The sequence below is a fragment of the Salvia splendens genome, chromosome 12 (assembly GCF_004379255.2).
Source record: "Salvia splendens isolate huo1 chromosome 12, SspV2, whole genome shotgun sequence".
NCBI lineage: Eukaryota > Viridiplantae > Streptophyta > Magnoliopsida > Lamiales > Lamiaceae > Salvia > Salvia splendens.
The window spans coordinates 7,019,867-7,164,045 of NC_056043.1; the positions used below are offsets into that span (position 1 = coordinate 7,019,867).

Sequence of the window (144,179 nt, forward strand, 5' to 3'; positions counted from 1 at the left end):
AACTTCTCTCAGACTCCCGATGTGGGATGAGTTTGTACATAACAATAAGATTTTGTATAATGCGATATTTTATCTAAAACTCTTAAAGTTTAAGATATTTGATGAAAAAAATAAACGTTGAAGCCATATTTTTGCAATACATTGAAAGTTTGAGAGATGAAACACTTTTTTTAGGATAGAAATGAAACACTATTTATCATAAATAAATAAATAGGAATGTAATTAAATGTAAACTATAAATATTGTATTAACTTCAAACTATGATCTGAATCGTTAGAAAATGTCAATAGATGACAAAATAGTGGCAACAGAAAATGTCAACAGTAATTTATTTTTAAAAAATTAGCAATTTTAGGAGAGTCACAAGATTTTTATCTATAGGGCCATTAGCAATGGGGCGCCCTAAGGCGCGCCCTATGCACCGCCACGTCATCATTTTTATCCTCCCACCCTCCCACCTGCAGTGGGGCGCCCTAAGGCGCACCCTATGCATTTTCTTTTATTTGAATATTTAAATAACTACAAAAATTGGGAAAAAACTTCATTTCATTTATAAAAATTAATATATTACAATACGAATTAAAAAAATACGCAAACTCAGCGACGGCGGTTACGGGCCCACACTTCTTTAATCATGTCGTTCATGAGCTGAGCATGGTCTTGTTGGTTGTGCATTCAGGCCAGTCTAGATAGAACCTCATTGAAGCCCGTCGGTAATCCTCTAGCGGGGGGCTCGGTCGCCGTGCTGGACGAGCTAGATGCACCTTCATCATCGTTCCAGTCGGTGATGCTCCCACCTTCATACTCGACTATCATGTTGTGCATGATTATGCACGCATACATGACATCGGCGATGACTTCCTTGAACCAGAGACGAGCCGGCCATTTCACAATTGCCCACAGTGTTTGGAGCACACCAAATGCCCGCTCGACATCCTTCCGCGCGTCCTCCTGCTTTTGCGCAAATAAAACCCTCTTCTCACCCATTGGGCAACTGATCATCTTCACAAAAACAGGCCACCGTGGGTATATGTCATCGGCCAAGTAGTACCCCATGTGGTATTGGCGTCTGTTGGTAGTGAACTCGATGGCCGGGCCATTGCCATTGCATTGCTCGGTGAAGAGGGTGGATCAGTTGAGGACGTTAATGTCGTTGTTCGACCCAGCTACGCCGAAGTAAGCATGCCAGATCCAGAGCCGATGGTCAGCGACGGCTTCGAGGATCATCGTCGGGTGGCTGCACTTGTATCCACTAGTGAATTGGCATCTCCAAGCCGTCGGACAATTCTTCCACTCCCGGTGCATACATTAGATGCTCCATAGCATCCCAGGAATGCCGTGCGCAGTCTCGTGCATCTTCATCAGGCCCTGGCAATCAATAGCAGTCGGCCTGTGCAAATATGTGTCGCCGTATGCCTCCACAACTCCCCTACAAAATCTCTTCAGGCACTCCCGACCTGTTGTCTCCCCGACGTGGAGGTACTCGTCGAAAATGTCCGTCGTGGTGCCGTAGGCCAACTGACGGAGTGCAGCCGTGCACTTTTGCAACGGTGTAAGGTCGGGTCTGCCGACGCCATCTTCCCGATACGTCATGTATTCATCATGTGACTCCAACGTTCGGACAATGCTGAGAAAAAGGTAACGCGGCATTATAAACCGTCGGCGGAAAACAGTCGGTCCCCACCGTGGTTGATCGGCAAAATAGTCTGCAACTAGACGTTGGTAAGCTGTCGCGTGGTCGCGTCGGACAACCGTCCGACGTCGAATAGGCCTGTGGATCTGCTCTGCCGCCGCCTCCTCGCGCTGCATTTCGACTAAGCATTCCGCCATGGCCTCTTCAACGGCTGCATCTAAGGCTTTCGAGGTCGGACTACCTGACTCCGAGGAACTAGAACTAGTGTCGTCGTCGTGGTTCATTTTGGTATGTGAGAGAGGTAGAAATGTGAGAGATGCGAGAAATGAGAGAGGCAGGAAGTTCGTATGAACAAGTGAATGAGAAACAAGGTTTAAATAGCAAAATTCAGAAAATAAATTCAAAAACGCGTGCCATCGTCCGCCGAGCCCACAATGGTGCCGATGGCGCGGACGATAGACCATCGTCCGCGCTTCTTCCGCGCCCGAAGCTTAGGGAGTGGGCGTAGGGCGTGCCATCGGGCGGGCACCCACATTGGAGGCATCGGGCGTGCCATCGGGCGCCCCATTGTGGGTGCCCTTAACATTTTATCAAAAATCACACACACTCGAATTGTCAAATCTTCAATTTACAATATTTCTCATATCACACAAACTAGGCGTGCATAATTCGTAAATATAGATGTGTTAATTAAGAGTTACTACTAGTATTAGTTTTGACTTGTTACAATATCTAGTTTGCTATTCATAGTGCACCATATATTGTCGCGCTCAATAATATTAACGTGGCGTCCGCTTAATTATCAGATCATTAATAATCAAAACTGTCTATTAAACACTCAAAACATTACGTTTTTTTTTATATATTTACTGATTTAAGTAAATCTCCCGTAATTAATGTGTATTTCTTCCTTTTTTTTATCGACAAATATACATAAATTTTAAAAGTGAAACCATGGTGAACTTAAACTCGTAATCTTTAGTTCAGACATCAACCATTCTACCGGCACACTTTAGTCCTGTGATTTTTATATTAGTGATTTTTATATTAGCGGAAACGACAAATTAGAGTGGGCTAGCATATTTGCGACGGCCCACGGCTCACTCACTATCTATGGGGTCCCAAAAAAGTCAAACAAATAATGATGTATGCTTTGATTTGGTATTTGTGTTGTGTGCTCGCATTACAAACTGATTTATACAAAGATCTATTAAGATTGTCGTTCCTATATTTACATAAAATATGGTCACCACTGGCAATCCTATATTTACATAAAATATGGTCACCACTGGCAAATAAAAATAATGTGATTACAAAGTTTATAGGAGATAGATATGGTTATCTTATTTCTTATACATTAAAATTTAATTTCATTAAAATGAGATGGATAAACATATCTGGCTTATAACAACTAACTTCACTATCATTTTTTAGTAATAATTATATCTTATGTAATGATGTAGTGTGGCGTAATGTAATAACAGATGATAAATGGGATGACAACCTGTTTTTCAATATTTTAATGTAGGTAAAAAATATCATCTGTAATTTTTTAAAAATTTGTATTTTTCCACGAATTTTGAACTTAACATATAATATCACGAACTTAAATAGTTGTTGAATTTTTCCACTAATGATAAATCCAACTGTATATTAAAATTAGACAGATAATCATATCTGGTTTTTAACTTCTTAGAGACTTTGTAATCACATTACTATCATTTTTCAGTGGTAACCATATTTTATGTGATGTAATAACAAAGGAAATGTAACAGGATTTGCAGGTGGAAAAAATTCAATAATTATTTTAAATTCGTAATATTATATACTACCAAGTTTAAAATTTATGAAAAATTTCATGATATTAAAATTTTATGATATTAAAATTTGTTTAAAATTCGTAATAACTTGTAAAAAACTTCGTGATATTAGCCCGCCATTATTTTCTACCGTTCTTATACGCTTTTAATTTCGTTCTTCACCCTTGCCACCCAAAACCAAAATTTTATTCCCAAATGTTTTTAACATTTTACATGGGCATTTAATGTGATATATAGATTGATGGCTCAAATGTTGGAGGTCCATTATTATTTCATTTGTATTCAGTCTCACATTCAACCACTTATTTTGTTTTCTTTTTATTCTAAATTCGCACGAATTTGAAAGTAATATTGATTCTAATCGATTGTCATTTTGTGTGTTTTTTAATTTTCTTTATTCATTCAAATGTTACCCTTTCTTATCTAATGCGAGTATGTAATCCTAAATCCTAATAGAGAATGTAAAAACTGATGTTAGTATGTAATCCTAAATCCTAAATCCTAATAAAGAATGTAAAATTTTTACAGATATCTTTCAAGTTTATCTTTTAATTAGCTATAAATATTTTAAGATTAGTCAACAAAAATGAGTATTTGTTTTGAAACCGCCCATCATGCTTTGTTGCTTGTCTTTTTGTCATTTAAAAACAATTCATAATAGTGATGTTTTTTAAATGTAAAACTTTGAAAATTAGATTGCAAAATATAGTTATGTTAAAATCAGTCTCATGCATTTTATCTTTATGATATTCATGCACTGAAAAGGTTAAAACTGAACATATATCTCTTACTACTACTACTACTACTACTACTCCTATTTTACATAAAACCAATCTCAACAAATTCAAAATAATTATAATTTTTAACTAAAAAATGCAAAATTATAGTAGTAGTAGTCATCGACGGTCCATGTATATTCTCCGCCCAACTCTTGACTCTGACAGATTAATAACTGAATTCAAAATCCCAAAATTTCCCTCGCTTTTCAAATTCTCAACAGAATTTGTAACTTCCTCCTTTCTCTAAATTCAACCGCACTTATCTCTCTCGCACCACCTTCCTTCTCCACAAATCCATTTCGAAATTCTGCAAAAAATATCTCCCAATTCCCGACTTCTTGGATTCCGAAATGACGGATGAAAAGAAACCCGCTGAACCACCAGCTCCGATCGATCCAAAACCGCCTGCTCCGGTCGATCAAACGCCTCCTGCTCCGATTGATCCAACCCCTACTGCTCCAGTCGATCAAACCCCTTCTGCCCCGGTCGATTCAACACCGCCTGCTCCGGTCGATCAAACGCCTCCTGCTCCAGTCGATCCAACCCCTCCTGCTCCAGTCGATCAAACCCCTCCTGCCCCGATCGATTCTACACCGCCTGCTCCTGTTGATCCAACCCCGACTTCTCCAGTCGATCCAACCCCTCCTGCTCCGGTCGATCAAACCCCTCCTGCTCCGGTTGATCTAACCCCTCCTTCTCCGGTTGATCTAACCCCTCCTGCTCCGGTCGATCAAACACCGCCTGCTCCGGTTGATCTAACCCCTCCTGCTCCGGTCGATCAAACACCGCCTGCTCCGGTCGATTCAACACCGCCTGCTCCGGTCGATTCAACCCCTCCTGCTCCGGTCGATCAAACCCCTCCTGCTCCGGTCGATCAAACCCCTTCTGCTCCGATTGATCAAACTCCTCCTCCTCCGGTCGATCAAACGCCTCCTGCTCCGGTCGATCAAACGCCTCCTGCTCCGGTCGATCAAACGCCTCCTGCTCCGGTCGATCAAACACCGCCAGCTCCGGTCGATTCAACCCCGCCTTCTCCGGTCGATCCAACCCCTCCTGCTCCTTCTCCGGTCGATCCAACTCCTTCTGCTCCGGTCGATCAAACCCCTTCTGCTCCGGTCGATCAAACCCCTCCTGCTCCGGTCGATAAAACCCCTCCTGCTCCGGTCGATCAAATCCCTCCTGCTCCGGTCGATTCAACACCGCCAGCTCCGGTCGATTCAACCCCGCCTTCTCCAGTCTATCCAACCCCTTCTGCTCCGGTCGATCAAACCCCTCTTGCTCCGGTCGATCAAACCCCTTCTGCTCCGGTCGATCAAACCCCTCCTGATCCGGTCGATCAAACCCCTCCTGCTCCGGTCGATAAAACCCCGCCTGCTCCGGTCGATCCAACCCTGCCTCCTGAGGAGAAGGTGACTGGACAGGAAATGCGCGACGCTCTCTACAACTTACCGTGGAGTTCGATTTTCGCTCCCTATCCTCATATTGAATATCAAGGAGGAACGAATTTCATATATTGTGAGAGTTCTTCCACTGATAGCAGTAGTAGTGAAGACGATGACATAGCTCCAGTTGTTGACTTGGCGAACCATCCTGAACTCCCAGTAAGCCGCTTAATCTTGTTTTCTTAACTTCTGATTTTACACATATCTGTTTAATTGTGTATTTCCTTTTATTTGGAAGCAGTTATGTGAGACCGGGCCTTCATCTCCGGTTCTATCACCTACAGAAAGGGCAGATGCAGAAAATCTTGTTTACGCAGTAAGCCGCTTAATATTGTTTTCTTGATTTCTTATTTTGTACATATCTGTTTAATCGTGTCTTTCCTTTTTGGAAGCGGTTATGTGAGACATGGCTTTTATCTCCGGCTCATTCACCTCCGGAAGGGGCTGCTCCACTCGATCAAACCCCTCTTGCTCCGGTCGATCAAACCCCTTCTGCTCCGGTCGATCAAACCCGTCCTGCTCCGGTCGATCAAACCCCTCAAGCTCCGGTCGATAAAACCCCGCCTGCTCTGGTCGATCCAACCCCGCCTCCCGAGGAGAAGGTGACTGCACAGGAAATGCGCGACGCGCTCTACAACTTACCGTGGAGTTCGATTTTCGCTCCCTATCCTCATATTGAATATCAAGGAGGAACGAATTTCATATATTGTGAGAGTTCTTCCACTGATAGCAGTAGTAGTGAAGACGATGACATAGCTCAAGTTGTTGACTTGGCGAACAATCCTGAACTCCCAGTAAGCCGCTTAATCTTGTTTTCTTGACTTCTGATTTTACATATATCTGTTTAATTGTGTATTTCCTTCTATTTGGAAGCAGTTATGTGAGACCGGGCCTTTATCTCCGGTTCTATCACCTACGGAAAGGGCCGATGCAGAAAATCTTGTTTACGCAGTAAGCCGCTTAATCTTGTTTTCTTATTTTGTACATATCTGTTTAATCGTGTCTTTCCTTTTTGGAAGCGGTTATGCGAGACAGGGCTTTTATCTCCGGTTCATTCACCTCTGGAAGGGGCCGTAGCCGAAAATCTATCCGATCATGTAATAGCCACTTTTCTTGACTACTCATACTTGATTTGGTGTTTCATTTTGGTGTTTCTTGTTTTCTTGACTTCTGATTTTATAGTATATCTGTTTAATTGTGTCTTTCCTTTTTTTTGGGAAGCAGTTATGTGAGATCGGGTCTTCATCTCCGGTTCTTTCACCTACAGAAGAGGCCATTGCAGAAAATCTACCCGATCATGTAATAGTCCCTTTTCTTGACTACTTATACTTGATTTGGTGTTTCTTGTTTTCATGACTTCTGATTTTACATATGTCCGTTTAATTGTGTCTTTCCTTTTATTTGGAAGCAGAAATGTGAGGCCACGCCTTCATCTCCTGTTCTTTCACCTCTGGAAGGGGCCGTAGCAAAAAATCTATTCGATCATGTAATAGTCCTTTTACTTGACTACTCTTACTTGAGTTGGTGTTTCTTGTTTTCTTGACTTCTTATTTTACATATGTCTGTTTAATTGTGTCTTTCCTTTTATTTGGAAGCAGATATCTGAGACCGCGCCTTCATCTCCGGTTCTTTCACCCCCGGAAGGGGCCGTAGCAGAAAATGTATCCGATCATGTAACAGTCCCTTTTCTTGGCTACTCTTACTTATTTGGTGTTTTTTTCTTGACTTCTGATTTTACATATATCTGTTGTGTCTTTCCTTTTATTTGGAAGCAGATATCTGTGACCAGGTCTTCATCTCCGATTCTTTCACCTCCGGAAGGGGCCGTGGCAGAAATTCTATCCGATCATGTAACAGTCCCTTTTCTTGACTACTCATACTTGATTTGGTGTTTCTCGTTGTCTTGACTTCTGATTTTACATATATCTGTTGTTTGTTTCTTTTATTTGGAAGCAGATATCTGAGACCAGGTCTTCCTCGTCTATTGTTTCACCTCCAGAAGGGGCCATAGCAGAAAATCTACCCGATCATGTAATAGTCCCTTTTCTTGACTACTCTTACTTGATTTGGTGTTTCTTGTTTTCTTGATTTCTGATTGTACATGTCTGTTTAATTGTGTCTTTCCTTTTATTTGGAAGCAGAAATGTGAGATCGCGCCTTCATCTCCGGTTCTTTCACCTCCAGAAGGGGCCGTAGCAGAAAATCTAGATCATGTAACAGTCCCTTTTCTCGACTACTCTTACATATTTGGTGTTTCTTGTTTTCTTGACTTCTGATTTTACATATATCGGTTGTGTCTTTGCTTTTATTTGGAAGCAGATATCTGAGACCGGATCTTCTTCTCCTGTTCTTTTACCTCCGGAAGGGGCCGTAGCAGAAAATCTATCCGATCATGTACCCGCCCCTTTTCTTGACTACTCATACTTGATTTGATGTTTCTTTTTGTCTTGACTTCTGATTTTACATGTATATGCTGTGTCTTTCCTTGTATTTGGAAGCAGATATCTGAGACCGGGTCTTCATCTCCGATTGTTTCACCTCCGGAAGGGGCCATAGCAGAAAATCTACCAGATCATGTAATAGTCCCTTTTCTTGACTACTCTTACTTGATTTGGTGTTTCTTGTTTTCTTGATTTCTGATTTTACATATGTCTGTTTAATTGTGTCTTTCCTTTTATTTGGAAGCAGAAATGTGAGACCGCACCTTCGTCTCCGGTTCTTTCACCTCCAGAAGGGGCCGTAGCAAAAACTCTATTCGATCATGTAATAGTCCTTTCACTTGATTACTCTTACTTGATTTGGTGTTTCTTATTTTCTTGACTTCTGATTTTACATATATCTGTTGTGTCTTTCCTTTTATTTAGAAGCAGTTACCTGCTACTGGGGAAGAGAAGGATTATAGAAGCCGTTTCCTTTTATCTCCGCTTTTATCACCTTGGGTATTGGCCATAGCAGAAGCAGTTCCTTTTCTTGACTGCTGATTTTACATATATCTGTTTATTTGCGGCTTTCCTTTTATTTGGAAGCAGATATGGGAGTTTCCAGTTCCTTCATCTCTGGAAGGGGACAGAGAAGATGTTGATACATATGATCCAACTGTGTTCTATCGTATAGTAAGCCATTTTCTGATGTAATATTAACCCAATATAGTGTTTATCGGTAGAGAATCAACCTTATTATAGAGTAATAATCTCTTTTCTTGAATACTCATAATTGATTTGGTGTTTCTTTTGATTATATAAGATTGGTGTTTATTTGATTATATAAGTTTGATTATATAAGATTAATAAACTGATTTTCCTGCCAGGATGATAAGGAAGATGTTGATATATATGATCCAAATGTGTTCTATCGTCTAGTAAGCCATTTTCTGATGTAATATTAACCCAATATAGTGTTTATCGGTTACTAGTTGTACATAATTATGTGTGTAATTATTGACAGGGAGCCGGGCTGGTGAATGTAGACAATATATGCTTCATGAATTCGGTTTTGCAATGCTTGGTGCATACTGTGCCATTTTTTGAGGCCATTATTTACCAAAATAACCCATTGCTGTGCGTTTGTAAGTATATTCGATGCCTATTTCCTTGGTGGATGAGTTATTGGCGATCAACATTTAATGTTTTTGAACTCAACTGCAGGTCCCAATGGAAAGTTCTGTATAAAGTGCAGTCTTGAAGAGATATTTCGATCACTTACTTCAGGAAGGAAATATTTTGTGCCTAAGACACTAGTTCGGAATTTAAGCCGTATCACTTTTTTAACGTGTACTTAGATATGCAGAGTTTGAATAAATGAAACTCGAGCTCAATCTTGAACTCGAGTTTCAAGATTTGGTTTTTTGAACTGTGTATAAAATTGTCATAATGAGCACTGAGGGATATCATTTGTTCAAGTTTGTGGCTTTTGAATTGTGTGCACGTTTATTCAAGCAATTCTGTTGATTGTTTTCTCTATGATTCTTTGACTCAACTGCTAGACATTTCACCTACCTTGAAAGTGGGTAGACAGGAGGATGCTCATGAATTCCTTTTGAAGTTATGGAATAAACTAATGGAGTGTGACAAGTATCGCGACGATAAGGATAATGAACATAAAATCTTTGTCAAACGACTGTTTGGTGGCCGTCTTGTCAACAAGGTGATATCAGTATTCTTCACCCTCTTTTGTTTGTGACATGCAGAGTTCCTCAATTCCGTGAAGCACGGTTATAATTTGTAAGCTGAAATTTACCTTGCTCTGTTACCTGCAGTTCATGTGTTTATGTGGCAAGATTTCTAGTAAGACAGAGGATGTATGGGACCTGCAATTACCTATCGAGAATTCGGACACTCTCATCGGTGCTCTGCAAGCTTATATAGTAACAATAGTACCTGACTTTCGCTGTGAAAATTGTGGGAATGAAGGTATCGTACAGAAAATTGACCTGGATCGGCTTCAACCTATTGTCACATTTCACCTGAAGAGGTTTGACAGACTGAACAAGAAAATAAAAAAGCATGTGTCATTTCCACCTCAGTTGGACTTGATCCCTTTCACTCCTAGAAAAGTGACTTTTCCCTTCACTAGTGTAGACAAAGTGAGTTTTATTTTTTAGTTTATTTATCCCAAAAAACAAAAGGATGGTCTTTTTATTGATCTGGTGTCTATTCTTAAGTTTCAATGTCTTTTTTGCTGGTTTTGCAGATGCATTTATACTACGAGCTCTATGCTATTATAGTGCATGAAGGGGAAACACCAGTCGCAGGTCATTACTACAGCTTTATTCGCTTGAACGCCAATGAGTGGTACAAATACGATGATTCACGAGTAATGCACTGAAACCTCTTTATCATACTTGTTGTGTTACTTTGATTCGTAAATTTATCTATTTAATAGCTGACTATTCTACTTGTGTAGATTACAGCTGCAGATGAAGAAGAAGTTTTCAAGCAGATGGCCTATATTCTTTTCTATCGTCCGGCCGACTCGACCAGCTTTACAGATGCCGTTCTAGCTCTGCAATCATCGGATGGATTTATTTCTTTTAAGCGTGCAGAGGGTGATAAAAATAAAAGTTCGACAGGGATCATAAAAAATATGCTTGCTTAGGAAGTGGAGGGTAGAGAGAGTGATCCTCTGTCAAGTAGAGATTTTGGAAATGCAACATAGGCTATTGTTTGAATATTAACTCTTGATTCAATACCCAATATACTTAGGCAATTCATTGCACAATTTGTGAGGAAAATAATTGTTTTGTTTTGTTTTGCAAGTACATGTGCTAAAAATTGGATGTTTAAGTCAATGTAGTTGGTTCTGAATTTGCAGTTAGATAAGTGAAGTTTGATTGGAAATGAAAGTAGAAACACATAATATGGCCTTTGATTTATTGTTGAACTGGAACAGGCAGCACAGTTAGATGTGCTTGTCATTTTGGGGTGGAAGATGGTGACAACGACGACTCTACTTGACTATCATTGCATATAACTTTCTTGATTAGTTGAGCTACCCACCCCATTTCAGTTCTAATCTCTGGAACCACCTGCAAACACACTCTTAATAATACTAGCCATCAAAATATATTACTAATGTAATAGTAGTAGTGAACAGTTAATGCACCCACCCCATATTTGTGACTGTCTAAGATAGAGTAGATGATGATGATGATGATTAAAGAGTTACAAGGAATATTGAGATATGGTGTGATGCCAAGGATGCTTATCTTGGAAGAAGTATCAAAGGGGAAGTCAAGTATCTCCATTACTTGAAAGCAGACTCATCAAACACCACATTTTCTGCATAATGTGTTGTGCTCATAGGAAAGCAGATAGGCATGATGTTTAGAGAGAGGTTTGATGCATGATTATACAGATGCTATATAATGAAAGGAATGTTCTTTGGGAAATGGGTAAATTAAATGCATGGTGCATATCGATATCATTTGCATAAACTATGTCATTCCAGTACAATGCCAATGGACTAACTTGGTTTTCTAAGAAGAGAGAGAAGTGTTACTTCTTGTATTTGTCTATTAGGAAAAAATGCTTCCAAATTACCCTAGTGGTAGATCACTCACTACATTAGAAGTAGAATAATTCACTGCGTTAAATTCAAATGTGCATGCGTCATGCACCAACGTGAATATCAATATTAAAAGAGCTTCTTTAATTCATTATCCATAGTTTTGGCTCGTACCAAAGAGTTGCTTTATTTCTTACTCGTATTAGTGAGCTTTTTCAATTTTCATTGAAAATTTTGGCTTGTTTCAACGAGTAACTTCAATCATCCATTTACAATTTTGACTCCTTTCTAGGAGCCCATTTTTTAGTTTTTGCTCGTGTCTTGGGATTAATTTAAAATCTTCTTTGATAGTTTTTTCTGTCTAGGAGCCTATTCTTTGCTTATAAAATAACGTCTTTTTTATTGCTACGAAGTGCGCATTTAGATGATAGTGCGTTTTTATACCGATTGATAATTTGAATTTCGAGTGATTTCATGCGTGCGTGAGTGTGGCAATTATAACTAAAAAACAGCTAAATAGAGAAACAACATAATTTCCACCCTATCCTACCCTGTATTCAATAATGCAGTGGGAACATGTGATATAATATTAATTAAAAAGTAGTATTATATTTAGGGGTGCTTAAACGGTTCTCCGGTTCCCAGTTAACCGGAAACGGAATCGGAACCGGAACCGGAAAATCCGGTTCCGGTACCGGTTCCAACTTTTTAAATAAAACCGATTCCGGTTTGGAACCGGATCTGACCGGTTCCTAATCGGAACCGGATTATAATTCATTTTTTAAATAATTTAATATACTAATAAATCTAATTTAATTGAATTAATTTTGAATTAAAGTAAAATAATTTGAAATATTGAGTGATTTTTAGATTTAAACTGTGTTAGATTTGCGAGCTCTATTTTTGAAGTATTCCGAATGTTTAAATCGTGATACTTTGAATCTACAATTATTTCCCTAATCCATTTTTGATGAACTAACTATAATGAGTAGGACATCATAAGTTTATTTTTAATTTCCAAAAGAACTTATACAAATACAATATCATTTCGTATGATAGAAATTTATAACAAATTTATGTAACAATTCATTTAACATAAGGTTTTAACATGTTTGTGAATAATTTATTAACTGTTCCGTTATAAACCAAAAAGTCACAACAAGATCAATTAGTATTCGAAATTCCATTGAATAGCCAAAAAAGGAAAATGAAATTCAATTTTAAAACTTATTTTTTTAAAAAAATTGCTAAAGTTTAGAACTCCTATTTTTTAATTAAAAAATTGCTAACATAAACTAGACCGACCTACTACACTTGACATCACTCTAATCCATATATGAATATTATTGTAGTATTACTGGTTTGTATTTTTTGTGTATTTATTTTAATTTTTAGGTATTATTTGTTATATTTCTAGATGTTGGATTATTATTTTTTTTAGTATTGAACTATTTAAAATTATAAATAAATTCGGATTAAAATTACACATCGGTTCCGGTTACGGTTCCTGTTCTAGAAATTATGAAAATTTAAAACCGGTTAACCGATCACCGGTCCGGTTAGAACCGGAACCGGCCAAATAAGCAAGCCTAATTATATTTATGTAAGTGGACCCATTTCACTTGTATGTCGCAACATACATTAAGCAGGATAGAATCCAAAGCAGTTCTTTAATGAATCATGATCTCACAAAATCAACATTTCGCAGTTACCTAATGACAGATTAATAATGTACTAATATAATTTTAAACTCATACAATATCTACATATAGAATTAAATATCACTCCACATTCAACCCATCTTTCATAGGACGCCGTTAAACTAGCAGAGTTGAACCTGTCAGCTAATCTGCGAGCTCATTAAATGTCACAAAATGCTAATAATAAGCCAACTGTACAAAATATTAGGCTAAAATTCACATTCATGCTTGACAATTCGTCTAATATATTTTCTAATCCATCCAATGGCATAACAATATTAAATTGGAATTGGATCACCATATTACCAAATACTCTCTTCTCGTTCCGTTCCACCTTAAATGATTCATATTCTTTTTAGATTTTTACTGAGTCTTTTTATTTTGTAAAAAATCAAACACTTATTCTCATGCATCTCGCTCCTTTATTTTCTATGTTATTTCTTTTCACTTAATCTAATACTCCATCTGTCCCACTAAAGATGACATACTTTCTTTTTTGGTTTGTCTCATTTAAAATCATTACTATAAATGAAAATACCTTTATCTCTACTTTATTCTCTCTCTCTTTTTTTATACTCTCTCCACCTAACACACAAAATAAAACTGCATAAAACTCCGTGCCGCTCAAAGAAGGGGTCATCTTCCTTGGAACGGAGGGAGCACCATTATTCTTAAATTACATGTCCAAATTGAGCACTTCATTTTAAAATGGGACGAAGAGAGTACAATATTTTCATATTCCATGACGAAGGTGGCCCATGAGACTTATACAATGGTTTCAGTTTTTTTAAGACTGATGAGATATTGTTATAGTTATTTTTGTTTTATTTGCCTAACAGGTGGTGGCTGGGAATTCGAGTGGTGGCTCTGTATACGCGCTGGTGCAGTGCACTCCGGATCTGTCTTCGAGGGACTGCTCCAACTGCTTGTCGGGGCTGGTCCGCAGTGTTGCGATGGTTCGACTTTCGTGATCATGTTTGTGCCGAGTTGCAATCTACATTTCCAGCTTGAACAGTTTTATAATCTAACTAGGCTTGAGCAAGTGCGAGCAATGGTAGATGTGTCTTCGCCTCCGCCTTCTCCACGTGTCGTGCCATCTACACCTTCTCCGCCACCAGGTTCATCTTTATGAATAATTTGGCGAACTCAATTTGAAACTAATGAAAGCAAATTTTTGCAGGAAAAGGAGATGCTAATAAAAGCAAATACTTTTATAAGACCATGAATCCAGTTTTTACGAGGACTACGCTCACCACACCATTACTTTCAAACTCTCTTCATTTATTTCAACGATCATTTTCTCGACTTATTGTGAGTTTAAATTAGAACTTGTCGGAATGTCAAGACTAGATAATAAATACGTTAAACATATTCATACACTTGAGATCACACAGAGTCAATAAAGAGTTAATGCGTATAGAAAAATATTAGGAGTGCAGTGATAAAGACGCAATTCCAACTTGTATTAAATTGCTCATTTTTTCTCAGTTACAACCAAACTAAGATGACTTCCCGAACATGTGTCCTTCTCTTCATTCTTGCCATCCTCTCCGGCGCCGTGACGGCGCAGAACTACGGCTGTTTCACCACCAACGGCACATACAGCACCAATCTCAACTCCCTCATCTCATCTTTTCCACCAAACATACAAGACAACGGATTCTACAACGGCACAGCCGGCCAAGCCCCGGACCGAGCCTACGCCACCGCGCTATGCAGAACCGACTTTCAGCTCGAGGAGTGCTGCACCTGCCTCCGAGAAGCTGTCCCGGAGCTTCTCCGGTTGTGCCCCAACCGGAGACAGGGGATCCTGTTCAGAGACAAATGCACGCTGCGCTATTCCAACGAGTCACTTGCTGACGGCGCCGCAACTGACGGTTACACTATCTATTCCAGGAGTCCCCAGACTGCACGGAATCCTGAGCAGTTTAACCAGGTAACGCAATATAGAATGCGGAAAATGAAAAACTAATGCAAACTAAATCATGTCTTATATTAGGAAGACACCATCATTCTAAAATAAAGCAGAGTTAATTACCACTTTATTTGTAGTTTATTATAGGGAATTCAGAGATTTAAAAATAATAATTTAAAAATCCGGAGTTCAATATAAGTTTGTTATTATTTTATTATAATGAACTCCGGGTTATCTTATAACGATGTTGTTGGGCCTTTAAGGTTAATCTAGATATATCTATTTCTATCTTGTTGTGATGATTTGAGTATATCAGAAACTGTGGGGGCTGTTGAAGGATCTCCGCACTCAGGCGGCCGCAGGAGGGCCGTTGATGAAAACCGCGGCAGGGAATGAGACAGGGCCGAGTTTTCAGGACATATTCGCCCTGGTGCAGTGCAGGGCTGATCTCTCAGAAGCGGCCTGCAAGCGTTGTTTGATCAGCGCCGAGCAATTTGTGTGTTGTGAAAACAACACGGCAGTATTAGTACTTATGCCCCGCTGTACTCTGCAATATGATGCTGTACCCTTTTACAATATCACTCGGATTCAAGAGGTGCAAGCGATAGTATCGCCCCTCCCTCCTCCACCGCCGCCGCCAGTGCCCCCACCATCGTCGGGTAATACCAATCGAACTGTGATCATCATTCTTGTTCCAATTTTGGCTTCTCTGCTTCTTGCTGCTTTTGTTGGAATTATCGTCAGAAAGAGATTCGAGAAGAAGGACATAACAACATTACAAGGTACTATTCTCTCCATCCGCCGTTACTTATTACGAGTTGACTCACTCGGGTTGTGAAAAATGTGAAAAAAATAGGTGGAAAAAGTAAATGCATTAGTTTTATCATAAAATGGACGAGAAATGAGTAATTGGAATATGAGATCATTTAGTATAATTCATAAAAAGTAAATGTGACAAGTATCGACGGACGGATCGAAATAGAAAATTGTGACAAGGTTTAGTGGACAGAGGGAGGGAGTATTAATTTCAGCATGTATTACCTTTCCATGTTTGAAATATTTATAATTGGATTAGGCGAGGATGAAGTTGTAAGTGCTGAAGAATCGCTTTTATACGATTTCAAGCAACTTGTAGCTGCAACAAACAATTTCTCCACTAGTAACAAACTTGGAGAAGGAGGATTTGGTGCAGTTTATAAGGTAAATGTGGTAACATATTATTTACTAAGTTGTTTAGTAGAATAGCTTGATATGTGTATGCATTTATTTTAGGGAAAACTTCGAAGTGGCCAACAAATTGCAGTCAAAAGGCTATCAAGGAATTCAGGGCAAGGAGAATTGGAGTTTAAGAATGAAGTATTGTTAATGGCCAAGCTTCAACATAGAAATTTAACAAGGTTGTTGGGATTCTCACTAAGAGGATCGGAAAGGCTTCTCGTCTATGAATTTGTTCAAAATGGAAGCCTAGACTGCTCTATTTTTGGTAATGTATCTTTATTTTGACCAATTTATTAGTATTATTTAGTTAACCAGAAGCTGACACATAACAATGTAATGTATGTGTGACTGAGAAACAGATCCGATGAAGCGTTCGCTTATTAATTGGGAGAGTAGATACAAGATCATAAAAGGCATTGCCTGGGGACTTGTTTATCTGCACGAAGAGTCGTGTATACGCATAATTCATCGTGATCTCAAAGCGAGCAACATACTCCTAGATGGGGACAAGAATCCCAAAATCTCCGATTTTGGCATGGCAAGATTGTTTCAACAGGATGAAACACGAGGCAATACGCGTAGAATTGTTGGTACCTTGTAAGTTTATTAGTCATATCAAATAAACAAATGTTCTTTTAATATTTGTTTTATTTGGTAAATATATCATAAAAAGGAGAATGATAAATCTGGGTATACTTGACAGCGGATACATGGCACCTGAATATGCACGACACGGGGATTTCTCGATTAAATCTGATGTGTTTAGCTTTGGAGTGCTGGTGTTGGAGATTATATGCGGACAAAGTAACAGCTCATTCAAGAATGTGGAAAATGGAGAGAACGTAGAATATATGCTTAGTTATGTAAGTTAAAAATGTTGATTGCTTATGGTTAATCCCACATAACAATATTCATGAGTTCCTTGTTACAGGCTTGGAGAAATTGGTGTGCGGGAAGAGAGAGGAAGTTAATTGATCCCGCATTGATGTCTGCTTCAACCCCTATACATGATGTTACGAAATGTATTCATATTGGTTTATTGTGCGTTCAGAAAAATGCAAGGGATAGGCCGCCGATGGCTTCTGTTTTGGTAATGCTTCATAGCTTCTCTGCCACATTTTCGGTGCCTTTGGAGCCTGCCTTTTTCGTCCCTGGTGGCAATGAGGACCTGGCCAGATCATTGGAGATCAAACAAACCGAGTTTTCAAAAAATGAAGCATTGATCACTGAGTTACATCCGCGTTGAGTTGTAGCTTCATTCATTCCTTTTACTTTCTGAAGTCACTGGCCTGATCATTGGAGATCAAACCGTGGGTAAATTTGTTGGTTTTTGTAGTGATGGGAGTTTGGGCGCCGCTTGGTTTGATCCGCCTCATCACCTGTCTCTAGCCATACTTGAATTGAGAATGGAAATGAAAATTATTACAGAGAAACTGAATGAGAGATTGTTTTTTGGGTATGAAAAAATTATGTGATGGATGAGGCATTTATAGAAGATTTTGCGCTGAATTGGAGGATAAAAAATGAAAAAATAAGAGAGGAGAAAGACGGTAATATGGAGAAGTGGAAAACTTTTATTATTTTTATTTTTTTCCAATTTTTTTTAGTAAAAAACAAATTCTAAAACGACTAAAACGCTGCCCACTCACTGCGTGCGACCAGGGAGCGCCATGTGGCGGAGGCGCATGTCCAGCCAATATGGGCTCCTCCCTCCATCGGGAGGCCCGTCGGGATGGGTCACTGCAACCACGACCTTTAACCCTCCTATCTCAACGGAACAGGTTTGGGCTGGTTAAGGGCAATTGTTGTTGATGCTCTTATATGTGAATTTACATGTTAAATGTGTTAAAAGTTATGAAATTTAATGAGTTGAATTGTCATAATAATAAATTGATAAATAATACTCCATCCATCCTCCAATTAAAGACGCATTTTGACTCGGCGGGGGTTATAAGAAATTGTTTGATTTTGTAAAGAAAAAGAGTGAATAAGTTAGTGAAACGTGGATCTCAATTTTATATAATTTTATAGTAAATGTGAATGGAATGAGTTAGTCAAGTATGCGACCCACTTACTGAAAATGGAAAAAAAGGTAAATGTGGCTTTAAATGGCGGACACCCCAAAATGGAAAAACGTGTCAAGTTTTGGCGGACCGAGGAAGTATTCTATCCGTTCATAAAAAATAGTCTTATTTATGGACAATATTAATTTTAGTTTGCAATTGGTAAAATATTAGAGAAAAAGAAAAAAATAAGTGATGAAAAAGTTTCCCCAAGAAGGATGGTTCAAGGTAGCATGTCCACCTGCCGTTGTCATACATATAGTATTGACTATGAAAGGTTCAAATCCCCAAGCCATTGTTCCAAATATAATACTCCATTCTTCTTGTGATAAGCAGGACTTTTTTTTTGTCACGAGATTTAAGAAAATTATGTTTGAAGAGTTAAGTAGAGAGAGAATAAATCAGAGAAGTGAAAAGAGAATAAAATAGAAGAGAAAGTATTTTGCCAATGAAAAATGACTCACTTTAGATGAGACTCCTAAAAATGAATACAAGTCTTTATAAAGAGATGGAGGGAATGATATTTTTCAAAAATTAAGCAAAGTGTCAGCATGAATATATATGTTGGTTTGGGCTTGTAGGACTAATTAATGCAGGGGATTACTGGAAATTTGTTGTAGGCATTGAAGCTAAGGTTTTTTTTTCATTTATTCTACTTGAGGTCTTTGATACTTTCATCAAAAGTAATCTCCAAAACTTTATGAGGTACCTTGAATGTCAAGTCTTTCAATCAAGTTTTCATTTCTAGCCTATAAATAGGAGGTTCAGTTCAGGAAAGAGAACAAACAGCAGATAAAATAAGTCTTCTCTCAAGTTCTCTCTTTTCTACATGCATACATCTTTTGCATTTTGTTTGCTCAAGTTCTAGGAAAAAAGAGTATTAGATGTATGAGATTTTTTTAAAAATTACCTCCACTAGTTTCACAACTTACCATTACACCACATTATTAAAGACCATTTTATCCATAAAATTAACTAAAATAATCATAAATGACATCCGTGTATACAAAATTTAAGGTTTTTAATACACAATCCCATTCAACTTTTTTTATTTAGTGGTTGAGATTTAGTCTTTAATTAGATATGTTGGCTCTGGAGTACAACCTTGATAAAATAATTATTTTATCCTTAATCTCAAATTAAACAGAAATTTTATTTGTAGCCCAACAAATCTGAACAATTAAAAAACACGATCTTAATTACTTCCCCACCCCTAAATTTAGAGACGAAAAATTTAAAGAGAGACAAACATTGAACCCATAACATTAGAAAGAGATTTAAGAAGAAAACAGAGCACATAACATTACAAGCTATATTTTCATTCTTTTTGAATTATCGTATCATAAATAGTCTCTCTATCCGCCGTTACTTATTGCTAGTTGATGTGCTCTAGTTTTAAGTAAGTAGAAAAAGTTAGTTGAGCGAGAATATTAATTTCATAATAAAATGCGAGTAAAATGAGTAAATGTGATATGCACTCCATTACAAAAACAGTAAAGAGTAAATATGTTAAAGTATTGACTGACGGAAAAAAAAAACTTCGTGACGACTATCGGTGGAGAGAGGAGTATTAATTTTAGCATGTACCCTTTCTATGTTTTAAATATTTATAATCGGATTAGGCGAGGAGGAAGCTGTAAGTGCTGAAGAATCCCTTTTATACGATTTCAAGCAACTTGTAGCGGCCACAGACAATTTCTCCACTAGTAACAAACTTGGAGAAGGAGGATTTGGTGAAGTTTATAAGGTAAAAATGGTACTAACGTATACTCCTTTTATCCTAAAAAAATAGACTATTTTTATCATATTGGGTCGTTCCTCAAAATTAGACCAAGTCTAGATAAGGAAAATTTAACAACATATTAACCAAGCACATCATTTTATTATGGACTCCACAATTCACTTACACTACTTCAACTACTCTGGCTTCCATATCATTCACCGCGATCTCAAGGCGGCTAACGTGTTATTAGACTCAGCGATGAATCCTAAGATAGCTGATTTTGGTATGGCCAGGCTGTTTTTTCAAGACCAAAGTGGAAGTAATACGAGGAGAATTGTTGGAACCTGGTTAGTCCTTCACCATGCTCATACTAATAATATTCCTTCACATAAGAAAAAAAAAAGAGTTTTTTCTTATAACTTGTGTTGAATGGGTGTTGCAATGGATACATGGCCCCAGAATATGCAAGGCTTGGGAAAATCTCAGTGAAGCTAGACGTCTTCAGCTTCAGTGTGCTATTGCTAGAGATCGTCAGTGGGCAGAGAAACGGCTCTTTCCGAAATCCAGACAGCCGGGAGAATGTGGAATACATGCTGAGTTTTGTAAGTAGAAAAACACAAATAATCATGACTCATATATGCTCTGCTAGCAAATGAAACAAAAATAACTATAATAATATCCTGTAAAGAGAGAACTGGAACCACTATATAACTCCTTTTATAACCAAACAGTTTTAGGATGGAACTTATAGATTTCTATCTTTCACCTTTCAAGATTGATAATGTACAAGGTGATTTGCAGGCGTGGAGAAAATGGCAGGAGGGGGGGAGTGAAGAAGATGATCGATCCGGTGTTGATGATGGAGTTAGTGTGGGTGATATGTTGAGATGCATTCACACAGGTTTGTTGTGCGTGCAAGAAAAGGGGGAGCAGAGGCCAACCATGGCGTCGGTTCAAGTCATGCTCAATAGCGTCTCAGTGACACTGCCGCTGCCTTCCAAACCTGCGTATTTCAGTTCGGTCGCGAAAGAGATCCAGACGGAGCTTACGACACTCAAAATGATGCTTCAATAACAGATCTATATCCACGATGATATCCAACAATTGTCTTTAGCTTGTTCTCACTACTTACTTTTTCTCTATTATATTCGATTTATTTTATGAGAAAAAATATACTCCTATTGTCTTTGTACTGGGTTCATGTAACTTTGCTTTGCCATGCTTGATAATTTCTCTACTATGTTGTCTTGTAAAATAAGAATATCTAAAAAAATGCAATACCAATAAATAAGTAGCTTAAAAAAGGAATGACACATAATTAGAAATAAGAAAAGAAATGGGCTAATTCAGAAGATATTGGGTCACTCATACCAGACCCTTGATACAAAGTTTTGATTTGTCCAACTTTCATAAGACCATGAATCCAGTTTTTACGAGGACTAATCTCATACGCGGACCACACCATTACTTTCAGACTCTCTTCATTTATTTCAACGATCATTTTCTTGACTTATTGTGAGTTTAAATTCGCAACTACTATTAGAACTTGTCGGAATGTCAAGGCTAGATAATAAATACGTTAAACATATTCATACACTTGAGATCACACAGAGTCAATAAAGAGTTAACGCGTATAAAAATACTAGGAGTGCAGAGTGATTAAGACGCAATTCCAACTTGTATTAACTTGCTCTTTTTTTCTCAGTTGGAACCAAACTAAGATGACTTCCCGAACATGTGTCCTTCTCTTCATTCTTGCCATCCTCTCCGGCTCCGTGACGGCCCAGAACTACGGCTGTTTCAGCGGCAACTACACCACCAACGGCACATACAGCACCAATCTTAACTCCCTCATCTCATCTTTTCCACCAAACATACAAGACAACGGATTCTACAACGGCACAGCCGGCCAAGCCCCGGACCGAGCCTACGCCACCGCGCTATGCAGAACCGACTTTCAGCTCGAGGAGTGCCGCACCTGCCTCCGAGAAGCTATCCCGGAGCTTCTTCGGTTGTGCCCCAACCGGAGACAGGGGATCCTGTTCAGAGACAAATGCACGCTGCGCTATTCCGACGAGTCACTTGCTGACGGCACCGCAACTGACAGTTACACTATCTATTCCAGGAGTTCCCAGACTGCACGGAATCCTGAGCACTTTAACCAGGTAACACAATTTAGAATGCGGAAAATGAAAGACTAATGCAAACTAAATCATGTTTCTTATTTTAGGAAGACACCATCATTATAAAATAAAGCAGAGTTAATTACAACTTTATTTGTAGTTTATTATAGGGAATTCAGAGATTTAAAAATAATAATTTAAAAATCCGGAGTTCAATATAAGTTTGTTATTAGTTCATTATAATGAACTCCAGGTTATCTTATAACGATGTTGTTTGGCGTTTAAGGTTAGTCTAGATATATCTATTTCTATCTTGTTGTGATGATTTGAGTATATCAGAAACTGTGGGGGCTACTGAAGGATCTCCGCACTCAGGCGGCCGCAGGAGGGCCGTTGATGAAGACCGCGGCAGGGAATGAGACGGGGCCGAGTTTTCAGGACATATTCGCCCTGGTGCAGTGCGAGCCTGATCTCTCAGAAGCGGACTGCGAGCGTTGTTTGAACAACTCCGAGCAATTTGTGTGTTGTGAAAACAACACGGCAGTAGTAGTACTTATGTCCCGCTGTACTATGCAATATGATGTTGTACCCTTTTACAATATCACTCGGATTCAAGAGGTGCAAGCTGTCAAGAAGAAGATACAAACGGCTAGTACCAAGTACCCATAACTTGGTAATTGCTATTTCAATAAATGAGTGAACTTTCCTAGATACATTAAATTAGTGATAGTTCCTAGAGTGATCGAGGTATTTTCTAGAGTTGTAATTCCCCTATAAAAGGGAGCATATGTAACCTATTCAAAATAACAGAAAATACAATCTAAGCTATTCCTCTATCTTTGCCACCATGTTCTATCTTCAATACAATGCCTCTCTCAGAAGCTGCAAACACCAACCAACCACTGATGAATTTCTCAGGGGAGTTCGCTGCCCAATTGGCCTAATTCCTTAGGCAAATCAATATACCACCAAAACCTCAAGAACAACCCCCTCCACCCTCAAATCAACCAGAATCTTTAGGGGAGGTACATCTCCAAAGCAAATTGAATGGCGACAATTATTCCCTCTGGACAACCCTGATGGAACACGCAATCGGAGGGAAGGGTCTGTCGTCTCACATCGATGGAGTTACAGATCCTCCTCCAACTAGTGATCCTGATTATCCGAAATGGAAGCACAGAGATCATTGTTGCTTCAACTGGATTATAAACAACATCGAAGCCAATATTGTCAATGAAGTATCACAATACGCAATTGCCCGAGACCTATGGGAGGGTCTGGCCATTACATACGGAAGTGGAACCGATCCGTTTAGAGTTTCAGACCTGCACAGGCAAGCATAAAACATGAAGCATGGGAATATTAGCCTTGAGAATTTATGGAATAAGTTACAGAAGGTCTGGATTTCCATCGACGAAATGGATCAAAATCCGATCGATACTCCATCAACTATTCAGAAATACAACAGCAACACTCAGAGGCATAGATTATATCAGTTTCTATGGGCTTTGAATGAAAGATACAATACATTAAAGAGAGAGATCTTAAACAAAGATCCACGGCCCACTGTACAAAGTGCTTACGGACTGGTGAGACGTGAATCGTCTAATGAGCGGGTCTACAAACCCTCAGGCGATCCACAGGAAGCCGGAATAGGTGCCGGATTAGCAGCAATCAACCGAAGCCGACCACCACCGCCACCCAAATTCTCTACAACTCCGACCGACAAGAGCAAAATGATGTGCAACCACTGTGGTGGGAAGAAGCACACGACAGATACCTGCTTCCACCTCCACGGGTTTCCCGATTGGTGGGAAGACATGAAGAAAAACAAACAGAACCGTTGGGGACCGAGCTACCAACACCGAGAACTCGGCGGGCAACGTCGGTCAGTCCATCATGAATGGGAACGACGGCGGGCAGCTCAACTGTCACGACCGCCCTTTAGGTTAATAAATACGGGCGATCGTGATTAAAATGATTTAATAAACGGACGAAGAGAACTAGGGTTTCAATAAAGAGATTGACCAATAATTAATATTTAATAACAAAGGGCCAAGAGGTTGACGTTATCCAAATAATTAGGTTCAAAGCTAAATGAATGATGAGTAAAAACAATGTCTCAGCGGAAGCGTTCAAGAGAAAGAGTGACGTCATGTGTGGAGACACAACGACACTCGTAGTTCACAAGTAACCAAACCATGCTTCAAAGTTTAAATTGCTCAACACCACCAATTGCTCGTCGCCGCTCAACCTACACATAGGGAAAACACATGCAGGGCTGAGTACTTAATATACTCAGTAGGCTCATGCCGAAAACATTTTCAATAAAAATATTATTTATCATGCCATACATAAGTAACCATCGGGGTTTAGCTTTAGAAAGGCCCAAAATCATTTCCCATTGTAAAAGTCGACTGATCAGTCATTTTCCCATAGACGTTTACCATATCTGCCAATACATGACTTGGAATGTGGCCACAAACCAAGTCACTAGACCGGCCAGCCCGTATGCTAGCACACGATCTACCATAGGTGTACACTAGTCCAAGTAGGATTTGCGGCCCTACGAGGACCCGAATTCGATTTATATAACAATGGCGCATAGCCATATCAGATAGGCACGTTAAAACACAAATCACGGCATGATAAATACAGTTTCATTTCCATCGATAAAATATTTAGGACGTTGTCCTTATTTAAAAGAAAGCCCACCTCGAGTGCTTAATCCGAAATTATTTTCTTTCCTTTGCGATCACGATTCCCTTGCGAGATATCACCTTTAGAATTAAAATAACACATAAATCAACACACTTTCCAAATAAATAAATAAAAATGCATGCATCCTAAGCGAAGTTATTTATCTCGGTTTTCGATTATTCGGCGGCCGCTTACGCCCCTAATTCCTCCTTTGGCTCCTCGTATTTTTCCTCAACGATATCAAAATAAAATCCACAAAAATTATAAAAGTGTTTAATTAAATTATCGCAAGCATTTTCCCCTCGAACTATATTTATTTCGGACTTAGGATAAAATTCCTCGTACTTGGAAAAGTTTCGAAATTGATTAAACAATTCCTAAAAATTGTTTAATCCCATGATTAACTTATCATAATAATTTTCCCACAATTAATTTAATTATCATCCAAAGATTTATTTACAAAACTCAAATTCTCTACCTTATCTTTCAAATTAAAATTCTAAAGCCCAAAACAATTTAAATGGAGCCCAACTTAAATAAATTCTCTAATTTAATTTATGAGGCCCAAATCCTTTAAAAAAAACAAAAGCCCAAATATTCATTTTCTCCTTCTCCACTCCTCACTCCTCTCTTTCTTCCCTCACACTCTCTCTCATTCTTCTCTCTCTCGTCGACAACATTTAGGGCTCTCAATCCCCTTGCCTTCCACCGATTCACCGTCGCCTTCTACCGTCGCCGGCACTGCTCACCGGGAAGACAAATTGCGGCCGCCACGGTGCTGTCGGCGCCGTCGCGCATCCAAAACTGTCCGTCTGCAGCCTCCAGTCGGTCAGCCTCTGCTGCAACCGTCGCCACGACGTCGCTGCCGTCGTCGCCGTGCCTGTTCACCCCTCCGTCGCACACCGCTATACCATCGGCGGTAGCGCCGGTTCGCTGTCGTGGAGTCACCGCAGCCGAGCGGCAGCGCTGAATCCGGCGCCTGTTGTCGCTGCTCCGTATTGTCGTTGTCCGGTTGCTGTTAATGCTCGAACGGTCCCCGAACAGCTCCGAAACAGGATGAAGTTCGTCTTTTGATTTGCTTCTCGGATCGATTATTTCACTGGTTCAGAACAGCCCCTAACTAGTCCCGATTAACCCGAAAGATAAGTCTGTTAAAAATTTATAATCCTTTCGTATTTTCCGATTAATCCCCGCTGTATTCGATTATTAACGTTCGCTTGATGTTGGTTTCAGGTTGGTTTCTTTCCATTTGGTTCGATTCCTAATTGATGTGTTCTAGCAGAATTTGAGTTCTAACAGTATGGTATGCTCCAGTATAAAGTACACAATAGGAATTGGAATTGGATTTGGGTGGGGAATATATACCTTCAATTTGCAGACGGATTGTGAAAGAATATATGATGAATCTTTCCCTGATTTTAGTTATGGTTTTCTGTAGAGGAGTGAATGAGCTGATTTCAAAGCATGTAGAATAGAGAGGAATTTCTGCAGAATTTACCTTGAATTTGATTGAGTAGAAGAAATCTCGTGTTCTTGTTGCAGTGAATGAATAGGAGAAAGAATGATTGTGACGTGAATATTATAGAGGGGGGTTACAGATATGGGAGATATTTGGGGAGAGATGGCGGTTTTTCTAACGTGGGCTGAGGGGGAGAATTCGATTTTCTTTTCTTTTATTTGAATTTATTTGTTATTTGTTTGCAGATCACGGAGGAGGATTATCTTTACAAAATCTTTATTTAATATCTGAATTAATGTCGATTGATGATCCAATCAACATGGAGAATATTTAATTAAATTAGTTTAATTCACAGTCCATTGTATTTTAATTAAATTATGCAGCCCACAATTTATTATCACGGACTGGATTTTTGTATTATTTATTTAATTTATCGGATCCAACACAGAATCGAGTCCAATAAATATTCCTCACGGACAATAATTATTTAAATTCGCATTGTGATTTACTTCACAATTTCTAGCTCTAATAATAAATTATCAATTATTCACAAACATTTAATTTTACCCGACGTCAATTATTCAAAGCAGCCACATCACGTATTCCACAAAGTTGACCAAGTCAAAATTCCAATTCAAAATTAGGTCACGTAAAGTATCCAACAACAATTCCACTCGATCATTAGTCCACGGACTTCGCAACATTAAAAGCATTAAATGCAAGTACTTTAGGGTTCGAAAATTAGGGTTCAAAAAGTGGGGCGTTACATCAACGGTCCCGGTCCCGGTCGCCAAGGTTTTGTCGCGGCGGGAAACGGCAGCGAGGAGAAGAAAGCTGTCGCATTGGTCTCGGTAGCCAGGGTCTGGTCGGAAGGTAACCCGACACCGATAGTTACCGGCACCGACGGAACGTTGACAGAGAGGGAGGCAGAATTGAGGGTTGGAGAGGAGAAAGGGGTGGAGGCGGCGCATCAAATTAGGGTTAATGGGGGTATTTATACCCCCAATTTTCCTAAATTCGAAATCCCCCAGAACTCTTCTAAATCCCCCTCCTGGCCACGCGTTTTTAACCCTACCCGAAATCACCCCAATACTTCCACAACATCCCAATTTAACACCAATACCACCACAACATCCCAAATTCACCCCAACACTTCCGAAAATCCTAATAATGCCCCAGAGAATTCCAAAAATTTCCCCGTCAAATCAGACGATCCGTTCTTTCAACCTAATATCCCGTGTCACAACTCTTTTAAAGCTTAGCCTTACCTTATCCACCATAGTCGAACAAAAGGAGAACCAATGGATTTTTAACTGTGGTGCTACTGACACGATCTCCTTCGATCCAAATGACTTCTTCATAATGTCTAAACCGATTAAAACCTATGTCCAAACTGCCGGAGGAGATTTAGCTAGAGTCGAGGGGGCAGGCACTATCAATATTTCTCCAACTCTCCGACTCTCTAACTGCCTCTTTGTCCCAACTTTCTCACACAAATTATTATCTGTCAGTCATGTTACAAAGGAGTTAAACTGTAAATTACTGATGCAACCTTGTTTTTGCGAGTTACAGGATACCAAGACGGGGACGATAGTTGGGCGTGGCACTGAACGAAGCGGACTGTACTATGTGGATGAGATAGCTCAACAAAGTGCGGCGTTACTAACCCGTGAAGCAAATACAACAAAGGCTTGGCTTTTACATCGTCGGTTAGGACACCCTTCTATTGGATATCTGAAATTAATGTTCCCTACGATGATCTCTAATGTGCACTATCTTGATCTTGTCATTTGGCCAAGAGCCATCGTTATTCTTTTAAATTGAATAATACTGGAGTGTCTACCCCGTTTTCTTTGATTCACTCTGACATTTGGGTCCTGCCCCAATCAATGGGAGTCAGGGTCTCCGTTATTTTCTCCTGTTTATCGATGACTTTTCACGTATGACTTGGGTATATTTCTTAAAAAATAACTCTGAGGTTTTTGAAAAATTCACCCTATTCTACAGTATGGTCCAAACCCAGTATAAACAAAATATCCAAGTCTTACGGTCCGACAATGGGGGGAATATATAAATGCCAACATGAAAATCTTCTTTCTTGACAAAGGGCTTATCCACCAAACTTCTTGTGTATATACACCTGAACAGAATGGGGTAGCAGAACGGAAAAATAGGTATATCCTAGAGATCACCAGGGCTCTCCTGATCGAGTAAAAAATCCCCACATCTTTTTGGCCAGAAGCTATAGCCACCTCTGTGTACCTTATGAACCGTCTTCCAACAGGTATCCTCAACTTCAAAACTCCCATCGATACATTTATCAGCCATGAAGCCATACAGAAACCAACCTATCTCACCCTTGATCCGAAAGTCTTTGGTTGTACAATCTTTGTCCACATCCCAAAACATGACCGTACCAAATTCTCTCCTTGTGCCGTTAAATGTGTTTTTCTCGGGTATGTGGTCAATCAAAAAGGTTACCGGTTCTATGACCCTATAACTAAGCACATGTATACTACCATGAACTGTGATTTTGTTGAGGGTGAATACTACTACAACCAATCTAGCGGTCAGGGGGAGAGTCAACCACATAGTCCAATTAGCGACCCACTAAATTGGCTATATATCCCAAAGGACACAATCCATTAGCCGGAACCTATACCAGGGGAAACCGAGCAAGGGGGAGATGAGTCAAGGGAAGATGAACCCATTCTTGGCACAGAAATTGATCCAATTGAGGAAACAAACCATGCCAACGAGCTATCAAAATCCACTAGTCAGGCCGCAGAGTTTGGAGACATAACCCAACCATCAACTCCGTCTTCGAATCCTGAGGTAAACGATTCTGCTGAACTCAACACAGTTCCATTAGAAATCACTAACACTGACAGGATAAGCCAAGAAAGGGGACAGTGAAAAGCGGTATGAACTACCACACAGAAGTACAAGGGGAATCCCTCCCAAAAGATACTCTCCAGATTGGAAAGGAAGGAAAACAAAATATTCAATAGCAAACATAGCTCAAAGACACCTCACAGAGATGGCCCGAGCATTTGAGGTTGCCCTGTATGAAGAAGAAATTCCTCAATCTTTCCAAGAAGCTGTTAAGCACAAACATTGGAGGGAAGCCATGAAGAAGGAAATTGATACCCTGATCAAGAATGAAACGTGGGCAAAATGTAATCTACTAGAAGGGAAGATATCAGTCGGATGTAGGTGGGTTTTCACCATCAAAAGGCATGCAGATGGATCAATCAAGAGATATAAGGCGCTGTTGGTGGCCAAAGGATATACTCAAGTGTATGGAATTGATTACGATGAGACTTTCTCCCCAGTTGCTAAACTTGACACGATCCGGGCATTATTGTCAGTTGCAGCATGTAAGGATTGGTCGCTACATCAATTTGATGTGACTAATGCATTCCTCCATGGAGAATTAGGTGAAGACAAGGAGGTCTATATGGCAGTTCCACCTGGATTTGAGACCGAATTTGGTTCCGGGCAAGTGTGCAGATTGAAGAAAACTCTATACGGCTTGAAGCAGTCCCCACGAATCTGGTTTGGAAGATTTTGCCAAGCAATGGTCAAGCATGGGTTCAAATAGAGTCTTTCTGATCATACACTTTTCACAAAAAGGAGAGAGGATAAGATAACTTGTCTTATCATCTATGTCGATGATATGATCATCAAAGGGGATGACACAGAAGAAATCAACAACCTCAAGACCAATCTGTTTAAAAATTTGGACATGAAAGATCTCGGCCCTCTAAAATACTTCTTAGGAATAGAAGTGCTCAGATCGAATCATGGATTATTCTTAAGACAGAGAAAATATGTCATCAACCTGTTGGCAGAAACTGGCCTCTTAGACTGCAAGCTTGCTGACACACCAATGATACCGAATCATGGGCCAAAAATTGTTGAGGGAGCTGAACCTGCAGATCGAGAGAAATATCAAAGGTTAGTTGGGAAATTACTCTATCTGTCACACACCAGGCCAGACATTGCATATGCAGTAGGAATTGTCAGCTAGTTAATGCACCAACCGCAAGAAGAGCACATGAACACGACCTTACGAATAGTAAGGTACCTCAAAGGCACAACAAATTATAAGGTGTTCTTTAGAAAAGGAAAGGACCTTGAAGTAGATGGCTATACATATGCTGATTGGGCGAGTAATCCAGTCGATAGAAAATCAACCGGTGCATACTTTACCTTCATAGGAGGCAACCTAGTTACTTGGAGAAGTAAGAAGCAAAAGGTTGTAGCCTTATCAAGTGCTGAAACAGAGTTCCGAGGTATCAAGAGTGGACTCATGGAGATCATATGGCTAAGGAGATTACTTACTGAGATCGGTTTTCCCTCAAATCGAAATAGTAAGTTATTCTACGACAATAAAGCAGCAATCAGCATATCAGAAAACCCAATCCAACACGACAGAACCAAACACGTTGAAGTTGATCGTCACTTCATCAAAGAAAAATTGGAAGATGGAGTCATAGAATTCCCGTTTGTTCGATCCGAGGAACAATTGGCTGATATCTTAACCAAAGCAGTGAATCCCAGAATATTTAGAGAAGTTTTGGCCAAGTTGAACATCGGAGATACCATTGCTCAACTTGAGGGGAAGTGTCAAAAAGAAGATACAAACGGCTAGTACCAAGTACCCATAACTTGGTAATTGCTATTACAATAAATGAGTGAACTTTCCTAGAAACATTAAATTAGTGATAGTTCCTAGAGTGATGGAGGTATTTCCTAGAGTTGTAATTCCCCTATAAAAGAGAGCATGTGTAACCTATTCAAAATAACAGAAAATACAATCTAAGCTATTCATCTATCTTTGCCACCATGTTCTATCTTCAATACAATGTCTCTCTCGATTACCATCTTTACTACTACTGCCGTGTTGTTTCACAACACACAAATTGCTCGGCGATGTATCTTCAATACAACGCCGAGCAATTTGTATGTTGTGAAACAACACGGCAGTAGTAGTACTTATGCCCCGCTGTATATGCAATATGATGTTGTACCCTTTTACAATATCACTCGGATTCAAGAGGTGCAAGCGATAGTATCGCCCCTCCCTCCTCCTCCGCCGCCGCCAGTGCCCCCACCATCGTCGGGTAATACCAATCGAACTGTGATCATCATTCTTGTTCCAATTTTGGCTTCTCTGCTTCTCGATGCTTTTGTTGGAATAATCGTCAAAAAGAGATTCGAGAAGAAAACGGAGAACATAACAACATTACAAAGTACTATTCTCTCCATCCGCCGTTACTTATTACGAGTTGACTGAAGGGAGGTTTCTCTTCTTCGTAGAAGCTGTGCGAGTGTGAAAATGCGAAGTGCTGGGTCGAGACACCAAGTCCTATGAATCCACTAGATCACTTGGTCTAGGAACTCAATATAACTCAGAATGCTCTATCGTTGTACACACGAAACTCTCCCTCAAAGATCCATCAACCCGAATACTATGAATTAGTATAGAGAAGCAGGGGTCGATCCCACGAAGATGGACACGTAAGAAAGCATTTAGAGACTTTTGACTAAGGCGGCTGCTGCCACGCAAAAAGGTTGAGGTATAACTACTACGAGACCTAGGCAGGAAATGTAAATGCTAGACCTAGGACACTGTAACCATGCTGAAATTAAACATCATCAAGACTTCGGTATATTAAACTCACTTCCTAGACCGTGTAAATGACTACCTAATTTAGCTAGACAGAAAACAACTAACAGTGTGGACCATGACTGGAAATAACACGTACGGAAGAAAAGCTGCAAATAACTACTGAACGTTTAACTAACGACGGCATGCATTTCTTCAACGGAATTAAACACGAAGACACAGAAAACAGAGCACATACCTAGATTTGAACAGAATGTAAAGGTTCGGTCGTCGGAAACTCACGACCAACCGGAAATAACACAGATCTATGTAAACTAGACGAGACGAAATGAAAACACGAAAACTAGGCATCAAAATAACAACCGACTCTGCTAAGATCTCACGTCGAACGTTTAATCCACTCCGTATCTAAGCAATCCGAAAACAGCAACGACTAAAAAAAACTCTATAACTTCCGATTCAACGGATCTACTCCGATCAACACCAGATTCAAACGTTTCCACAATCAAAACCACAAAACCGAACTCAGACCTTCGATTCATTCACCAACAACGCCGAGTACTCCGATCTAGCCATCACTCTGCACAGATTCAGTAAACAATTGCGAAACGCATCCAAAGTAAATAACTAGCTCAACTCCAGAAATTCACAGCGGCAAAATCAGAAATCAACATCATCAACATAATAGAAAATTAAACTTGCATAGAACACGGAATAGACGATTAAAAACAGAGCGCCGAGCTTCGAACAGCGAAGCTCGGTGAAATCCACGAAATGCGAGAAATTAAACGAGAACTTGTTTCTTCGCCCTCACTAGGACGGTGTTACAACCCAACGCGAAAATGTAAGAAAGCTGAAAGTGAACCCAAGTGCGTAACCCCCCTGAATTTCCCTATGATAACCCAAGTGTGTAGAAAAGTGAACTAGCTGCCGACTGTTAGTGAGGCCTCCACCGAGAAGGCCCCTCCAGTATGCATGCATCCTTCCTTTTATAGATACGGACATAACCTTCCAGAACCTTCGTAGAAATCTCTATTCTACCCTTCAGTTCTGAGGTTTGCTCCGTCTTGCAATTTCCTTCACAATGTTCACTTATCCGCCAGATTCCTCGGGCGTGTGATTTCCGCCTTCTCTTCCTGGACCTGGCGAATTCCTTCTACACACCTGGCTTAAAACATGTGTTAGACCCAGTAAATTCACGAATTTTTCCCCTAGACCTATGCATGAAATTAGCCTTATCAAACTGCTCACACTTAAACTATGCTTGTCCTCAAGCATGAAAGACGAGAAAATGAAATAAGGCGAATTTCAATGCACGGTCCTAAGAACAACTTTACAAACAAGACACTAACACAAAAACAGACTCCTAGACCTAGACCACTACAGACTCAGAAAAGAAAAAAACACACAAAGAGAACAAAAAACATGCACTAGTTTCAACTTTTAGGCGATTGTCCCCACAAGCTTAAGTTCTCTCTGATCGTCTACAGTCTTCAAATCCTCCCTCTTCCTTCGTCGACCTAAACGGTCCGTCAGTTTGTCAAGAAGCCTATGGATTTCCCAGCGGTTAGGTTCGCTCGATCACTCATTCCTCACCAGGGATGTTAGGATCAAAACGCTCCAACGTTAAAGTTACACCACTGATGCGTTGGGTTATGAGAGTTTTTCCTTTCTATCATTTCCCCCTTCTTTTTTCTTTCTCTTTTTTTTTACTTCCTGCCCTTAGGTAATTAATCTTCTTTTTTCCTTTTTCTTTCAATTTTCCCCCTGGACTTCGTCCAGCTTATACCTCTTTTTTTTTCAATTCTCCTCCTCCCCTGGACTTCGTCCAGCTTATACCTCCTTTCCCTGGACTTCGCCAGCCTATACCACCAGTTCTGGACTTCATCCAGCTTATTCCTCCATAACCCATTTTTTCTCCTTTATACTCTACTCCCTAAGCATCAAGTGGCGGCCCATTTTTTACATGTTAGCTCAAAGTGCCCATTTTTTACATGTTAGCTCAAAGTGTTTAGGCTTATAACTCACTTTTATAGTAGGGCTGCACGACTAGGTTATCTAAGGCATTTTCTATCGTCCTTACTTCACTCAGACCGCTTTTAGTCTATTTAAGGAAGAAGGCATCAAAGTTGACGTGTATCCTTTCTTCAATTGCTCTTACTAAGTGAATTTGCCTTATTATATCCACTAGCTCATGCAACAAGCAACACACAAACAAAAACCTGAAGACTCTAAGACTCTCATTCACAGAAAACAAATACTGCACCTATTCCCTCCCCCTCCCACTTCACTTAAGCTTGTCCCCAAGCTATCCTAGTGAAGGGGGGAAATAGGGAAGTATAATCAACACAAAACGGACCATAAAACACATAACAAACAATCAACATGCTAAAAACAAAACAAACTTCTCACACTTAAACCGTACACCTGGCTAAGTGGGAGAAAGCACAACAACCAAAACCAAACATGCGAGCACAACCCCCTTCTCACACTTAGACCAAAGATTGGGCTAAGTGTGGGAAGTTGCAACACATATGTACAGAACAAAGCATGCTGGCACAGATAATCATAAACAGAAAGCAATAATAAATACTAAAAGATGAAAAGTAAAAGTTACTTGGTTTGGGGGAAATCAATTCGGGGTCTGGCCCCCTCGGGAGCCAGCCTTGGGTGGGGCAGACGGTTGGGTCACTTTAGCCTTCTTCTTTGCCGGCGAATCCGGCGTCTCTGTCATCCTCTCGCTCCGTCCTGTCACTGTCTTCCTTAAGGTCACGGGTTTGGTCGCGGAAGGAGTAGTCAAAGGCTTCGCCGCTTGGGGAGGCTTCTGGAGGGACAGACTTCCCTGCCCTGGCGATGCAGAAATGCTGCCGGGGCCAGGAAGAGATACCGGTGTATCGGGAAACCTCGCTCTGAGCCATTTCGACATTACCATCATCAGCGAGACACCTTCTGCAATCCTCTCAGTATGCCTGGATGACGTCGCCACTAGATCAGAAATACGCCCTTTGAGGTCTATGATTTCCTCCCGGGCCTTCCCGACTTCCATTTTCATCTTATCAACCTCCGTTCTCACTCCGGCGACCTCTTTCCGTACTCTCTCAATCTCAACACTTTCCCTTCCTTTACCCCGTAGGGCCACGATCTCATCTCTCACCATTTTAATTTCTAACCTCATCCATCCGACCTCTGACAAACACGGATTTTGCATGTTTTTAAGGGCTAGATTTGACTAGTTTTAAATATCAATCATGCAAATTATGTTCTTAAATTGCATATATTATACATTTGGTATTTTGAATGTGTTTGTTGATAAATGATAGAAAAAGATATAAAAAAGATGCAAAAATGATAAGGTGCAGCAGCCTGTGTTCGAGCCCATTCTGCCAGAGATTTTGATGTCCAATCAGTGCTTACTACATTCCATTCTCTTCTTCTTCGAAAGAGCTTCGCGTGGATATCTTGCATGTCTCAATCAAAATTCTGTGGAGAAAGTTATGACCATTTTACGAACATTGCGCTGTGCAGTCAAAGCTGGCGGAAATTAGGCGAAAATTCAAGGAATGAAGAAATTATTGCCCAAATCCCTCCTTTTAATTGCAGATTCGAAAATATTATATTTTTAATTAATTGGAGGATATTTTTTACCATTTTAAATCTTTTTCTAGCTTAAAAATACCCATAACCTAAATTATAACCTTCATCTCAGAGCCTCCAATCCTACTCCCTCTCTACACTTTCTTCCATTCCATCTTCCACACATAATCCATCCATCTTCCATTGGAGCGGAGCTTTGCAGATCCAGGCAAGAGAAGACTGAAGATTGAAGATTCAACCTTGGGTTTTATCAATTTCTTTCATGTCTAGTACTTTTATTTTTGTTTTTACTACTTGTCTATTAGTAGTTAAACATACTTTTTAGATTTTTTTGGTGAAAACTATTATACATGTGTTTTGATTTATTGAATTGAACATTTTCCTAGCTCTTGTGATTATTTTGCTTGTTCTTGTGCTTTTATTGTTCTTTTGTCTGGCCAACTTGAAAACTATGTCCGTTTAACTAGATTAATCGAGAGATAGCTAGTTTTACGTGGTTAAAGGAACGAGTACAACACATAGGTTTATCTGCACTCGAGAGAGGCGACCCTTTGTGAGGGCTTGAGTCTTAGGAACTTAAGGAGTTAGAATCTAATATATTGGAAGGAGACTTTGATAGTTAGAGTCTAATCTACTGGATAGGTGCACTCGAGAGAGGGCTTGTCCTAGAATCGCGACTTTCTTAATAATCCTAGAGACACATAAAGGTAAAGGTTCTGTGAGATTAATCATTACTAGGTCGTAGTAGTGGGATCCTAAAACTCTACAATCTTTAGCCTGCTTTGTATCTTTTTGTTTTTATACTTTTTTTAATATTTTTTTCTCTAGTTTAATCTTACTAAAACCAAAAATTCTGTGTCTCTAAATAGTATATGAAGCTTAGTATATGATAGTCAGTTGCAATCTTATTCCCTGTGTTCGATATCCGGTACTGACCTTTAGCTATACTAGATCTACCCTGTATGCTTGCAGGTATTTTTAGTGCTAATAAATAGTGCATCAACCTCCTTTCTCATTTCTTCCACTTCAAAACTGGCTCCGGCTCCCACATTTGCTGTCTCCTGTTTCACCTGCACATCCGACCCGCCGACTTCGTAGAAGCACGTCTCCTTCCCAGACATGTATAACAGCCCTTTATTGAAGAAGTAGTCAACACTGAGACCTCCGGGGGCATGCACATTTCCACGTCCCGGCATGACTTTGTTATCTTCAATATCACATTGCGTTGCAGATATGCCCCCAAGAGGTGGCATGTGTACATATGTCTGGAAGGATTTGCGGCCATTTGGTGGCAAGCCTGGGCTAGCCAGTAACCTAAGTGCACACGAAATCCCTTGGCCATGCACCAAGTGAAATACAGGTTGGGCGTGGTTAAAGCAGCGCTCGCCGTTCCCATCAAATTGTAACTGATGAATGTTTGAGCAAACCGCAAGATCTGATTGCCAATATGAGAGGCCTTCGAACAACTTGTCTTAAACTGATCCACGTTTGGGTGGGTTATGAACTCCCAGGCGCTCTGTGGGCGGAAACCTGGAGTAAACTTTGGTGGTCCCACCACCCTATCATTCCACAGTCCTTCATCATCCTGCGTCCGTGACAACAACCCCATTCGGAGAGTCTACTCGCGGATACTCATTTCATGCTCTTCATTGAAGAGGCGGAAAGTGAGCGTCGGCATCCAAATCATTTGTAGACTTCAGCCGGAAGGTTGAAAAGAACTCACGCGCTGCTGTTGTTGGAATCTCGAAAAAGCTATGTTTCAGTAACCAATCAAACCCGATTGCGTCGATATACTCCCGGAATTCGGCATCGGAAGCAATCTCTTTGAGTTCCGCAGGGTCATATCTTTTTCCGGACTTCGCAAGCTTACCTTGGGCACTCTTTTCTTTAAATGTCGCTGCACGCCTAGGGTCAGAGAATTTCCTCATGGCGTCCAGCAGGTCCTTGGTCAACCAAACTTCTTTAGGGTCGAATTAAGCTCCGCATCAGGTTCTTCTTCAGAGTCACTAGACCTAGAGGGCCTATCGGACTCAACAGCATAAGGCACCTTCGCAGCTGGAGGAAGAGAAGTTTAACAGCTTTTCCTTTTACTCGCTTGGTCGAGGAAGTGACGGCCTGCTTCCCCTTTCTCTTTCTGTCCACCGCCTGGCGGCACCCTTCTTCGTCACTCCCCCCTCTACTGGGTCGAGGGGAGTTGTCCTGTTCTTCGGCTGCGGTCCTTGGACCCAGCGCTTCTCTTGTTGTCTGTTGGACAGAATCGTCAATACCTTCTAACACGCTCCGACGGGTTTGCCTCCGAGCTTCCCTTGCATCTATCGGTAAAAGCGTCCCCTCTGGGACATCTGTCAAATCCACAACGAACTCTGCCCTTTCATCAACAGAGTCCTGTATAACACCAGTAACGAGGGCTTCTCCCTCTTCAGACATCAAAGGGGTCGCCCCCGTAATATAAACAGGGGACTCTACCCCAACCAACTCTTGTTCCTCATGGGCTTCAGTACCCACCAATTTTTCAGGGGTTCCCCCCTCACCAACGATTTTCTCAGAAACTTGGGCCTCATCGCCCCCAAATTCGTTTAGGGTTTCTCCACCCACAACATTTGTACTAACACCAGGGGTTTCCCCCTCTCCTAATTCCTCAGCAACAAGGGTTTCCCCCGCAGGAATACTAGCAGCAATCCCCGAAATAACATTCACCGGGGTTTCCCCCGCAGACACACCAACCGCTATATTAGCCAAAACAGAGTGTTCCCCCTCAACAACAGAGTCTAACCTTGGTACGCTTCCGACCAAGAGTTCCAAGCCCCCAACCAGATCTGCCTCCTCCTGTTGGGGTTTCTCGTCTCCTGAAACTGGTGGTGGTGCAGTGGTGGTTGCGGCTGGCGTGGTCGTTCCCATCAAGGTTGTAATAGCCGAAAAAAAAAAAGAATTTTGATTTCTTGTTAGTTAAGGTTGGATTTTGTGAATATCTTGGTTAAGATATGTGTGGAAAGTCTTAATTGATTTATATTATTTATGTGTGTGGATATTTAGTTTTTATGATTATTTGAAAAAACAAAATAAAATCCTATTTAACAATTAAATCTCTCTATCTCTCTCCCTCTCTCTCTCGGTTTCTTTCCCTCTCCCCACACCCACTCAACCGATACACTCTCTCCTTTCCAATCTCTCCCCCACATCGGTTTCTCTCTTTTCTCTCTCGCAATCGTTCTCTCATCACGGTAAGGTTTCTCTCTTTCTCCCTCTCGGTTCTCACCTTTCCCCCATTCACTCCCTCTCATCGGTTTCTTGGTTTCATCAAGGTGTTACTTCCTCTCGTATTGAATCGGAGTCGGAGAAGGGAAAGCTTTCGACCCTTATTTGAACTCTCCGGGAAAGGTAACCCAAGACCCTAACCCATGCTAATTTCGAAAACACATGCATATAGGACGTTTTTGAGTTGTTTAGATGCCGTATAGGACTTGTGGCTATGTGTTGGTGTGAGTTTGATTTTGGTTGTGACCGACAGTGGGCTCCGAACCCTTTTTGACTGAGCAAACGATCTCCTTTTGGTACGAAATTTTAACTGTATAAACCTTGGTGTGTCTTCGGTGTGGTGTTAAAATTTTAGCTTCTTTGGAGGTCTGGTGATTTTATAATGATTTTTGTAAGTGAACTGCGCTTTTCTGATGGATGTATGTTTTTGGGTGATGTATTTATGTGCAATGGGTGTGAATCTGAGTGTGTGGTCTTTGTGATGTATGTGGGTATGTTTGGCCAAGAGATGGCTCGGGGAAAACAGCGTTTGGTTCGGGTGGTTTGTGTGTGTTGGCCGAGAGTTTTGGGGTTCGGCCTAGGGCAGTGTTGTGGGGAGTTTTGAAGGTTTGATCTCATGTTTTCGGGTGTGTTTTGGGTTGTGGGATGTGTGTTGTGATTGTCGTATAAGGTTTGAGAATCGTTGGTTGGGGGAAAGTTTGTGTGCACGTGATCGAGCCAGCGGCCGAGACGCCGAGCCAGATGTCGGGCCAGGTGCCGAGCCAGTGCCGAGACAGGTGCCGCGCCAGGTGCCGAGCCAGATGCCGAGACAGGTGCCGAGCCAATGCCGAGACAGGTGCCGCGCCAGGTGCCGAGCCAGTGCCGAGACAGGTGCCGCGCCAGGTGCCGAGCCAGATGCCGAGACAGGTGCCGAGCCAATGCCGAGACAGGTGCCGCGCCAGGTGCCGAGCCAGATGCCGAGACAGACGCCGAGCCAGTGCCGAGCCAGGCGGCCGAGACGGTTGGCCGAGGTGCCGAGCCAGGCGGCCGAGACGGTCGGCCGAGGTGCCGAGCCAGGCGGCCGAGACGGACGGCAGAGGTGCCGAGCCAGGCGGCCGAGACGGTCGGCCGAGGTGCCGAGCCAGGCGGCCGAGACGGTCGGCCGAGGTGCCGAGCCAGGCGGCCGAGACAGTCGGCCGAGGTGCCGAGCCAGGCAGCCGAGACGGTCGGCCGAGACACCGAGCCAGGCGGCGAGACAGCCGGCCGAGGTGCCGAGCCAGGCGGCCGAGACACCGAGCTAGGCCGAGACGCCGATCCTTTTTCCGAACCTTTCAAGTGAGCCGTTTGCACAGTGAGGGTATGCCGGGGGTATGAGTGTTGCGTGTGTGTCGTGTGCGCGTCTTGAGTACGTTGTATGCGTGTCGGGTGCGTGCGTGGTGTGTTTCGGACGTGTGTTTTTGTGTGATTGACTTATAAGATGTTGTTAAGTGTGCGTACGTGTAACGTGCTAGATGTCGAAGTCATCCACGTAGGATTCATGCATTTTCGTTTAAACCCCGTCTTTCCTGATTCTAATTATGATACTTATTTATCTTTCAAAAGGGTGATCTTTTACGAGGAAATTGTGGTTGAAGAAGGAAACTGTTTAAAAGCTAAGCAATCGAGGTGGGCTTTTCTACCCTACTATTTTGTGGGTTATCTTTAATACGGACGTTGTTCCGGAAATGTTTATGGAGATGAACTGTTTGTCTTGCCAACTGTTTTGTTTTGAAACCTATCTGAAGTGGTTTACCACATATGTTTAATCGAATTCGGGTCTGTTGGGCTGCGAACCCTCAGGCTAGTGTACACGAGATCGGGAGCCATCTGAGAGCAAGTTGGCCGGTCTAGTTGACCTGGGGTGTGGCCACGCCCCTTGTCACCCGTTGGATCAAATAGTGTACGATGGTGGGAATAAGGGTGGCAATATCTGAAAATGACTGCGCAGTCGAATTTATGAAATATGTTTTAGTGTACTTGGGTTATTTTCTTTACACTTAAAACCCCAAGGTTACACTGTTATGGCATGACAAACTATGATTTTGGCGTGTGTCCACTGAGTGCAATAAGTACTCAGCCCTGCATGTTGTTTTCTTAATGTGCAGGTTGAGCGACGATGGGGATGACGGATGTTGAGCAATTAAAGTCAAAATTGTGTTTTTACTTTGCCTTTTGGATGGTGTCGTGTCGTCATACCCGGCATTATCTATCTCTTGGTCTTTTCCGCTGCTTTGTAATCTGATACAATGTTTTCATTTAAACTCTGTTTACTTTAACTTTAGAAATGTCGCTACAGTACATTGTTTTGAAGTGAACTTCCTCTAATTAAACGTTTTCGGGTCAAGTATTCTTGTTCTCCCCTTTCTTCCCCGCTTCTTTATTCCTCCCCTAGTCGCGGTCCACCGTACTTCCTATCCTTAGGAAATGCGGGCGTGACAGAGTGGTATCAAAGCCAGGTTTTCTTTCTGCTCTGGATCCAAGAGTCTTTTTCTGTTTTGAGTAAGTTTTCAAAAGTGTCATTGGCTCAACATCCGACTCATCGCACTCAACCTGAAATGAGGTAATGAAAATTTTGAATTTTTGGAAAGTATATGGAAGTGGAGGAAATTGTGATTTTGGGTTTTGAAAATGATTTTTGGAAAGTTTAAGTAAATATTGATGCATGTGGAAGGGTACAAAGTGATGTGAAAAGTTGGAAATTATGAGAGTTATGAACTGTTTTTGTGTGTTGAATTTATATGAAAGCATGTGGCTGATGTGTGATGCTATGATGACGTGAATGTTGATGTGAGCTGTTACGTGTGAATGTGTTGGCCTTTTGAATGTTTGAACTTAGACGTGAGAGGTTTCACTAGTGCTTCTTGGACCTATAGTAGATAAGGACTTATGGCCTTTGAACACCAGCAGGCTTGGAATTAGAACAGTGATACGTCTGCATACACATATCTCCCTCTTCTTCGGTTATGTACTCTGTTTTTTTTATATGCGAGGCGATTGTTTCTGTTTTTCTATAGATGGCGCGTATGTTCCGAACCCCGCGACGGAGTGATCGTGATAGACTTAGGGCACAGAGGGTGCTCAGGGAGTATAGAGTGTACCGGAAGAAGGATCACATACCGTTGATTGAGTTCGTAGCGCACTTCGACACCCTCTGGAGGGCAGCTCAGGAGTTCGGAGTGACAGAGCATGACGGCATTGAGAAGCTAATAGAATTGCTCCCTGACAGCTGGAAGGAGTGGGCTGAGAGAACGGCGAGGAGGTACACGTGGCATGAGCCCGTTACCGATGACATGGTGGGCGACATGGCTGGCTTTCGGAAAGCCGTGTATTGTGCACTGGTAGACTCTCGAGAGGAGCAGCCCCCACAGGAGGTGCAAGAGAGGATCGTGTATCAGGACAAGTACGTGAGTATGTACGAGGATGAGCAAGGGTTTGAAGATGACTATGAGGAGGAACCCGAGGAGGCTCCGCAAGGGAACTCCGAGGAGGACGATGACGAAGACCCGGAGGAAGGGCCTATGGATGAGGATGATCGAGTCGTAGTCTAGAAATAGAATAGTTGATGTCTTGTTAGTTTTGTTTTTAGTACGATCTGCTCTTGGGAAACAACGTTTGACCTCCTTTCTTTTAATGAGAATTTGATTTTGATATATATCCTATGTGTTGCATCTTACCACTTGAAGATTATGAGAAAATTTTGAGAAAGTGGTAATTTTGGATGAGAATTGTAGTAACACTTTTTGGATTTTGAATCAGAATGCCGCCAAGACGTGAACGCCGTCCACAACAAGGACCCAACGCTGAGGCACCACCTCCACCACCACCCCCACCCCCGCCTCAGCAAGAAAGATTCATAGTTACGTTCTCCAGGCAGAATCCCCCTAAATTCGATGGACAAGGAGATCCATCAAAAGCTGAAGAGTGGATACGCGGCCTCGAGCGTATTTTCAGGGTCATGGAGTGCACAGATAGGGAGCGCATTGCTTGCGCCACCTTTCAACTATCAGGTGCTGCCGATTACTGGTAGGAGACTCGGCAAAGAACTATGAATCCTGCACGCTTGGAAGCGTTAACATGGGAGGAGTTTAAAATGGAGATCGATAACAAGTATGTCCCAAAGACGTACAGACGGGCCAAGGTGGTAGAATTCCACACACTGAGCCAAGGCCGAATGACTGTAACTGAGTACGACCGAGCCCTCGCGTAGATGGCACGATATGCGCCCGAGTTGATGGACACCGACGAGAAATGGGCGGTGAAGTTCCGGGCCGGGCTCAAGGATGAGATAAAGGCCGCATTGGCTTGTCGAGGAGAACTCTCCTACTCGGAGATCTTGACTTGTGCACTGGACGTGGAAGATGCACTCCCTAAACCAAGAGTAGTGGCGACCACAAACGCGACACCCCTATAAGCTCAGTCAGGTCATCAAGAGAAGAGGAGGTGGGATGGTGATCAAACTCAGTATGGTGGCAAGAGGCCACAACACATGAAGAACCCACCCTACAATGGCGGGAGACAGAATACCTATCACCCGAGGGCAAACTTTCCGCCGAGGAACCCTCAATATGGAAGATGCTTCAAGTACCACACCGGAGAGTGTCGAGACCCTAGATGCTTCAGCTGTGGTGGAAGTGGCCATTACTTCCGAAGTTGCCCAAATAAGAACATGGGAACGGGGACGAGACAGAACCAGTTAGGCTTCCGTCCACCGTCCCAGGCACTACCTGCACCTCAACCGCCACAACGCCGCCAAGGACTACCGTCGCAAGCAAGAGCCTACGCCTTGAAGGGGAAGCAGCCGGCAAACGGGAAAGAAACCTTTGGGCAAGGAAACTTGGCATGTATGGGCACCCTTCTCAACATGCCTATAGTTGTCTTGTTTGATACGGGTGCATCGCATTCCTTTATATCAACTTCTTGTGTGGATACATTAGGATTACCTACTGTTAAGACCGAACCCACTATGAGTGTGACCTCACCGGTAGGCGGGACTATAGATATATCCCGATCTTGTGCGTGTGTGGCCTTTGGAATAGGTGAACTCAGTTTGTTGGCTCATAATTTGCAAGTAATGACGATAGGTAGCGTAGACATAATCTTGGGTATGGATTGGTTAGCGGAGAACCACGTTACCCTTCATTGTAGAGAAAGGGAAATTTCGTTTGAAACCCCAGGAAAAGAGCCGACGAAGTTTTACGGTTTCTCAATGAGCCGACGCAAGTCCATTGTCTCCGCGCTGCAAGCCACTACAATGATGAGGAAGGGATGTCCAGCGTACCTTGTTTATTTGAATGGGGAGGAGAAGAAAGACAGGAAGATAGAAGATGTGGCGATAGTGAGTGAATATCCCGATGTCTTCCCCGATGCATTGCCGGGACCCCCACCCGACAGGCAGGTAGAATTCACGATCGATCTGGAGCCCGGATCGGCACCAATATCCAAAGCACCTTATAGGATGGCGCCAAAAGAGTTGGAGGAGCTTAAGGTGCAACTACAAGAGCTACTGGAATTGGGATTCATTAGACCTAGCGTGTCGCCATGGGGAGCACCAGTGTTGTTTGTAAAGAAAAAGGATGGAACGATGAGGATGTGCATCGACTATCGAGAGCTAAACAAACTGACGCTGAAGAACAAGTATCCACTACCAAGGATAGACGACTTGTTTGACCAACTTCGAGGGGCAGGAGTCTTCTCTAAGATGGATTTGAGGTCTGGGTACCATCAGCTGAGGGTTCGGCGAGAAGATGTACCCAAGACGGCTTTTCGAACAAGGTATGGTCATTATGAGTTCGTTGTGATGCCTTTTGGACTGACGAACGCCCCGGCAGTGTTCATGGACCTTATGAACCGCGTGTTCCATCCGTATTTGGATCGGTTTGTTCTAGTTTTCATCGATGATGTGCTCGTTTACTCGAAGAACGTGGAGGAGCACAAAGAGCACTTGAGAACCGTCCTAGCAACTCTAAGGGACGAGAAATTATATGCCAAGTTCAGTAAATGCGAGTTTTGGCTCAAGGAAGTGAACTTTCTTGGACATGTAGTAACCTCAGATGGGATTCGTGTAGACCCGGCCAAGGTGGAAGCTGTACAGGAATGGAAGTCACCTTCTACACAAAATGAAATTCGAAGCTTCTTAGGACTGGCAGGCTATTATCGAAGATTCATTGAGGGATTCTCAAAGATAGCAAGGCCAATGACACAACAACTGAAAAAGGGAGTCAAGATGAATTGGACACCAGAATGTGAGGCGAGCTTTCAGTTGTTGAAGGAGAAATTGACCACCGCACCAATTCTAGCTGTGCCGGAGTCAGGGACTGACTATGCGGTGTATACGGATGCGTCGAAGGTGGGACTTGGATGTGTGCTTATGCAGAAGGGGAAAGTGATTGCATATGCATCGAGACAATTGAAGCCCCATGAGCTGAACTATCCGACACATGACTTAGAATTGGCAGCCGTGGTACACGCACTGAAGATCTGGAGACATCATCTCTATGGAGTCCGTTGTGAGATATATACGGACCATAAGAGTCTAAAGTACTTCTTTGAGCAAAAGGAGTTAAACATGCGCCAACGTAGATGGCTCGAGTTGGTGAAGGACTACGATTGTGGTATAAACTACCATCCGGGAAAAGCAAACGTAGTGGCCGATGCTCTTAGTAGGAAGTCTCAATCTCAGCTGGCCATCTTTCTTACTACCGAGGAGAGTCTAATCCAAGAGTTCAGTAAGATGCGGTTGGAAGTAGTGAGAATGCCCGAGACTGTGGAAGGAATAGTAGCCACGTTGGTGATGGAACCCGACTTAAGAGCCAGAATTGTGGAAGCTCAACGGCGAGATACGTTACTAGAGAAGATTCGCTCAGAAGTGAGGACAGGTGAACCCGGAAACTTTCGTGAGGCAGCGGATAATGGTCTCACATACAAGGGAAGGTTGTGTGTGCCTAAGGATGAAGGCCTGAGGATCGAAATCATGAGAGAAGCACATGAAACCCCATACGCTGCTCACCCAGGAAGCACCAAGATGTATCAGGACATGAAGAGGCAATTTTGGTGGAACGGTATGAAAAAGCATGTTGCGGCATTTGTGGAGAGATGCCTAGCATGTCAACAAGTAAAGGCGCTACACCAACGGCCCTATGGGAGATTGCAACCCCTTGAGATTCCAGAATGGAAGTGGGAACATATTGCAATGGACTTTGTGACAGGACTGCCAAAATCCCAGCGAGGAAACACTGTGATTTGGGTGATTATAGATCGCCTCACCAAATCTGCTCATTTTGTACCGGTTCGTGCTACCTATGGATCCAACCAGTTGGCTAAGATATATGTGCGGGAGGTTATACGTCTGCATGGAGTACCAGCGACAATTACATCCGACCGCGATGCCAAATTTACTTCTAGGTTTTGGACGAGCCTGCAGCGCGAGTTGGGGACTAAATTGAATTTTAGTACTGCCTTCCACCCACAAACCGATGGGCAGTCAGAGAGAACAATTCAAGCCTTAGAGGATATGCTGCGAGCCGTGGTGCTAGATCGAGGCTGGGGTTGGGAAGAAGTATTGCCATTGGTTGAGTTCGCTTACAATAATAGTTACCAAGCGACTATCAAGATGGCTCCATATGAGGCATTGTATGGAAAGAAGTGTAGATCGCCACTTTATTGGGATGAAGTGGGTGAGAGAAGAATTCTCAGACCAGACTCTGTAGAAGAGATGATAGAGATTGTCCGACAAATCCGTGGGAGGATCAAGGAGGCACAGGATCGACAGAAATCATATGCTGATGTTCGGAGGACCGATTTACAATTTGAAGTCGGAGAAAAGGTCTTTCTGAAAGTTTCCCCTTCTAAAGGAATAATTCGTTTTGGAGTGAAAGGAAAGCTGAGACCCCGATTTATCGGGCCGTACGAGATTTTGGATAGAGTCGGCGTGGTAGCATACAGATTGGCCCTACCACCAAGCTTTGGGAATGTGCACAACGTCTTCCATGTGTCACAATTGAGGAAGTACGTGTTTGACCCCGCACACATAGTTCACCAAGAAGAGATGATGGTCCTAAATTCCGATCTAAGTTATGAGGAGAAGCCCGAGGCCATTTTGGATCGAAGGGTGCAAGAATTGAGGAATAAGTCAATTGTTTCGGTGAAAGTACGGTGGAGGAATCATGGGGTCGAAGAAGCAACATGGGAATTAGAAGATAAGATGAGAGAGAAGTTTCCAGAGCTGTTTGAGTGATCTAGGAAATTTCGGGACGAAATTTCTTTTAAGGTGGGAGGAATGTAATAGCCGAAAAAAAAAAAAAAGAATTTTGATTTCTTGTTAGTTAAGGTTGGATTTTGTGAATATCTTGGTTAAGATATGTGTGGAAAGTCTTAATTGATTTATATTATTTATGTGTGTGGATATTTAGTTTTTATGATTATTTGAAAAAACAAAATAAAATCCTATTTAACAATTAAATCTCTCTCTCTCTCTCCCTCTCTCTCTCGGTTTCTCTCCCTCTCCCCACTACTTCCTCAACCTCTCCCCACACCCACTCAACCGATACACTCTCTCCTTTCCAATCTCTCCCCCACATCGGTTTCTCTCTTTTCTCTCTCGCAATCGTTCTCTCATCACGGTAAGGTTTCTCTCTTTCTCCCTCTCGGTTCTCACCTTTCCCCCATTCACTCCCTCTCATCGGTTTCTTGGTTTCATCAAGGTGTTACTTCCTCTCGTATTGAATCGGAGTCGGAGAAGGGAAAGCTTTCGACCCTTATTTGAACTCTCCGGGAAAGGTAACCCAAGACCCTAACCCATGCTAATTTCGAAAACACATGCATATAGGACGTTTTTGAGTTGTTTAGATGCCGTATAGGACTTGTGGCTATGTGTTGGTGTGAGTTTGATTTTGGTTGTGACCGACAGTGGGCTCCGAACCCTTTTTGACAGAGCAAACGATCTCCTTTTGGTACGAAATTTTAACTGTATAAACCTTGGTGTGTCTTCGGTGTGGTGTTAAAATTTCAGCTTCTTTGGAGGTCTGGTGATTTTATAATGATTTTTGTAAGTGAACTGCGCTTTTCTGATGGATGTATGTTTTTGGGTGATGTATTTATGTGCAATGGGTGTGAATCTGAGTGTGTGGTCTTTGTGATGTATGTGGGTGTGTTTGGCCAAGAGATGGCTCGGGGAAAACAGCGTTTGGTTCGGGTGGTTTGTGTGTGTTGGCCGAGAGTTTTGGGGTTCGGCCTAGGGCAGTGTTGTGGGGAGTTTTGAAGGTTTGATCTCATGTTTTCGGGTGTGTTTTGGGTTGTGGGATGTGTGTTGTGATTGTCGTATAAGGTTTGAGAATCGTTGGTTGGGGGAAAGTTTGTGTGCACGTGATCGAGCCAGCGGCCGAGACGCCGAGCCAGATGTCGGGCCAGGTGCCGAGCCAGTGCCGAGACAGGTGCCGCGCCAGGTGCCGAGCCAGATGCCGAGACAGGTGCCGAGCCAATGCCGAGACAGGTGCCGAGCCAGTGCCGAGACAGGTGCCGCGCCAGGTGCCGAGCCAGATGCCGAGACAGGTGCCGAGCCAATGCCGAGACAGGTGCCGCGCCAGGTACCGAGCCAGATGCCGAGATAGACACCGAGCCAGTGCCGAGCCAGGCGGCCGAGGTGCCGAGCCAGGCGGCCGAGACGGTCGGCCGAGGTGCCGAGCCAGGCGGCCGAGACGGTCGGCAGAGGTGCCGAGCCAGGCGGCCGAGACGGTCGGCCGAGGTGCCGAGCCAGGCGGCCGAGACGTGCCGAGCCAGGCGGCCGAGACAGTCGGCCGAGGTGCCGAGCCAGGCAGCCGAGACGGTCGGCCGAGACACCGAGCCAGGCGGCGAGACAGCCGGCCGAGGTGCCGAGCCAGGCGGCCGAGACACCGAGCCAGGCCGAGACGCCGATCCTTTTTCCGAACCTTTTCCGAGCCAAGTGAGCCGTTTGCACAGTGAGGGTATGCCGGGGGTATGAGTGTTGCGTGTGTGTCGTGTGCGCGTCTTGAGTACGTTGTATGCGTGTCGGGTGCGTGCGTGGTGTGTTTCGGACGTGTGTTTTTGTGTGATTGACTTATAAGATGTTGTTAAGTGTGCGTACGTGTAACGTGCTAGATGTCGAAGTCATCCACGTAGGATTCATGCATTTTCGTTTAAACCCCGTCTTTCCTGATTCTAATTATGATACTTATTTATCTTTCAAAAGGGTGATCTTTTACGAGGAAATTGTGGTTGAAGAAGGAAACTGTTTAAAAGCTAAGCAATCGAGGTGGGCTTTTCTACCCTACTATTTTGTGGGTTATCTTTAATACGGACGTTGTTCCGGAAATGTTTATGGAGATGAACTGTTTGTCTTGCCAACTGTTTTGTTTTGAAACCTATCTGAAGTGGTTTACCACATATGTTTAATCGAATTCGGGTCTGTTGGGCTGCGAACCCTCAGGCTAGTGTACACGAGATCGGGAGCCATCTGAGAGCAAGTTGGCCGGTCTAGTTGACCTGGGGTGTGGCCACGCCCCTTGTCACCCGTTGGATCAGATAGTGTACGATGGTGGGAATAAGGGTGGCAATATCTGAAAATGACTGCGCAGTCGAATTTATGAAATATGTTTTAGTGTACTTGGGTTATTTTCTTTACACTTAAAACCCCAAGGTTACACTGTTATGGCATGACAAACTATGATTTTGGCGTGTGTCCACTGAGTGCAATAAGTACTCAGCCCTGCATGTTGTTTTCTTAATGTGCAGGTTGAGCGACGATGGGGATGACGGATGTTGAGCAATTAAAGTCAAAATTGTGTTTTTACTTTGCCTTTTGGATGGTGTCGTGTCGTCATACCCGGCATTATCTATCTCTTGGTCTTTTCCGCTGCTTTGTAATCTGATACAATGTTTTCATTTAAACTCTGTTTACTTTAACTTTAGAAATGTCGCTACAGTACATTGTTTTGAAGTGAACTTCCTCTAATTAAACGTTTTCGGGTCAAGTATTCTTGTTCTCCCCTTTCTTCCCCGCTTCTTTATTCCTCCCCTAGTCGCGGTCCACCGTACTTCCTATCCTTAGGAAATGCGGGCGTGACATTTCCCCCGCAGACACACCAACCGCTATATTAGCCAAAACAGAGTGTTCCCCCTCAACAACAGAGTCTAACCTTGGTACGCTTCCGACCAAGAGTTCCAAGCCCCCAACCAGATCTGCCTCCTCCTGTTGGGGTTTCTCGTCTCCTGAAACTGGTGGTGGTGCAGTGGTGGTTGCGGCTGGCGTGGTCGTTCCCATCATGGTTGTAAACATGGCGAACGCCTTCATCGCCTCTGCTGGTCCCCCAAGCTTTTGTAAAAGGTCGGCCATGAACGCCGCCGCATCTGATCCAGCGGCTCCCGAGGTGCTTTCTGTGTTTTTCGTGTTATCCATGGCGGATTCTGTAAATTTTTACAAGAACTTCGTAAAAAATTTGCTCCGATTAGGGTTACAAAAAGATAAGATTTAAGAGAGAAATTTGGGGAGAATTTGTAGAGAGAGTGTATATGTTATGCAAAATAAAAGCTGAAGCACGGTTATCGCCTGTGGTATGGGAGAGGACGGTTTTTTGCAGGTGGTTTGCAGATGTGACGTGAGCGACCGTGTGCCTCCCCATAAAGTTACTTCTTTTAAAATTTGAACCGGTGCTAACTCCCTCCAAAATTTTACTCCTCAACTCTCCCTACCCCATGTGAATATCTCTGCAATGTCACACTAAAAACATCAAACTAAAAATGAAACGCAAGACTCCCAGGTCAAGGATATGACAGTATGAAAGTTCCCCTGAGGAGTCTGGTATTTTAAAAAGGAAATATTTTTGGAAGATTTATTTTTTTCCGATTTGTTTGGATTTTTCTTGATTTAAGGAAAGCGATTAAATATTTACAAATTTTGTTTTCAAGTGCTCTCAAGATTCCCTGGGTCAAGGTATATATAAGGAAGTCTTAGTCCCCTGACCCAGGAATATTTTAAGAACACTTTCTTTCCAGACTAGTCAGGCGATATCGCGGAGCGCGCGTAGCGGTACTTCGTCCACTACACACATCTCCGAATTATCCCTAAACACCTTCACCCTATGACCATTGACAAGAAAAGGAGTAGAGTTTGAAACACTTCCCTGGATCTCTACTGCTATATTTGCACGCAGACTCACAACAGTGTATGGTCCAATCCATTTGGACTTCAGCTTACTAGGCATTAACTTGAGCCGGGATTGGAACAGGAGAACTTTCTGCCCAACTTGCAGTTCCTTGGTCCGGAGATTCTTATCATGCCAGAGCTTGGTCTTTTCCTTGTACCACATTGCTGACTCGTAAGACTAAAGCCTCAATTCTTCCAACTCCTGGAGCTGCAGTTTCCTCTCTCCCTCACAAGCATGAGGATTCATATTAATCTCCTTGACCGCCCAGTACGCCCTGTGCTCAATTCCCACCGGCAAGTGACACATCTTGCCGAATACTAACCTGTAAGGAGACATTCCAATGGGCGTTTTATATGCTGTTCTGTACGCCCATAGTGCGTCGTCAAGTCTTTTACTCCAGTCCTTCCTTGACGGATTAACCGTCTTCTCCAGTATCGCCTTTATCTCCCTGTTGGAGATCTCTGCTTGATCATTTGATTGAGGATGGTAAGGTGTGGAAAGGCGGTGGTGAACTCCGTACTTCGTCATTAGAGATGTTAACTCTAAGGAATTTCGCTACCTCTTTAGCTTCACAAGATGTGGTCGCCTTGGCCTCTATCCATTTCGAAACATAATCAACTGCCACAAGTATGTATGCGTTCCCGTATGAAGACGGAAATGGACCCATGAAGTCCATCCCCCAGACGTCGAAGATCTCACACACAATCACTGGGACTTGTGGCATTTCGTCCCTCCTGGAGATTCCCCTGGTCTGTTGACACCTCTCGCAGTTCTGACAAAACTCGAAAGCATCTTTGTGCAACGTCGGCCAGTAAAAACCACTATCTAACACTTTCCTAGCAGTTTTCCTTGGTCCAAAGTGACCTCCACAAGCTAGGGCATGTCAACGATTTAGCACATCTCTTTGTTCCCACTCCGGGATACACCTCCGGATCACTTGGTCAGCTCCCATTCTCTACAAATACGGGTCGTCCAAGAAATAATACTTAGCTTCGCTTTTGAGCTTCATCCTCTGGGCCCGGGAGATTTCCTGCCAACTAGGCACCTCTCCAGTGACCAAGTAATTTGCCAGGTCTGCGAACCATGGCTCATCGTTTAGATGACATTTTCCATTCTCAGAATCTCCTGGACCTGTTAACGCCATGATTTTTTCCCAACTGATAGGTCTAGGAAATTCCCCTAAATAGTACAAATGTTCCTCGGGGAATGCATCTGGTATTGCTTCCTCGGTTTCCCCCTGAAAAATACGACTTAGGTGGTCAGCCACCTTGTTCTCAGTCCCTTTCTTATCCTTAACCTCCCAATCAAATTCTTGTAAAAGTAACACCCAACGGATTAATCTTGGTTTAAACTCCTTCTTTGCCATCAGGTACTTAATAGCTGCGTGGTCTGTGAAAACGATCACCTTCGACCCCAGCAAATACCGGCGAAACTTCTCAAATGAGTACACCACCGCCAGCATTTCTTTTTCGGTGGTGTCATAGTTCTTCTGGGCTTGATTCAGCGAAGCATAGAAAATCACGTAGCTCTTACCATCCACTCTTTGACCTAGCACCGCCCCTACTGCATAATCGCTAGCGTCGCACATGATTTCAAAGGGTAAATTCCAGTCAGGTGCTCTGATAATGGGAGCAGAAACTAATCTATCCTTCAACAACTGAAAAACTTTTTTGCACTCCTCATCGAAAACAAACTCCACATCGTTGTGCAACAAGTGAGTAAGTGGTTGAGCAATCCTTGCGAAATCCTTTATAAATCTCCTATAAAATCCTGCGTGCCCTAGGAATCCTCTCACTTCTTTCTGATTCGTCGGGTAAGGTAGTTTTGAGATAACATCAATTTTTGCTTGATCTACATGTATGCCTCTTTCTGATACCACATGCCCTAGGACAATTCCCTCAGAGACCATAAAGTGACATTTCTCGAAATTCAAAACCAAATGCTTTTCCTGGCATCTTTTCAGCACTATATCCAAACTTGCTAGACACGAGTCAAATGAATTCCCGTACACAGTGAAGTCGTCAATAAAAATCTCGATGCAATCCTCCAGGAGATCCGAGAAAATACTCATCATACACCGCTGAAAAGTGTCTGGCGCATTGCACAAACCAAACGGCATTCTTCTGTAAGCATACGTTCCAAAGGGACACGTGAAAGTTGTCTTCTCCTGGTCCTCGGGATCCACATAGATTTGAAAATACCCACTATATCCATCCAGAAAACAGAAATATTGCTTGCCCGCCAACCTCTCCAACATCTGGTCAATGAAAGGTAATGGGAAGTGATCTTTCTTAGTAGCCTCGTTCAGCTTCCGGTAGTCAATACACATCCTCCACCTAGTAACAAGTCGAGTGGGAACCAACTCATTCTTATCGTTCTTGACCACCTGTATTCCTGATTTCTTCGGTACCATATGTACTGGACTAACCCATTCACTGTCTGGTATGGAATAGATGATTCCTAGGGAGAGTAACTTCAATACTTCCTTCAGCACTTCTTCCCTCATGTTTCGATTCAACTTGCGTTGCGGGTCCCTACAGGCTTTTGCTCCTTCTTCTAGGCGAATGTGATGCATGCACATATCTGGACTGATTCCTACCAAATCAGAGAGTGTCCACCCAATGGCCTTCTTGTTCTTCCGAATTACCTTCAACAACTCCTCTTCTTGTCCCTCGGTCAAGCTGCTGTTAATAATCATCGGGAAATTTTCATTCTCCTCTAGATACGCATACTTGAGCCCAGGCGGAAGCGTTTTCAATTCTTTCTTGGGGACATCTTTTTCCTGGGGCAAGGGATTTTTCTCTGTCGACCCAGTTGTTATTCCCTTCTTAGACTCAGTAGAACTGTCCATGCTTGCCACATAAGGTGTCTTCCTTGATCTAGCTAGCTCCGGGTTCGTACAGAATTCCAGAATCGCTTCAGCTAGCTCATCATCTGATAACTCACTCGTGTTCATTGCTTGACACCAACTAGCTACTTCTCTATCAATGGCATGACTCATCTCGGAATTCTCGATCTGTTTCTGCATTAATTCTGTCTCAAGATATTCCTGGACCAAGGGGTTAATAACATCTATAGCATGCAGATTTTCAATGTCAAGAGGTTTTTTCATTGCCTCATCTATGCTGAATGTATATTTCTCCCCATTATAATCAAGACAGATGGTGCCATCAAAGACATCAATGATAGTCTTAGCGGTACGCAGGAAGGGTCTTCCTAAAAGTACTCCGCCAGACTCTGCAGACTCATTATCACTCATTCTAATCACATGGAAATCAGCTGGGTACAAGAAGTCATGTACCTTTACTATCACATTCTCAAGCACTCCTTCAGGACAAATGCATGACCTGTCTGCCAATTGGATCACAACTTTCGTGTCCACCATGCCTACCCCTACTAACTTCTTGTATATGGACAGTGGTAACACATTTATGGATGCACCTAAATCACACATAGCATACCTGGATCATTGCATTTCGAAGGCATCCTCCGCTTTTGAATTATTGCAGAGACGCTCTCGCCTATCAAAATTTTCCCACTGGGTCTAACCTTCCCAGCTATAAATTCCTTGATGAACTTGCTAAACACCGGCAATTTCAAAGCCTGTAAGAATGGTAGATTAATCTCCAATTTCTCAAAAATATCCATGAAATCCATCGGCTCTTCCTTCTTTTTCTTGGCCTCCCCCCGGCTTGGGAAAGGCTTCAGTCGCTTCCCTGCTCCTATAGAGCTTTCAGCTAAGAATTCTCCAGTTTCCTCCCTTACTGCCTCGTTTTCCACTTCCGGCTCCGGATCGAGGAAGAATGGTTCAGTTGACTTAGGGAATGGTTTCTCTAAATCTCCTGTTTTAAGGTCATCCTTGACCAAGAAATTTTCTTCCTCCAAGTTCCTAGATCTAGGAAGTGTACCCTCGTACTTCTTGTCTTCCTTGGGACCTGTCGCTTCCTTCGTTCTTACCACTGGCCCATCATATCCATTCCCGGATCTCAAGGTAATCTGACTTATATTCGCTCTATCCGGTGGCCATACTGAGGCGGGAATCTTTCCTTCATTTCCCTTCATATCACTCAAAGAAGTGGCTATCTGGGACAATTGCTAAGCCAGCATATCCATGGCTGCCTTTTGCTCCTGTTGAGCATCTTGAAGCTTGTGCACTACGTCATTGTTCGATTGCAGGTTGTTTTGCATATGTTGCTGAGAATTGACGAGGTCGTGCACCATATCATCGATACTCCTTGGTGGCTTTGGTGGCTGACTGGGCCCTGGCCCTATACTCAGGGTCGGTCCACTCATTTGACTTTGGCGAGCGTTTCCTTGACCTCCTGAAGAGTTGTTGTATTGATTTCCTTGACCCTGGTAATTGTTCTGAAAATTCCTTTGATGCGGTGGTACATAAGAGTTCCCTTGATTGTTCTGATTCCTGTTTCCCCAGCTCGAGTGGTCTCCTTGGTTCCGATTGATCCAGTTGCCCTGCCCCTCTTGATTTCTACCTGACCAGTTACCTTGTCTCTCGGGCTGAGATGCAAACAGCTGATTTTGTTGTGGTGCTGGCTGATTCTGTTCATTGTCAGTCCATCTGAAATTTGGATGGTTCCTCCAGGGCGCATCTCTCTGTCTCCCTGGATTCCACCTCCCATCGGTGTTCCAACTTCCCATTGCATTGACCTGGGCCTGATAATCTCCTTCCGGGATCCCGTAATATTGCTGAATTTGATTATCTTCTGGACCAGGAGATTTCTGTTTCCCTTGTGAAGCCACTGGAATTGTCTTTTCAATCGCGTTTCTCGAGCCTGTCAATCCTCGCTTCTACTTTGTCATCTTCTTGCTCTATTACAGCATGCACCGATCCTCTTCTCACTGCATTCCTAGGGTTATCGTACGCCTTCTTAGCGTCGATCAATTTCCCCAGGATTTCTCTTGCCTCACTTCCCCTCTTTCTTGTGAAATTCCCCCCACTCGAGGAATTCATTAAATCCTTTGACTCGGGAGTTGCCCCTTCGTAAAACAGAGAGTAGGTATCTGCCTCTATCATTCGGTGATTCGGGCATGCATCCAACAACCCTTTGAATCTCGACCAATACTGACTCAAAGATTCATCGTAATCCTGCTTACACTCTAGTATTTCTTTTTTCAGTGCATTCGTCTTGTTGGATGGGAAGAAATAATCTAAGAATTCCAACTTGAAGTCCCTCCATGTGCGGATAGAATCCAGGGGCAACCTCAATAACCACGTATTAGCTTCCCCCTTCAAGGTAAACGGAATTGCACGTAGGCGATAATCCTCCTCTGTTGCATCATTCGGCCTTTTCTGAATACCACACAACTTACTAAATTCATTTAAGAACTCATACGGACACTCATTTCTACGCCCAGAGAACGTTGGCAAGATGATGAGTACGTTTGTCTTGATCTCAATAGTCCTCTGGCGTGGATTCATCACTATAGCTTGAGCTGGTTCCCCATCTAAATGGGCAGTGAGCGAACCGATCTCTGGATCTGGATCCACCACTTGCGCCATGACTATTTCCTCTGCTTCCCCTGTTTCTGACTGTGTTTCTGATTCCGGTGGTGACTTGGGATCCTCCCTTCCGGATGAACTCCAATCCTCTTCACTTTCCGAACCGAACGGAAATGGATTTCCTGTAGATAACCCTGATCTGGTGGTGACCGTGGATGCTGTATCCTTGACCTGCCAAATAGATCTATCGTTCCTCCACCCAGATGAGTAACTCCAGAATCCAGTCCGCGAGCCTCTGCTCATAAACCAAAAATAAAAAGAAAATAAATCAAAACTATGTACGCCAAAAATTTCTAAAAACAATCACAATCTACGCCATCCATCCCCGGCAACGGCGCCATTTAGAAGGGAGGTTTCTCTTCTTCGTAGAAGCTGTGCGAGTGTGAAAATGCGAAGTGCTGGGTCGAGACACCAAGTCCTATGAATCCACTAGATCACTTGGTCTAGGAACTCAATATAACTCAGAATACTCTATCGTTGTACACACGAAACTCCCCCTCAAAGATCCCTCAACCCGAATACTATGAATTAGTATAGAGAAGCAGGGGTCGATCCCACGAAGATGGACACGTAAGAAAGCATTTAGAGACTTTTGACTAAGGCGGCTGCTGCCACGCAAAAAGGTTGAGGTATAACTACTACGAGACCTAGGCAGGAAATGTAAATGCTAGACCTATGACACTGTAACCATGCTGAAATTAAACATCATCAAGACTTCGGTATATTAAACTCACTTCCTAGACCGTGTAAATGACTACCTAATTTAGCTAGATAGAAGACAACTAACAGTGGGGACCATGACTGGAAATAGCACGTACGGAAGAAAAACTGCAATTAACTACTAAACGTTTAACTAACGACGGCATGGATTTCTTCAACGGAATTAAACACGAAGACGCAGAAAACAGAGCACATACCTAGATTCGAACAGAATGTAAAGGTTCGGTCGTCGGAAACTCACGACCAACCGGAAATAACACAGATCTATGTAAACTAGACGAGACGAAATGAAAACACGAAAACTAGGCATCAAAATAACAACCGACTCTGCTCAGATCTCACGTCGAACGCTTAATCCACTCCGGATCCAAGCAATCCGAAAACAGCAACGACTAAAAAAAACTCCATAACTTCCGATTCAACGGATCTACTCCGATCAACACCAGATTCAAACGTTTCCACAATCAAAACCACAAAACCGAACTCAGACCTCCGATTCATTCACCAACAACGCCGAGTACTCCGATCAAGCCATCACTCTGCACAGATTCAGTAAACAATTGCGAAACGCATCCAAAGCAAATAACTAGCTCAACTCTAGAAATTCACAGCGGCAAAATCAGAAATCAACATCATCAACATAATAGAAAATTAAACTTGCATAGAACACGGAATAGACGATTAAAAACAGAGCGCCGAGCTTCGAACAGCGAAGCTCGGTAAAATCCACGAAATGCGAGAAATTAAACGAGAACTTGTTTCTTCGCCCTCACTAGGACGGTGTTACAACCCAACGCGAAAATGTAAGAAAGCTGAAAGTGAACCCAAGTGCGTAACCCCCCTGAATTTCCCTATGATAACCCAAGTGTGTAGAAAAGTGAACTAGCTGCCGACTGTTAGTGAGGCCTCCACCGAGAAGGTACCTCCAGTATGCATGCATCCTTCCTTTTATAGATACGGACATAACCTTCCAGAACTTTCGTAGAAATCTCTATTCTACCCTTCAGTTCTGAGGTTTGCTCCGTCTTGCAATTTCCTTCACAATGTTCACTTATCCGCCAGATTCCTCGGGCGTGTGATTTCCGCCTTCTCTTCCTGGACCTGACGAATTCTTTCTACACACCTGGCTTAAAACATGTGTTAGACCCAGTAAATTCACGAATTTTTCCCCTAGACCTATGCATGAAATTACCTTTCCATGTTTGAAATATTTATAATTGGATTAGGCGAGGATGAAGTTGTAAGTGCTGAAGAATCGCTTTTATACGATTTCAAGCAACTTGTAGTTGCGACAAACAATTTCTCCACTAGTAACAAACTTGGAGAAGGAGGATTTGGTGCAGTTTATAAGGTAAATATGGTAACATATTATTTACTAAGTTTTTTAGTAGAATAGCTTGATGCATGCATTTATTTTAGGGAAAACTTCAAAGTGGCCAACAAATTACAGTCAAAAGGCTTTCAAGGAGAATTGGAGTTTAAGAATGAAGTATTGTTAATGGCCAAGCTTCAACATAGAAATTTAACAAGGTTGTTGGGATTCTCACTAAGAGGATCGGAAAGGCTTCTCGTCTATGAATTTGTTCAAAATGGAAGCCTAGACTGCTCTATTTTTGGTAATGTATCTTTATTTTGACCAATTTATTAGTATTATTTAGTTAACCAGAAACTGACATATAACAATGTAATGTATGTGTGACTGAGAAACAGATCCGATGAAGCGTTCGCTTATTAATTGGGAGAGTAGATACAAGATCATAAAAGGCATTGCCCGGGGACTTGTTTATCTGCACGAAGAGTCGTGTATACGCATAATTCATCGTGATCTCAAAGCGAGCAACATACTCCTAGATGGGGACAAGAATCCCAAAATCTCCGATTTTGGCATGGCAAGATTGTTTCAACAGGATGAAACACGAGGCAATACACGTAGAATTGTTGGTACCTTGTAAGTTTATTAGTCATATCAAATAAACAAATGTTCTTTTAATATTTGTTTTATTTGGTAAATATATCATAAAAAGGAGAATGATAAATCTGGGTATACTTGACAGCGGATACATGGCACCTGAATATGCACGACACGGGGATTTCTCGATTAAATCTGATGTGTTTAGCTTTGGAGTGCTGGTGTTGGAGATTATATGCGGACAAAGTAACAGCTCATTCAAGAATGTGGAAAATGGAGAGAACGTAGAATATATGCTTAGTTATGTAAGTTAAAAATGTTGATTGCTTATGGTTAATCCCACATAACAATATTCATAAGTTCCTTCTTTACAGGTTTGGAGAAATTGGTGTGCGGGAAGAGGGAGGAAGTTAATTGATCCGGCATTGATGTCTGCTTCAACCCCTATACATGATGTTATGAAATGTATTCATATTTGTTTGTTGTGCGTTCAGAAAAATGCAAGGGATAGGCCGTCGATGGCTTCTGTTTTGGTAATGCTTCATAGCTTCTCTGCCACATTTTCGGTGCCTTTGGAGCCTGCCTTTTTCGTCCCTGGTGGCAATGAGGACCTGGCCAGATCATTGGAGATCAAACAAACCGAGTTTTCGAAAAATGAAGCATCGATCACTGAGTTACATCCGCGTTGAGTTGTAGCTTCATTCATTCCTTTTACTTTGTGAAGTCACTGGCCAGATCATTTCAGATCAAATCGTCGTTAAATTTGTTGGTTTTTGTAGTGATGGGAGTTTGGGCGCCGCTTGGTTTGATCCGCCTCATCACCTGTTTCTAGCCATACTTGAATTGAGAATGCAAATTAAAATTATTACAGAGAAACTGAATGAGAGATTGTTTTTTGGGTATGAAAAAATTATGTGATGGATGAGGCATTTATAGAAGATTTTGCGCTGAATTGGAGGATAAAAAAATGAAAAAATAAGAGAGGAGAAAGACGGTAATATGGAGAAGTGGAAAACTTTTATTATTTTTATTTTTTTCCAATTTTTTTAGTAAAAATCAAATTCTAAAACGACTAAAACGCTGCCCACTCACTGCGTGCGACCAGGGAGCGCCATGTGGCGGAGGCGCATGTCCAGCCAATATGGGCTCCTCCCTCCATCGGGATGCCCGTCGGGATGGGTCACTGCAACCACGACCTTTAACCCTCCTATCTCAACGGAACAGGTTTGGGCTGGTTAAGGGCAATTGTTGTTGATGCTCTTATATATGAATTTACGTGCTTAAATGTGTTAAAAATTATGAAATGTAATGAGTTGAATTGTCATAATAATAAATTGATAAATAATACTCCCTCCGTCCTCCAATTAAAGACGCATTTTGACTCGGCATGAGTTATAAAAAATTGTTTGATTTTGTAAAGAAAAAGAGTGAATAAGTTAGTGAAATGTGGATCTCAATTTTATATAATTTTATAGTAAATGTGAATGGAATGAGTTAGTCAAGTATGTTACCCACTTACTGAAAATGGAAAAAAAAAGGTAAATGTGGCTTTAAATGGCGGACACCCCAAAATGGAAAAACGTGTCAAGTTTTGGCGGACTGAGGAAGTATTCTATCCGTTCATAAAAAATAGTCTTATTTATGGACAATAATAATTTTAGTTTGCAATTGGTAAAATATTAGAGAAAAAGAAAAAAACTAAGTGATGAAAAAGTTTCCCCAAGAAGGATGGTTCAAGGCAGCATGTCCACCTGCCGTTGTCATACATATATTATTGACTATGAAAGGTTCAAATCCCCAAGCCATTGTTCCAAATATAATACTCCATTCTTCTTGTCATAAGCGAGACGTTTTTTTTTGTCACGAGATTTAAGAAAATTATGTTTGAAGAGTTAAGTAGAGAGAGAATAAATCAGAGAAGTGAAAAGAGAATAAAATAGAAGAGAAAGTATTTTGCCAATGAAAAATGACTCACTTTAGATGAGACTCCTAAAAATGAATACAAGTCTTTATAAAGAGATGGAGGGAATGATATTTTTCAAAAATTAAGCAAAGTGTCAGCATGAATATATATGTTGGTTTGGGCTTGTAGGACTAATTAATGCAGGGGATTACTGGAAATTTGTTGTAGGCATTGAAGCTAAGGTTTTTTTTTCATTTATTCTACTTGAGGTCTTTGATACTTTCATCAAAAGTAATCTCCAAAACTTTATGAGGTACCTTGAATGTCAAGTCTTTCAATCAAGTTTTCATTTCTAGCCTATAAATAGGAGGTTCAGTTCAGGAAAGAGAACAAACAGCAGATAAAATAAGTCTTCTCTCAAGTTCTCTCTTTTCTACATGCATACATCTTTTGCATTTTGTTTGCTCAAGTTCTAGGAAAAAAGAGTATTAGATGTATGAGATTTTTTTAAAAATTACCTCCACTAGTTTCACAACTTACCATTACACCACATTATTAAAGATCATTTTATCCATAAAATTAACTAAAATAATCATAAATGACATCCGTGTATACAAAATTTAAGGTTTTTAAAACACAATCCCATTCAACTTTTTTTATTTAGTGGTTAGAGATTTAGTCTCTAGAGTACAACCTTGATAAAATAATTATTTTATCCTTAATCTCAAATTAAACAGAAATTTTATTTGTAGCCCAACAAATCTGAACAATTAAAAAACACGATCTTAGTTACTTCCCCACCCCTAAATTTAGAGACGAAAAATTTAAAGAGAGAAACATTGAACCCATATGCATGAGGAAGAAAAGATTTATGAAGCTTCGTCTTACCATCAATTAACAAATACTAGTATTAATTAAACTTTACTAATCATTGCAATCCTTATCGGAATCTCAATGCTAGATAATAAGTTAAACACAATTCCTTAGTGGCATTGAAAATCCAAATCATACCCCAACTCATACGAGATTAAAATGGAAATCATCTATATTCAAAGAGTCAATAAAGAGTTAACGCGTTCATTAACTTTTGATGCCTAGCCATAATAGTAAGTTTGAAGGTTTTCCAAATTTTAATATTTTTCTAAGTATTTTCCATAGAAATCTTGTATTAATACGGAAGATAAAATACTAATGTAGAATATAAAAAATTTAAAAGAATTGTAAAACCTTGTAGTAGTACTGCTCATCCTAACAAACCTCCTCTCAAACCAAGACCACACGACCAAGATCACACTTGTCTCAGTCGACCTCGCGCAGAAACATCGAAGGATCTTCGCGGTCAGGCGGCCGCAGGAGGGCCGTTGATGAAGATCGCGGCGGGGAATGAGACAGCGACGGATTTTCAGACAGTATTCGCTCTGGTGCAGTGCGTGCCTTATCTCACAGAAACGCACTGTGATCAATGTTTGATCACCTCCGAGCAATAGTGATGGCAATATGGGGGCAAGAGTATATATGCCCCGCTGTTTTACTCAATATGAGGTGATACCCTTTTACAATATCTCTCGGATTCAAGAGGTGCGAGCGATCATATCGCCCCTCCCTCCTCCGCCCCCCACCATCGTCGGCAGTGGCGGATCCAGAAACTTTAGATTGGGGGTGCGATAAATAATTACACCAATTAAATATTTAATATTTCATCAATTTTTTTTCTATTATCTCAATTACGTATTTAATTTTTCAACGAGCCAAATGATTATATATAAAAAAAATTGATAAATTTTTTGTGTTTTATTACTTGAAGTTTTTCACTATTTTTAAAATAGAGATTATTGTTACACCAATTAAATAATTACACCAATTAAATATTTAATATTTCATCAATTTTTTTTATTATCTCAATTATGTATTTAATATTTCAACGAGCCAAATGATTATATATAAAAAAATTGATAATTTTTTTGTGTTTTATTACTTGAAGTTTTTCACTATTTTTAAAATAGAGATTATTGTTACTTGAAATTTCGGTATTTAAGAAAGAGATTTTTTAAAATTTTAAATATAACAAAATATACCATATTTACTATAAATAATCAAATATAATTATAATTAAGCATCATAAATTATAAAGATTATATCCACTCCCATTTAATGAAAAGACAAATAATAAATTGTTATAGTTAATACTATGTATTGGTTAGAAACGTAAATAAATGATTATGGCCAACTGTCAAAATATAAGGAATAGCTAAAATCGCACCTAAAGGAATTCGAACTCTGGTCTAATGCTTTAAAAGATAAGCAATTTATCACTAGGCTACTCTCAATTTTGGGGATACAATTGTACCCCCTAGTTCTTAATTGGATCCGCCACTGGTCGGGTAATACCAATCGAACCGTGATCATCATTCTTGTGTTTCTCGCTGCCAGTGTTGGCGTAATCATCAGAAAGAGATTTAAGAAGAAAACAGAGCACATAACATTACAAGCTATATTTTCATTCTTTTTGAATTATCGTATCATAAATAGTCTCTACATCCGCCATTACTTATTGCTAGTTGATGTGCTCTAGTCTTAAGTAAGTAGAAAAAGTTAGTTGAGCGATTACATTAATTTCATAATAAAACGTGAGTAAAATGAGTAAATGAGATATGCAATCCATTACAAAAACATTAAAAAGTAAATATGTAAAAGTATTGACGGACGGAAAAAAAAACTTGTGACAATTATCACTGGAGGGAGTATTAATTTTAGCATGTACCCTTTCTATGTTTTAAATATTTATAATCGGATTAGGCGAGGAGGAAGATGTACGTGATGAAGAATCCCTTTTATAGATTTCAAGCAACTTGTAGCCGCCACAGACAATTTCTCCACTAGTAACAAACTTGGAGAAGGAGGATTTGGTGAAGTTTATAAGGTAAAATGGTACTCCCTCCGTTTCTCCATAGTTGAGTCATTTTTCCATTTTGAAAAGTTTTCTCATAGTTGAGTCATTTTCATATATAGTAATTTTTTTCTCTTTCTTACTTTACTCTCTCTTACTTTATTCACTCTCTACTTTATTCTCTCTTACTTTTTTTCCTCTCTTACTTTTTTTATCTATTTATTTAACACATTCAACATCCCTTTCTTAAACTCCGTGCCGAAAAGTTTTGCCTCAACTATGAAGAAACGGAGGGAGTACTAACGTATACTCCTTTTGTCCTAAAAAATAGACTATTTTTTATCATATTGGGCCGTTCCTTAAAATTAGACCAAGTCTAAATAAGGAAAGTTTTAACAACATATTAACCAAGCACATCATTTTATTTTGGACTCCACAATTCACTTACACTACTTCCACTACTCTTTTTTTCTTTCTCTCTTACTTTTTCTCATCTTTATCTTACTTTATCAATTGCATATTAAAACATGTAACAATTACAAGTTTGTCTATATTTTGAGGACGGGTCCCTCCGTCCCCCATTTAAAGCTACGATTTGATTTGGCATATATGTTAAGAAGTGTGAAGAAAAGTGGGAAAAGTTAAGTGGAATGCATATATCACTTTTATATAATACTATTAACTTTATACTAGAATATGAGTGTAGAAATTTAGTAGAGAGTGAGGTCCATTACCTCAAAATGGAAAAAAGTAAGTGTGGCTTTAAATAGTGGGCGTCCCAAAATAGAAAATTGAGATATTATTTCGTGGACTAAAGGAGTACTTACTAAGTTCTTTGGTAGAATAGTTTGATATATGAATGAATTTGTTTTGGTATGGCGAGATTGTTTCGAGATGATCAAACACGATCCAATACACGCAGGATCGTGGGAACCTAGTAAGTTCATTTATCATATCTTAGTATTTACTTAGATAATAGAGGAATAAAATGTTCTTTTAGGGTTTGTTTTCTTTTATTACAAATTTATCATAAAAGAGGAGTGATAAGAGATGCTAGTTCCCACTTTTCTTATCCCAACCCTTATAATCGTTCTATCCTATTTTGGGGGAAAGAGTAGAGAAATGGTGAAAATATATAGTTTCCATTTATTTACTTAATTGAAATAAATATGGGTATGTTTGATAGCGGATACATGGCACCAGAATATGCATAGAACGGGGATTTCTTGATTAAATCCGATGTGTTTAGCTTCGGAGTGCTGGTGCTGGAGATTATCTGTGGACAAAGTACCAGTAGTTTCAAAAATGTGGAAAATGGAGAGGACATATCATACGGCCATGTTTGGTTGCCAGGATTCTGTCTGGGAAAGTAATCTGATTCCTTAAATTTTAAATTCATGTGTTTGTTTCCGTTTTTAATCAAACTGAGAAAGTAATCAAAATCCTGAAACAAGGAAAGTTAGTACAACTTTCCAGGATTCTGAATCCTAACTTTTCTTAGGTATTCTTTTTCTCAGTTTTAGGATTCTTACATATTTAATGCAATATAGTACAGTTTATTATTATTATTATTATTATTATTATTATTATTATTATTATTATTATTATTATTATTATTATCTATCATCATCATCATCATCATCATCATCATCATCATCATCATCATCATCATCATCATCATCATCATCATCATCATCATCATCATCATCATCATCATCATCATCATCATCATCATCATCATCATCATCATCATTGTTATTATTTATTACAATGTTTTAAAAATAATTTAAAAGTATAAACCATACTTAATTTCAGGATAATAAATAACTATAATTCAAATTATCATAATTATAACTATATTATTAATATTTATTTTTATTTTTATTATAATAATAATAATAATTTATTAAATAATTAAATATAATTATAATTATATAATAATATAATAATTATTAATTTATAAATTATTAATTAACAATAAAATTGTAGTGAAATTTTAAATTATAAAATTTATTCAATTAAAAATTAAGTAAATATAATGATAATAATAATAATCTTATTTATTATTATATTATTATATATTATGATGTATAATTCATATTTAAACTATCCATCATAATAATAAATAAAATAATATAATTATTATCATTTGTAATTAATAATTTATTAAATAATATGTATTATTATTTTTATAAATAAAAAATGAAAATTATATTTTTAGTTTAGTGTTTAAATCAAATATATAATTTCAAATCTTGATATTTTCCAAACACGGGAAAGTAAAGTTATTAGAAATCATATTCCCGGGATTCATTTTCCCAATAATCATTTTCCTTGCCAACTTTACTTTCCCGCCAACCAAACATGGCCGTAATGTTTAGTTATGCAAGTTAAAAATGTTTCATTGCTTATTGTTATTTGTTACAACAATATTTTTCCAACTTGTTAAAAATCACGAGTATATACAGGTTTGGAAAAATTGGTTTGCGGGAAGTGCAAAGAAGTTTATCGATCCCACATTGATGTCTTCTTCGACCTCTCTCCGTGATATGATGAGATGTATTCATATCGGTTTGTTGTGCGTTCAGAAAAATGCAAGGGATCGACCGACCATGGCTTCCGTTTTGGTAATGCTTCATAGCTCCACTACGATTTTTCCAATGCCTCTGCAACCGGCATTTTTCGTCCCAGGTGACGAGGAGCACATGAGAAGATCTTCGGAGATCATAGAGTTATCCAGAAATGAAGCATCGATAACTGATTTATATCCGCGTTAAATTATGCAATGCTACGTGTTTCAAAAGTAACTTTAATTTGATGCTTCGTTCATCCCTTTTACTTTGTGAATGTGATTCGGAACGCAGGTCCACCCGTCTTCTCCACGATTATGTCAACAAATGTAATAATTGTTGGTTAATGAGCATTAGAGTTCCAAGAATAGAACATTAATAATGTCTAGTTCCAATAGTAGTCTTGTTCCAAAGCACATTCATTGTTATATCTCAAGAGTCCCCAACACCCCTATAAATACATAGGTGTTGGGTATCATATTCAATCAATCCAATACAACAATCTTCTCTACAATAATCTGTTTTAACGTGGTATCACGAGCAAGATTTCGATCCTAATTTTTTTTTAGAACTCAGAGAAGTTCTCATCATCGTTCCATACCCCCTCAACCCCATGACTAAACCAATGCAAAAATCAGCCCCTACCACCTCACATTCCCAAGCCTGAAAAAACAACCAAGATCAAGTGAGTAACAATCAAACCAAATACAAAATGTCCAAACAAGTTGAATCGGTATCAGCGGGATTCAGGAGCCGAACCGACGGATCACCGCCACCGCGCCGGAGCCACACCAGACCGCTGTCGCCTCCGAGAGATCGAGGCCGGTCGCCTGATTCCTTCTCCAATCGACCTCGGGTGGACAAATCCAAGCTGTTTTGCAGTCACTGCGGAAAGACGAAACATACAAAGGAGACGTGTTTCGAGGTGGTCGGCTATCCAGAGTGGTGGGAGGAAGGCCACAAAACCAACCGGAACCAGGTCGCAAAAGGAAGGTCGGCAATTGGGAGAGACGAAGGGGAAGAACGATTTGCCGCCCCGATGGGCAGCTAAGCGGCCACCAGCACCGAGGGCGATGGCGGCATACCGGCGCGAACTCCCTCCAGCACCGACGGACCGGCGACGGCTGGCGGCGGGTGGTCGGCGACAGGTCTGGTAGTCGACGAGCATGGAGCAGCAAAGGCACAATTCGCCCATTCCATTGAAGTCGACGGGCATGAAGGTAAAGGGTTTGGGGATTTATCTCCAAACCCTTCCAATTTTGCTAAATACCATATTATACCCCATCATGTTGCAACCACACCCCCGAGAACCCCTAAATTGCATATAGACCCCCAGACTCATTTTTTTACACGAAATTGCCTAGTATCTCTAGAAAAATATCATAATGCCCCCGAAATTTTGTGTAAAAATCGTTTTTCGGCCTTTGACGACGAGTCTGAAATTTCTACTGCATGCAATGTCAAAAAAAAAGTGTAGATAATGATAGGGGTTGGATATTCGACTGTGGGGCAACCGATACTATGACCTATGACAGGTCGGACTTTGGTGAATTATTTAGGGCAAAACGAACATATGTTGAAACTGCAGGTGGTGATTTTGCCCCGGTCGAGGGGGCTGGCACTGTTCAAATATCCTCTACACTGAAAATATCAAATTGTCTTTACGTGCTGTCACTTTCCCAAAAACTAATGTCTATTAGTCATGTGACACGAGAACTCAATTGCACTCTTCTGATGCATCCTAAATTTTGTTTTCTTCAAAATATCCGGACGGGGACAATTATTGGGCGTGGCACTGAACGCCGCGGGTTATACTATGTGGACGAGATATCTCATACTGGCAGAGCAATGTTGGCTCATGGATCTTCAGAACGGGAAACATGGTTATGGCATAGGCGGTTAGGGCATCCTTCCTCTAGTTATTTAAAACTTCTATTTCTACATCTTGTGAAAAAATTTATTTTTGAGTGTGAAACCTGTGTTTTGGCTAAGACCCACAGACAATCTTTTAAATTCAGCAACACTAGAGTTGACTCAGTTTTTTCTTTGATACATTCGGATGTGTGGGGTCCTTGTCCAATTTCAGGGGGGAACGGTTTGAAATACTTTGTCTCATTCATTGATGATTGCACTCGCATGACATGGGTGTATTTTTTGAAAAACAAATCTGATGTCTTCTCTAGATTTTCTGAATTTTATGCCATGATCCTCACTCAGTTTCAAACAAAAATCAAAATCCTTCGATCAGATAATGGGGGAGAGTTTGTCAACACAAAAATGAAAGATTTTTGCATTGAGAAAGGTCTGATTCATCAAACTTCTTGTGCCTACACGCCTGAACAGAATGGGGTAGCTGAACGCAAAAACCGAATTATTCTAGAAATGACTAGGGCACTTCTTTTTTATTCAAAGGTCCCAAAATATTTTTGGCCCGAAGCAATTGCTACGTCAGTATGCCTCATAAATCGTCTCCCTACTCGAATCCTTAATCTCAAAACCCCACTTCAAGTTTTGTCTACCTTAACCAGTGTCCCTCCAGCCTTATCTCTTGAACCTCGAATTTTTAGATGCTCCGTGTTTGTTCATGTCCCAAAACATGAGCGAACGAAATTAGCCCCTTGTGCGATTAAATGTGTTTTCATTGGGTATGGGAGAAATCAAAAGGGATATAGATGCTACGATCCACAAAACCGACAAGTTATCACCACGATGAACTGTAATTTCCTAGAAACAGAATTCTTTTACAACACCCAACTTACCAGTCAGGGGGAGAGGGACATAAACGAGGTATCGAATGTTGACATGCTAAGCTGGATGCCTATGTCCCATGATCATAACCCCAATGAAGGTCAACCCGAGCCAACTACTTCTGTCGCCGAGCAGGTCTTAAACACAAATCAACCTGCGAAACAAATTGTCACCCCAACATCTCCCCATCCGATATCCGAGGTAAATAATTCAATTGAGAACTCTGTTACTGTTACGACTGACAATATAGTTACAGAAGATGAAGAGAGAGAGAGATCATTGATGAGGATACTAGACAGTATATTTTGCCACCTCGGAGTACTCGGGGAATTCCACCCAAAAGATATTCTCCGAAAAAGACAGGCGGAAGACATTCAAGATATCCGGTGGGTAGTGTGGCAAAAGCAAACTTGACAAAACTGGCCAGAGCATTTGAGGCAGCTCTATATGGAGAAGAAGAAATCCCACAGACAGTAAGAGAAGCCCTGAACATCAAACACTGGAGAGAAGCGATGATGGTCGAATTAAAAGCCTTGGAGAGAAACAAGACTTGGAAGAAATGTCAACTGCCAAAAGGAAAACGTACTGTTGGCTGCAGATGGGTCTTTACGATCAAACGAAGGTCAGACGGAACTATCGAGAGATACAAGGCCCGTCTTGTAGCTAAAGGATATACTCAAATCTATGGGGTGGACTACTCTGAAACATTCTCACCAGTAGCAAAGATGAATACGGTTCGAGTGCTGCTCTCCATTGCAGTAAACAAAGACTGGCCCCTACACCAGTTAGATGTGACTAATGCATTCCTGCATGGTGAGCTAAGAAAGGAAGTTTACATGGAAGCTCCTCCAGGATTTGAGAATGACTTTGAAGACGGAGAAGTCTGTCAGCTGAAGAAAACCCTGTATGGGTTAAAGCAATCTCCGAGAGCATGGTTCGGGAGGTTCACAGAGGCAATGAAGAAATACGACTATCAACAGAGTAATGCAGATCACACTCTATTTCTGAAAAGGCGAGGGGATAAAATCACATGCCTAATAATCTATGTTGATGATATGATCATCACAGGAGATGATTCTGAAGAGATAGAGCAGCTAAAAAAGAATCTAGCGACAGAGTTCGAAATGAAGGATTTGGGAACACTCAAATATTTTCTGGGCATTGAAGTTCTGAGATCGAGAGAAGGGATCTTCATCAATCAGAAAAAATACACTTTGGATCTTCTAGCAGAGTCTGACATGATGGAATGCAAGCCAGCAGACACGCCAATTGTCGTTAACCATGGTCTCCAAATTACAGAAGGAGCCCAGCTTGCAGACCGAGGGAGGTATCAAAGGTTAGTAGGGAAATTAATCTACTTGTCACACACTAGACCAGATATCGCATATGCAGTGGGTGTGATAAGTCAGTTTATGCACCGACCCCAAAACGACCACCTTGAAGCAGCATTAAGAGTTATCCATTACCTCAAAGGAACCTTTGATCATGGAATTATGTTAAAGAATAATGGACATTTGGAGATTCATGGTTATACGGATGCCGACTGGGCTGGAAACCCAGTGGATAGAAAATCCACTTCTGGGTACTTTACATTTGTTGGGGGAAACCTAGTCACTTGGAAGAGCAAGAAACAAAAGGTCGTAGCATTATCAAGTGCAGAGGCAGAATTCAGAGGGATCAGAAATGGTTTGACATAGATACTGTGGCTTAGAAGATTAATGGAGGAATTGAGTCTTTTATCACAAAAAACATGTCGACTGTTCTGTGATAACAAAGCCGCAATCAGCATTGCAGAAAATCCAGTCCAACATGATCGAACAAAACACGTTGAAGTAGACAGACACTTCATCAAAGAGAAAATCGAGGCAGGAATTGTTGAGTTCTCATTTGTTCGATCTAAAGATCAACTTGCAGATATTCTAACAAAGGCAATTGGAGCAAAAGATTTCTCAGAGGCTCTTAGCAAGTTAAGTATCGGAAATCCCGTTACTTAACTTGAGGGGGAGTGTTGGTTAATGAGCATTAGAGTTCCAAGAATAGAACATTAATAATGTCTAGTTCCAAAGTAGTCTTGTTCCAAGGCACATTCATTGTTGTATCTCAAGAGTCCCCAACACCCCTATAAATACATGGGTGTTGGGTATCATATTCAATCAATCAAATACAACAATCTTCTCTACAATAATCTATTTTAACAATAATTGCAGTTATTTAAATTATGTAATTAAGTCGAGCATATCTCTAATTTGGCTTTTCTTTGTCGGTTCTTTTCCAAATTGGCAAAGGCTTGAGTTATTCATAGAAAGGGCTACTGTCTTCAATCTTCATATATATATAGTTTAATGTTATTTCTTCTGTCCATTCCTAATTCTCTACAAACACTAAAATTAACCTAAGCCGTATAAAGCAGCGCTGCCTATCGCGATACAACCAGCCTTAAGCCGCCTCCTTTTGCAGCCAGTCTGCCATAGTCTGATGTTCAAAGAAGATGGTAATAGAAATATCATTATAATCTGCTCACATTTAACAGCAGATAGTTTCTTTCGTCATCAATGAGTTACTTATAAAACCAATGTATCATAATTTAGCTTGCCATTTATGTTCTCTGAAGATAATATAATTATGTGTTAAATCATTTCTAGGGCTGGCGTTATTTAATTTGTCTTCTCATCTATATACTATATATCATATATATCCATATGAATGAACACAGCCATAGCAAACTCTTTCGGTCGAGAGCTAATTCATCACTATGGGTGTCTAGCTACATTAATACATGCACATGCATTAATTTCATGTGAATCTATGTCTTAATTACTTACATATATAGTAAAGGCTTCACACAATTAAAGCTTATATATCTATTAAAAAGGGATTATTACATGCAATAATTTAGATTGATTTGTGAGAAATTAATTAAAACTTATGTTGTTAGTTGTGCTAGCATACATATTATTTCCTTCAACAAGAAGATTGTCCGTATAATCCTATAGATTATTTATTGCTAATGTGCCCATCGTATTGAAATTACACAAATAAATCAAATAATTACTTGTTTGGGCAAAAAGTAGCACAAAACAAATAAACATGGAATTTTTTGACTTATTCTCGTCAAAATGTTTGCATATAATTAAAAGAGAGTAAATAATTAAAACGTCGGAAATCGTTCCCTACTGAAACCGGCAACACAATATTGAATTGCAAAATCTTTGACCAGAGCATCTGGTGGGAGGGCTATGCATTATTGGTTTCTCTGGAATGCCAAAGGCTTTACTTAATTATTTTCTCGAATAATTAATAGTACGTGGTGTATTTTAAATATTTGATTTGAGAGTGCTCTAGTAGCAAACCAAATTCAAAGCCGATTGTTTGATCAATTCTTGTTTTATTCGTCTCACCAATCACGAGCCACAATCTGAACAAAATAATTGTGACTTGGAACTGGAGTGTGACGGCACGATCGGTTTTCTCTAATTTTATTTTAATTAATTGAATAAATCTTATTGAATTTTATATTGAAAATACTTATGGAAACCCTAATTAATCTCTGTGTTTCTATAGATTATTAATCGATAAATGTGTAAATAATAATTCATATATTCATTTTTTGAGAACGAAAATTGAGATAATAATATAACTTATTAAAATCGTTGATGAGTTTGATTTTACTTTAAATTAAGGTATAAATTTTAGATAGAGATGAGTATTTGACTTGATTTATTACCTAATTGCGATGTCATATTCGGTTGGAGTCTATTCTAATAAAAAAAACACTTGCATGTGCTAAAGCTCTTAAGCCCTTTTCCGTAGGCTCCATTTGATAATAACAAGACTCATCCAAATCCAAATAGCTGCTTATATATGATAAAAACAGATAATTTATTCTGAGGTCGTGATTCAACATCACATATTTTATATGTATAATACATAAACAAATATATACTACTCCGTATAACTTATGAAGCATTGTATTCCTTGCTTATTAATAAACAATTTTGCCCATGTATACAGATTACTGTTAGATTGTTTAATAGATTTTGATTTGTCAAACAAATGCTCCTACTTGAAATAGAATAACTTATACTCCCTGTAAACGAAGCATGTCATACATTTATAATTTTATGAATTAGAAAATGACAGTTGCGTAAATATTTGGATAAGAAAAAATCATTTAAATACTAAAGTGTGATACATTTATAATATTATGTATATATTAATTTGTTGCGTAATTATTTGGATAAGAAAGAGCATTTAAATACTCCATCCGTCCCGCACTACTCGCACTTATTTTCTTTTTGGGCGTCCCAAGTTACTTGCACTCTTTCCATTTTTAGTAAAAATTTTCACATACAGCCGTAACTTTTGACTTTCCTATACACTTATTCCTTAATCTCCGTGCCGAAAAGGAAAGGGGCGAGTAGCCCGGGACGGAGGGAGTACTAGAGTCCATTTTAATTTTTTAATGCTAAAAAGTAAAAAAAAAATCTTTTTTTTAACAAAAAACGTACGGCATGTCGGCATCATTTTATAGTTATTCTGCCAAATAATATGGAAATAACACGCATTTTTAGTGTAAATGTATAAAAATCGACTTATTAAATTATTTTAAAATTCATTAAAAAATTTCGCACGTTTAAAATCTTATTGTAATTTACATTGTTACCGATTATTTTTGCAAAATAGTCTAACCTTTTGCTACATGGTTTTTGTAAATATCGTATAACATTAATGAAGATATATGCGACGACCAAATGTTAGAAAATATTATACTGATGTATCTTACCCTCGATGTATTTACCAATTATACATTTTCTGAAAAATGTACTCCATTTTACTTTTTTTAGTATAATTTTTAGTAAGTGGATTCTAGTACACTCCACTAAATCATTAAAGATTCAGTACTTTTTCCACTTTCTTAAATTTTAGTAAATTGATTCCACATTTCACTAAATTATTTTACCAACTAGTACTTCTTTCCAATTTCTTAATTTTTCCATATGACTATAAAAAAAATTCGTTTATTGCTTTAGGTTTTGCTAGAATGGATGTTGCCTCTAATTTTTAATATGAAAAGTATTGCAAACATAGGTACGAACATGTTCGAGAAATTTTTTTCAAAATCAAGTTATGAGTCGGACAATTCTTCATTATATTGGAAAAGGTGTACTTTGTAAACTAAAACATGTTCAACAGAATTTTCCATCTCAGTCGCACTTACTATTAATAAATACAGTATTAGTAGTAAAAAAGTCAAAGTTAAACATCTCGTTCAAGAATATAACTGACCATATAAAATCAAACATAAGAAAAACGAGTTGTCTTCCATTGACAATCAAAACACACGTGAGAGCATCCACAATGGTCTAGGACCTCCCATAGCCCTCACATAGCCTTCACACTGCCACATCATCAGCACTAAAATTCTCCTGTCACATCAGCTTGCCACATCAACTGGATATCAAATAGCCCTCACATAGCCTTCCCACTACCTATCCACATCACTAATAACAATTATATAATTTAATTTACAATCATATCAACATACGGAATTTAATTTACGAGACAAATACAGGAAATTCGAATAATACTATTAAAATTTAAAAAGTACATTAATTTTTAAAAAAAGTACAATAATTTAAAAAAAGTACAAAAATTAAAAAGTACAATTAAAAAAGTAAAAAAAAAATCACTCCTCGCCGCCGTCCTCGTCTTCGTCGTCGCCCAGCCCTTCTTCACCGTCGTCGCCGCCGCCTCTGTCGCCACCTACGCCGCGGCTATTCCTGTCGGTCTCCCTCCTCATCGCCTCCAATTCTTCACGCTGGCTCTGGAGCAATACACGAAGATAATCCTTCACCTCGGGGTCCACCGTCGATTGGAAGTCGGCTAAGGTCTTCACCATTTGAGCGCGCGTTTGTTGGCGCGCGAAGAATTTGAGCTCCTCGGTAGACCTGCCGTGGGGGGATGCCGAATGGACCCCCTGGAAATTCGGGGTGCCCGCCCTCGCAACCTGTTGCGCCCGCCTTTGGCCAACCGGGCGAGGTCGGCGACCGAACGAACGAGGGGTCGGGACCTCCTGGGCCGTCTCGGGGAGGTCTGTCGAACCACCGCTGCTGCCGCTATAATCTCCGGTATAGTTCAGTTTCTGCTTCTTCGGCCAGCCAGCGTCGACACCTGCCCTGAATTTCTCCGACTCGTTGAGCACAACGTAGCAGTTCCAGTAGGTGAACTCATAGTACTTCTTCTGCGGATCGGGGTAGGCTCTCTCCGCAATCCTCCTGCAGTCTTCCTCTGTTTGGCCACTGGTCTGCATGCGGAGGGCGTTGGCGTACAGACCCGAAAATCGAGAGACGCCAGACCTGATTCGGTCCCAGCACTTCCGGCACTCCTCCCCGGTGCGCGGTCTCCCTTCAGGGCAAAATGCCCTGTAGGCTGCGGCTATCTTGGCCCACAAGTTGACGATCCTCTGGTTGTTCGAAACGAGAGGATCGTCGCAGACACTCACCCACGCCTTGGTAAGCGCAACGTTCTCCGCGTCCGTCCACTTCCTCCGGACCCGGCTATCCTCCTCCGGCTGCGACGACTCGCCGACCTTCTTGGCCTTGCCCTTCTTCTTACCCCGCCCTATTCCCTGGCTTTGAATGAGAGTTTCTGGAACCTCGTTAATATCAAAACCCAAGTCCGCTAAGGAGAAGGTCTCCGTATACTGTGCATCCGTTGGGTCGATGTGAGCGAAGAACCGGTGGAAAAATCAAAAGTCGGCCGATAGGCGTTGTCCCCCCCGGGCGTCCCCTACGGCGGTGGAATCATCTGCTGCGCCGGTGGCTGCATCCCGGGTGCCCACCCCGGCATCATCTGCATAGGGGGCTGCATGCCGGGTGCCCACCCCAGCATCATCTGCTGCCACGGGTACATGTTGTAGTACCCGGTCATCGGAGGCCAACCACCTCCCCCAGGAGCCGGGGAAGTCTGGGACCCTACCCCGGGAGTCGGGGGAGTCTGAGACCATCCCCCGGGAGTCACTGGAGTTCCTGCGTAGTTGTTCTCCATTGCTCGTTATTGATCTTGTACAGAAAGAAAGATAGAGAGAGTACTCGTTAAAACAAGTGGTGCGAATGAAAATGACGTCCAAATCGCGTATATATAGTGTTTTCGAAAGAAAAAAAATTAAAAATTAAATTCTGACGCCGATCCGGAGCCTACAATGGCGCCGTGAGGATCGGCGTTAAAACCGGCGTCACCACACGAATCGGTATGGGTACGCCGAAATTGACGCCGATTTCGCCGACGCCGGTCGCAATGGTTCGGCGTCAGAACCGGCGTTGCGGTTTTGACGCCTCCATTGCTGATGCTCTTAGTCTAAATTCCAATTTGCACGCATGTTCCCACTTAAATAAAACCACCATTATTTCTTAGATATCTACACATTACAATTTTCAATAATTTGATTTTCAAGAATAGCGCAACATATTATTTTAGTTAATCGGAATACTCCTTGACCAATACATACAAATACAAAAAGGTTAAAAGAGTCGTATTATGTTACGAGTAATTGGGTGGTAAAATAAAATAAAAAGAAAATCAAGCTTGAATGACAACCTTAGGAGTCTTGGAGCTCCGGAACACCTTCATCGGGCTCGGAAAATGCCAGAATTTACCCTTCGCCGGCGACGCAGCGGCGTCTTCACGGCGGCGGAACATCGCCGACGAGGCGCCGACGTTGACCGATCTTGATCTCGACACCATCCTCACGTAGTCTTCAATCCTATCATTGCTCTCGAAATTCTCCTCATCGTTAACTATAATAGTCTGCTCGCTCTTCGGCTTGGGCGGAAGCTCGGCTCTCTTCGTCTTGCTCCTCTTCAACATGGAGAGGAACGACGGCGTCCTGGCGTTGCCGCTGCTGCCGGGAGTTTCCTCGCCGTGGCGGGAGCGGAAGAAGGGGACGGCGACGGACCTCGAGCGGCGGAAGGAGGGCTCTCCGTCGACGAGGTTGGAGGAGGAGGAAGACGAGGAGGAGGAGGAGGAGGAGGAGCAGGAGCAGGAGCAGGGGCGGGCGGTGTGGCAGTTGGGGCAGAGGCTGCCGAGGCGGTCGCGGAGGCAGGCGGGGCAGATGCCGCTGCGCCTCCGCTTCGAGGGGTGTTTCGGGCATTTCCAGACCTTTTCATCGCCGACGTGCACCGCCATTGAAACGCTGCGTTTCGGTTAGTGATGATTTTGCTGTGTTTTTGTGAGGATAGAAGAAATGGTTTTGAATTTAATGTGTTTTGTGAGGCAATAGGCAATAGTGTGGTATGTATATATAAATGGAGTGTAAAGGGATAATGGTTGACCAAGACTGGAATTATGGTAAATTCTGGCATACTGAAACTGAAGGAACGCGTTTTAGCGCTTTGGATTTGTGTATATTTTGTACAATAGTTTTAATTACGTCTTAACATTGCTTACTTAATTGGCTATGTTTTTTTATTACCCACGTTTTAAGGTGAAACAAAGTATTAAACGTGTTGATAAAAATAGCCTTATGAGGACTGTTGCCACGATGGAGGTGTTGACATTTAAAAACTTCACTAGATTTGGAGGCGGCTACGCTACTAATCACAAACAGAGAGATGAATCAAACCATAAACGGAACCATACAACGAAACACTCTCTTCGTCTACGAATAAATATCCTAAGTAGATCCGGCGCAGATTTTTGTATACTTCCTCCGTTTTCTAAAAATATGAACTTTTGAAATGGTTCGGGTTTTAATGTAAAATTAGTAAAGTAAGAGAGGATAAAATAAATTATACGTAGATGAGTTATCTACCCTATCAAACATAATTTATCTATAAAAATTAGTATTATCTTTGTCTATGAAAAATAGTTAAATATTTATTTTGTGTCCTTCACCAAAATTAGTCTATATATAATTATAATAAGATTTTCTTCTCTAATGAGATGATCATATTTTTCATTAGTAATACTTTAACCACTTTTTTTCTCTTTTTTTTATTTTATCAATTTTTAATATATGCAATCTTGCTCATCCACACAACTAAAACTATTTTTTATAAACAGAATATATTGTTATAATTATTATTTTACTATTATTTATTTCCAACTTTAATCTTAAATTGTCAAATTATTCAGATTAACTTGTTGATTTTGGATTGACATCACAAAAATATGTTCATGAAGTGAGAGGGAGAGCGTGTCTGGTTTTGAATGGATATATATATATTGTAGTTAATGCGACTGGGCCGAGGTTTGGACTCGCTTTAGATGTGCGATATGGGCTGTAGGCAATTGGATTGAGAATAAGGCTATAATTCACAAACGTTTATTCTGTGGATTTAATCAGGTAACACACACGTGTACCAGTAATAAGTTATGGAACAAATTTAAAGGTTTTCAGAACAAAGCTAGTTTTTGAATTTTTTGAGAAAATGGACTAATTTGTGATTATTTTATTTTAATTATTAATAGTGATTTTGAATTATATACATATATTAAAACTGTATACTAGTATTATTATTTTATAGTCATGAGCCGAAGTTTATAAATCTCAAATGATATTTTACTAGTATTATTATTTTATAGTCATGAGCCGAAGTTTATAAATCTCAAATGATATTTTGAATATTACAGATCAAAAGTGATAGTTAGCGAAGTTTGTGAAAAAAAAAGATAATAGTATTTCCTAAAAAAAATCCCAACTTGTGCACCTACATCTAGAGATGCCCACCGGTTCCGGTTCCGGTGGTTAACCGGCGAACCGGAACCGTGGCAATTTCCTCGAACCGGAACCGTCGCAATTCGAACCGCGGTCCGGTTCAGGTTCAAGAATTTTCGAACCGGTTAACCGGCGGTTTCACGATTCGAGCGCGGAAACCAATGCGTCAGTCGGGGCAGCTTTTTCATGTGTCGAAAGCGGCCGGTTCCGGCAGTTTTTTGATCGGAAACTGGCGGTTAACCGATGGCTTTTGGTGGTGGTGCGGAGCCCGAGGTGACATTTCGCAGCTTTTGGCATCCGGTTTGTTGACCGAACCGACGGTTTTGTCTTTGAAACAGGCAGTTCCGGCGGTTTTCCTCCAAAACCGCCGGTTTTCTGAAAATTCAAATTTTTTTTTCAGATTTTGAATTCAAATTCATTCATTTTCCCTCATTTTTATCTATAAATACCCCCTTCTATCCTCATTTACATTCACCCCACTCTTGTGTTAATAAGAGTTTCTTTCTTCAATCTCTCAATTCTCTCTTTTTGTCTTTAATTTCTCATTTGTGCTATTTTGCTTCCATTTGAATTATTCAAGTGCTACTGTCATTTTTTTATTTACGTTCCGACGACACTTGTAAATTATATTACATTGTTGTATGTTGTATACTTGTATATGTATTGTAAATTGTAATGTATCGTTGTCCGTTACCACTCAAATTCAATAAAATTGATATCATTTTCACCTTATTCGTCTTATTTCAATTTAAATTATCCATCGTCTTGTTCCAATTTATTGTATAAGTCCAAATTTCAAAATTTAAAAAAAAAAAAATAAATTGAACCGTGAAACCGCCGGTTCTAGAACCGGAACCGTGTAAACCGCCGGTTTTCGAACCGGAACCGGAACCGTGAAATAGCCTCACGGTCCGGTTCCGGTTTTGAATTTCACCAAGCCGGAACTGGCGGAACCGGCGGTTTTCGAATCGTGGGCAGCACTAGTCACATCCACTTAGAGCGTCCACTATAACACGCCCGCGGCTATAGCCGCGTTTGGGGCGGAAGCGGGGCGCCTAATATTGGCGGAGTTGTCCGCCCCGGAGGTGGACGCGGCGAGGGGGGAGGGAGGCGGCGGACGCGGGATAGCCGCGTGCGGGGCGAGGACGCGGCGATGGAGCTATAGCCGCGCCTATAGTGTAACGAGGAAGAAGCCGCTGCTATTCGGCGCGAATTTTATTTTTTTTTACATTTCAATTCACCTATAAATACACCCCACTCCATTCTTTATTTTCACACCATTCAAACACAACATCTATACAAAATTCTCTCACTACAATTTGGGGTCGGAAATGAACAATTTGTGGAGAGACAACTGGAATGCTCTTATTCAACAGGTGCAACAGGATGTAGCGGCCCGTTTGGCGGAGGAGGCGGAGGATGCGGAGGATCCGATCCCTCGCACCATTACTCATCGTCGGACAATCCCACGAGACCACGTCGGTGCTCACCAACGTTTAATGTATGATTACTTCGTGGATAACCCCCGTTATCCACCCGAGATATTCCCCGGAGATTCAGGATGTCGCAGCGGCTGTTCAACGAGGAGTGCCGGGGGGAGGGGCCAGAAATCAGCTTCGTAGCCAACGGTACGCAGTATAGTAGGGGCTACTATTTGGCAGATGGAATATATCCGCGGTGGCCCGTATTCGTGAAGACTGTCCGCCAACCGGTAGGACCGAAGAAATAATATTTTGCGCGCAAACAAGAGAGTGCTAGGAAGGACGTTGAGCGGGCTTTTGGTGTCCTCCAATCGCGGTGGGCTATTATACGGTGTCCGGCACGAGTTTGGCACGAAGATGATGTCGCGAATATTATGTTAGCCTGTATTATATTGCATAATATGATAATAGAAGATGAAGGATTTGCGGCAGAGCGATGGGCGCCGGAAGAGGGTGCAAGTACAAGTCACGGTGTCGCCTCCGCGCCGATCCAGATGGGCGTACCACGGAGCAATGAATATTTGATCCAACGCTTCGCTGATATGCGCAGGACCACATCACATAACACACTGCAGGCCGATTTGATTGAAGAAGTGTGGGCACGTAGGGGATGTAGTGGCGTTGTGTAAACTTGGTAGTGATTTGTACTAGATTCAATGTAGTGTGTGATTTTAATTTTAATTTAGTGTGTAATTCTAATTTTAATTTGTATTGTATTTGTATTTTTATTTTTATTTTTATTTTTATTTTTAATTCGTATAGTCGGCCTTTCTTAATCCACTAATTAGAGCCCGATAAATTTGTTAATAATTACTTGATATATTATAAAATGAAAGTTGATTATAAAATTTTGGGGCTATTGGAGTTGTCCACTATAGTGGCGGAAATAGAATTTTGGGGCTATGGACAAAAAATTGAGGCGGGGCTATTGGGCGTATCCACCTGGAAACCCTTATGCATTTATCCTTTTGACACCTCGCCTACCCATTTCAAATCATCGAAGCTATCTGTCACTGCACAAGGAAAATATAATTAAAAATTCTTCTTCATTCTAACCAAACTCACTCCTTCGATAGTTCGATTAAAGCTGAGAAATGAACATGATGAAACTCTCTTCCCTACCTCTTTCTTTTCTTTTTTTTCTTTTCTTCCGTTCTGTCACTGGAAATATTTACTCCCTTTGTTCGTGAGTAGGCGACCGTGTTGAGTTCGACACAAGGCTTACTTTAATAGAGAGTGAGTGGAAAACGATAGTGGAACGAGAGTCTCATTTTTATATTTTAAGAAAATATACAAAATAGTAGATAAGAAAAGTTAGAGGAATATGAAACCTACTTTTTTATATTAGTTTATAATAAATAGTGAACTATATAAATCGTACCTGATCTTTTACTTTTGCACATAAATGCTACCTAATTTTTATTTTATATCGTTTTTAGTACCCTGTGACAAAAATAATCATAAGTACTAAACATGTGATTTTTTTATTATGGATGATATTTTTCAAATTTTCAATTAGGTAGTACCAAACATGTGATTTTTTTTATTATGGAGGATATTTTTTGAAATTTCAATTAAATAGTACCAAACATGTGATTTTTTTTTCTTCCTTTCTTCCTTTCTTCCTTTCTGTTTTTATTCTTTAGTATTTTATCTTAATTTCTTCTCTTTTTTCTCCTTAGAAGTCCATGAGCAATTTCTAGAAACACAAGCATAATTGATGATAAAACACACATGAAATAATTTAAAGCTCAAATCTCACTTAGGTAAAAAGTAGGGCTGGCAAATCGTGCGGATTGGGTCGTTATCGGGTCAACCTGATAACGACCCAACCCAATAAGGCCTAACCCGAACCCGACCTGTTAAGGAAATTGTAAATCCGAACACGAACCCGACCTGCTACATTCAAATCCGAACACGACCTGCACCCGACACGAACCCGTTATCGACACGATATAATATGGGTTGACACGACACGATAACGACCCGAACCCGATATTAAACGATTAAAACATGATATTACACGATTAAACCTTATTTTTCAACCTAATTTACACGATTAAAATTCGTTTTATACTATTTAAACCTAATTTACAAGAAATTAAAAATTAAATTAATATACATATTTTTAAAATAATGATAAAAATAATATTATTATTTCTTAATGGGTTATCTGTATCCGACCCGCATCCAACCCGCACCCAACCGGAAATTATCGGGTTCTTAATGGGCCAACCCGATAAGGACACGGACCCAATAAGACTTGACCACAACCCAATAATTTCGTGCGGATTCGTGTCGGATTATCGTGTCGTGTCAAAAATTGCCAGCCCTAGTAAAAAGCATGAATCAAGGTAAACAAGCAATTCGTTACTTAAACTCTCAAGTCAATGGTCAAGTGATAGCTCAAAATGATGGTTCTTTTATCATAGACGACTAGTCTTCACCCCAATTACTACCAAATTTTCTCAATTCAATTTCAAATTTTTTCAGTCAATCACAACCCAACGAACCAAAAATTCATAGAGTTTTTTAAAAAAGACAAATTTGTCCTAAAACAAAATAAAAGCAACAAAAGATAACTAATAAATATAAAGCAAAAATAAAGCAATAAGATACATACCTCGTAAGTGTCTCTATCCACCATATCATCCCCCCAAACTTATTCAAAGCTACGCAAAGAATGAGTTTGAAAAGTTGGTGGAGAAGGGAGACATACATGGTATGCAAGCAACACAAAACACACCAAAAACAAACTGAAATGAAAAAAAATATAAGTTACCTACTAGGGGATTACGTCTCCTACAGTGCCTTTGGTTATTGTCGTTGGCTCGACGTCCTCCATGAGCTGCATCATGTCACGCCATAAATGGTGGCGTTGGCTTTCCCTTCAATCTTGGACGCATATGATCTCTCCAATCTCTTCTTCCACCAAATATTCTTCAGAGCTCCATTAGAAAGTTTAGCTTCCACTTTGGATGAATTTTCAGCCTTTGTTTTCTTCTCATTCACTTTAGGATTTGATGTAGTCTCTTCTTTAGAAATTGATCCACCACATGAATCAAACATCCATTGCGGCAATGAAAAATCCCCCAATATGGACTCAATTGCTTGTGTCTTTTGGACCTCTAAAACATGCACAACTTTGCACTCCATCTTTATAACAAGTTCCTCGTCTTCACGACTCTTCAAAGCATTATAGATAGACAAAATGTGTCGTTTGTTGCCCATACGAAGAGTGAGCTCTCCATTTGCTATATCTATCAATGCTTTTCCCGTTGCTAGGAATGGATGCCCCAAGATAAGTGGCACATTCATGTCTTCCTCCATATCCAACACTACAAAATCGACGGGAAATATAAAGTCGTGTACCTTCACCAGAACATCCTCAACAATTCCTTTAGGATAGGTGACTGTAGTCGGCTTGAGAGTGCCGATCTTCATCTTTTTGAAAAACGATAATGGCATCAAATTTATGCTCGCCCCCAGATCACACAGTGCCTTTGTCTGTCTGTCATTTCCAATGATCTTTAAAACTCCCATGATCTTTAAGCTTGGCCGGTAGCTTTTTTTTGAATTATGGCACTACAGTTTTCAGATATGTTCACCGACTCATAATCAGTCCACTTCTTCTTCGAGAGCACATCTTTTAGGAACTTTGCATAGTTCGATATCTCTTGCAGAGCTTCCACTAATGGTATTTTAATGTGCACCTTCCTAAAAATATCAAGAAATTCGGAGAATTGCTCATGCAACTTCTTCTTCTTCTTCACCTCAAATGGGAAGGACACCCTAACTGTCGTAGGAATGGAGGGAGAGGGCAGCTTTTCTGGCACTGCGTCTTTCTGGGTCTGAGTGTCCACCATATTCTTTCCCTAAGAATTTTCTTCTGCTCTGACATCTTCCTCTAGAGTACTCTTCTTTTCCTTTACAGACATGGAAGGTCCTTCATAGCTTTTACCACCTCTCAAGTGTATGGCCTTGCAGTCCTTGGGATTGTTTATGGTCTGTGCTGGGAATTGGCCCGCCTGATGTTGGACTCCCACAGCTTGAGAGATCTGACTTATCTGATTGTCAATGCTCTTTATGTGTACGTTCAAGCTTTGTGGAAGGCCTCGAGAATGGGCGCGAATAGAGTATGGATCAAGTTATATGGAAGATAACTAAACCGGTTGGATCAGTTAGCAGATGTCGTTGCCACTTGATCAATGCAATCTCGCTCTCACTCGTTTCCTACCAAAGTAATTTATAAACTCACAATCTCGCACTACTTTAACAGTAAAGCGGCAAGTTCGGGGTCGATCTCACAGATAAGCTAGTGTATCAAGTGTGTGAGTAGTGAACAGGGGATTGGCTGCTGCCACGCTTTAACTTTGGGAGTTTTTAACTACTGATTTTAACTTAGACAGAAAAGTAATTAAATACTTGCTCAAGGGAAATTTAACTACTGGGTCAAGTGAATTTCAGACTGGAATGAAAATTAACTACTTAGAATAGTAAACATAATGGCGGAAATGAAAACAACTTTGATTAAAACTAAACTCAGAACAGTACATCGTGAAATTTAAACTAAGCTAACACTTCGGAAAATATGAAAGCAAGTAAAAGCGAGGAGATCCTCGGCGAGAAACTTAAGAATACGTCGACAGATATCAAGTATTCTACAGCGCTTCTTCGATCACCCTTTCTAACTAAACATTACTTTATCTAAGCTATCTAGAGAACTGAACTAACTAGAGAGCTAAACTAAACTAAACTAAAGACGGAAAGTAAAGGATCGGATCCTTTTTGCGTGGTGGCACATTCTCTATTTATAGGCTCGGCACGACCTCCAGCTGGATAACGATCTTGGCAGGGAATATTCGCTCATGCTGAGAGTGAGTGACTCGTTGATTGCTACGTGCTTTCCTTCTAGAATGACGACGCTTTTCTGTAACAGATTCATGACTCAGCTCCGTCCTTGCGTCTCATATATCAGCACGTGTCCCCTTCTAGAACGTTGTCCTTGCTAACAGAATGATGCGCACCATCTCGCTCATTGCCTCACATGTCCTTCTTTCTGGGTCGCGGGGCTGGTTTCCTCCATTCTCGGCTCCTCCGGTTGGCGACTCTCGCCGTCGCCGTCGTCCCCATGTGGACCCCGAAACCCGCCATTCTCGCGGCGGTTTGCTCGCGGCTGTCTCCCCTCGAATTGCGTCGCCGGATAGGCATCGGGGCGGCCGGAGCTCCAAACGGCTTTGCCGTTGTTGTGATTATAGTTGTTGTTCTCAAAACGTGGCATGAGTACTGGATGAAAGCACCAGATGTTAAGGACTCGCTCCTCAACGATGATCGGCGGCTCGATGGCTCGGCGATCCAAGATTTTTCCGGCGTCCCGTGGAGAGGGATCGGCGGTGATGCTAGCGGCGGCTGTGCGCGGAGGCTCTCCGTCGGGCAGCGGCAAGCTAGAGTTTATAGGAAGAACTCGTTCCTTGTGGGCAAATAGATGTAATTTTTATTGATGAATGAATTAATGAACATAGCCCTATTTATAGACTAAGGACCCTAGGGTGGTTCGACTCCTAATCCTAACGCATCTCGGGAAAGAACCACAAAGAAAACCCAAAATAAATAATTAACCAAAAATAAACTAATTACCAAAAATAAAAGGATAAGATAAAAAAAGGAAATTAATACTCCTAACTACTTCGGGACGTAATCCCCGAACAAATCGGGCGGACGCCGGTTCCTCTTCGCCTTGGTCGTCGCGATCGACGTGTGCATGTCTTTCTCCCCCGACGACGCGGCGCTCGGCGTTGGTTCCACCGCTGTCGCCGTCGGTGTTTGCCTTCCCGCGGCCGGCTCTGACGTGGGGTTCGTATCAACTCCCCCCTCCATAGCAACCTCTTTGTCCTCAAGGAGCACATTTGGAAATTTTCGCTGCACCAGTTCAAGAGGCTCCCACGTAGGAGAATCGGTTCCATCGGACCAGCGAACCAACACATGTTCCACGGGTCTATCGTCGTGCCATAAAACCTGTTTATCCAATACCCGAACCGGATAAACCACCGGCATGTCCCCACAGAACTCCGTCGGCAGCGCTAACCCTGCGTTGCCGCGAGCCATGAATTCGCGAAGGAGGCTTACGTGGAAGACGTTGTGAATCCTACTCCCCTCCGGTAGCCGCAAGCGATACGCGACCGGTCCAATCCGTTCCAGCACCTCAAATGGCCCGTAGTAACGTCGCGCTAGTTTGGCGGACTGAGGACGAGCCACCGAATGCTGCCTATAAGGTTGGAGTTTCAAAAGAACCAAGTCACCCACTTCGAACTCCACATGGCGACGGTGTTTGTTGGCTGAGTCGCGCATACGCTGCTGGGCGCGCTCTAAATTCCGCCGTAACTCCACCAACAGCTCCCCTCGTTGGCGGATCAAATCCGCCGCTTCTGGAGGCGTTGCCCGTGAAGGGGCCGCATAAATCAAGTTTGGCGGCTCCCGTCCATAGAGCGCTTTATAGGGAGACATTCCCAAGCCTGCATGATGAAAACAATTGAGAGCAAGCTCAGCCCAAGGAAGAAAATTCGCCCATTTGGATGGCCGATCGGCCGTGAACGCGCGCAAGTACTGTTCCAATCCTCTATTTCGCACTTCCGTCTGACCATCCGACTGGGGGTGGTAATCCGTCGAGAAATTCAACTTCGTGCCACTAAGCCGCATTTATTCCTTCCAACACAGGTTTAAGAATACTGAGTCCCTGTCGGAGACCAAGGTTTTTGGAAAACCGTGGTGGCGCACGACCGTATTGATGAATAATTGAGCCACGCGTAACGCATCAAACCTCGTTGGCATCGGAGCAAAATGTGCGTACTTTGACAAGCGGTCTACAACCACCATTATTACCGTATAGCCCCGCGAGTGAGGTAAGCTCGTAATAAAGTCCATGGACACGTCTTCCCACACTTGGGATGGAATTGGCAGGGGCTGTAGCAATCCGGCCGGCTTTTGGGTCGAATATTTCGTCGTCTGGCACACGATGCACGCTTCCACAAACCTCTTAACTTCTTTCTTCATGTTGGGCCAGTAAAAATCGGCAGTCACGCGGCGCAACGTACGCTCGAACCCTGGGTGACCCGCTGATTCCGAGCAATGATATTCCGTCAAAATCGGCGTCCTTGCTGACGACCGTGAGCTCACAAATAAGCGCCGGTTGTAGTACACCAGGCCGTCTACTAAGGTCAAATGAGGTGGGGCCCGACCTTCCTTGATGTCGCCCATGATCTCTCGCATTTCTGGGGACGTCGCGGTTTCCCGCCGAAGTAACTCTAGCAGCTGCGGGATAGGGTGTGCCGCGGCTGCCAGGAGTTCGCCGTTGCGCGCTGCCCCTGGCTCGTCGTCGGCGTCCGGGGGCGCTACTGCGTGCGCGCCGTCGGAAGGTTCGTCTGTCTCGCGCCGTGACAGTGCGTCGGCTGCGCGGTTCGTGATTCCCTTTTTGTACTCGATAACGAACTTATATCCCATGAGCTTACGCACATATAGCTGTTGCTCCGGCGTCTGCACTATCTGCTGGAGCAGTTCTTTTAAACTCTTTTGATCACTCCTAATAATGAACTCTCTTCCCAGGAGATACTGACGCCATTTTTGTACCGCCTCGACAATCGCGTACAATTCTTTGTGATAAGTAGAAGCGACTCGGCGGCGAGGCCCAAGTTTCTTGCTAAAGAAGGCAATCGGGTGAGTTTCCTGTAGTAATACTGCGCCAATGCCCGTATCCGAGGCGTCCGTCTCGACGCAGAAGGTCTTCTCAAAATCAGGTAGACGAAGTACCGGGGCTGTCGTCATGGCTCCCTTCAGATCCACGAAACTAGAGTCCGCCTCCGGGGTCCATACAAAGGCGTCCTTCTTCAACATATCGGTCAATGGTGATGCAATCAGTGCGTATCCTGCCACGAAACGACGGTAATACCCGGTGAGCCCCAAGAACCCCCGGAGTTGCTTAACATTCTTCGGCTTCGGCCAAGCTGTCATCGCACTAATTTTATTGGGGTCGGCCATAAGAGAACCGTTACTGATCAAGTGTCCCAAATATTCCACGGTGGAACTGCAGAAAGAGCACTTGGGCAATTTGACGAAGAAACTATTTTGTTGTAAAACTTTCAATACGGCGGACAAATGCTCCCCATGATCTGCCAGTGTCGGGCTATAGACCAGTATGTCATCGAAGAAAACAATGACGAACCTTCTTAACATCGGCTGAAAAATTGCGTTCATTGCTGCCTGAAAGGTCGATGGGGCATTTGTTAACCCAAAAGGCATTACCAAGAACTCAAAATGGCCGTCATGTGTTCGAAAGGCCGTTTTGAATACATCTTCCTCTTGCATCCTGATCTGATGATATCCTGACCGCAAATCTAGTTTCGTAAACACCCTGGCCTTTCCCAATTCATCAAAAAGCTCATCCGCCGTGGGTATTGGAAAATGGTCCGGTACAGTGGCCGTGTTCAGCGCACGATAATCAATGCAGAAGCGAAAAGATCCATCTTTCTTACGAATCAGCAGCACTGGGGAAGAGAATGGACTGTTGCTTCTCTGAATAATCCCTTGATCTAACATATCCTTGACCTGGCGCTCTATCTCGTTCTTTTGAAAATAGGGGTAGCGATACGGCCTGACATTGATCGGTTTCGTGCCCGGCAGCAGATGTATGCGGTGATCATAAGGGCGCGATGGTGGCATCCCGGCCGGCATGCTAAAAACCGGCCTGTAAGATTCTAGAACCGCAGCTATGGGTGGCGCCAGATCCACCGGGAATTCCTCTCGGTTCTCGGGCAGGGTAGTGGTTGGTTCTGGATCCAAGAGCATGATCTCATATAACTCCAAACCTCCTGAAGGGGACATCAAAGCTGCCAGTGATGCGCCATCTATCTTGCGGGCGGGTGGCGTAACCCCCGTCAACTTAATACGGTTCTCCCCATGCACGAATTCCAATGTCTTGCCCGCCAAATCTGCGGTCACTTTCCCCAATGATTCCAGCCAGTCCATTCCTAGAATCACATCTGGCCCGTGAATAGGTAGAATATGGAGATCCACCATAAAAACTGTGCCCTGCACCTCCAATTTAGTCTGTCTGGAGACGTGTGTGCAAAGAAGGGCCGCCCCGTTACCCACAATCACCTTGAATGGTCGAATAGGCGATAGCGGCAAGTGCAATGATTCTGCAATCTTCGGGTGGAGAAAATCCCGGTCGCTCCCTGTGTCAATTAAGACACACACCTCACGATCGTGTATAACCCCCACGATTTTAATCGGCCGAGATCGACGACCCCCATCCATTGCGTGAACATGCGACACGTCTGTTGGTACCGTCTCCTCACCCGAAAATCCATCCGCCTCCTCATCCTCCTCTGCTTCGTCCTCGGCGTAGCATAGTAGTCTTTGTTTGCACACATGTCCGACGATCCACTTTTCGGGGCAATAGTAACACAAACCCAAACGGGCGCGCTCTGTCTTTTCGGCTTGGGATACCCGAATGGCGCCGGGTCGCAGCCTTTCCCCACCGCGGCTGACTGGGCCCGCTGTCTGGCCCCCCGTGGCTGGGCCCGCTCCTGACGTTGGGCCTGCCGAGGTAATAGGTTGGCCTCGGCCCTCACGGTTCTGCCAAGGCCGACGTTGTGTCGCTGAAAGGGCCGGTTGAGGCCCGCGCTCATACGGAACATCTGTCCACTCCAAAACCAAGGCCATTGCGGCTGATAGGGACCCTGGTCTGTGCAACCTTACGCGTTCCTGGACGTCCGGCTTGAGGCCCGCTACAAACAAAGTGAACAATTCTGATTCCGGGATCCCTTGGACCCGATTCAAGTATTTTTCGAACGTATTGTGATATTCCAATAGTGGTCCTGTTTGCGTGAGTTTTGCCAATAGACCAAAATAATTCTGAGAGCTCCTTCTATCGAAGCGATGGCGAACATCCTCCAGAAAGTCGTCCCACCTGACGAACTCATTATTTGCACAATAATTAAATACCCATTCTGCCGCTGGCTGGTCAAATAACATCACGGCATAATGTAATCGTTGAGCTTCGGGCATCATAAGGTGATTGAAGTAATATTGGACTCTAGAAATCCAGTTTGTCGCATCCGACCCGTCGAATCGCGGGGGATCCATCCTCACCCCTTGCTGCCTCTCGAAACCCTGGCCACCCCCCTGATATCTCTGTGGAGGGTCCCAACATGTTGGCGGCCGATTAAAAGAATGATCGAACCCCCCAGATGATTGCCTCGGAATGCGGTTGCCTTGTGTTGTCCATTCGGGCCCATTACGACCGATTGTATCGCGTCGTACCCTAGCGTCCTGCGGGCCCTCGTGAAAACCCCAAGTAGGGTTTCGTCCGCCAGCGGCCCAATCGCCCGATCTCATGCGACGCGTCTCGTCGTACCCCCAGTCACCTCCGACGCCAAAACCCGAAGGTTGGTCCGTCTCCCGTGACCCAGAATGGTCAAGATTGTCGGCATGACGGGCTGTATCCTTTCTCTTTGTCTCGAATTTACCCAATCTCTCTAATCTCTCCAATCTTTCCAATACAAGATCTAGGGTCGCGGGGCTGGTTTCCTACATTCTCGGCTCCTCCGGTTGGCGACTCTCGCCGTCGCCGTCGTCCCCATGTGGACCCCGAAACCCGCCATTCTCGCGGCGGTTTGCTCGCGGCTGTCTCCCCCCGAATCGCGTCGCCGGATAGGCATCGGGGCGGCCGGAGCTCCAAACGGCTTTGCCGTTGTTGTGATTATAGTTGTTGTTCTCAAAACGTGGCATGAGTACTGGATGAAAGCACCAGATGTTAAGGACTCGCTCCTCAACGATGATCAGCGGCTCGATGGCTCGGCGATCCAAGATTTTTCCGGCGTCCCGTGGAGAGGGATCGGCGGTGATGCTAGCGGCGGCTGTGCGCGGAGGCTCTCTGTCGGGCAGCGGCAAGCTAGAGTTTATAGGAAGAACTCGTTCTTTGTGGGCAAATAGATGTAATTTTTATTGATGAATGAATTAATGAACATAGCCCTATTTATAGACTAAGGACCCTAGGGTGGTTCGACTCCTAATCCTAACGCATCTCGGGAAAGAACCACAAAGAAAACCCGAAATAAATAATTAACCAAAAATAAACTAATTACCAAAAATAAAAGGATAAGATAAAAAAAAGGAAATTAATACTCCTAACTACTTCGGGACGTAATCCCCGAACAAATCGGGCGGACGCCGGTTCCTCTTCGCCTTGGTCGTCGCGATCGACGTGTGCATGTCTTTCTCCCCCGACGACGCGGCGCTCGGCGTTGGTTCCACCACTGTCGCCGTCGGTGTTTGCCTTCCCGCGGCCGGCTCTGACGTGGGGTTCGTATCATGTACCTTGTTACCATAGTGGTTATAGTTACCACCACCTTGATTGGGGCGATAGTTGTTGAAGTTCATGTTATTCCCTCCTTGGTGCACATAGTTGACATCTTCAACTCTCCATTGAATCTCTAGCCTTGATTGTCTCGTCTCCATGATCCCCAATTGTGTGGTCAAACGATCAAGCTTCTTTGACAATTTGTCTATCCTATCATCTTCTGTAGCAGAGGCCACCATGTATGACTTGTTTCTGTCATTATTCCGTCCTTCATCAGTGGAAGCTACTCGCTCAATCACTTGCATGGCATCATTCTCTCCTAATTGAAGGAGTGCTCCTCCTGCACTCCAGTTCAGTTCACGCATTGCATCTGGAATGCACCCCCTGTAAAAAGCTATGACTTGATGTCCCGGACTTAGACCATGCTTGGGACATCTCTTCAGCAGTGTCTTGAATCTGGCCCATGCTTCTCGGATTGTCTCATGATGCTTCATCTGGAACTGAATTATCTATGCTTGCCTCTTTAGAGCTTCACTGGGTGGGAAGTATTTCTCCAAAAATAAGTCCACCATGGCATCCCACGTTCTAACAGATCCTGGTCCCATGCTGTCATACCAGTCTCTAGCATCATCTCTCAAGGAAAATGGGAATAACCTTAGTCTGATCTGTTCATCTGTCACCCCATTAAGCTTCACTGTGTTGCTGATCTGAATAAACTTGGTGAGATGCTTGTTGGGATCTTCATTGGTCTTTCCCCCAAAAGCATTAGCCTCAACCATATTAAGCAATCCTGTCCTGAGCTCAAAATGGTTGGCATTGATCTGATCGTTGCCAACTGGTCGGTCATCTACCTCTCTGTAAGCGTACATGTTCTGTACTGGCACTATGACTTGTTTCTCATCTTGTTCTTTTAGATGTTTCACCACATCTGCAAGTTGTAGTTGGAGTTGTTGGACTACCGGATCTGGGTGTGGTGCATTGTTCTCTCCGTTGTCTGCCATTGTTATTGCAAAAGGAGTAGGTGACGATTCTCTCTTAACATGCGAAAGTGATCGCCCTTGGATCGGAGATGAAGCTCGGATCCTTTGGTTGAGCCTTCTCTGAGTGTTCCTCCTTTGATTGGATGCTTCGATCTCAGGATCAAATAACTCTAATGGTTTCCCCTTAGAGCGAGTGCGCATACAACCTGAAAAGAAAAACACAAAAGTGAGAATAACTCAAAAAGAAAAGAAAAAAAATATAGCAAGTTAAATCTAGATTAGTAATCTTAATTTTTATCACGATATTAGGCTTTAGTAACACAAAATTGTCCCCGGCAACGGCGCTAAAAATTTGACTCAACTTATTTTTAACACAAGTATACCCGCAAGTGTACGGGGCTAATGTAGCAAATAGTAAGTAGTATCGTATCCACAAAGACAATGAGTGTCAACCTAAGTACCACAACTACTATCTAGATGAATCGGAGGGTTTTGTTTTTCTAAATCTACTTAATAGAAGAGTAAAAACAATTAAAAACAACTAGAGAACTAAAAGTAAATAAAAGAGAACGAATGTAGATCAAGGATTGGGAAGGTAGAATTCTACGGGATCGATAACAACTATCCTATGCTCAACTATTCCAAACTATGCCAACAAATGGTCTCAAGGGTTATTAAGCTATCACTAAGGTAAAACTATATCTTCTCTCGAAGCATATAATTTGTAGATTGCTATCTAGAACCGAAGTCTCCTTCCTAGAACTAAGGCACCAACTCCTAATAGCTCCTAAGATACTTAGCTTCATTTAAAGGCTCAAATCTCTCGATTATATTGGCAAAGACGCCAATTTCTTCTCTTTCAAATTAAACTACTCACTTCTAAGTTCTTGTAGTAAAATCCACATCATTTATAAGATGATCAGTCAAATAAATGTATACGCACAGAAGAAATCAAAATAACCACATGAGCCAAGGCATAGAAAAAGGAAATCAATTAAACATAAGAATCATTGTATCTCCCCCATAGAACTCTACGGAGGATTTAGCTACTCATGTTCATCACAAAAGTCAAAGAAATATTCAAAAACATTGTTTTAACAAAGAAAAATCAAAGGTAGAAACTCCTAGAATTGGATTGGGTGGATTGGAGGTCTCGTCTCCAATCTTGCGATGAATACTCGTCCTCGGCTCGTTCTTCTCTTCTTCCTAGGCGGAAAACTGTGATTTTTGGGGTTGGAGGCGTAAAAGTTGTGTTGGGAGGCGTTTCCTAGGCATATATATACCTAGGGATTGACTTTGGGCGCTAAATAAGCTGTCCGACGAACCTGCCGGGTCGCCAGGTTCGGTGTGTGTCGAAGCTAGCGAGTGGCCAGCTGCCTACGGCGTTTTTTCTGTGCGATACTGGCGGGTCGCCAGGTTCGTTTGCACGCGAACCTGGCTGGTCGCCAGCTATGTCACTGCTCCGCGCAGTCTCTGTAAAACGGTCATAACTTCTTTCACCGAACTCCGATTGAGATTTTTAAGATATCCACGTGAAGATCTTTCAAAGACGAAGAGAATGGTGTACTTTATGGCCTAACCGAGCCTCAAAATCTCCTGAAAAACTGTCTCGAACCAAAGTTGTTGCACATCTACATATTTTGTACATTTTTCTACACATTATTCACAAAATGATCAAAATACCAACATAATAGAGAAGTAGCTATAACCATACCTCAAAGTACACCAGATATGATCAAAACCAAGTAAAAATACTCTCTAAAACCATGAAAAACCAAGTGAATCAATTAATTATTAATTTAATACTTCTTCCATTTTTTAAAAATAACAGCTATTTTCATTTGGGATGTTCCTTAAAAATAGAAAGTTTAATTCAATTTGATTACATGAGTATTCCTTGAAAACTGGTAGTCTGCATCGAGTGACTTAGCTAACACATATAGTATTTGACTAGGACTTATTTATCATGAATACAATTTTAAAGTACTATTAAATATTCTCAGCATAATCTTTTTTTAAGTTGCAAGAAACATTTGCTGCACTTATCTATAACTATTTTTGGTATAATAATTAATAATTCAGCTTACTGAATAATTATAATCTGTTGTATCATGAGTAATGGCGTTTAGGTTGAAGTCAATTACTTTCTCTATCATCAGTAGAAAAAATAACAATTATTTTTTTAATATAACCAATGGTGGTTGATCCATGCTGACGGGATCGTTCGACCACTCATTTAAATCCTTTTATATTGAGATTTAATCTTTCGAAAAAGAAAATAAAAGGCATTAAAAAAACAAAAAAATGGGAAATTGATCATAAGAGCATCCACAACCGTGCTCTTGCCAGCGGCACGGTTGTGGGCCCGGGCGGTACTATTCATGCCTGCTCTCTGGCAAGAGCACAACACCCACAACTGTGCTCTTCCGCAAGGACGAGCACAATTAATATAAAATTCAATTACACAAAAACATTTCCATAATATTAAAATTCATTTAAAACCCACAATAAATATTACAAATGACAAATAAAATTAAACATTGCATAATTAAAATCCTAAAAATTAAAAATTACATAATTAAAATCCTAAAAATTAAAAATTACATAATTAAAATCCTAAAAATTAAAAATGACACTACTCGTTGCCGAATTTCGCCCACATGTGGTTGATTAGGTCTTCTTGTAGTTGATTGTGGATTCGAGTATCGCGCATTGTGTGTCTTGTCTCGATCCTCTGGCCAACCGTCGTATGCGCGCCTGAAGTAATCTGCCGGAAACCGCGGCTGGTCGGCAAAGTAGTCGGCAACGAGCCTTTCGTGGGCTCCCTCCCGGTCACGATGGATGTACCGTCGATTTGATCTGGTTCGTTGAGGAGGAGGAGCAGGGGTATTCGCCGCGACATATGCTTCGTAAGCGGCACGATGTTGTTCGTAGTATTCTTGTTCTTCGCGTTCCGCTTCCGCCATAATATGGGTGAAATCCATTTGAGATTTTGAGTGGGGGATGAATGTGTTGATAGTTTGTATGAGAATTATGAATGAGAGATGAATGAGAGATGATTTGATGTGATAAATGGATGATGAATGTGTGTATTTATAGATGATTTTGGGGAAAAAAAAAATCAAAAAAAATCAAAAAAAATCAGAAAAAATGGGAAAAAAACGGCCATATTTTTGGGATTTGGAAAATATTTTTTTTTATTTTTTAGCATTATTTATAATTAAATACCGATTTTTAAAAAAAAAATAAAAAAAAGTTTAAACACAACGGCTATGCCGTTGACGAATGGGAGCGCGCCACGTGTGCGTCCGCTGGCACGGACGTGCTCGATACATCGAGCAGCGCCGTGCCAGCGGCGCGGCTGCAGCGGCGGCGGTCCTGCGCCTTGCCAACGGCGCGGACGGCGGTGGCGTCTTTCGCCACCGCTGCGGATGCTCTAAGAAGTTATATAGGTTATGTTAGATTATTCATGACAAAGATTTCAAATTCAAACTCTCCAAACATATTTTGAGTTAATTAATTAAAATTGTCGAGGATTTACTTAATACACATTTATTAGTAGTTCTTCCTTTATAGAATAAAACAATATTATTAACTATTCCAAAGTAAATCGCAAATGATAAATTATTCCCTCCGAATATTTATATTTTATAAATCAAATAGCGAATGATTGGCCTCAGCATTATATAAATGAATAAAGATCTTTTGAGGGGGCAAGAACTATGTATTACTACGTCCGTCCTCCAAATATTGTCCCACTTTGATCCGGCACGGGTTTTAAAAAATGTAATGGAAAGTGAATTGAAAAAGTTAGTGAATTGTGAGTCCTACTTTTATATATTAGTTTTATAATAAAATATGAGTAGGAATGTGTTAGTGGAATATGAGGTCCGCTACAAAAAATGATAAAAAGTGAAATGAGACAAACTTTGGGTGACGGACGGAAAAAACTCACAAGAAAATGGACTTAATTTCAATCGGTCACACTAACTATAAACCCTATTTAAGATAAACTCACAACCAAATATAATAAACAGCAACACAAAGTGTTTTCCCACTTGTATTCTATTCTAAAGATGTTTCTTGCACTCCATTGCATTCTTTGGCCTACCCCGCCAAATAACATCATTAATTAAGAAGAAAAATATATGAATAACTTAAGTGGGCTTCCTGAAAGATACTAATTAAGATAGTGCCTTTCAATTTTTAATTCACTATTCATCAATATATTAAAGCGAATGAATGTTGAATTTATATTGAATTCCACTTCAATAACCCATCTCGATACGCTTTATATAATACATACAAATAATAATTTCAATCATAATTTTTAATATATCGAAATTTAAATGCATGTGGAAAATTTATGTAAAAATATTATAATCCCAACATGAACAAAATGTGAGGGGATGCTCGTGGAAAATGAGTTACATATCTATTCAAACTAAACAAATGCCTTTTTTATATAGCTAGGCTGGCTTTATTTAAAAGAAAGATGTATAACGACCAGCTGAGGCCTGGGCTATCTATAAATATGAGGTGTAAGAATTGTGGAGAGTTGTTAGTCCTAACAAATGATGATTAGGCGATAAACTGAAGAACAACAATTTATAAATAATTATTTAGTAATTCGAAACTGAAATGTCTCAGAAATTAGAACTGAAATAACCAAAAAATTAAAAATCTTGAAAAGAACAGAGAAAGATACATTGCAAAGAAAGTTGAATTTAACTATCAGTCTATGACTCATGAGCTCAAACCTACAACAGAATTTCATAGATTATTTAAAAATTTAGGAAAGAAACACAGTCCGAAATTTCTTGAGCTACTGATTAATATCGATATTACTATTGGTATCTTAATTTTAGTTTAGTACTTTATCTTATGGTCTATTTATAAAAGTCCAGACTGATAAATGGAAAAAATTTAAGACTCGATCCCCAAACTAGAATAATAAAGCTGAACTGGAAATAATGATTATTGTCAACTGAACCTATTTAAAAGAGTATAGTTTCTATAATTAGCATTAAAATAAATGATATAGATTCTTCAGTACAACTAAGAAAGGAATCAACATAATGCCCCAACTTACTAATCAATTCACCAATTAATAATTAATTTATTGAGCAGTGAGCACTAAATTTTATAAAGATATCATATTATGCTCAGTAACATAATATTCCCTGTTTTCTTAAACAATGATATGGCATTTATCATAATATATTGGACATAATAAACATTTATGGTTTGAATCGATAAGATCAAGTCGAGAATATATATGAAGCCGTGAAAATGAAAGGCAGCAAAATAACAATCAATATAATATTGGTATTAGAAATTTAGAATATAATAAAAAAAAGTAAAGGTGTTGATGAGGCTCGGAGCTAGGTCCGGACGTTGTATATGTATGTAGACATTATAAGATCAAAGGATAAGAACAACCAAACCACCCACCCTTGCGCACACAGTCATACACACACCGCCTCCACTTTTTCTTTATTTCTTCCAATATACCAATAACTTTCCTATACAAAACGCACGCACACACACACCACCATTTTCCAACAGTAAGCAATTGAGCCGATAAACACACTCTTCTCTCCATATCTCTCTCAAGGGGAAAATATAATGGCGATTGAGAACCAAGAAACCCCTGTTTTTGAAGTCAAGCCTAAAAACAAGAGAATCATGGTAAACTAATGCTCAATTTTTTTTGTATCTCCATTTTGTTGAGGATAAGTTGTGTGTGTGATTGAACAGGGAGGTGATGAGGAAGAGAACCGATGGCCGCCATGGCTGAAACCTCTGTTAAAGGAGCAGTTCTTTGTCCAATGCAAATTCCATGCGGATTCTCACAAGAGCGAATGCAATATGTACTGTTTGGATTGTATGAATGGCGCCCTCTGCTCTCTCTGTTTGTCTCATCACCGCGATCACCGCGCTATTCAGGTAAATCCCCCTTTTGATTTCTTCATCCTCTGTTTTTAATGGCGTTGACTTTGCAATTGTTATCACATTGATGATGGATGGATGGATTGATCGATCGATCGCAGATAAGGAGGTCTTCGTACCACGATGTGATCAGAGTGAATGAAATCCAGAAGTATTTGGACATAAGCTGTGTTCAGACATACATAATCAACAGCGCTAAGGTTGTGTTCTTGAACGAGCGCCCTCAGCCCCGCCCCGGAAAAGGCGTCACCAACACCTGCCAAGTTTGCGATCGCAGCCTCCTCGACTCCTTCCGCTTCTGCTCTCTCGGCTGCAAGGTAACAATGTGTGTGCTGTGCCTAGTAGTAATATTCACGTTAAGTTTGATTGAGGCAAAAGGTCAAATGAGGGTTCGACTGATTGATTAATGGGCTATCTTGATTGATTATTGACTATTGATTTTTGATTTTCAGATTGTTGGGACATCGAAGAACTTCCTAAAGATTCGGAGGCGCTTGCCGGAGAAGAAGGGGGCGGCTTCCGAGTCGTCGGAGGACTCGTACAGCAGCAGCAGCAGCAGCAGTAGCCATAGCCGGAATACGAGCAGGTTTCCTAGCTTCACGCCGTCAACGCCGCCGCGGACGGCGCTGAATTTCCGGTCTTCAAAGCGGAGAAAGGGTATTCCTCATAGATCCCCAATGGGAGGTCTCATGATAGAAATATAGGCTCGAAAATATTAACTTTATAAGTTAAAACTTTGCTTAACCTTATGAATAAGAAGAAGAAAGAAAAGATAGGTGTGTTTGTGTTACTCAAGTATTAGTAGTTATCCTACTACATTGTAAATAGTAGCAACTATTGTATAGAAATGTGAAATATAGACCAGACTAGAAACAAAAAATAAGACAATGTGTAAAGTTCAGTATGGAACTTGAGTTCTATAAGAAATATATAACTCTACTTTGTATATTTTGGGGATTGAGTATTTCTTTTTACCTATATTTGGATTGATTGAATCCAAATTTCAATTAAGCGTCAATCGGTATGGAATTAACATCTTGTTGAACTCAAATTGCCTCAAAATGGGTATTTTCTTTTTAGTTTTTTTGGGCAAGTACGAAATGACAAGAGACATTTCATAGAAACTAGAGATATGTGTCTATAGGGTTATGATCCATTGCAAATTTTTCTTAAATTGCTAACTCGCTAACTCATCAACGTAATGTATTAAAAATGTCAACACAATAATACTGAAATGTCGACATAAACTTACGTTGATATTTTAATACATTGTGTTGACATTAATATTTAAATGCCAATTCTGTTTGTTAAAATGTCAACCCAAATATGTGTTGACATTTTAATGTGATCGTGTTGACATTTTTAATACATTACGTTGATGAGTTAGCAAGTTAGTAATTTAAGAAAACTTAACATTATAACGCATCATGTTTCTATATATCTAATTTATGGCGATATTGTCATGTTTGTAAATCATGTGTCTATATATCTAATTTATGGCGATATTGTCATGTTTGTAATTTCAATTAATTGCGTTGATATGTGTTCAAGAATAGTAGGGCACTATTTGATCTTGTTACACATGTTAATGGTCCATGATTTTGGGAAATTATGTGTACATTTTGGTTTGGAGTTATTGGAGGTTTTGGATGAATTTTTTATGTTAAAATAGAATAGGACCACTCTATACTAGCTAGAGAGAAACTTCCTTTTGACTTAGAAATGTGGATTGGTTTTGAAAGATTTTTTTTATTTTGTTGATTAATGAGGTTTTGTTGTGACCGGCACATAAACAATTACTCCCAACTTCCTTCGTTACAAACAACAATTAGAGAAAACAACTCTTGCCACTAAAATAATAACAAATGTAGAGTATTTGATAGGACGTTCTTATCCTATAGTAATTAAAAATTGAAATGCTAAATTTGGAGTGATGTTACTAGCTAAGGTAACTTTCAAAAGGGACCCATGGTTGGGAAAATATTAGTAACAAGCATTTTGATGATGGATATGTGTCGAGATGTGATTGGTGATAAGTGTGACAGGTGTCTTGATTCTCGGAATCCAGACTTAGGTTCACGCCGTACTTTGTTATAATTTGGTTTTCTCAAGTTGCATTTAAAGTATGGCCATATTCATTTATTGCCGTTGATTTATCTAAGAGCATCCACTACGCGTCCCGCGCGGGGCTCGCGTTCCATCCCGGAGGGATGGTTCCGCCGCGGGACGCGTTGCAATGTTCGTCCCGTCTCGTAGCCCGTCCCCAACCCGTCCCGTAGCCCGTAGCCACGAGACAAGGGACGCGCCGTCCCGTCACGCGCCCGGGCGACGTGCCGCGCCCCCGATGCATGCGTGACGCCCACTCACTGGCCCGCGAGTGGGCGTCGTCACGGATGATGCAATAATTTATTTTTTTTTAAAATTCGAATTTTAATAAATTTTTTTTAATTTTTCGAACGGTAATGTTACCGTTAATTTTTTATTTTCTTTATTTATTTTTTATTTATTTACTCTATAAATAATCTTATTTCATACTCATTTCACACACATCTATTCCTCTCAAATCCTCTCTATAACCACTCCAATTTCATCTTAAATCAACTCAAACAAATGGATCCTTTTGAGCAAATGCGTCAACTAATGGAACAATCATTTGAAGAAAATCGACGCCGAGAGGCGGAGGAAGCCGCGCCGCCTCCACGACGCTCCCGGATATACATCCATCGCAACCGGGAGGAAGCCGCCGCAATGTTAGTACGCGATTACTTCTGCGATAACCCGATTTGGGGAGAAACCTACTTCCGTCGCAGTTTTCGCATGAGTAAACCGCTATTTCTCCACATCGCGAATACTTTGGTGGCCCGGGAAGAGTTCTTCCGAGAAGGGTTCGACGCGGTCGGGCGTCCCAGCCACACGACGCTGCAGAAATGTACTGCAGCAATCTATCAGCTTGCGACTGGACAAACGGCCGACATGTTCGACGAATACCTTCACATCGGAGACACCACTGGGCGCATGTGCTTGCTCAAATTCTGCAAAGGCATCCGGGCAGCCTTTACCGACGAATTTCTCCGGAGGGCAAGCACGACCGATTGTCAGTTCCTCCTCGACCTGCACGAACAAGTGCACGGATTCCCCGGGATGCTTGGCAGTGTCGATTACATGCACTGGCAATGGAAGAATTGCCCGGTGGCTTGGAGGGGGTCCTACACGAGCGGCCACAAAGGCACCCACCCAACCGTTGTACTTGAGGCCGTTGCCGACTACCGGCTTTGGATCTGGCACGCGTACTTCGGGGTCCCTGGCTCGAACAATGACATAAACGTGCTCCACCAGTCCGACCTCTTTACCGAAGTTTTGGATGGTAAAGCGCCGGCCATCAACTTAGTCGCCAACAACCGCCTGTATAAAATGGGGTACTATCTCGCCGACGGCATTTACCCGAAGTGGCCGAACTTCGTGAAGACGTGCAACAGGCCTGCGAACCCAAAGCAGACTCTTTTTGCGCAGAAGCAGGAGGCTGTTCGCAAGGATGTGGAGAGGGAGTTCGGGGTTCTCCGAGCGCGCTTCAACATCATCAAAGCCCCGGCTCGTTCGTGGTTCATGGAGAGCATGGTCGACATCATGTATACGTGCATAATCTTGCACAACATGATTGTCCAAGACGAAGGACCCGAGGCGGGAAATTGGTTCGACCCCGAATCCCCCGGAAGCTCAACCGCAAGTAGTCCGCCGCGAAGTGGAGCGCATCCGTCAATACAAGAACGGTTGTCTATTCGGGCAAGGACACGCGACTCTAGCGCCCACGCCCAACTCCAAGAGGATCTAATTTAGCACATTTGGGAAAACTTTGGCGGAGAAAATTAAATTATGTCATTTTTTTTTTAGGATTTTAATTATGTCAATTTTCTATTTTTTTGAATTTTAATGTTGTTTTAATTTTAATAAAGTGTGTTTGTTTTAATTGAATTGGGTTGAAAAAAAAATGAAATTTAATGAATAGTAATTTAAGGGACGAAATAAGGGATGATTAAGGGACGGAGTGTTGCAGGTTCCATCCCTTAACTAAGGGATGGAGGAATAAAGTACAATGGGGCCCTCAAATAATAGTTTAAGGGACGGTGGAGGGACATTGTAGTGGATGCTCTAATAATGCATTATTTTGGAAATGGAAGGCTTTACTTTTCTTTAGCAACTTAATTTTTCATATGATTGTATTATCATTATCGTACTTTGGTTGAATGAAGGACTGGAATATGTATATCTATATCTACTCCTAAAGATGTCTAAATTTTTTTTTAGTGATACATGATTTTAGGAAAGAGTTGTTAGGTAAAGTAAATAGAGAAAAAAAACACTTCATAGTAAAATATTTTAATGAAGAGAGATGAGAGAAAGAGATTTATTTTTAAATATAGAAAGTAAATCTTGATTGAGACAAACTAAAAAGGAAATATGGGCATCTTGAGTGAGACGGAGGTAGTAAAATGTTTGTTGTAATGTAGAAATACTTACTCCATTATCAGCGGCGGACGCAGAAAAAAATATCGAAAGGGCTGAGATTTATAAATTTTATTCCAAAGTTATATTTTTGGGTGTTTTACATTACTAGTAAGGGCTTTTATACAATAATTTACATTAAACTTATATAAATTTTAAAAATTAATTTTATTGAGGGCTTTAGCCCCACCCTACTTCTACATAGGTCCGTCCTTGTCCATTATTATGTGAGCATCTACAATGGGCGGACCATAGCCCTCTCTATACCAATTTATAGTTCTCCACATCAGTATTTTATAGTCCTATCTCTTCACTTGCAGTAGGCGAACTATAAACTGCCCTATAACATGCATGCCCTATCTTTTAACAAACATTTTGGATTTATTTTTATTTTTTTTGGTTTTTGAATATAATAAAATAACGAAATATACATAAATTTAATACCACAATATGAAAATCTTCGTTTTATTACAAAGCCGAAAAAGTACAATGCGAAATACTAAAAAAACAATAATTTCAACGCTTATGTGACCAATTTTTTCGATGGGAAGTGAATTAGGAAAATAGATTGGAAGGAGTGAATAATGAAAATAAAATGTGGTGTATTTATAGAGTGGAAAATAGGATAAAAATAAAAAAATAGAAAATCTTAGTCCGGGCTATAGTCCGGGTGCCCGCAATGGGCGGACTGTAGCCTGGATTATAGTCCGGACTATATCATGATCAACGGACTATGGGCGAGGCTTAGGGCAGCCATCCGCAGTGGCGTACGATGCATCGTCAAGAGCATCGTCCGCCCCATTACGGATGCTCTGATACAATAATATGATTCTTGTAATACAAATAATATACACATTCCTTAAAAATACACCATATTTGTCATTTTGGGATGTCCCTATAGCACAATTCTATTTAAGGAAAAAAAAAATTCTCTAATGAGTTAGACCTCATTCTCCAATAACAATACTTCAATCACTTTTTTTAACTGTCTTTCTCTTATTTTACTAAATATGCATTAAAACTCGTGTCGTTTTAAATGTTGTCTATATTTTTGGGACAGGGGAAGTAATAATCTATCCGGTAATTAATTCTTTAATTTTTTTTAATTCAACTTATGGTAGGTTTCAGTTTTCTTTTATTTTCAGTCACCATGATATTAATACGTCTTGTTGCGAAGCAAAATGTGCTTATTATGAGGACTTTTCACATTTGTATTGTACATTTAAATACTCCCATTGTCTGCTCCGAAAAGTCTTGTTTTTTCTATTTTAGTTGGTCTGCCAATAAAAGTATTATTTTATTTTTATAATAAATGGCAAGTATACTCAATTTTTTAGTAACTCATTTCACTTATATTTCATACTCTAACTTACAAAAATAAGACTCATGTTCCATATTTTTCAACTATATTTTGTCACTCCATATCTGAAATAAATAAGACTTCTAATTATGGACAAACAGAATATTTTTTGACTTTTCATGGTATATTTAAATATTCTTATTTGATTTTTTATAATTTTTATGGTACATTTAAATATTCTTATTTAATTATATTCCCTCCGCCCCACTGTAGTAGAGGCGTTACGTTTTGAGTATTCGTTTTAGAAAAATGATAATTAATACTCAAATTGTAAAAAGGGTAAAGTAAGAGAGATAATAATGTAGAGAAGCATCTTATCTACATTATTATCTTTCTTACTTCTCTCTTCACTTTAACTATTTATTACTCTTATCATTTTTCTAAAATGAGTGCTCAAAACGAAATGTCACTACTTCAGTGGGACGGATGGAGTATATGTTTTAAAAAATGAATGAAAAATTTGATTTTATTTATATTACAAATTTTTATTTATATCAAGTAATTTTCGATTATTTAAATATGAATTTAGTTAAGATAGATATATTACCTTCACACCTGCCTAATATATTTACGTGCATAATTTAAAATAGGCATAAATACAATTAAACTTAAAGATATGATAAAAAATAAACAGGAACATGAAGCAAATAATAATCAATCCAAAAGAACGATCACAATGTTACTCACTACAACAGTATTTTTGCATCACGACACCGATATACGATATTAAGTAATTAATTTCAATCCAAAAGTAGAATCACAGTATCACTGATACGTTTATTATTCCACATATCTTTCATTATTATTTAATTACATTATTTAGTTAGATATTTAAGGATTGCATATCTTTTCATATCTTTTGTCTTACCCATTAAGTTAGTATCCCTATTATAAATATGGCTATTATTATTCTCATTAATCAATCAATGAAATAATCGTTTATCGTCTTTCTTGTTTTCTTTATCGTTTTTCTGCAAACCATAGCTGTTGACGAGATTTCGCCTCCCGGGACTTCTAATCCATCTTCCGGCATCGCGTTAAGGAGATTATCCTTAACAAATTGGTGCTTTCATCCTCAAACTCATGGCCAAAGTCAATCTTCGTTCATGGTCGGAGATATCGCAAGCATCCGAAGGCTTGCAATTGAATTCAACAGCAGCAACGTTGGAGCATATTCTCGCTAGGTTTGCCCGACTCGAGACCCGATTGGTTGAGCATGAGCGCAGGGTAGCAGCAACGCTCCCTCTGTTGCAGCCCGAACCTGATCCACCCGACCGACCCCGGCTGTACGCTGCCTCACAGCCACAATTCCAGTCCACTTGCCACCGGCCCCTATACACCAACCATGGCTACGGCACGCCAACCTGTTTACTTGCAAAAATTATACAGCCTCTAATAATGTCACTAAATTTTCTCACGTGCTTTTATTTTGTAACACGCATATAATTAGTTACCCCTTACAAGATGTCACGGTTTTATTTGACTACATTTTTAATGTTAACGATTCTTCAAAATTCATGTCACTATTGAGTATTGAAAATTTGAAACATAAATTTGTTATAATATCAACTGTCACATGATAAATGTTATGCTATCATTTACAATTTGTTATATACATAACTCAAATTTACCAGTTACCACCATATAATATGCAATGCAGTCAACATCATTAGACATGTTACCAAATCTACAGACATTTCCAAAACAATACAGTATATTTTACATCAACACATCCATTTATCTGGTTGTTTGCTATACTTACTTATGTACATATACTTGTAATTAACAATTTTTTTTATAATTAGTAACATTATGAGCTAACATGCCAAAATTGCTTTGCAAAAAATAAGTGAAATTATGTAGTATTCACTTTGTGGGTAGTGAAAGCCAAGTAAGAGGCACTGGAAAAGGAGAAGAATGTGATATATATGTGAATCAGTCTCCACTCAAATAATTATTTAATATGGTAGTCAATAAATAAAATATTAATGTTTTAGATGATGACGAATATATACGCCCTACTACACTTAGAACTATGAAACTTCCTTTAAATAAAATACGATAAGTAGTGGAATAATCTCTATAGTTAGAACAAATTGCTTAAGCCATGATGTCACTTAGATAATGGCCTTTAAATTTACCATGGAGGTCGTCGATCGACAATAATAAAATAATAATCAGTTGACTAATTTATTAGTTGAACCACTGCATCTACTTTGTATAGCAAATTAACAATCACCAAGTGTCCCTATGTTTTGGATGTTTTTGACATTCTTGACTTTAAGAAATTACTACTACACTTTCTATGATCACACAAACGTTAAAACACGTGTAAAATAAATTTCAACAAAAAGAAAAAGAAAATGCCAAAGCCAACGTGACTTTTGAATATGAGAATTTTCAAATTTATAAATTTAATCATCAATATTATCTCTCTTTCCATTGCTAGTAACTTTGTTCAAGATGAAGACACATTTGATTCAGCTAGATATCCCATTTTCCATGGGCCAAAGGCCTGCAAGACTTATAAATACTAATATAAAATCATTGGGCCTGAATATAGTTTCAATAGGCCAATATGTTGAATTCAATCTATATATAGATTTTAAAAATTCTTTTGAATTCACATTATTTCTATACAGGATTACCACACAATAAAGCTTTTACTAGTATAGTGGATTAGTGGTCATTATTTCTATATAGCATTTTTTATTATCTATATTGAACTGTCAGTTCTTTTAACGTCACATTGTATTTATCGACGGTCACGATATATATTTATAGTTTCTAAAACTAGGAATTGAGAAGAGGAACCAGAACAAGAAGTTGGGGGGAGGGGGCGAGTTGACCACTATAGTAGTAAAAGCTTTATCAACGATGTCACAAAACCATGCTTGAAATGAAAACACTAGAAAAAATATGTCATCTTTTGATATTTAGTTTGTTATCGTAAAATATCTTTGATGTTGTTCGGATCGTCGACTGCAACAATAGTTTGATATTGTCCGCTTTGAGTCAAGCCCGAATTTATTTTTGGATCACTCCAAAAATGTCTCAAACTAATTGGGATTGTACATGAATTATATACACCTTTCATTTTCCCTCAAACACCCGATGTGTGATTGGTTTGTACTCAATAGATGCATCCAATCTTGTTAACGAGTGTAATTTAATAAACAGCCGCGAACAAATATATTGTAACTGAATATAATGAAACAAGGAAGAGATACAATGAGGGCAATGACTGCCAATATTTGGGAGATCGGCAGCCAAAAAGAGCTCGAGGGGTTGTCCGAGTGAGCGGCCAGTGGCAACACTAGGATGAGGACACCGTAGAGGATGAGCGGCCACTGCAAGATCTTGATGCAGGAGTTGTCTTCCTCCGTGGACAGCCATATTCCCGTCCCGATCACTGGGATCGAGAGCAGCATTTTGAAGATGCAGATAACTTTGTTGATGAACTTCATCCTTCTTTTTAATTTGTAGGGTTTCAGAGAGTGAAATGGAGAAGGGAATTGTAAATTGTTTCTATTAAGTGTATGAGATGGTAAAAGGATTTGACTAGATATGATCAGTATTGCTTAATCACATATACAAGAAAGAATTTTTTGAGCATAATCACATTGGATTCGTTATTAACAATTTGACATAGGTATGATCAGTATTGCTTAATCACATTTACAAGAAAGAATTTTTTGGAGCATAATCACATTGGATTCGTTATTAACAATTTGACATAGGGTGTGTTTGGAAACATGTAATTGGAGCAATGGAATTGGAATTAGAGCATCCAATTCCATTGTTTGGTATCACAAAAATGTATAGAATTGGAATTGAATTATAATTTCAAAATTTTCAATTCCACGATTTAAATTCCATATCAAAAGTAGAAAATTGGAATTCCAAATAGTTATAAAATTAGATAGCTTCACTACTCACTGCAAACATTTCACATACACTACACACATTTCACACACTACACACATTTCACACACACACATTGCACACACTTCACACGCTACACAAATTTCACACATTTCCCGCACCACACACATTTCACACACTACACAAATTTCACACATTACACACATTTCACGCACTACACAAATTTCACACATTTCTCGCATTACACACATTTCACACGCTACACAAATTTCACACACTACACACATTTCCCGCACTACACAAATTTCACACACTACACACATTTCAAACACTACACAAATTTCACACACTACACACATTTCACACACTACAAACATTTCACACACTACACAAATTTCACACATTTCCTGCATTACACACATTTCACACACTACACACATTTCACACGTTTCACACACTACACACACACACATTTCACACACTACACACACTACATGCACTTCACACACTACACAAATTTCACACATTTCACACACTACATAAATTTCACACATTTCACACATTACTCACATTTTACACACTACAAACATTTCACACACTACACACACTACACACATTTCGCACACTACTTAAATTTCACACATTTCTCGCACTACACACATTTCTCGCACTAAACAAATTTCACACATTTCCCGCATTACACACATTTCACACGTTTCACACACTACACACACTACACAAATTTCACACACTACATAAATTTCACACATTTCCCGCACTATACACATTTCACACACTACACACATTTCTCACACTACAAACATTTCACACTACACAAATTTCACACACTACACACATTTAACACACTACACATATTTCACATACTACACACATTTCACACATTTCCCGCATTACACACATTTCACACTACACAAATTTCACACAATACACATATTTCACATACTACACACATTTCACACACTACACACATTTAGTGTATAAAATGTGTGTAAAGTGTGAAAGTATAAAATCTAAAAATCTAAAACTTAAAAAAAATCTAAAAATCGGATGCTTGAAATGTATAAAATGTGTGTAAAGTGTGAAAGTGTGTGAAATGTGTGTTTTGTCTGTGAAGTGTGTGAAATGTGTGTAGTGTGTGAAATATGTGTAGTGCGGGAAATGTGTGAAATTTGTGTAGTGTGTGAAATTTGTGCAGTGTGTGCAGTGTGTGTGCAGTGTGTGTGTATTATGTGTGTATAGTATGTGTATTTTGTGAGAAGTGTGTGTGAGTGTGTACTTTGTGTATAGTGTGTGTACAGTGTGTGCGCACAAATTATTCAAATTCAATTTCACATCAATTACTTCATTTTATCAAACATAGGATTTGGAATTGAATTAGAATTCAATTTCTTCCAATTCAATTCCATATAATTCCAATTCCAATTCCAATTCCAATTCCAATTCCAATTCCAATTCCAATTCTATTGACGTGTACCAAACGGAGCCATATTTTCCAACCTTGTTTGGAGTTGCACAGCTGTACCTCTACTCATTCATCCATGCATTTTATCAAGAAAGTATAATAAGACATATTTTCCATTTTAACTTCAGTGAATGCATTTCATTCAAATTTTTGTACTACTTAGCATGTATATTTGTATTTATTATGATAATTAAGAAGTCGATTTTTTAATGTACTTAATTTAGAGCCTGAAGCATAAAATTCGGAGGATTATTGTTTTTCTAAATATTTTTTACTTGATTTTGTTACAAAAATCAAAATATGGGGAACTGATGTGGTTGGGATGTCAATGTAGCCCGTAACCCGTGGGTTGGCCCAAATAGCCCGTCAAATTTATAGGGTTAGGGCTAGAAATTTCTAACCCGATAAAATTAAAACCTGATTAGCCCCACCCGATTAATCCGCAACCAGTTAGGGCCAGACCCGAAAATCCGATGGGCTGGCCAGAAAACCCGATAAAATTTCTATTATTCTATTTTTTACTCCTAATTCGACACTTCATTGATTAATTTTATAATATAGATAACTAAAAAAATAGCTTTCAATTTTATATTAAATATACAAATTATATATTAAATTTTTATTAATATAATAATTGATAAATAAATTAAAAACTTCAAATTCACTTAAAAAATATTTAAATTTCTAAAACATGCATTAAAATTTCACGAAATATCTCAAATATTAGTATTTGATCATGTTTATGATTGAGTTTGACCATATATCTCAAATTTATCATAATTAAACATTTCACATTTTATGAATATAACTAATTTTCATCATTATTTATTGGATTGATCGCATGTTAATCTTATTGGTAGCAACCCGATTAACCCGCTGGGCTAGCCCGAAACCTGAGCTTTTAGGGTTATGGTTGAACTTTTACAACCCGAAAGAATTCGCAATCCTATTAGCCTACACCCGATTGACCCGGAACCCGAGTAGGGCCGGCCCGATTCACATCCCTAGATATGGGCTATGGAAAATGAAGAAGAAAGAGGCTTAACGCTGTTAGACTGAAGGGGTTGGCAGCGGAAGCGTGCAGGAATTTACCGATCACATAAATTTAATCTATTTAGCAGATTATTTAGACAAATTCTATTCGCGTAATTATCACATGTATCTTGCTCATCACTTGAATTAAAACATGCTTTATCATATAAAATCCCTAAAACATGCTTACTACGGAATTAGCCAATTTACCTTGTTGATTCAATCAAGAATCGATGATGGCTTACGTCTTCTCCACGTGAAGATCTTCAGTACTCGACCTCGGACCTTCTGACTGGTGTCCCGGACTATACGCTGATATTTGTGTGGGCAAATCTCACCAACGTACTAGGACTTGAATAACGAAGACAGAACTCAGCTCACGGAGGAGACAAAATTTCCAACTCTCTCTTTCTCTGAGGGGGACGGAAATTCTCAACCATAACAATTGTGTTTTCTGTCTCCTTTATTCTCCTTTTTATATTAAGTCACATATTGGCCCCAGTTAGGAATCTAAGGAAGAATTTGGAACATGCCTCACCCAATTAGCTTTTTACTAATTAAATTGAATCCACAATCTAATATAAGCTTATATTAGAATATTACAAGCAGCCACTACAGAAGTAATATTGCACTGCCTTCCAAATCCGAAATTACAAGTGTTCCAGGTTTCCTTTAATTGCATTTAATTTATTTCCCGCGCTTAAGATAGAAATATCCATTAATTAATTATTTTCTGCTATGGACTTAATTAATTAACATGTTTTAATCTCCAAGAGTGGACTTAGCAAGAAACTATTATTTATTATTCATAGAGTAATTAAACTCCAACTAGCTAGGTTCCGAATAATAAAACCTTGTTTCGAGCTCCTCTTGTGGATGTTATCAAACGAGACTCTCCTTGCGCACGATTCAACGCAATAGCAATCCTAGCACCGCTAGATAATGATCGCCACTACCCAATATACCTGGATCATTGGGTGACGAAAAACCCGCACCTTTGGTAAGTCAAAGTAGTAGCTACTCAATATCGCATGCTCAATGCTAACGTACATTGATTAAGAAATTAATTATCAAGACCTCGTCTTTCAGTAGATAGCATAAAGACTCGTCTTGCTGTTAGATCCATTCAGTGCTTTACCACACCAACGTCATCTTATTTCAATAAGGCTTAGAAATAATCGGACTGACATTGCAACCTTTCGCGATAGGTAGTCTAGGCCTATCTAGGTTGTGAAATTCTTATTTTTCTTTATTTAGAACTGACCGTGTTACCTTAAATTGGACGACGCCCACAACCGGTCTACTAAAACAAAGACTTGGACTTTGTTACGTTTGCTTATACATTTAAATATGCAATAAACAGCCATTAAATGTAAAGCATAACAACATTATGACAAAAAATAATCTGTTGCATTTATTGGAAAATAACAATTAGAGTTTTACAGTATCCAATCACTCGAAAGGTGATTTCTAGTATACAAAACCCTAACATAGACATTATCTTAATCTTTTGCTTTTTTTAGGACGCTTCTATTTGTGTCCCCTAGTTTTAGTTAGGACACTAATAATAAAGATACTTTGTGAAGCGTTGGTGATATAATTAGACACACAAATTAGCATACTAATATGATTAAAAAATGTCATTATCCAAATTTTTTTGTTTGAGAGTATATATATAATCTCGAGTATTTGATTATTGGCTCAAGCCTCAAGGGTTACTACGATATGTATGTCAACAAGTTAATACTCAAATATGGCATGCATGTTGGTTCAAAGTTGTGGACTCAAGAATATGTTGGAAGTCTCTAATATACTACTCCCTCCGTTCCATAATAGTGAAAACATTTATTTTCGGCACTCGACTTAAGAAAAATTGTATTAAGTGAGTAAAGTAAAAAGAAGAAAAAAGTAGAAAATGAAAAAGGTAGAAAGATGAAGAGAGAATAAAGTAAAAGAGAGTAAAGTTTGTGAGAAGAAATATGTTGAATTTTACTAAAAAGAGAAATAACTTCACTAATATTGAACATACCAAAATGGCAAAATGACTCCACTGCTGGAGTGAGTACTACACTACTAGTACCGGAGTAATTTTTTTGACTTCTAGCTGAGTTGAGTTTCAACTTCAAATTACATGACTATTTAATTAGTTTATGGATACAAAAAGCTATACGTTTTCATACTCCAAGCATATGTTGATGAAATATACGCCCAAGCATGACCTTTTAGCGCTGTAATATCCTAATTCCAAAGAAACTTTAAAGATTCGCATACTCCATATAATCAATATTCTTAAATTTGATTTATCTGGATTGGTACAACTAACTTGGTTGCTAGTATTTTTTATTTCGTCATATAAAGTGACATTGAATGGTTGGGGCGAGAGATTAATGGAGGAATAAAGAGGAAAAGATAAAGGTTAGTCAATGATAAGGTATACCAATCAAAACATACTCTTTAATTTCCCTTTTGTTCCTTTCCATTTTAAACTCCTTTATCATTCCCCTCACGTTTTCAGCTCCCCATTCCTCTCAACCTAGCCTCAAATCAACACCAAATTATGAATACGCTAGCGATCGGCAGCCGCATCAAGGATTGCTCTAAAGGATTCTGCAGCTTCTTCTGCCCGCAGTGGTGCTACATAGTCTTCCCTCCTCCTCCGCCGCCGCCGTTGGAGTATCTCCCCGACGGCGGTAACTCCGGCCCCGACTTCTCTCCCTTCATCATCACAATCATCGGCTTATTGGCGGCCGCGCTGCTCCTCCTTAGCTACTACGCCATCCTCTTCAATTACTGCCGCGGCAGAAGAATCCAAAGGCGCGGCCAAACGAGCCGCGCCGTGGAAGTTGAGAGCGGAGAGGGCGGCAGCCAGGAGGGGACATGGTTCGTTGCGACCAACCGAGGGCTGGACGAGGCGCTGGTGAGGTCGATGGCGACGTTCAAGTACCGGAGAAGGGAAAGGTTGGTGGAAGGCACGGAATGTTCGGTTTGCTTGAGTGAGTTTGTGGAAGAGGAGAGGCTTAAGCTTCTCCCTAAATGTAGTCACGCATTTCACGTGACATGCATCGACACGTGGCTCAAATGCCACTCCAACTGCCCGCTTTGCCGAGCCAACGTGGCTGGTCCGGCCTCATCGCCGCCTCCTCCTTCTCTGCCTCCGCTATCGCCACAAGGCGCGGGGGGGAATGTGGAGATAGGTATTGGAGATCAAGAAGAGGGCACGAAAGATGGACGGATTAGAAGATCAGTGTCCATGGATTCGGTTTTCGAACGGGGTTTGATGATAGATGATCCAAGTAGTACGAGTAGGGCTAGAGAGATGAAGAGATCACATTCAAGTGGAAGGTGGTTCGTCTCTAAATAGGGTAAATTAACACAAAAACTCTAGTTTTTCATGGAATGTTTTTAGTGGTGAGATTTGTATGTTGAGATAGGGACTAGATTGTGTGAAAAGATCACAAATGAAGTAAGGTAAAAATTTTCGGATAATTTGCGGGGTATATATACTGCAGTCGTAATATGGCTAGCCAAAAAATGGCATTCTAGTAAATATGGATATTATGGATATGATCATATGAACAAGTTAATTATCTTTTATATTGTTAACAAGTTTACATTATTGCCCTTTTAACACATTCTTTATCTATAAAATTTATATGTTTAGAAGTCACATCCTATTTTTATATTATTTTTATATACTTTTATTATTTAAGTAAACATCTCAAATTAATAAAATTTCAGTAATACTCAAATTAAATATATTAGATTCAGTAATTCCCAAATTAATTAAATCTAAAAATTTAAGCCCAACTTAGTCTTTTGTCGAAATCATATTTTAATTCAAGTCAAGCCCAATTCCAGGGAAAGAACAAGTCTATTTCATCTGTTTTTGTCTCTCGTCTCTATTTTTCTAAACATTTTATATACTCAACTCTTTTTTTCACTCTAAAATTTTAAAGCCTCTGTTATTTTTACAGTAACATTTTGAGCTTCTACTCTTTAAAGACTAGTTCTTATAGGACACTCTGTATTTTTCCTTTCATGTTAGGATTATGCATTTCTTTCCATATTAAAAACTTATCTTTTAAAAATATAAAAATTGAGATGTGATTACTAGCATTTAAAGTTTTTTAGAAATAACTACATAGAATTAAAAAAAAAGTATTCCTAAGTTGAGAACAAATAATCTTAATAATTTATTATTTTAGGACATTTTATAAAATGTTGATGGTATAATTAAACACACAAATTAGTGTCCTTAGCATTCGAAAATGTCATTAGCCTTTTATTTAGATTAGCACTCCGTTATATATTACTCTTTCATTAGTCTTAAAATTGATTAATATAATATCTTCGACGAAACACCTATACGGCTATACCTACACCTGATGATATATAAATGAAACCAAAGAGTTTTTATAAGGATCTATTTGAAAGTTTACCATACTAATTGATGGTACTACATAATATAGCGAATTAATTAACACACTTGATTACCTTACATTCCATATTAATTTATTTGCACTTTCACATCCACCACTAATCGTAAAAAATGTTACCTAACTCTAGCTAGACACTTTGTGAGAATACGACATTTTAGTTTGATGTTCCGCCGCATCACTAATTTAATTTTTAAAAAAATATTAAAACATAGATAAATGATGCTTTATCCCAATATCCAAGTCCAATAATATTCGAGTGTGAAAATAATCAGGTGCAGCGGCACACCATAAACCCCACCGTTGTAAGTTTCCAATAGGTCTCTATCTTGTTCCCGCAAAATGACACTATTCTTAATTTGGGATACATATAAAAAACAAAAATGGAGGCCAAAATTCAATGCAAATGGCATTTTACCCATATAAAAAAACAATGAAGATATTGATCATACATACATAACACTATAATCTAGAGGCTCAATTTCATAGCTTGCCTGGCATATGGATTATTCTGGATAGCGATCACTCACCTCCCCTACTCTCCAAAATCTTAGCTTATCTTTACCTTCTAGATTTACTACTACTATATTAACGTATACATTGTACAATCTTTATTTTTATTTGTGTGCGTATGGACCACACAAAACAAGTATAAGGAGGAAGAAAGGTGCTAATTATTCGGCCAACATTTGAATCTTCAAAAGATGAAGAAATTAAGCTCATAATTTTCTAAAATCTGAAATGTAATAAATTTGTACATGAATCACACATTAACACTGATGTAAACCTCCGAAGTACAACCTGATGATAGTATCACTTTGTCTAGGCCTTAACAAAGAAAGTGATACTATCATCAAGTTGGGAAAACCTTAAGTACTCAGAGAACGGACTTGCTATAGTAAGTATAGTATATGTTATAGATAGATTTTGGCATCATCAGAATTGAAGAAAATTGTTGGAAAAATTAAAATCAGCTTGGATTAGACCAAAACCCTGATGATCATCCTATTTTGTAAAGGGAGAAATTAACAAGTATAGGTTTGCCAACATAATTTCAATTGCAAATTTATTGTCGACTACATATGGAAGAAGTACTAATCCGAAGCTACTACAAGAAACACAGGAATTTATTAAGACCGTATAGAGATATGGTATAAGTATGATGTTCAGCCCTGATTTGGTCTGGTGAAGAAACACAGACTTAACATACAATAAATCGAATTACAAGGTTGTAGTGCTACAATATTACGATAGTTCGTTTATTTTTTTATCGAAGTATTTACATCACCGTGCAAAGTGGTAGTATTATGACCAACTAGAGAAAATCCAGGATCGATATTCAACAATTTTGCAAAATAACGAGTACTACCAAATTGCAAAAATTGAAAAGGTCGATGAAAAGTACTGAAAAAAAATTAGATGGCTAAAAATTAATGACCAAATTTAGAGTGAATTATCTTGCAATTAAATTCTAAATTAAACACAATGAACGTGACAAGGTTCAATAATTTTTACTGATATACAGAGGAATTATATAAATATATATATATTAACCCTAGGTGTGACAACCTAGGATAGCTTCCTCCTCAATTATTCTCAGCATGTGGTGAACTGCCCCGGCTATGTCGTCTGCTGAATTGAGTTGGCAACCCTCTTCCACCTACATAAAGAAACAAAACAACCATGCAAAGTTATTTTTTATTAATTGTTCATCCCCAAATATACGTCGAAAAGTTCACTAAATGTATGTGTAAGGACAACATCAATCTACTTATGTCTAGAAAAACACACATTAAAGTAAAGGGTCAAAAATAATCACACTTCACATCAATTCCCAAATTGCCCTCAAGAAAAAGTACTAATTACACGCAGTAGAATCTTTTGCACAGTGCACATAGTTTGATGTGGAAGTAGGTGCAGGCTGTGTGCCTAAAAGTAGATTCTTTTGCATGCTGAGGTCATTTTCGACAGTCCCAGTTTTGTTACCATGAAATAAACCGTGCCAATGTATAAGATCAAAAATGCTGAAATGTAAGGATATAAGTTAGGTACCAAAAATTTTAATAATTGGTGTGGTATGTGACATTCATAATTAATGAATCTAGAGACCAACATTATTTTGTTGGGTGATTTTAGCTAGGTAGAGACAAAATAAATCTCGAACGAGTGAACCACGTTCGAGATGATAAGTTTATCCAGTGCACGTCCACACATACCTTAGCGCTGATCGAGTAGAGCACGAGCGAGTCGAGTGTGGTGACATTGAGGTGGAGGATTGTGAGGAAGACGGATTGGAAGGCAGCGACCATCTTGGACAGCTGGCGGAGCCGCCTGCGCGATAGGACTCGGATGTTGGCGTGCGTTTCGATTAGGGTGACCTCAATGTCCGCAATGGCAGCCTTGCTTTGTGATGTGTATTTGTTGCCTAGTCGGCTGTCCGAGCAGCTGAATTGTGGGTATGCAAAGAATTGACCAAATGGGCTGCCTATTTTTGGCTTTTGATCATTTTCATCATTTGTTGTCACATTTCCATGCTCCAATAATGCAAATTTCTTTGCTTCTAGTGACTGCAGAATGTGCTCTAGCTCTTTCACAAATTCAATTGCACCACCAACAATTGAGGATTGGTCACCCTGAAATTAAATTAAATATAAAATTAGAGTGTAGTAGTAAATTTGCAATGATTTAGAAATAGTACTAGAATCATTAAATGAGGTAAGTATGGTGAAAGTTGATAAGATGAGAATGAGATTTTTAGTAGGACAGAGACAATAAGAGACATGGGGAGGTTGAGAGTATTACGTCACAATATTCTGTTGTATCACAAACATCAACAAGAGTAAAATTAATGCAACCTATAACTATTAAGATTATTTGGAGAAAGTATTGAGATGAATTAGAGACTAAGCACCTGTGGTATAGCACTCATATAGGTAGCTAAGTTTGCCTTATATATATAGGTAGAGCTAAAATGTGTTACATCTAATTGGCTTATACTCGAGGCGAACAAAGACAACAACATATGTCCAAAACAGACAGAGAGATGAATGAAGAAGATGAGTGAGTGCAAGAACTATTCCGGAATCAAATTGTACCTTACTGAACTTCAAATCTTGTGACTTTTTTTTCTTTTTGGTAGAAAAACAGTGCAAATTCAAATCACATTATTATCCTGAAGTGAATAGTAATTTGGGTTCTCTCCTCAATAATTAATTTCAATTGAATAGGGAAAGAAAGAGTTAGATCAATTTTAACATAAACATAAAAATAAACTTACTCGTTGAACATAAGATTCGGGCATGAGAGAGCGCAAGACAGCAAGATGTTCATTCATTTGCTTTCGGCGGTTTCTTTCGACGGCAATGTGAGTCATTCTCTGAGTTTCGGCTTCCTCTTTGTTCTTGCAAACTTTGGGCCTCCTCCGCCGCTTCTTGCGGCCATGCGCCGCGGCGGTGGAGGTTTCCGGCGGAGGAGGCATGGAGGAGCAGCTGCCGAAGTCGCGGGGGCTGGCTTGGGAGGAGTCATGAAATGGGGCTGTGTCAAACATGATGAAGTTGAGGAGCTCAGTTGAAGAAAGTGCTTCAAGAGCAATTCTCTCTCTCTCTCTTAATTTGCTAATATTTGAGGAGTTGGTTTCATCTTTATACTAGAGATTTGAGTGCCCCAATACTATTGACTCTTGTTAGATTATAAAGCCTTCAATCATTTTATTGTCTTCTTCAACTTTTGAGAGAGAGAAAGCGCAGGAGCAAGAGTGAGAGAGAGGGAGAGGGAGAGAGGTTTCTTTCCTTTTTCACCAACTTTTTGATGCAGAAAGGCACAACATCTATAGTGTCCTCTCACGTGCATGATAGCGTTTCTTAATATGACTAAGCTAAACATTTTCTAATCGGACACAAAATTTTTATAATAATTTATTTTATGATTAGAGTACCATTCTCAGAATAATCAGTTAAACTTTTTATTAATACATGATTGTAATTCCTTTTGATGAAGTTTGTCCCATGTGTGAATTCTAAATGCCGTTGTGTAATTTTAGCGATTGAAAAATTACAAAATGCACTGACAATTCTTTTTAGTAATTCGTAACGTAATTATACAATTAATTAACTTTAACTTAAAAACAATATCCACCCTGGTAGAAACTGAACTTAGTTCGTGTCATAGATCTGATCTTGCACTAATATAACAACACCGCATCCAAGAAATAATTTTTACGGAGTACTATATTCTTTAATAGCAGAGCAAACAATATTCAATAATCACGGTTCATTAATTATAGTAATACTTGACCCAGATTTCATTTTTAACTTTATCTGAACAAAAGAATTGTAAAGATTACATGTTAATTAAACTATTATTAATTGGTTAAAATTAAACCGTATCAGGTCAATAGGTTGGTTTTTAGGGAAGAATTAAGAAAAACACAATTTCTATTTAGGGCCTTCCCAATAAATAAATGTAAAGTTCAATGGTTTAATTATATCTGCAAAGTCTAACACAATATTTCGGTATAGATAATTAATTTAGTCATAAATAGTGATTCGCTTCGAAACTAACACTATAAATTTTTCTTGTACAAATCTATCTAGCCACAAAAAAAAAGGAGAAGTATTGAACAAAGTGAGTGAGTAATCAATAATTAATAGAAAGAGAATTGTAATCGTCGGAGTAGAGTCAAAGCGAGAGGTTTAGTTTGATTCTAATTGGAGAAGTGCCACACACACTGATTCAAATTAGTTTGATTCTAATGGCAAATTAAGGTGGTAGTATGTCCTAATAATTAAAGGACCTCTCTGTGACATAGTCAAACAGAATGTAGGAGAGCTATCCAAATCACTATAAATACTGTGTCGTTTCCTTCTTTATTATTAGTGTGCCGATACTTTGTCGCTACATATCTTGCAATAATTAACACAAGTTATTAATTTAGATACTCTTAAATCAGTCGACTTATAACTCAAATTAAATTGAAACACAACTTCCACAATGCTATCTAGTGAATTTGATCTTGACATCCTAAGTGTGTGCTTACAAAAAGGCCTTATGCTTGTTTGTTCAGAATTGTACTCACTAAAAAAAATAATGTCTAATAAGGATACTTTTCTGGTCAATTAGGGATATTAATTTGTGTTCAGAATTTCTGAATACATCACATAAACTTTAAATAATGTCTTCAATCTTATTATCTTATCAATTTTGTCCAATTTTAAACTTTTACTTTTACAAAGTAAGTAGTTGTGTCTCTTATTTTTTGTTCCTATAAGATAAGTTTGTCTGCAATATAATTCCTAATTAAAGATAACAAAGTATAAAAATGCTCTAACCATTGGGCTTGCTTTCTTGACTTATACTCCCTCCATCTCACCATAAGCAAGCGCCACTTCTTTTAGGACGGAAGGAGTATAAAAGAAATGTGACTCGCATATGGTAGGACGGAAGGAGTATAATACTAGACCGTTAAGATTATTAGGATTAGGACTCCGAGATTATGTTTTCATGCAAGTGTACAATATATATTTCGGTTGCAATAAATTTTAGGGATATTGGTTCACTAAAATCATGAACTTTGGCCAAAATTTAGTATTTCACACAAATTTTAAAATTGGTCTAAAATATCACAAACTTTGCACCTTATTTGGTATTTCCCAAACTGACTCAAATAAGATATTTTCATCAAAATCTTATTTTACGTGGGCAACCATGATACGTTTATGATATTTTAAACAACTTTTTAAGTTCATAACAAGTAGGATAAAAAGTCACGTAGAAAACCACATAGATAATGGTGTCAATTGTAATAAAAAAAAAACTCATAAGTTAGTCAAATATAGTGATAGACATGACGTGGGAAATACCAAACAAAATGCAAAGTTTGCGATATTCTAGACCATTTTAAAGTTTGTGAGAAATATCAAATTTTAGCCAAAGTTTATGGTTTTAAGGACTAATATCCCTAAAATTTATATACTCTCACAGCCAGTCACAAATCATGCGTTAAACTAATTCTTGCATTTTGATACGATTATTATTATTATTATTATTATTATTATTATTATTATTATTATTATTATTATTATTATTATTATTATTATTATTATTATTATTATTTAGTTAGTTAGTTAATTATGGATTTGCATATCTTTTCCATATCTTTTGTCTTGCTCATTAAGTTAGTATCCACTATTATAAATAGTGGACATTGTTATTCATATTATTCATTCAAGAAATAAAATACTTCTTTTACGCAATTTAACGTTTTTCTCTCGTGCACAAAGCACGAACCCTAGAATTCGACGCCGGATTGATCGACGGGCAAAGCTCCCGCGACGTTTGACGCGATTTCCTATCGTTGAGGAACTTTATCCTTAACAAGTGGTGCTTTCGTTGAGAACTCGTGGCCGAAGTCAATTTTCGTTCATGGTGGGAGATATCGCAAGCATCTGAAGGCTTGCAATTGAATTCAACAGCAGCAACGTGGGAGAATATTCTCGCTAGGCTCGCCCGGCTCGAAACCCAATTGGTTGAGCATAAGCGCATGGTAGCAGCAACGCACTCTGCGCTCCAGCCCGAACCTGATCCACCCGACCAACCCTGGCTGTACACCGACGCACAACCACCTCACGCGCCCTACACCTACACGAATTCGTACGCGCTGCTGCGAAGTCCTTATGCCGGACCTCAGAATCTACCGCTGCCTCCATACAAGCTGGATAGACACCAATTGTACCACGACCACCAGCCCATCGCCTATCAACAGCCGCCGCCGCCGCAAACCTATCCCACCAAAACTACCAGCCCGTTGGACAGCAGTGCTGCACCGGGAAGCCCCCACTTGGCTGGCCACAACCACCCCCGCAACACTCACCGTCCTGCTGGTGTCCACCGACAGCCACACCGCTGCCCACTACTGTTGTCCCTATCTCAACCCCTGCCAATGGGTTTGTTAAAATCCAACATTTGTCGCGTCTGCCGCGGCATGCCCAATTTTAGGTTTTCGCTGAACCTATCTCCGATTCCAGTGACGTAGAGATGCTGATCATGGAAGAGGTTTAGACAAAAGAATTGCCTCCGATTGAGGTGATAGACGAGGAGGATGGCTCCATTGAGGAAGGATTTGATTATTCCACCAAGAAGATTCTTGATTCTTCTGCTGGTTTTTATGGAGTTGAAAAGGCTGAGAATGAGACGAAACCCAGTCAGGATCACAAGCGCGAGGAGGAACAAGTTCAAGGGCAGTTTGAGTGCTCGCTGCAACTGAATGCTTTTCCAATCAAGGTTCTTCCAGCTAAGGTTGATTTGGGTAATTCCATGAGGTACAACACGTCAATGGAATTATTGAGTGATTCATCACATGTTAAGAATGTTGCAAATATGAATCATCGATTAACATCACTCGATGCCGATGCCCGGTTGATTCCTCCTCAAAATGACACTCTATGCTTGAGAATTCATGGACGCATTCACAAGATTTTAGAACTGAATCATCTAGGGCTGGGGAAAAATACCGAAATACCGGTCTTATCGTACCGAAAAATATCAAAAATACCGAATTTTTGTTATACTGTGACTTTCGGTACGGTATGATACCTTACCGAAAAATTTCGGTAAGGTAACGGTATGGATTTTCGGTAAGGTAACGGTATGGATTTTCAAATACCGAGGTATACCGTTGCATACCGAAATTCGGTATATACCGTAAATTAAGGTATATACCGTAAACTAAAGTATATAACACAAAAATATAAACACAATTATATATAAAATATATTTTATATATTTTTAAATTATAAAATCTATTGTGAAATATAAATATAATTATGAATAAATTATATTTAATTTATTTTTAAAATTATAAAATATAAATAATATTCTAAAAAAATCTAATTTTCTATTTTAATTGATGTTGAAAGTAAGGTATACCGAACTTCGGTATGGTATACCGAAAATGAGGTACGGTATCGGTATGGAAATTCGTCATACCGAAAATAAGGTATACCAAAAACTTTGGTAAGGTAAATGTATGATTTTTTCGCATACCGTATTTACGGTAAAGTATACGGTATGGTGGTTTCGGTAAGGTATACCGTACCTACCCACCCCTAGAATTATCGTGTCCATAAGAGTCATCCCTTTGTGATTTTTGATGGAGATGATCCAGGGAGACGCTCAACTATTCGGTGCATGTTTGACCCAGGAGGATTCCTCGACGCTCATCGTTGCTTCATGGTTCCCACCTTGAGGACAAGGTGGATTTCAACCGTGGGGGAGTTGATACGATTATTATTATTATTATTATTATTATTATTATTATTATTATTATTATTATTATTATTTAGTTAGTTAGTTAATTATGGATTTGCATATCTTTTCCATATCTTTTGTCTTGCTCATTAAGTTAGTATCCACTATTATAAATAGTGGACATTGTTATTCATATTATTCATTCAAGAAATAAAATACTTCTTTTACGCAATTTAACGTTTTTTTCTCTCGTGCACAAAGCACGAACCCTAGAATTCGACGCCGGATTGATCGACGGGCAAAGTTCCCGCGACGTTCGACGCGATTTCCTATCGTTGAGGAACTTTATCCTTAACACATTTGCACATGCTTTCACGATACCAAACTTATCTTATAACAACAAATAAGAACACGTAATTACTTGAATTAATTTTTTTTTAAATATTCAGAATCAAAAGCACAAATAAAATTGTTCTTCAGTTGAGACATTATAGTTTATTAAATCTTAATCTTTTGCTTTCGTTGACGTTTTTGTTTGAGACCCTTAATTTTAGCTATAACATTAATAGTAAAGGCATTTTATAAAGCACGAATTTATTTATAAATATAAATTAACGTGTTTAATTGTAAAAATATCTTAGACATCCTTCTTTATATTTCGTCAACCGCGTGAAATCTGGTCTAACTTTGATTTTATTTTTATTTACGAATCTAAAACTGGAATAATTTAGCTGTGTGATTATTCGGGATTTTATGGAGTATGTAAAATGTTTTGACAGACGATGGATGGTGTCAAACACAAAGACAATGTCTGAAATGTAGGGGGGAGTGGGACCCAAATCTATTTTGAAGTATGGATAAAAACAACAGATCGAGCTGTCCAAAGAGATACCTCTCACGTTCTAATTTTCGTTTTGGAATCTGTAAAAATCAGACTCACCGCTCACCCAATTTAAACACGTATTCACTTGTTTATACGTATACATCTATGTCAATACCTCTATATGCAATTACTCTTCTTTATTCCGCACACTTATACTCTATTCTGATATACTTTCAATATTTTAATACTCCCTTCGTTCCGCCATTAGCAAGTGACTATATAAGATTTAAGAAATTGATATTTATAGATAGGGTAAAGTATGAGGGAAGAAAAAAGTAGAGGAGCAAAAAGAATAAAGCAGATGGGAAAATAAAGTAAGAGATGTGATTTTTTACTTAAGATGAAAATGACACACTTATGGTGGACCATCCCAAAAAGGAATGTGGCTCGCTTATGATAGGACGGAGAGAGTATAATTTGTCAATGCTAGATTCGATTATATTATTTGAAATTCTCTGTATTCACTTAAAATTCTAATTTTGATAGTACTATATAATCAAACTATAAAACAAATTTAGAAAAATATGTGGACACCCATAAATGATAAATGATGGCTTTGGATATATTCCGAAACAAAATTATAGCCAAGCCCATGTAAAATACCCCATTAATTCATAAAATAGTTCTACTACTACTGATCTGTCACTTTATTTTAATAGTATTAAATTAATTTATTTAATAGGATGCACTATACGGTTAAATGTTACTTATGTTGGGTCCAGTAATGGTAAATAGTGATAAACAAATAGTTATAGTTGTAATTAATGGTTATATTGGTTGTGTGGGGTAATATTACTAAAAATGGAATAGGTCAGTAGTTTGTGACGGGTAAAAAAAACATTATGCTAGGAGTTCTATTTTTATTTTTTTATCTTGATAATATTGGAATGTAATTATATAGATTATATTAAAATAAGTATTTTATACTTAGTTAAATGAATTACAAGATGCAAATGATGGGATGTATTCATATCCTTTTTCTATATTTTGTTCATTTTTCCAACTAAATCTTGGCCCTTTAATTTCAAGATCTGATGGCCGAAAATAGTGCCACATGTAATTAATTAAAATGTTTAAAAAATTCGAAAAAGGTCATTTTTGGTATATACAATTGAGTTGGTTATGGTAAGTTGCTTGATTTTCTCCATCAAAAGATTACAGCGGTTTTTGTTATGGAATTACACGAATCTTTCTTCTCTCTCCAAACTCTAATCCTTTCTTCTCCGTTGAAAACATTCTCCGTTGAAGACAAACTCTGTTGAAACATTATGTCTAATTTTTTTTCGATTTTTTTTTCTCGTAAAAAATCGAAAAAGTTGGAGTTGTCATGCATCTTTTTCGTGTTCTTCAACAATGGAAGAAGGTAATTTAATTTGTTCATGTATTGAGTATTAAAGTGTTTTATAATCATAAAAACCGATTTGAGGACTAATAGTTCATCTGACTGCATCTTTAATTTAGTTGATTTATACAATTTCATGAGTAGTTTAAGTTTGGCAGTGTTTGATTGTATGGCACAAGTTTAATTTATTCCCCAAGGGTTCAGCAATCCTTGGGGCTAGGGTTTAGATTGGACTAGGTAACACAACCGTCACCAAAGTCTACGAGTTTCAGTCATTCCTCTAGGGTTTAGATATCATCTCTGCTTGGGAGTAGGTTTAACTGATAAACATAATGTACAAATATATCAGTGTAATGTATTTTATTTAATCTGTAATGGACGATGTGTGTACTGTAATGTTTATGTTTCTGAGCCGTTTCTGTTGTGATTTTATACGGTAAGATTGGCAGTGTTTGATTGTATGACGCAAGTTTAATTTATTTCCCAAGGGTTTAGCAATCATTGGGGCTAGGGTGTAGTATGGAGTAAGTAACACAACTGCCGTCAAAGTACACGAGTTTTAGTAATTCCTGTAGCGTTTAGTTATCATCTCAGCTAGGGGGGTAGTACTAACTGATACATATAATGTACAAATACTGGAGTATAGTGTTTTCTATTTAATCAGTAATGTACGATGTCTGTACTGTAATGTATATTATTTTTTCTGAGCGGTTTTTGTTGTGATTTTATATAGTGTTGGTTGTACCTGAATATTGTCAAGAATTTAAGCCCGTCGTCGGTCAAAAGTTCCAACTACTAGATTTTACTTTTGCATTTTACGATGTGTATGCCCGCGTTGTTAGATTTGATACGCGCAAGCAAGGAATAAGGAAGAAGGACGATATTACTACTTTGGTATTATGTTGTATGCAAGGGCAAAAGGAAATGTTGATGTCTTTTGTAGCTCACGACATTATTGGTTTTGTTTTTCGGATTAGTCTTGTTCTTCAATCCATTACCTTAGTCTTATTAGCCTTACCTTTGGCGACAATATATACATAATAAAATTACATTATTATTCTGTTATTTGTACATTGTTATCAACAAGAACTTAACTTATTGTACATTGTTAATCATGTATAGTACATTATTTGATTTCAGCTTTGTTTCTAATAACACATCTTTGCTTGATTTTGACATCAATTACATTAATCTTCACATATAGTATATTAATATTCGATTACTGTACATTATTATTCATAAAGTTGTACATTATTGTTTAGAAGCACTTAACTTACTGTACACAATTATTACTGTACATTATTATTCATAAAGTTGTACATTATTGTTTAGAAGCACTTAACTTACTGTACACAATTATTTCAGTATAGTTCATTATTATTCACATTCCGTACATTATTCGGTTATTTACATCCATTATATTTGAGAGTTATCGCATATATTTATATACAATTTGTAATCAACTTGTTGTACATTATTATTAAAATGCACTTATATTTTTATACTTTATTATATGCCTATATTACATTATTATGCATTAACTGTACATTATTCGGTAATATACATCCATTATATGTTTCGAGTCAATGGTATCATAAACTAATACGAAAATATAATTCAGATTTCCACAAGTTCATAACACTAGATATTGTTCAAAACAAACCAAGCACCAAGTCGGCTATTTTCCCTTCCAACATAAGTTATATAAAAAAGAGTTCATATGCATTAAAACAGCGTATCCATTCAGTATCCATCCAATCACTCCACCCCATAGTCGTCGACCCATTGATCGAAGTTGAACTTTGGCGGCCTCTCTCTCCAATGCCTGGTGGCTGCAGTTTGGTTGATGCCACCTCGGGAGTTATGTGCATAAGTAAGCATAGTCCTTGCAAACTTTATTCGCAACATTTCTAAGCTCTTTGTCCCCTTTGCACTGAGTCCGCACTCCCATTGTTTCTCCCTTTCGCCAAAGTAGGTCTCCATATGGCACATCACATACACCCATGTATCCATGTAGCATATATTGTTCCTAGTCACCATTTTTGGAACCTTGAACTTGGCAAGTGAATCCGCCAATAATTTTTTCTACATTAACAAAAAAAGGTGGGTAAGAACTCAAAATAATGTAACCTATAATGAATATAATGCAACGTTACATAAGACAAAAATCACAAAAGGTGCATTATGTACCAGCATGGAGGGTGTTTTCCTGTATTTTGCATTGAAGGAGCCGTGAGATTCAGCCAAGGTATGGTCAATGATGTTCATTTTACCATCGGGCAGATCAAAACATACCACGTACTGTTGGCTGGTACCCAAAATTAGGAAGAAAAACTACATAATCAAAGGTACATTACATGTCACATTATATTGCACATTATAAATGAAGATCATATACATTATTCTAATATCACTCACCATGTCATAGTTCTCCCATTGAAAGCTATCTGTACCCAGTAATCTAATGTAATGCATACTACTTGATAAATAATGTACACAAGTAAGCAAATAATGCACAGATAAATAAAACATCTACTTAATTCCAAGAATTCTGTGAAATCAATTGATATAGCCTATCACAAACACATAATGGACACCACTGCTTACATTAATGTACAACTACTCCATTCATACAAATGACAAATGCAAGAGATTGCTCAATAATGTACAACAACAAACAAATAATGCACAAAATCAAGGGAACTAATCGATGTAGCTTAAAACAAAAACAACATATACACCACTGCTTACAGTAATGTACAACTACTCCATTCATACAAATGACAAATGTAAGAGATTGATCGATAATGTACAACAACAAGCAAATAATGCACAAATTCAAGGGAACCAATTGATGTAGCTTAAAACAAAATCATCATATACACCACAGCCTACAATAATGAACAACTTCTCGATGAATACAAATGGCAAATGCAAGAGATTGGTCAATAATGTACAACAACAAGCAAATAATGCACAAATTCAAGGGAACCAATCGATGTAGCTTAAAACAAAATCATCATATACACCACAGCCTACAATAATGAACAACTTCTCGATGAATACAAATGGCAAATGCAAGAGATTGGTCAATAATGTACAACAACAAGCAAATAATGCACAAATTCAAGGGAACCAAACGATGTAGCTTAAAACAAAATCATCATATACACCACTACATACAATAATGAACAACTTCTCGATGAATACAAATGGCAAATGCAAGAGAAGGGTAAATAAAGTACAACAACAAGCAAATAATGCACAAATTCAGGGGAACCAATCGATGTAGCTTAAAACAAAATCATCATATACAAAATCGACCATTACACAGTTGTAAAGCGGTAATTGACTACAATGAATCAACAATGGACAGAACCATAACAAAAATGACCGCGATTTCAGGATTTACTGAGAAATGAACTCAACGTTTGTGAAAATCGTGAAAAATCAACCAAACCGTTTGTGAAATTCGGCGATTCAAAGTGTATATTAACAAAAAATTGGAACTTTTAAAACCTACCTTCTTGTGGACTGGAAAAAGACCGTCGCACGAAGGGATTTAGGCTTCAACTGTGACACGGCGGCGGAACGTTGATTTCACGGCGAAATTGAAGCTAGGGTTGTAGTGGGGTTGATTTGAGTAGCGGCTAGGGTCTAGGAATGGTTGGGAATGAGGGGAGATGATGTTTGATTGTGGGTTGAGGAGTGAGGCGGTTGGAGAGAGAGAGAGAGAGAGAGAGAGAGAGAGAGAGAGTAGATGAAAGGTCAATCAAAATCCCGCTTAATTATCGCGCCTTCCGTTTTGAAACGTGAGTGATTCATTATATTTTTACATTTATAACCCTATAATGTACAGACTACAACTAATAATGTAAAACAGATTCATATATTTAAGCCTCATCATAACCGTCCACCCTTTTAATTCATTAGTTGATATTGAGTTGGAACTTAACACTAAGGGAGCAATAGGACCCTAATGCTCCCCTGCTAATGATTATTTATTTTTAAATATACAAGAGCATGCACAACGGTGGACGGACACGTCCGTCCATCCGTGCCGCTAGCAAGAACGAGACCCGCCGGCGCTGGCACGGACGTGCTCGATGCAGCGAGCATCGCCGTGCCAGCGAGCAGGTGACGTGGCGAGCAGCGATTGGGCAACGGCATAGCAGTTGCCTTTGAATTTTTATTTTTTTATTAAAAATTCGGTATTTAATTTTAAAAATCGATAAAAAAATATATTTTCCACATCCCAAAAATTTGGCCGTTTTTTTGCCCGTTTTACTGAATTTTTTTGAATTTTTTTTATTTTATTTTCCCCCACAATCATCTATAAATACACACATTCATCATTCATTTATCACTTCAAATCATCTCTCATTCATAATTCTCATACAAACTATCTACACCTTCATCTCTCACTCAAAACCTTAAATAGATTTCACCCATCTTATGGCGGAAACGGAGCGCGAAGAACAAGAATACTACAAACAACATCGTGCCGCTTACGGAGCATAAGTCGCGGCGAATACCCCGCTCCTCTTCCTCAAGGAACTAGATCAACTCGCCGCTACATCAATCGTGCCCGAGAGGGAGCCCACGAAAGGTCCAGATGCAACCGGCCGGCAAAGTATCACGCCGTTGCAGAAGTGTACGTGTGCCATCCGACAACTCGCTACTGGACAAACGACCGACCTCTTCGACGAGTATTTGTATATCGGTGAGTCCACTGGAATCCTTTGTCTAAAAAATTTTTGCGATGGCGTTCGTTCAGCCTTCGGTGATGAATTCCTTCGGGTACCCACTACCGATGATTGCCAAAGGTTGCTTCGTCTTCACGAATCAGTCCATGGCTTTCTCGGAATGCTTGGCAGCATTGACTGCATGCATTGGATGTGGAAGAATTGCCCGACTGCTTGGAGGGGGCAACACTTAAGCGGTCACAAAGGCGGCGGCCCAACACTTATCCTTGAGGCGGTCGCCGACTACCGCCTATGGATTTAGCATATTTCGGCATTGCCGGATCCAACAACGACTTGAACGTGCTCTATTATTCACCACTCTTCAATGATGTGATGAATGGTGTAGCACCGGCGATCGACTTTCGTGAAGACGCTCAGCAACCCGCACGCTTCAAGAGTCCGTGTGGAAAGACGTCGAAAGAGCCTTCGGGGTCCTTCAAGCCCGATTCAACATTGTGAAGGCCCCGGCTCGGTTGTGGTACGTGAATAATATCGCCGACATCATGTTCACGTGTATTATCTTACACAACATGATTATAGCCGACGAAGGACCGAGGGCGGCTAGCTTCTACGACGAGGATGAAGCCGATGAAGCTTCGATACTAGTATATGCTTAGGCTAGAGTTCTAAGGGAATGCTAGTTTGATTTATCGAGGTATAATAGTATAAATTAAGCTCTATAAAAGCTTTTAACACTTGTGTTGATTCCCTTCTTTATAAAATCGCATTTTGAAATGCTTGAAATTCACTTGTGCAATGTTTCTATAGCGCCATTAAGGTGGTTTTTGGTATTCTAGACATTATAATAATGAAATATTTTACAAAAATTAAATTAGTCCAGACCAAAAAATACAGTCGCAATATTATCTAGTGGTATTGGTTTTTATGTTAGATATTTTCGCTGGCTAGATTATTTCGTAGATGTATGTAAATTCATTTTTTTGTCATCCAATTTTGAACAAACCAAATTCCACTCCAGCCAAAACAATCAAGTCAACATCAAAATACCAGCTCATGATAATAAAATCCAATCGAAAACCAAAACAAGAAACACCAATTACAAACACAGGAACTTGCCATCTAGGTCAACCAAAATAATCGAAAAAATCAAAATCAGCTATTCAAAAAACAGGAACATGGCACAACCAAAACAATGGGGAAAAAATATGAAGCCAAGAGCAATAGAAAATGTCATGATCAAAACAATCTAGCCAAATTCAAAATCAAAACAAAGAAACATCAATCGGCCAAATTAAGATAAAGAAACAAAGCGAGCAAAGAGTGTTTCATGATCATGCCATGCAATACAAATCAATAGTTGCATACTATGAACATGTCATGCGACAAGCCGAGCTTTTTTATGATAAAAACTCGCTTGAATGAGGAACATCGCAGCTGCATTAATCCGAACAAAAAACAATGATCGATCAAAATCAACATCAGTCATCAAAATGGTTATATATAGAATCACACTTCAACCGTGAATTTTGATACTGTGGAGACGGGCCAAGATCAAAATGAAAATATTTACTATGGGTACTTAATTAAGTATATATATATATATATATATATATATATATATATATATAGTATATCAATTGCAAAAGGTACGATGCACTTTATGGTATATATGAATTAGGTGTATTTGAATTTGAAGAAGGGTGAAAAAAAGGATGGACTGTAGTGTTATCTGGAGAAGAGGGAAGGTGCAGATGGACCATGCTCCAATCTGTCAAGCCCCCCAATCCATGTGACAAAATCTGACCCCTCGGAAACTACACTACAACAACAATCATGCACATTCAACTCTCTATTCTCAAGCCCTTTTGTTTTTTTATTCACCTTTTTTTGTTCTTTTTTGTGTCTATATTTAATGCTACCTTGGAATAAAATCGATTACCTTCTTTCTGTACCTTAATTATCCCCCTACATTTACTTACTCCTATTTATTTTCCACATTTCAACAATGATGGAATTTTGTAAAAAATGGAGGTGTAATTATATCAATTGGAATTCTGTTCATATGGTTATAGTATTAAGTAGAATTGAACCGAATTTTAATATTTTAAGATCGATTTGTACAAGTTTTAAACTTAATTAACTGATTCTAACAAGCATTATAAATTAAACTTTACTGTCGAGTATTTTATTTTTAAAACAATTTTTTTTATTCTATTGCATAATATGTTTTCTATATCCAATTGAGATAGAGTCCATTTATCATTAATTAATGTACAAAACATATAAGTTTCATGCCAATTTTATTATCGGTACAAGAAGATTATATAACAAAGTAGCAAACCGGCAAGTCCAGTTGTCTCAGGTCCAACATTGATATGTCAACAGTATATTAACAGGTCTCAGGTCCAACATTGATATGTCAATGAAAACAAGTTGGATCAAATTCTTATTGAATTTAGATTCAAATAACTCCAATTACAGATTCAAAATGAGAGGAGGAATAGAGCACTCTGACGCAATGTCTTATTTCATGAACCACATGCTCGGTAATCGGTATATAGAAACCCGTGCATCTATCTATATATTTTCCATATCGAATACGTACGCAATCTGTAATTAATACTACTTCCATCCAAAAAAAAATATTAGTTGCGTGCGGCGAGTTTTAATGCAAGATTTGGGAAAATAAGAGAAACGTAGGAAGAAAAATTAGTTGAAGTGTTGATACTGGCAAAATGGGACTCACCTTATTAGGAAAAAAAAACTTACTATAAATAGATAGAGATTAATTTTGATGGACGACCACGATGAAAAAAAATATAGAACTATTTTTATGGACGGAGGTAGTAGGAGACAACAAAATCATGGAGTCCATCCTCAACGCATCCCTTAGCCGTCTCTTATCTCGTCCCGGAGAGACGAGACGGATAAGAGACGGCGTTGCAGCCTTCCGTCTCCATCCCGTCTCGGAGAGACGCCCGTCCCGGAGGGACAACTCGCGAGACGTCTCGCCACGCGCGTTGGCGACGTGGCGAGCTCCGGTTCGTCCGTGACGCCCACTCGCCGGCCCGCGAGTGGGCGTCGTTTTTATATGAAAAAATGTTTTTTTTTGGTTTTTTATAAAAATTCAGGGAAAATTCAAAAAATTTAAAAAAAATCCCAAAAAATATACTAGCCATTTATAGGCATTTTTTGCAAATTTTTAATTTTTTATAAGCCTCCAATCACTTCTATAAATATCAAATCATTCCCACAAATTAATCCACCATAAAAAAGATGTTTTTTTTATTTAAATTATGTCTTTTAATTTTTTTTAAGATTTTATTAATGATGTTTTTAATTTTTTTAGAATTTTAAGTTGTAATTTTATTTTATTTAATGAAGTGTGTTTTTATTAATTGTTATCGTATATATTTCCAAGAGGGAGAAGATTTCTTGTAGAAACAATCGTATATATTTCCAAGAATGAAGAAAGGAATCATAGATTGAAATTTTTTGTATATACATTCATGAATTGTTATCGATAAAAAAGTCATTTTAAAGTCTCACACCCAAGTCTCCATAGAAATTATTTTCCTACTAGTTAGTATTCAGGTAAAACTTTCTTGGGGCTAGGGATGGAACTAGAAAAATAAATTAGCCGGTGCTGAAAATTTGTATATAATAATATTATTAAAATAAAAATATTATTAAAAATTAATTTATATAAAATATAATTCGATTTATTTTTTTATTTAATTTTAAAAATCAAACCGAACTAAAAAATAAAAATTTATGTGTCTTTTAAAAATAAAACCTAAATTCTATATATTCCTTAAATTTAGGCACTTTTGATTTTAGAAAAAAAATTCATTTTTAATGAGGTAAGATTATTATTATTAAACAAAATTTAAATTACTTTTTCTTTCTCTCTCTTATTGTATCAATATATTTACGCATTAGAATTCATGCGCTTTTAAAAATTCTTATTTTTAAGGGATAGAGAGAAAAAAATAACTTAAGTGATATATTAGAATCAAAATAAATCAATAAACATAAGTATTAGAATCAAAACTAATTTAGTTGTTGTAATTTAGTTATATATCTTTAAATTTGATTTTATTTCTTTAATAAAATCAAATGTAACTTAAATCATAAAATCTATATAATTGATGATTAGATCGATGGAGATTGTGTGCAAACTAATTAGAGTATTGTATTTGAATTTTATCTATGAAATATTAAGGCGAGAAGATTGAAATTATAGTGTGTGCAAACTTTATACTCCTTTAAGAATTAAAATTTTGACAATATGGTGACAACTTTCCACCCTTGCTTAAAATTAAAAATAAAATGGGAAGTAAAAAAGTAAATTAAAAGAAGAGAGCAAAATTGATGAAAAAGAAATTCTCATTGGCTGCTTGGCATGCCGCATGTGGATTTAATTATTTAAACTTGAACTTATTTCATTATAGTACTATTACAATTTAATGAAAATTTGTTAAATAAATACAATAAAGGTAAAGGCCCAGTAGAATAATAGTTGAAGCCCATTGCTATCATCTTCTCCCCCAAATTTTCTGGGCGGCGCAAAGCTCAACGTGAATAGTTTGGATTCGGTGCCGAAGCGCACGGGCGCCGGCGCGGAGGGTGACCAGTGGTGGGAGGCTTCTGGGATTCGGTGCCGGAGCGCACGGGCGCCGTCCCTGCTTGGGGCCTTCTTGATGTCATGAAATCATGCATAATTTTTGGGTCCATCAATTTTATGTTACATGCAGTCAATCATCAAGTTGATTAAGTTTTGTTCTTAAGGTGGATTAGCAATTTAGCATGTATCATTAATTCTTTTAAATCTCTATTGGCAGTCAAACAATATTTAAGATCCTGTATTTCCACTTTTGTGACATTATCTGTTAGTATGAGCTTAGAAGTACAGCAAGTGGTAATAGGTAAGGTTCAAGATTCTCAAATTTTAGGGTACACATTTTCCTTATATAAATTTGAAACCATAATATTGTGACTATTGTCATATGTCAATTTTAAACTCTCAAGTTTCTAGCCTTCTAGGAATCTCGTATGGCCCCATTCTAATTCACGTATCTGCTCATGAAAATAATAATCTAAACTATATTTAGTAAAGTCCATATATTTTTGATCAAATATTAATTCAACTAGTTTGCTTTTGTCAAATACTTCAAAGAGTTGCTCAACTTGCTTGTCTTCGCAATGATGAAAGATTAGGGAAACCACTTTCCCCCCTTATGCCACATGTTGTTTGGAATCAATTTATCCAGACTTTGCTAATCATTCTATATAGGGGTGTTCCGTTTGCAAAATTGTATCCAGGATTAAATTTGTAGTGTATTTGGTTCATGAGATTCAACCCCACAACTCAATCCTAAATGGATAATTATAGGATAATTAGTCATAGCTAACCCCCTATGACTAAAATAATCTCACAACTCAATCCTAGATTGTATCTTGGTATTTTTTATCTTAGAAACCGAACACCACCCTACAGTTCATAGTTGTAAATAGATAGATCACAATTCTTAGAGAATGTATCAAGTAGTATACAATAAGTAGCTGGTAAATGAAGATAAAAAGCCTCAGATTAAAATATTTATTTTTATAAATTATTCTTCAAATAGTATTTTATGGGAATCCAGTGAGACTCGCTCAATGACTCTAAATTTAGCCGCAGAAATTTATAATGTCAGCGTACACACACACAAAGCCATAATATTAGCTGCATTAATACATTTTAATGATAAAATTAAGGTAACAAAATTAGACAGAAGTAGTAAGTTTACGAGTGCCTATCCTTGTTTCTCTCATCTCAACAATGCCACACTCTCTAACTCTACCAAACAAAAAATCATTCCCCAAATCCAAAACCAATTCCCTCACCCCCCTAAAAATGCAGATAATCATCATCATCATCAAAAACAAGACCGCAATTGTATAGCCACAAATCGGAATCCCATCTCCACCGGGGCAATGGCAACAGGCGTGGCCGAACCCTTGCCGCCGTCGACCTCCACCGCACCGACCTACTCGTACCCTCCCGTCATCATCATCCTCACCATCGTCCTCCTCATCTTCTTCTTCGCGGGATTCTTCTCCATCTACTTCTGCCGCTGCTTCATGCAGAACCTCCTCTGCACGTGGCACCTCCGCCGCAGCACCACGGCGGCTCCCTCTGGTGGGGCCGCGGGGGCAGCCCCGGGGGGAGCCGGGCTGGACCCGTCAATTGTGGAGTCATTCCCGACGTTCACGTACTCGACGGTGAAGGACTACACGAAGGAGAGGTACGGCGTGGAGTGCGCCATCTGTTTGGTGGAATTCCGGAGCAGCGACGTCCTCCGCCTCCTCACAGCCTGCTGCCACGTCTTCCACCGTGAGTGCATCGACCTCTGGCTCGAGTCGCACAAGACGTGCCCCGTCTGCCGCCGCGACCTCAACTCGACGCTGCAGTCGCCGGTCAAGTCGCCGAGGGTGTCGGTCAACGAGGAGGAAGAGGGGACCCGCCAAGACTTGGACAGCTGCAGCGTCACCATCAAAGAGGAAGACGAGGAGCGGAGGAATCAGGAGACGGAGACGGAGACGGAGAGGGAGAAGTTCTCGAGATCGCACTCGACGGGGCACTCGATAAAGAGTAATAGGGAAGGAGAGGAAAAGTACACGCTGATATTGCCAGAGGAGGTGAAGTCGAGCATCATAAGTAGACATAATTCGAGCAAGAGTTGGACGAGTTTTGGTGATTTTAAACATAACAATAATAAGAGTGCTGACAATCACGAGAGAGTAGCCGAGGCCGAGTCTTCTGGGGTGCCTGCTGAAGACCACATAGTATAGCCAATTTTCCATCCTTTTTCATTTTGGTGTTAGGTTTTAGTTGGAAGAGCTTTTTATTTTTTTGTCGATTTTAGTGTAAGATATAAATCAGAGTAAATTAACTATACTTCGCAGTTTTTGTACTCTGTTATGATTAAATTCCGGAACGATATGAAATCGCGTCGAACGTCGCGGGAGCTTTGCCCGTCGATCAATTCGGCGTCGAATTCTAGGGTTCATGCTTTGTGCACGAAGGAAAGAACGATAAATTGCGAAAAAAAGGTATTTTATTTCTTGAGGAAAAGAATGAAATAGACGCCTATTTATAACTAATTTCCTAAGCTAATTACCGTAACTAAAAGATTCTAACTAATAAAAAGAAAGATTCTAACTAATCAATAAAAGATTCTAACTAACTAAGGATCATAACTAATTAAGGACTCCTACTTAACGAGGGACAAAATCGCCATACCGCGTCGGTCTTTTCGTCATCCTCTGTTCCGATCGGTCTCGACGCGTCGGTGCCGCTTGTCGATGCTCCGTCGCCACGTTTGTGTCGACGTCAAGTTCTGCCTCGTGTGACGCCTCGCGCTCCTTTAGTCTCGCCGACGGGGGACCCGTAACAACTCCCCCTCCTTAGAAAGCTCCTTGTCCTCAAGGAGAGCAGGGAACTTTCGTTGCACCAATTCGGCAGGCTCCCACGTCGGGCTATCTTCCGAATCATCTGACCACTCTAGCTAAACCTCATCGACAGCCGCCCCCTCATGCCAAACCGTCCTCATATCCGTAACCCGCACCGGTTGCGCAACAGGCTTGCCTTTAACGAATAATGGTGGTAGCTCCGAGTAGACCCCACTACCACGCTCCAAAAACGGCTTCAATAACCCCATATGGAACACATTATGGACACGGCTTCCCTCGGGCAGTTTCAAGCGGTAGGCCACCTGGCCAATTCGTTCTAGTACCTCGAAAGGACCATAGAAGCGTCGAGATAACTTTGATGATAATGGCTTCGCCACCGAATGCTGCCTGTATTGCTGCAGTTTGAGTAACACCTTATCCCCCACGCCAAACTCCACGTCGCGACGATGCAAATTCGCCGCCTTGCGCATTCGCTGCTGCCCCCGTTCCAAATTCTGCCGAACCAACGCAAGCGTCTCGCGGCGCTGCTGGATTTTTGCCACCACATCCGGCGGTGTCGTCGCCGACGGCTGCGCCATGATCAATGGTGGGGGCTCGCTTCCGTACAGAGCCTCGAAGGGCGACCTTCTAAGTCCCTCGTGATGGAAACAGTTCAAGGCGAGCTCAGCCCATGGCAAAAAATTCGCCCATTTAGTCGGTCTATCTGCGGTGAATACCCGAAGATACTGCTCCAGTCCTCTATTCCTAACCTCCGTCTGTCCGTCCGTTTGAGGATGATATGCCGTGGAAAAATGAAGCTTAGTGCCGCTCAGACGCAGCATTTCCTCCCAAACATCATTTAGGAAAACAGGATCACGATCCGACACCAAGGTCTTAGGAAACCCATGGTGTTTGACCACCGTTTCGATGAACAAGTTCGCAATCTTCAATGCATTGTAGCGAACTGGTAGTAAGGCGAAGTGAGCGCACTTCGAAAGACGATCTACCACAACCATGATGCCCGTGTAACCTCGAGATGGTGGAAGCCCCATAATGAAGTCCATTGACACATCCTCCCAAACTTGTAAAGGAATCGGGAGTGGCTGTAATAGACCTGCGGGTTTTTGAGTAGAGTATTTAGTAGTATGGTAATCGTAACAAGAACTGACAAACTTTATAACATCTTTACGCATCCATTTCCAATAGAACGATGATTGCAAGACGTTTAAACGTCCTGTCCACACCCGGATGACCAGCTGCTGGGGATGAGTGATGTTCGTGCAGTAGTGCTGTTTTGGCCTCGGAATCACGGCTCACATAAACGCGACGGTTATAGTACAATAATCCGTCTACTAAGGAAATTGTTCGGTCCACCTTTCCGTGTTGTAGAGCCGCCTGTAACTCGATCAAGTCCGCGTGTTTTGTGTTTCTTGTCGAAGATGTGACCAAATATCCGGAATCGGATGCGCAACTGCCATCAAAGCCTGCCCCATTTCTTCTGCCGAGGTCGCGGCTTCGCTGTTCACCCCTGTTGTCACTGTCGATCCCTCGTCAACTGGGGTCATGGTATCACCATTACAAACGTCGACCTCCCACCTATACAACGCATCCGCCACTTTATTGGACGCTCCGGTTTTATACTCAATGCAGAATTTGTAACCCATCAATTTCTGAGTGTAAAACTGTTGATCCGGAGTCTGAATTATCTGCTGCAGCAACTCTTTTAGGCTCTTCTGATCGCTGCGAATGACAAATTCCCGGCCCAACAAATATTGTCGCCATTTCTATACCACTTCTACGATGGCATATAATTCCTTATGATAGGTCGACGAGACTCGTCGCCTCGATCCTATCTTCTTACTAAAGAATGCCAACGGATGTCCGTTCTGGAGCAAAACAGCCCCGATTCCAAAATCCGTTGCGTCAGTCTCTAAGTAAAAAGTCCGCTCAATATTCGGAAGCCGTAGGACAGGGGCAGACGTCATTGCCTATTTCAGTGCCGCGAAACTGTCGACCGCCGCTGAAGTCCACACAAAATTATCCTTCTTCAATAGTTCTGTCAACGGTCCAGCGATGGAAGCATAATGCTCAACGAAACGACAGTAGTACCCTGTCAGGCCGAGGAACCCCCGCAATTGCTTCACTGTCGTTGGCGCCGGCCATGCCACCATTGCTTCGATCTTGGACGGGTCGGCTTTCAGAGTACCCTCCGTAAGAAGGTGGCCTAAGTACTCCACCGTGGTGCACGCAAAAGTGCACTTTGACATCTTCACAAAAAATTGGTGAGTCTTGAGGATAGCCAGAACCTCATGAATGTGACGGGCATGTGCCAGCAGCGAGGGACTATAAATAAGTATATCGTCGAAAAACACTATCACCGATTTACGCAAGAGAGGTCTGAAAACTTCATTCATCACCGCGTGAAATGTCGAGGGTGCGTTAGTCAACCCGAACGGCATCACTAAAAACTCAAAATGGTCGTCATGAGTATGAAACGCGGTTTTGAAAATATCCTCGTCGCTCATGCGAATCTGGTGGTAGCCTGATCGTAAGTCTAACTTGGTAAAAAATCTCGCTGCCCCCAATTCATTGAACAACTTGTCCGTCTTTGGGATGGGGAATGATCGGGGACGGTCGCGGCATTCAGTGCTCTATAATCGATGCAAAACCTAAAGGACCCATCCTTTTTCCTGATTAACAGTACCGGTGAAGAGAACCGGCTTTGGCTCGGGCGGATCAATCCGGACTCTAACATCTCCCTCACTTGCTTCTCTATTTCATTTTTCTGGAAATAGGGATAACGGTACGGCCTCACATTAACCGGTTTGGTGTCCGGTAATAGGTGGATTTCGTGGTCGAAGCGCCGTTTGGGGGGCATGCCCGTCGTCAGACCAAAAACCTCGTCGTGTGCTTCTAGCACGCTCCGAACCTCGTCTGGCAGATCCTATGTAAAAGACATGTTGTTGTCGGCCTCGCTCGCCTGCTGATCCGCCGTCGGTGCTTGTATCAACTCATACATCTCCGCTCCACCTTGCAGCGTTAGGAGAGTCGAGAGTGTCCTCAAGGAAACTTCTTCCGCTGAAGGCGGAACAAGCTTAAGGCACACCTTCTTCCCATTCCTGGTGAACTCTAATGTGCCATCGACATAGTTGCTTGTCACTCTGCGCATTTGTTTGAGCCAAATCCTACCCAAAATCACATCCGGACCATGCACGGGGAGGATGTGTAGGTCGACCAAGAAGACATGCTTCTGAATCACCACTCTGGTCTGGATGCTGGCGAAGGAACACAGCAAGGACTCGTCGTTCCCTACGTACACTCGGAAGGGCCGGATCTGCCAGAGTGGAAGGGCCAGTTTCTCCGCTATGTTGGGTTGCAAAAAATTGTGGGAGCTCCCCTTGTCCACCAGAATCCTTACCGGTCTGTCGCCAATATGCCCCCGCAATTCGATGTCGTCTTCCCGTTGCCGCCCATCCAGTGCATAGATGTGAGACAAATCCGCTGATATTACAGGCGGCTCAACTTGCCTCTCCTGTAGGCCCTCAGACTCCTCGTCTGACTCCATATCTGCCCCCATGTATACCAAAAAACGGCCCCTGCAGGAGTGGCCCGCGGCCAACTTTTCAGGGCAGTACCAACAGAGACCGAGCTTAGAACGTTCGGCTCGCTCAGCTGCCGTCAAATGCACCACAAGTAACTTGCCATACTCCGATCCCTTGGACAGAGGGGATTGATTCTACTGAGCGGGGGCCGCCGGCAATGCCAATTGTTGTTGGGGATGGGCCTGAAGTCGCGGGTCACGGTTCTGCAAATTACGACGCTGTCCCCCCGATGCTGGAGGAGGGCGCTCCAAGAAACTGTCGTACTCGGTTGCTAGAGCCATTGCTGCCGCTACCGTTGATGGGTTCTGGTGTTTAACCTGATTCTTAACTGGTTGCTGAAGACCCTCGACATAAATCGGTAGCAGGATATATTCCGGTACCCCGCGAACCCGGTTAAACATTGTCTCGAAAGCCGTGTGATACTCTGCCAAGGACCCCGATTGACATAACATAGCAATCAGGCCAATGAAGTTTTGAAAGTACTGAGGATCAAAGCGTCGGCGCACGTCCTCAAAAAATCCGGCCACCGAACCATCGGGTTATTCTCGCGATAGTTGAAAACCCATTCCGATGAAGGTGGGTCGAACAACATCACGACATAGTGTAATCACTGATCCTCGGGCATCAATAAATGCTCGAAATAGTACTACACTCTTGAAATCCAATTCGCCGCATCCGAGCCATCAAAGCGTGGTTGTTGCATCTTGAATTGCTTCATGAACTCGGCCTGCTGACCATAAGTTTGTCGCAACGCAGGATTATCCCAACTCGTCGGTTGACGTTGGAGAGGCCCCTCCGGACTCGGCCTCGGAAGGTCCCACGACGTAGTTTTTGGACACGTCCATGAAGTCCACCCCAGGTTCGGAGTATGCAGCGGCTGCCACCCTGGGTACGTTCCTGATGCAGTAGCTTGCTGCCCAAGATTGACGCTATGGTTCTGCTGGAACCCAGGAGGAGCTCCGGTCAGAGGCGGCTGAACTCCAAGAATCTGATTAGGGTTCGACGGAAACCCTAGAAAGCCTCCAGCGTTTGAGTCGCCAAGCAGGGGTCACGATGGACCTTCCTGAGACGCGCCGATCGCAGGAGTGTGGATAGGCTGCGCGAATCTGCCCGACGGCGGCTCTGGATCAGGGCGCTGGGGCGCGCTCATCGAGACTGGACCGCGGTCACGCTGGTCCTTGAGTTTCAACTCCTTCAACTCTGCCTCCATGCGTGCCAGCGACGCGAGCACGTGCTCCATCGCAAGAGACCCCGCGTCCAGCTCCGTCGTGGGCGGAGGCAGCGGCTCTAGACCGCGGATAGTCATCGGTTCGGTGCGTTCCGACATACTTCGGTGAGTTCAGGATGAAAGCACCACTTGTTATGATTAAAATTCTGGAACGATATGAAATCGAGTCGAACGTTGCGGGAGCTATGCCCGTCGATCAATCCGGCATTGAATTCTAGGGTTCGTGCTTTGTGCACGAAAGAAAGAACGATAAATTGCGAAAAAAATGTATTTTATTTCTTGAGGGAAAGAATGAAATAGACGCCTATTTATAACTAATTTCCTAAGCTAATTACCGTAACTAAAAGATTCTAACTAATAAAAAAAAGATTCTAAGTAATCAATAATAGATTCTAACTAACTAAGGATCCTAACTAATTAAGGACTCCTACTTAACGAGGGACAAAATCGCCATACCGCGCCGGTCTCCTCGTCATCCTCCGTTCTGATCGGTCCCGACTTGTCGGTGCCGCTTGTCGATGCTCCGTCGCCACGTTTGTGTCGACGTCAAGTTCTGCCTCGTGTGACGCCTCACGCTCCTTTAGTCTCGCCGACGAGGGACCCGTAACATACTCCCTCCGTCACCCATCATGCGTTCCGGTTTTCCATTTGGTCCATTCCATATTAATTGTCCCACTTCAATTTTATTATTTTTGGTAATGGATCTCACATTCCACTAACTCGTTCTCACTCATATTTTATGCAAAATAGTAACTTTTGAAATGACACTGGTTTTAATGCAAAATTAATGAAGTTGAGAGAGATAGAAAGAAAAGCGGTTTAGTGAAAAATGAGTCTCACCTCATTAGAGAGAAAGAATTTTCCTAAAATAGAAAGTTTCTATTTATAGGTCTTAAAGAAGGTAATCGAGAGAGGCATTGTATGGAAGATTAAACATGGTGGCAAAAGTAGGGAAAGAGTTTTTATTATATTTTCTATTGTGTTGTGAAGAGTTACAGTAGCCCCATTTTATAGGGTAGTACAAACATGTGATACATCCCCCTTCACTCTAGGAACTACAACTG

General features: G+C 40.2%; 7 protein-coding genes and 1 pseudogene across 14 annotated transcripts; 6 read left to right on the plus strand and 2 right to left on the minus strand.

Annotated features, from left to right (window-relative positions):
• The first annotated feature begins 4,359 nt into the window (after nucleotides 1-4,359).
• LOC121758138 (calphotin-like) lies at nucleotides 4,360-10,928 on the plus strand. 8 transcript variants are annotated; one of them, XM_042153565.1, is made up of 23 exons: nucleotides 4,360-5,833; nucleotides 5,916-5,990; nucleotides 6,067-6,468; nucleotides 6,548-6,625; nucleotides 6,694-6,771; nucleotides 6,899-6,973; nucleotides 7,086-7,160; nucleotides 7,273-7,347; nucleotides 7,450-7,524; nucleotides 7,631-7,705; nucleotides 7,816-7,887; nucleotides 7,994-8,068; nucleotides 8,176-8,250; nucleotides 8,363-8,437; nucleotides 8,539-8,613; nucleotides 8,704-8,787; nucleotides 8,982-9,032; nucleotides 9,119-9,239; nucleotides 9,319-9,426; nucleotides 9,657-9,817; nucleotides 9,930-10,256; nucleotides 10,364-10,486; nucleotides 10,577-10,925. In XM_042153565.1, exons 1-23 carry the CDS (start codon nucleotides 4,583-4,585, stop codon nucleotides 10,766-10,768), a joined length of 3,798 nt encoding a protein of 1,265 aa, XP_042009499.1. In that variant the 5' UTR covers nucleotides 4,360-4,582; the 3' UTR covers nucleotides 10,769-10,925. The 8 variants fall into 8 exon arrangements, with proteins under 8 accessions (XP_042009499.1, XP_042009501.1, XP_042009500.1 ...); XM_042153567.1 differs by having other exon boundaries at nucleotides 8,545-8,613; XM_042153566.1 differs by having other exon boundaries at nucleotides 6,551-6,625.
• Nucleotides 10,929-14,881: 3,953 nt separating this feature from the next.
• LOC121757460 (putative receptor-like protein kinase At4g00960) lies at nucleotides 14,882-17,957 on the plus strand. Its single transcript, XM_042153002.1, has 7 exons — nucleotides 14,882-15,313; nucleotides 15,609-16,074; nucleotides 16,368-16,492; nucleotides 16,565-16,775; nucleotides 16,870-17,107; nucleotides 17,214-17,373; nucleotides 17,442-17,957. The coding sequence occupies exons 1-7, from the start codon at nucleotides 14,882-14,884 to the stop codon at nucleotides 17,754-17,756; spliced, it is 1,947 nt and encodes a 648-aa protein (XP_042008936.1). The 3' UTR covers nucleotides 17,757-17,957.
• Nucleotides 17,958-21,967: 4,010 nt separating this feature from the next.
• LOC121757461 lies at nucleotides 21,968-66,952 on the plus strand (annotated as a pseudogene).
• A 10,119-nt stretch (nucleotides 66,953-77,071) lies between these two features.
• Nucleotides 77,072-77,677, minus strand: LOC121757462. The gene has a single exon (XM_042153004.1). The coding sequence runs from the start codon at nucleotides 77,675-77,677 to the stop codon at nucleotides 77,072-77,074; it is 606 nt and encodes a 201-aa protein (XP_042008938.1).
• A 20,791-nt stretch (nucleotides 77,678-98,468) lies between these two features.
• Nucleotides 98,469-99,925, plus strand: LOC121759616 (protein RGF1 INDUCIBLE TRANSCRIPTION FACTOR 1-like). Its single transcript, XM_042155269.1, has 4 exons — nucleotides 98,469-98,716; nucleotides 98,786-98,974; nucleotides 99,079-99,294; nucleotides 99,430-99,925. Exons 1-4 carry the CDS (start codon nucleotides 98,654-98,656, stop codon nucleotides 99,679-99,681), a joined length of 720 nt encoding a protein of 239 aa, XP_042011203.1. The 5' UTR covers nucleotides 98,469-98,653; the 3' UTR covers nucleotides 99,682-99,925.
• Nucleotides 99,926-113,373: 13,448 nt separating this feature from the next.
• LOC121758329 (E3 ubiquitin-protein ligase Os04g0590900-like) lies at nucleotides 113,374-114,731 on the plus strand. Its single transcript, XM_042153742.1, has one exon. The coding sequence runs from the start codon at nucleotides 113,795-113,797 to the stop codon at nucleotides 114,596-114,598; it is 804 nt and encodes a 267-aa protein (XP_042009676.1). The 5' UTR covers nucleotides 113,374-113,794; the 3' UTR covers nucleotides 114,599-114,731.
• A 2,395-nt stretch (nucleotides 114,732-117,126) lies between these two features.
• Nucleotides 117,127-119,476, minus strand: LOC121756953 (transcription factor bHLH71-like). The gene is made up of 3 exons (XM_042152391.1): nucleotides 118,951-119,476; nucleotides 117,890-118,306; nucleotides 117,127-117,333 (listed from the first exon to the last, which is right to left on the minus strand). The coding sequence occupies exons 1-3, from the start codon at nucleotides 119,218-119,220 to the stop codon at nucleotides 117,229-117,231; spliced, it is 792 nt and encodes a 263-aa protein (XP_042008325.1). The 5' UTR covers nucleotides 119,221-119,476; the 3' UTR covers nucleotides 117,127-117,228.
• Nucleotides 119,477-122,211: 2,735 nt separating this feature from the next.
• LOC121757463 (RING-H2 finger protein ATL29-like) lies at nucleotides 122,212-137,685 on the plus strand. Its single transcript, XM_042153005.1, has 3 exons — nucleotides 122,212-122,553; nucleotides 122,730-122,976; nucleotides 136,754-137,685. Exons 1-3 carry the CDS (start codon nucleotides 122,212-122,214, stop codon nucleotides 137,683-137,685), a joined length of 1,521 nt encoding a protein of 506 aa, XP_042008939.1.
• The last annotated feature ends 6,494 nt before the right edge of the window (nucleotides 137,686-144,179 follow it).

Coding starts and splice junctions, on each gene's coding strand:
- LOC121758138 (XM_042153565.1), top strand. CDS start 4,583: ATGACGGATGAAAAGAAACCCGCTGAACCACCAGCTCCGATCGATCCA. Junction 7,888..7,993: donor TAGCAGAAAATCTAGATCAT/GTAACAGTCCCT, acceptor ATTTGGAAGCAG/ATATCTGAGACCGGATCTTC. Junction 10,487..10,576: donor ACAAATACGATGATTCACGA/GTAATGCACTGA, acceptor CTACTTGTGTAG/ATTACAGCTGCAGATGAAGA.
- LOC121757460 (XM_042153002.1), top strand. CDS start 14,882: ATGACTTCCCGAACATGTGTCCTTCTCTTCATTCTTGCCATCCTCTCC. Junction 17,108..17,213: donor CGTAGAATTGTTGGTACCTT/GTAAGTTTATTA, acceptor TATACTTGACAG/CGGATACATGGCACCTGAAT. Junction 17,374..17,441: donor TAGAATATATGCTTAGTTAT/GTAAGTTAAAAA, acceptor TCCTTGTTACAG/GCTTGGAGAAATTGGTGTGC.
- LOC121757462 (XM_042153004.1), bottom strand. CDS start 77,677: ATGGCGGTGCACGTCGGCGATGAAAAGGTCTGGAAATGCCCGAAACAC.
- LOC121759616 (XM_042155269.1), top strand. CDS start 98,654: ATGGCGATTGAGAACCAAGAAACCCCTGTTTTTGAAGTCAAGCCTAAA. Junction 98,717..98,785: donor CTAAAAACAAGAGAATCATG/GTAAACTAATGC, acceptor GTGATTGAACAG/GGAGGTGATGAGGAAGAGAA. Junction 99,295..99,429: donor TCTGCTCTCTCGGCTGCAAG/GTAACAATGTGT, acceptor TTTGATTTTCAG/ATTGTTGGGACATCGAAGAA.
- LOC121758329 (XM_042153742.1), top strand. CDS start 113,795: ATGAATACGCTAGCGATCGGCAGCCGCATCAAGGATTGCTCTAAAGGA.
- LOC121756953 (XM_042152391.1), bottom strand. CDS start 119,220: ATGTTTGACACAGCCCCATTTCATGACTCCTCCCAAGCCAGCCCCCGC. Junction 118,307..118,950: donor CCGAATCTTATGTTCAACGA/GTAAGTTTATTT, acceptor ATTTAATTTCAG/GGTGACCAATCCTCAATTGT. Junction 117,334..117,889: donor TCTACTCGATCAGCGCTAAG/GTATGTGTGGAC, acceptor TTCTTTATGTAG/GTGGAAGAGGGTTGCCAACT.
- LOC121757463 (XM_042153005.1), top strand. CDS start 122,212: ATGGTAGCAGCAACGCACTCTGCGCTCCAGCCCGAACCTGATCCACCC. Junction 122,554..122,729: donor ACACTCACCGTCCTGCTGGT/GTCCACCGACAG, acceptor GAAGAGGTTTAG/ACAAAAGAATTGCCTCCGAT. Junction 122,977..136,753: donor TCCAGCTAAGGTTGATTTGG/GTAATTCCATGA, acceptor CTAAAAATGCAG/ATAATCATCATCATCATCAA.